The 144,179-nt window shown below is 37.2% G+C and overlaps 5 protein-coding genes across 8 annotated transcripts; 2 read left to right on the top strand and 3 right to left on the bottom strand.

Moving 5' to 3' along the window:
- Positions 1–613: 613 nt before the first annotated feature.
- On the bottom strand, positions 614–3,225 carry RpL39 (ribosomal protein L39). Its single transcript, XM_071596630.1, has 3 exons — positions 3,185–3,225; positions 2,952–3,055; positions 614–780 (listed from the first exon to the last, which is right to left on the bottom strand). The coding sequence occupies exons 1-3, from the start codon at positions 3,185–3,187 to the stop codon at positions 732–734; spliced, it is 156 nt and encodes a 51-aa protein (XP_071452731.1). The 5' UTR covers positions 3,188–3,225; the 3' UTR covers positions 614–731.
- A 643-nt stretch (positions 3,226–3,868) lies between these two features.
- Positions 3,869–24,878, top strand: LOC139698002 (cytosolic carboxypeptidase 2-like). Its single transcript, XM_071596857.1, has 18 exons — positions 3,869–3,938; positions 5,445–5,620; positions 5,944–6,096; positions 8,149–8,393; positions 10,572–10,718; positions 13,571–13,706; positions 15,306–15,419; positions 15,971–16,081; positions 17,536–17,705; positions 17,853–18,012; positions 18,564–18,794; positions 19,428–19,519; positions 20,304–20,454; positions 20,546–20,888; positions 21,694–21,758; positions 22,178–22,238; positions 22,331–22,442; positions 23,739–24,878. The coding sequence occupies exons 1-18, from the start codon at positions 3,869–3,871 to the stop codon at positions 24,661–24,663; spliced, it is 3,462 nt and encodes a 1,153-aa protein (XP_071452958.1). The 3' UTR covers positions 24,664–24,878.
- Positions 24,879–26,159: 1,281 nt separating this feature from the next.
- LOC139698003 (hemolymph lipopolysaccharide-binding protein-like) lies at positions 26,160–31,925 on the top strand. Its single transcript, XM_071596859.1, has 3 exons — positions 26,160–26,433; positions 30,664–30,918; positions 31,756–31,925. Exons 1-3 carry the CDS (start codon positions 26,160–26,162, stop codon positions 31,923–31,925), a joined length of 699 nt encoding a protein of 232 aa, XP_071452960.1.
- A 3,381-nt stretch (positions 31,926–35,306) lies between these two features.
- POSH (Plenty of SH3s) lies at positions 35,307–72,925 on the bottom strand. Of its 3 annotated transcripts, XM_071596322.1 has the most exons (17): positions 72,835–72,925; positions 71,797–72,432; positions 64,915–64,976; positions 64,693–64,807; positions 61,623–61,721; positions 61,398–61,534; positions 57,026–57,841; positions 55,742–55,811; positions 55,500–55,654; positions 54,815–54,982; positions 53,376–53,785; positions 51,664–52,082; positions 49,324–49,562; positions 47,945–47,968; positions 45,613–45,771; positions 40,651–40,851; positions 35,307–39,426 (listed from the first exon to the last, which is right to left on the bottom strand). In XM_071596322.1, exons 2-17 carry the CDS (start codon positions 72,247–72,249, stop codon positions 39,258–39,260), a joined length of 3,696 nt encoding a protein of 1,231 aa, XP_071452423.1. In that variant the 5' UTR covers positions 72,250–72,432; positions 72,835–72,925; the 3' UTR covers positions 35,307–39,257. The 3 variants fall into 3 exon arrangements, with proteins under 3 accessions (XP_071452423.1, XP_071452424.1, XP_071452425.1); XM_071596323.1 differs by lacking the exon at positions 47,945–47,968; XM_071596324.1 differs by lacking the exons at positions 45,613–45,771; positions 47,945–47,968.
- Positions 72,926–87,489: 14,564 nt separating this feature from the next.
- LOC139697730 (ras-related and estrogen-regulated growth inhibitor) lies at positions 87,490–119,366 on the bottom strand. 2 transcript variants are annotated; one of them, XM_071596555.1, is made up of 8 exons: positions 119,174–119,366; positions 118,966–119,051; positions 100,079–100,209; positions 97,786–97,980; positions 96,550–96,686; positions 92,519–92,698; positions 88,445–88,684; positions 87,490–88,326 (listed from the first exon to the last, which is right to left on the bottom strand). In XM_071596555.1, the coding sequence occupies exons 3-8, from the start codon at positions 100,089–100,091 to the stop codon at positions 88,159–88,161; spliced, it is 933 nt and encodes a 310-aa protein (XP_071452656.1). In that variant the 5' UTR covers positions 100,092–100,209; positions 118,966–119,051; positions 119,174–119,366; the 3' UTR covers positions 87,490–88,158. The 2 variants fall into 2 exon arrangements, with proteins under 2 accessions (XP_071452656.1, XP_071452655.1); XM_071596554.1 differs by having other exon boundaries at positions 118,966–119,081.
- Between the last annotated feature and the right edge of the window lie 24,813 nt (positions 119,367–144,179).

Here is a 144,179-nt window from a genome sequence, read left to right on the forward strand (position 1 = left end):
CTTTGTTCTCCAGACTGGTTGTACCTAAAAACTAATGATAGATGTTAGCATAGTAACCCATCAACTCTTGTTTTGGCAGATGAAGGTACTTATGCCTACATGTAATCCACTTTGCCATGCCCACCATACACGCAATAGCTTGGGTATCCCATCATAAAATTAACCCAGTTTTCACATTGAAAAGATGTTCAATTGTTCCGCATAATGTAATTCAATTGCATTTTCTTGTTAGCCGATTTTTAAAATAAAATTGTGGATAGCATAAATTACACAAGAAGGTCATCTCATAACAATATTGTGAAACAAAATCATAATGGCCATTTTGAACTGCTGAAAATAAAAATGAAGTGTGGGGTATTATTACGTTTGCTGCCACCAATACCCTTAACAGATGGATTATACTCCCAAGCACACTCACTAACAAAATTTCTCATAATACAAGGGTCTTAAGTTCCAGTTTCCCATCGACATATCCCCCGATAATGGGTCATAAATTAAAAGTTAAGACAATCAACTGCATGGCATACATATAGGGGTGCAACCCTCCCATTTCTTACAAGTTGTCCTGACACTGGCTTTCTTCCTGAATTCAACTGAATAAAAATCTTGGAAGTTGTGTTGGACAAATCCAGCGACAATTTTATTTCACATTTTACAAATGCACATCACTGAACAGGTAATTACAATCACCATTTAAGTTGTTGTGAACAGGTGAGAAAAGCAAAAATAATTTACAACTTCAGCTTTGTTCTCCTCCAGTGCCGCCTCTTGGAATTATACCTGTAAAGAAATGAAAAACCAATTAAAACATCCACCACAACAATATTAAATTAAAATCATAAAAAAATATAATGTACAAATAAAGTACTACACCCACAAATGTTATTAGGAGTTCAACATTAAAATGCACAAATACATACGTAGATAAAGCTAAAAAAATGGAAACGAATATTCATAAGAGGAATTGAGGAGTTCACCATTAAAGGAACGAAGTAAATTTTCCGATTTAGGTATCAATGATTATTATTATAGTTGTCAATGGGCCAAGGTTTGGATGGATCCGGGGACTAAGCATTACTTCACTTCTCAGACTCATGGTACACACACTGGTGTTAACCCTACATTACAATAAACTTTCAACTTCCTGCCTCCATTCATTAAACAAAATTCCCTCTGCATGGCTTATTCAATGCTCACCTCTCCATCAGCTGTCAAAATTCCATCACCACACACATTATGCTCAGCATTCAATTTTCCATGCCTTTCTATTTCTCCGAACTATATTCTCTCTTTCCCAGCCCATGCTAGCACTTCTTAGTTTCGCTTCCCATCCATTTCACTTAATACCTCATATATATTCCTATCTCTCAATGACTTCTTTACCGTTACAGCATTACGATCTTACCATTCCTAAAACAAAATAACCTTGCCCAAGCAAGCACTTCCCCTCCACCCCATGATGGTTATAAGTATGTCTTAGCTTATTGAAATCAAGTGTCATAGTTCTTTAGTCCTCACATTCATCTGTTTTTTTTCTGGGGTTGGAAATTAATACTGATCTAATTGTGCCTTCAGGCAAAGTCTTCCTTAAGCTATAAATGGCCGTGTAAAAATATAATCTTCCAAGTACAACTTAATGTAAAACAATAAAGGTGAGCCAAAGATGTGTAGATATGGTGATACTATCCACTATGTCCACAATATCACATACATTGTATTATCAATCATCATGGACAATACCAGTTATAAATCCAAAATAAAAAAATACCAATTGTAAATTAACTAAGTAGACCATGCATATGGATTTTGATTTATTTTTCCTGATGAACTTTCCATTTCTTTGCCCAACAAAGTGTTTTATATCTGATAAGGTATGAAGTTGTGAATTATATACATCCCTAATCACTTTGAATGACAGCTGCAATACTAAAGTCGGTCTAAATTCAGAGTTGCAGTTTTGTTGGTCGTTATGAAAAAAATTTCAGCTATCGCAATTTCCTCGAAAATATTTTGAAAGAGATGCCACCTCTACAACTTTCCCTCAAATAAGAGACCACCCTATATCCTGAGGACGTCACCATATATCCTGCTTATCAATAACAACCATATCTACTACTATAGCATATCTTCTACGCATTAATTTCCAAAATAAAACCTTAATTGTTAATGTAACTAACATCAATTGCTTCCATTCTGACCGGTTTAAAATGAAAAAAACAATGCCAACAGATCATCGTGGTATATGGCCCACTACACAACAGCATAGGCAACAACAAAATAGCTCAAATAAGACCACTGCGAAATATTTTTCTCCTGCATTTCCTTCAATACCTTTGCAGGTATAGTACTCGAGATACTGAATTACTACGAATTTATAATAAGGATCGTGTAATAGTATCACAGTTTAGGCTGCCATATAAAATTAGTGCAGTCAAAAGACTATTAAAAGAACAAACTGCCAAGAAAATAACTGGCCACTTGATATCACACACCAGTGTGTTCCTGTATACCACTGTAAGGTTCTTTTATTTCAAGTAAGGAACATAAAAACCATTTAAACTGGACTAAGTTAGTTGACCATAATTGCCAAACATTCTAATCAACCTTCTACTATTTCATTTCTGGCCTTTTTTCAAGTAAAATTTAAGTCCAGTTCGAGCTTAAATGTAAGAGTAACGAAACTCACCAAAAAAACAATTTCATATCCTTGATTAGCAAAATAACCTCTAGTAAGAGGGAACAAATTCACTTGAATACGCCAATGAATTTTCAGAATGATTAAATGTACTTTGACAAGTAATATGGACAGCAGCAAGTTGTAGAATGTAATAACAAATGTTGCAAAATATCACGTTGTCTGGAATACGACCTAAGTTACAGTCGATGTTTGCAAACACCTGGATTAACTACTTATAATCAGTAAAAATGAGTGGCACAAAATATACACTTACCTAATAGTATTTCCTGTTCGCATTCTTATCCATTGTGGAATTGGCCGATTTTGCTTCAGCTTCTTGGCAAGCTTTTGCTTAATCTTGAATGTTTTGTGTGCAGACTAAAATATATAAAAATTATACAAAATGTTAATGCAATAATAAATAATATTATTTATAAACTACAAAATTAACAAACAAGGCTATCGATGGCTTAGATTTATAGAAATGCGACACTGTAATATGCTTACCATTGTGACACGCCGCTCACACCACAATAAGGAAGCGGATGTTGAAGCACATGTAGCACTATTGTCAATACACTTATTTCAAAACACTTGAATTCACTTTAAATTTGAATATACATTTTTTAAAGATGTAAAATGATATTAAAAAACCTACTGTAAATATTTATTTATAAATAATCAAATTATTTTTTTAGCAAATAAGTGTTGGTTTTATACTTGATGCACTCAAGTCGAAACCGGCACGGGGAATTTAGGCGCATTACAAATAATTATACATGAATATTAAATTACTGAATGCAACACTGGTATGACAGCAATATGGCAAAAATATTTCATTTATTGAAAATTTTATTTCATTGTGCCCCAGATTGAATATCAATGGTATCAATCGAAATGTTCCTTCGTGTTCGCCAATCCAAGCGCAGCGTTTTTAATATTTGAAACTGACAAATTTTAACTTTTCAACCAAGTTTTCTTGGAGGTTAATTTGTTAATTAATGTCTACCAGCAGCGGAAGACAAAGGACTTAAATTATGCACATCTAGTCTTTTAAGTCTTAGTTGCTAGGGCTTAATAGATTTTTTGTGTCAGTTTTCGGACATTTATCGGACTAATTATTAAATATTTTCGCTCTATTTATCAGTTCGAAACATCACAAGTTTTGACGGACCATTTTCCCAAGAAGAAATGTGTTCCTGTCATCTCCTATTTAATTTTAAAGAATGTCTTGCTGGGATACAACTTCAAACTTCAAATGGTTTTTATAAAATTTTAACTCTCTTTGTTTATCGTGTAGTGCGTAGAATAATATTTATTATTCTCAGAAAAATGTTATAGTCTGTGCTTGGTCTTTAAGAAGTATGTTAGATATTCATATCATGCCTGATAATCAATGAAAAAGCTTTTGAAGAAGATCAATACCCTCGTTTGATGTCGTGCCTGGAACAGTCAAGAAAAGGGTAGTGGAATGAGGAGCTTCTGGTGGGGTAGTTTTCTTCTTCGCTCCTTTATGGGCGTTATGCATGAATAATCCCAACTACCCAAACTAACAGCAGGAAATGGTTTCATTTCTTGAATTTGATCAGAAATTTATGACCAACAGTAGTATTGAGAAGCAAATCATTATGCGTCCTCATTATAGGAATTTCAAAATTTCCAAAGCATATCCCAGCCCGGCAAACCCCACCCACAAATCAATTAATATCTTGGAGAGTGACACCACAAATCCCAGGCAGTTGGGGCTCTGCCCCAGTCTGGGGAGGTTCTTAAAATTTTGGGCGCCTCTAGTGAGGCTCATGGCTTTTGAGCCATGGAGCAGGCCAACTTTGACGCCGCTCCTTTAGCTACTAATATTGTAAAAGGTAATGTCCACCCTCGTGTAAGTTCATGTTTGTGTTAGAAGAATTTGGGTTGGGATTTAAGGTGAGAGGTTGCCCATTGGCCCCTCCTTCCACTGGTGACTCACCAAACAGGGGTGGGGGTAGCAACCAATTTCCTCCCCCATCATGCCACCAACTTTGTTGGGAATTTGGGGAGATAGATCAAAGATTAATGGCCACCTCATCACCCTCCACCACGCCAAGCTTTCTTCCCACTTTAACTACTAACTTATTTGGTTACCACCCAGGCAGCTCTGTTGGTAACTTGGTAGTTCTTGAAATGGTTCATGATGATTTGGAAGGGAATGGATTCTAGTGGTGTTAGAGAGTTACAGTCTTCACTTTTTCCTATTTGTTCCAAGGGTAAGGTTTTTCCATTAAGTAGAATTCCAGGTAACTGCTACTTCTATTTAATATCATTATTTGTGCAGTCTAATACTTTGTTGAAAAACTAATGTTTCCCCAAGGAAAAGTTTTTTGGATGGACAGTTGCCATGGAAGGTCTTGTCAGTCTTTCTTGCATTTTTATATGCACATTCCCTTTTCTGCCTCTTTGTAGTTGTTGAAAAAAATAGCTGTTTTCATATTTGTGAAGGAATTACAGTATGATAAGCTAGATAGTACATTAGATTTAAGGATTTCTTGCATATTTTTTATGAATAACTCTTGATCGTTTCTTTCATTTGGATTATGAAATATTCTTTCCAGTAATGGTACTATCACTGCTAGGAAAAAGTTTTAGTTTGTGCATGACTTGAAAAAATAAGAAATTTATAATGATGATATTTATGCTATGATGTTGAATGACCCAAGGTCATTCAACATAATAGCATAAAGTATTTTTGGTTGAAGATTTTGTGAAGTTCCTACTTTATCTCTCTTAGCTGGCAGTTATTTAAGCAGCTTCTTACAAAACACATTAAAATCAAATCAAGTGGAAATAAACACAGATGCTCGCACCAACCGTACAATTGCTCGCCTAAAAGAACCTCGTGAATTGTTTTCTCTCAATCGTGATGTCTGTCCACAACAAGGAGTTCGTTGGCCAATTGAATGCCAGGTAAGCCATGTGATTGCCTGCTGACCCAAGCTAAGATGGTAGTAAGTAGCAGAAATTGAGGGATTTTTATAAAATTTAAGGAATAATTTGAATCTGGACCAAAACTAAAGAGAAAAGGATGTTCATTTTTTTAATGCACCTAAAATTTGGGAAGTTATCTTATAAAATTTTGAACTTCTATGGAAAAAGTAGTTAAAATTGAAGTTCTAAGGAAAAAGGGACAACTTTTTCTCTAATGTTCACAAGTAGAAAATGTTTTAAATGTTATGAGCCCAATAAAAAAAATGCCTAAAAGTTTCAATTCATCCTCATTTTTATTATAGGTGATAGAGGAAAGGATTCATCATATTGATTATGTTCCACCAACTCCAGAGCAATATTATGCTGTTACCGGTAGAGAATTGAAACCAAAACCTGTTGGTGTTGAGTTAGGGACAGTAATATATGATTACAGCCCTTCCACTTCGGTTAATTATGTATGTATGAGTCCAACAAATTAATTTCTTGGTGGGCTGAATTGCTAGCATGCCTGTTTTTTCTGTCAAGGAAAATTTTCCTGCATGAAATGTAATTTGTTTTTTCAATCCAAGGATTGGTACCTACGGTCTTTCATTCTTCCCTATGTCTAGTTAGTTTGTTTTAATTTGAGATGGCTTCTTTTTCTAATACATTTACTAATTTACATTTCCAGATGAAAAATTGCCTCAACTATTCTTATTCTTGTAATGATTAGATTTTTCCCCAGTATTCCTCAATTCTAATTGAACACTTCCTCATTTGTCACTCTGTCCATTTGGATTCCATCAGATATCTTCTCTGTGAATGTTTTCAAAGGCTTCCAATCTTCTTCTTTCCACTTTTCCTGATTGTTCATTTTTTCTTATCCACACAGTGTACATATTTTATTGCTAGTGTTGAATAAACTCCACTTCCAAAATAGATTTTCTCATTTTACCATCCTGCTTCCTCATTTTCCCAGGTCAGCAGTGGCATTAATTCATAAATGAATGTGATTAAAAGGATTACAATATTTTTTTAACATTATGTCTCTTCATTTTTCAAAAGTTAGGGTCAGGAACGTCCTCAATAATATGGTACTTATTGATTGTATAAATGGAACTGAAATTTTTTCAAAGGCTGAATGAGATGGTCTCGTTGGTGAAAAAGATGATAACAATAAAACATCTTTAATGGGGCAAGATTGAGACTAGATAGTCCCTTCTTCCACCTAACCCCTCATTGTTTACATGCATTAATAAATCAACAATAATTAACACAAAGACCGTAGAAATTTTTTAAAGTGAGTATAGGAAAATACAAAATAAAATGTGTAAAAAATAACAATAAATAAATAAAATAAATGCTACATTGGGAAAAAATTGTGTAGAGTGTGAAAAGATGTATACATTTGTGGGAGTGATGCTTTTAGTGACTGATATATTCATGGGATCCGGATATGCTTTTCCCAATCCTCAGGGCCACAATGATGATGTTTGTATAACATTTACGCCAGTGAATAACCAAGCTGGCTAGGTTGTTCTGGTTCTAATCCATTTTTTTGTCCACTGACGCTAATTCCATTAAATTAATGTTCAAAAGCTATTAAAGAGTTTTCAGAACATTTTTTCAAGCATCATACTGTGATGTAATTCTTATAATGGTTTTGTTTTAGTTTAATTCTATGATTTCAAGACACCAAAGTAATGTCTGTAGTAATTCTGAAGGAAAGTCTAAGTGCCTGCAAGTTTCCACTGTGAAATTTGGATATTATTCATTGACAATCATTGAATATTGAAACACCACAACTGCTTTCTTCATGAAGGTAATGGGACGTTACTCAAGATGGGTTAACTACCAGTGACAGAACCATGTTTTGCATTCACAGGGAGCCACTTCAATAAAAAAGGATACCTCCAATCCCTTTCCCAAGCATGGTTTAAGAGTTTCTTATTGAGGTTTCCTGTAAGTGCTACTCAGGATAAATTAATTTAGGGCTCAGGGAGTAACTTACACCTCTTTCCCCCTATCCATCACACTGGTTGATGCCTGCATTCAGCAGGCCTAGGACCGATGGACTTGTTTGAAATTTTATATGTGCTGTTTAATGTATGAAACTTTCATCAATCTTGCTTTCTGACAACCCATATCTAACCTTCTTCTGCTTATCTGTCTCTGCCCTTACTTCCCCAGGTTAATAATATCCATATTTATAAATGCCAGGTCTTACAAGTATTTTCACTGTCCCATGAAGGTGATGTAACACAACCTATGCAAAAATAATAATTTTATGCAATGAAAAAGTGCATTTTCTTTGGTCATTAAACTCAATGTATCAACTTTTTTATACTAGGTTTTTTTAATTCAAATGTGGTTAGCACTGAAGTTTTCAGTATTTGCAATGAAATGGAATTTGCATGATTGGTAGTCATCAAATAATGAGTAGTGTTTGTAGAGTATAGAAAATGTGTTCCTCACTTTCTTGTTCACTTCTTTCATAGGAATCACCTAATGTCACTCTTCCCCTGCAGTTCTCCCGATCGTTGATTGGGGGCACACCAGGAACTCCAGAGATGGTTGCTGCAACACCATATGATGAAATTCCTGGGCACACATTGCATTTTGAATCACGGTTCGAGTCAGGGAATCTAGCCAAGGTTGTGAAAGTAACAGATGTTTATTATGAACTATATCTACGTCCAGACCTCTACACTGGGCGTCATATGCAGTGGTTCTACTTTCGTGTTCAAGACACTCGGAGTCATTTCATTTACAGGTGTCTAATAATCTTTATGTAAAAACTTTATTTATTTTACAATTTGTCATTCATTTACCATTTATGTGGCTGGGCTTATCAGACAGAAGTGGCAAAGCTAATGTCCCTTCACGAAATTTGGGTCATTGTGATTCACAAAAATAAAACTTGCACCTTCACTTGTGAATACCACATTTTTGGCATTTTGTGACTGACTTCTTCCATTGGTCAAGTATACAGTTAATTTTTAATGTTTTTATTGCAATCTACGGTCGACAGTTAATTTTTAATGTTTTTATTGCAATCTACGGTCGACAGTTCATTTTTAATGTTTTTATTGCAATCTTTTCATAGTCAGTCATAGTATTTGTATGGGCCATGGTAGTCCAGGGGAAGAGCATCGGTCTACTAACCAAAGGGCCTAGGTTTGATTCCTGGGTAAGCCTCACCGGGCATCCTCAGCTCCTCCTAAGCTGTGTGATTTTTTGGGTACCAGATCTTGTTTGGAAACTATTGCTGACACATTGAAAGGAACTGGCCCCCCCATACCTAAATGTGTGAATTTCACTAGCCGTTGGGCTTAGTACTGGGTGAACTCTACTATCACCTACCAAACTGACCTTCGGGTTGATTACTGTGTTTATGGTTTATTGTATAGGTATTGCAGTAATTTAGGGATAGACACTTCCCTTTACCAGAAAATATTTTTGTAACGATGAATGCATTTAGGGGTTAAATTTTCAAGAGTACTAGAGTTGATCAAAAAATTAGATATTACAACAGTTAGTTTGGCTGCTGAAGTTACAAGAAAAGTATTTCAAAGTTATTATTTCATTACATTTCAATATGTTATGCAAATTCCATAAAGTTATGCCTGAGACAACAAAATTTCAAAGTTATCTTTAATAAGATATTTTAATATCCTTATTACTATTTCCAGAGGGGCAAACTATTGAAACTGTAAGTAGGAGCAGAGTATGTTCCATTTTGATTGTGATTGAAGTGGACACACAACAGCCATAAAATAGTGAACATTTTTGCATGGGGAATGGTGAGAGACTGTCATAGAAGGGAGAGCATAAGTTAAATGAGGAAGGGTAAGAAATAGGATAGGTGTGTCAGAAAGAATGGTGGAGGGAAAGAAGTTCATAGAATTGAAGAGGGGCTTACTGTAGTGACAGATATCAAGTTGTGCTTTTTGTTAGGAGAGACAAGTAAAGATATTTGAATGATTCTTTAAGCTGTGCCATCCAAAATCTACCCTAACCAGTAGAATACCATTATGTGCCATAAGGTTTTCACCATTATTGAACAAAAAGCTATTTTTTAGTATTGGGTAAATCATTATAACAAATAAAATGAAATATAGGAGTAAAATTAGCTTCACTTTTTAATCTTTGATCTGAAATAAAGACAGTAAAATAGTATGATGTAAATTTAAATTAGTTGACTCCTACCTGTGACCTTTCAATGTTATTCACACAATTCTCAAGTAATTTTTTATTGACTAATTGCAAAAGTTGATTTTTGTCAGATAGTGTTAATACTCTATGGACCTTTCTATGGTGCTAATTTTGAAGAAGGAATGACAAACCTCTTGATTTGTATGCATTGAAAAAAATCCTCCTTACTCTTCTCATATTTTGTGGGACCAATTTTAAACTAACTTGGATCAAACTAGCCCAATAAAACTGGGAAAATAATTATATTTTTCATTCGTATTTCCTCTCAGGTAATCCCAGTTCACATATTTAATTAAATTACACAAAAAATACCATGAACAAATCAAGTCCAAAAATACTCATTCTTATCGGAGAAATATTACGTTAGCAGAAGACTTCCAAAAGTCCATTTCTCAAAGACACAAGCTACGTAATAGACAATTGTTAGCAATATAAAACACTGCCCATGTGCAGTGAAATGAAGCAAGCGGCAAGTTTTTTAAATTATTTTTTTTGTTGCTTGAAAGCTCTATGAAGTATATCTGCCGATACCAATAAGTTGACTTGTAGCTTTGAGAAATTAGTTCCAAATTGGCAGTCAGGCTCAACACCCTCTGCATCAAAATGTATTATGATGATTTGTAATTAATTGGCGTACACTTTTTATGATTTTCTTGTCAATTCTTAATAATTTTTTAATTTTTGAAAAGAGATGCATTTATTATCAATGCCAAGTTTTGTGTATGTTTTTTTTCAGGTTCTCAATTGTGAATTTATCCAAGCCAGATAGCTTATACAGCTGTGGAATGAAGCCTTTGATGTATTCTACAAAGGATGCTGATCTCAAAAGGATTGGATGGAGGAGATGTGGGGAAAATATTAATTATTTTAGAAATAATTCATTGTAAGTATGAATTGCTCGAAATTTAATTTTTGGTTCCTGGTGACTAATTATAGTCGGGCAGTTAATCATTTCACTTCATTTTGTTTAGTTATCCTTTCTTATGCCAAAAGGATTATGTAGTGTATGCATACTTTATTTTCTCAGAATACTAATTTTATATGTTCAGAGTTATAGCATATTTTATCTCAGCTTATTAGTGGAAGATGTAGTATATTAACATATCTAACAAGCCAGTACTTTGATTTGGTATTGATATTATGATGTTCTGTAGTGCTATTTGTAAGTGTAAACAAGAGAATTATTGTTATTTAATCGCCATTATGTTTTTATTCATCTACACTGGTTCTTAAAGCCAAAGATTGGTTTACTACAACCCTCTCCCAATCCATTGTTAATTTTTATCACCCTATGAGCTCTTCTTTTTCCCCTCCCTGTCTACACAGCCTATCTACATCTTTATACCCTGATCTTCATGGGAATTCTTCTGTTATTTTCCCCGCTCTTACATCATGGACAAATTCATTGTGTTGCAGAATGTGCACGATCTATTGTTTGTCAATTATACATAAGTATGTTACCAGGAGTTAGTTCAAGTTGAACTTTATTCTTAGGTGATTATCTAAACCAACATCAATGTTAATTACTTAGCGGTTACTGTCTTATTGCAGAAAAAATAAATTTCAAATGTGTTTATATTTTAGAACACATTTGTGAATTATGGGTAGAATAGTGAAATGATGAATCAGTTTAATCTGTACAAGACAATTGCCTGCCATAGTATGTCTATTTAGGTCATATTTAGTTTAGCAATTATAAGGAAACAGGCAATGATCAACCATTTAACTTTCATGCATGTATTCATAAACTTGGAATGACTAAGGTTTATTCCTTTGAATAAATTAATTTGACATAGAATTCATGCACTTTTTTATTGGATAGAACCTTTACTTATGGCTCATTAACTCCTTCAATCAGAGCTCGAATTTCAATTTGGCATACAGCGACTATTTCCAGTCTCTCCAGTAGACCAAATGCTGAGTGGTTAAATACCTGCATGCTATCAGGCCAGAAAGGCAAGCATATTACTTCCAGAATGTTTACATTACTGCATTGTGAAATTAGTACGGCTAAATCCAATATAATGTGCATATCATATGCATACAGCAGGCCCAAGACAGAATTTTTGGAATATTAGAAGGTGAAAAATATTTACATAGGGCAATCAGCTGCAGATACATACTATACATTAGATGATATTGATTTATTTTTTTGATTGAAATTCTTTATGAGTATTTTCTGTGGTTTAGTTCTCAGCATTTAAGCTGGGCATTATTGCAGTTTTTCCCATTTATGAGAAAAAGGGACAAGTTGAACATTCCTTTCAAAGAAAATCTCAAAATTTGAAATTGAATAGTGATGTCCAAGAATCCTCAAAATATGAATAATTAGTGATTATGCCCTCCACTTTCAGGGAGTCTTTTTGGTGAGTTTTGGCAATTATTTTGTTTAATTAAAAATGTTACATGAAACATGATTTAATTTTTTTGAAGCTCTGCAAACAATGCTTTTTTTGTAAAAGTGATGAAGACGGTGAAGTAAATGATCTCTGTACTGAAAAATCTCACGTGTGTACATCAGTACATCTGCCAAAAGTACAGGTTGGCATTTTCCACGGTCGCTTTGAATTCAAATTATCCTAATGGGCATGGGACAAAAATTGTGGGGCCTTTCCTGAAAGACCTGGAATGGTGATTTTTAGACCAGTAAGTTGATCATATCATAGGTAAACGATAGGCTTAATATTGATATTTCAAGGGAGCACACCACAAAGGCTGGTGATCATTTGTGACTGCTTGAGAGGCAACTGGTAGGAGTCTGTGATTTTTTTACTTTTTCCAATAATAATTAACTGCTTCTTTGAGAACATTGCATAACTACTAGTGGGATTAAACAGAGAATATCTACAACAATTTCTGCCTAAGGGATGGATGACAAAGTTTTAATGTGGTTCCTGAAATCTGGGTCAGACTTATTTTGAAACTTAACTTCAACATCTCTCCTTTTTGAAAAGTCTGACTTTTATGCTGTGAATAATTTAATGTAGTCACATCTCAAGCACCTAGATATACATACAGTGGCAGATGTGACTGGAGATTTTTGGGTGACTTCTCTACCATCCAAAGATTACTGCGTAGATGTGTTTTTTTTTGTCCCATGGTGATCTCTGTTAACTGAAGATTGCTCCTCAAGATTCTTTGCTTTTGCAGATTCTTTTGGTAGGTGGGTTTGACTTACCAGAGAATCTCCTTTCTTAATCAAGGAATTCATGTATACTTCAGGTATTTTTAGAATTAACTTGTGAAAGTGTGTGTTTTAGGTATTCTTATATTGGATGAAGGTTCCGGAGAATTTCTCTGTTGAGTGTGGATTTCTTATGATAAGCGGTCATCATTCAGAGAAATTCTTTAAGAATGTGTATGGACTTTATCCTATGCCCCTTGTGTGTATATTGAGTGAATGTGTCCATGATCATTCTCAACAGATATTATTTTTCCCTTATTCTATCAGATCTATTATTTTCATTATTATTCTTCCCTAATTCTATCAGAAATAGTTGATCTCTCTACCTCAATTGTACATTAACATGTGGAAACAGGTGTGTGCTGTCAGCACACTTTCTTGCTCCCATTCAACTCTGCCATCATCATAAATAAAACAACATCATTCACATTAAAAAATACATCTTTCACAAAATAATATTTTCACATTCATTCTCTTGGGAAACTTGACTTGGCCTTCATTTCTCTCTTTCTTTCCCTAATGAACCTGTCCTGTGTGCCTTCAATTCAAAGAGATGAAGATGACCAGCCTCCGTCATACACCCTGACGTTCAACCTTGAATTTCCCTACGATGATGATACAGTCTTCCTTGCCCATTCATATCCATACACATACTCCGCCCTTCAGGATTACCTTATTAAATTGCAGGTGGGTTTTCTTCTCTAGCATGACTCTCTCAAAAGTGGCCTCTTAGCTTCTTGACCACTGGCATTTTAAAAATCTTTTTTTAATAAGAACTAAAAGTTATTCTAAGTCACATGATTTTCAAATTGAAAACTAATGGCTGATCCCATTTGGTAGAATTCTTATATTTCTGTTTCAGGAAAAAAAAACAACTTGGTTTAATGCACATTAGCTTGTGAATTTGGCACTATTGTTGCTTTGGTAATGATATTAATCATTAAAGTGCATTTTGGTTGGTGATGTTTTATCTTAGATTAAACCACTCTGGTGCACACCTATGCCATTTTTAATTTTGGTTATTTAGTTCAAATGCACATACTTATTCACTCCTTTTCTTCACATTCAACAACTCCTAGCTAGAAGCATGCAGTCACATTAATCCTTGCTAAGCACTGATGCTTTCGTACATATTTTTCCAATAAATGTTTTGGTGTATGTAAATGTTTAATTTAAGACTAACTTGAAAACTGATTTCACCAACTTCAGATTATTAGGAAGAAGATGTCTGAGCTATTGACTGTGAATGCAAAGTTAGGTCAATTCCTATAGCTAATGAAAAGAAACATGGAAGGCTCCACTTGACATTGAACCATGCTGCTGTACTGACATCTTCTAGCTGTCAAGCCCTTCACTCTTCCGGTTGATTGTCACAGGCTGACTGAAATAACGTTATTGGAGCCTTCTAAGTTTCTTTTTATTGGCTATAGAAGTTTACCTAACCTTATATTCAGATAATTAGGTGCAATACTTATTATGTTGCTGTAACCACAACTCAAGTTTCTCTTAACTTAAATGCATATTCCGTGTGTACATATGCACTTGTCTCCCCTTACAGTTCTCTTTAACTACCTAATAACCTTTAACTGCCAATTATTTGAACATTTCTGACTTTTTTCAATGGCATAATTTAAGTGTGTGTGCATTTAAAGAATCATAAGAAATATTCTTAGCTATTTACCTTAAGGAGTTGGGTTTTCATACAGCTCACTCCTGTTTGATACACATGAGTGATAAGAAGGCCATTGTGTCAAGGAGCAAGTGATGAATTTTATGTAATGATCTATACCTGTTCCTTTTGTCCATAACTAAGACTCAAATTTGATGTGGTGAAACCATGCATGACATACCCCTTTCTGAGTGACAATCCCATCTTATTAGGTACTTAATTTTTCTTGCTTGCTCAAAGAATGCATGTTCTATGGTTAATTTTCACAAAATATTGATACATTGTCCTTGATGTTTCAATAGATTTCCCCATGTAGTTTTTATGCCATAGCAGAATTTATATGCTATGCCTACACCTAAATACTCATTGAAGAAAGTACATAGAGTAATAATTGGATATGTATCACTATTTTCTGCATGCTGTTGCTGGGCATTTCTCTTTTATGATGCTATCTAAATGCTGGTGACAAGTTAATATTCATTGAATATTTAAGAAGACTTAAAAGTACAAATGATTCTATATGCTTATTAATTGATTTTCTTAAAAAGTTCTGCTTTGAATCTCATTTGTAGTAATGATAGGTTTGTTATGCTAATGGAATGCATTTACTCTTTGAGAATGATCCAGTAAAGTCTGAATTTAGTAAGCTGAGACTACTCTGCCGCTCATTAGCTGGGAACAATGTGTACTACCTCACCATTACAGCACCCACTCCACATGAAGAATCCAAGGTAAAGCTGTTTCATATTCTCAATCAGTTTTTAAAATTAGAAAATTGAATAAGAGGGCAACTGATGTTTGCCAGTTCATCAGATGCTTAAAAAGGGTATATTCACTGTAACTGCTATGTACATATATCCTATATTTTAATTCAGTTCTGGAAAAGTTCCAAATTACTCTTTATTTTCCTTAGGCATATTAATGCATTTGTAAGTCCTAATTTAGTCAAGCACCAAATTGGATGTATTGCAAACAAGTTGAAACCTTTTTAATATTGTTGAAGTCGCGATATAATTATTTCACAGCAGAGTTTAGAGCTGAATGTCCATAGCCTCTGAAGTTTCTTGAGTGCTGATATATGATGCTCTAACATATTCAAACATAATCTAACTGATATGCTCTTGGTATATTCTATTCTTAAAATTGATTCCATGCGAATAATTCATGCTTTTGGAGACAAGAAAATGTTTTTACAGTTTGCAAGTGGGTCAGTTATTAGTCAAAATATATTTTGAAATTATCTAATTATGTATGTATATGCATGCTTACTCTCATGATATAGAAAAAGCAAGCTGTGGTTGTCACAGCCAGAGTTCATCCCGGAGAAGCACCATCATCTTGGATGATGAAAGGTTTTCTGGATTATCTGACCAGTGACAGCAATCAAGCAAAGGTCAGCTCATATCACACATTATCATTGTTCTCTAGACTTAGATAATTTTTCTATAGATGTAAATATAGTATCAAATTGTAATAACTGTTTCTTTTGTAAAAACTGTTGTTGTACTCTTCAAGATGAAGTTTAATCCATTATTTGACAAAATTACTATTGATCATGTCAGTATGATTCCATACATGTGATGTCATAATGCAAATTGGACAAACATCAGTTTGCTTAGAAAAGCATCCATAGTTTTAAGTATTTTAAGTATGTTATTATTCATCCCGGTAGCTTCTTAGGTGGAAGTTTTAAATTTGATTCTAGGTATCAGTTATCAACACTAGTAATCATTCAATATTATTAATAACTAAATTCATCTTCAATGAGTGTTCCCTTTTTCACATTTTTGGTTGGTGTAACCCCCAAAGTATCAAGAGAAATGGATGAAATCTCATAAACCCCCAATAAACTTCTTGTTTTAAAGAATATAATAATTTGTTGTAGTGAAGATTGAACTTGAGTAAAGGTCAGATCCCATAAATCCACTGATCTCCATATCCCATGAGATTGCCTGGTATAGATGGACTTCTTGGCTATGGTATCATATCATTTGTTTCTAAGGCCCTTTTACAGGGGATGAGCCATACAAAGTGACACTCCACATCAAATGTTAGTTTATATCAGCCTCATTAAATTCATGCAGCTGAATAAAAAGTAATTTTATCCATGATTTCATTCTGGATGACCATTTCATTAAATTATGTTGGTGTTATTAATCTGTTATGCCTGTTGATAGCATCTTATGATATGAAATTAAATGCATGCCAGAAATATTGTAGCATTTTCAGTGTGGGGATAGATGCACATTAATTTGAAGCAGCAGGTTTGAGATGAGGAATTGATGGATAGCCATCATCATGAAACCTTACTACGACATACTTTTGGTGTGTCTGCCATCAGTGAAGGTAAAGGTGGAGTTAAGCCACTCTGATCGATCAGTATCATGTAAAAAATGAAGTTTTGCTTTAGTGGATGCTATCTCATCGGTCAAAACCAAATTGTTGACCATTCTGTTTCATTAATATGGCCTGCCAATGTGTGGATGGATTCATTACCCTTGCAATTTTGCCTTTGAATGTAAATATTGAGCCTCTATTCGGTAGTAAAGCAGCATGAAAAGAGGACAGTATTTTCAGTAACCAATTTATCAATTATAAAATGATGAGATTCTGAATTTATATGAGAAATGCTCCTTTGAGATTTTTAAGATTAATTGTTCTTGAACAGGGCGTGCCTGTAACTTCCAAAAATTTCATTTGAATTCCTAGCACATTTGAATTATTAGTTAACTAAAAGTTGATTTTGTACAAAGTGTGCCGCATTTTGTTGTAGATAGGTTAGTTGCAGTGTGTGGTCAGTTGCAGTGTACCCAAAGTAAGCAATCAAATTTAACTGTCTCATTGAAGGAGCTGAGGGAAAAGTTCATCTTTAAACTTGTGCCAATGCTCAATCCAGATGGGGTTATTGTTGGCAACAATAGATGTTCACTGACTGGCAGGGATTTGAACAGACAGTACAGGACTGTGATTCGGGAGACATATCCTTCAATATGGTATACAAAAGTCATGATAAGGAGGTAAGATACTTTCACCTTAATTAATATCCCATGACTTTGGAATATCTTAGTTTTCGCTGATAATTGTTATGCCTGGTGATTACTTTAAAGTGAGTAAGTTGATGTGATCCCCAACTATTATAGACTATGTTCTTATTTTTGATCCAGGCTGCTTGACGACTGTGGAATTGTTATGTACTGTGATCTTCATGCCCACTCTCGAAAACATAATGTGTTCATATATGGCTGTGAAAGTAAACGAGTTGCGGAAAGGACACTGAAAGAACAGGTTTTTCCCCTCATGTTACACAAGAATGCAGCTGACAAGGTGATCTTATATATTATGAATTATTAATAAGTTACTAACTTGTCAAAAAATTGTTGGAATATTTATTAGAATTTGGCTTACATTTCCTGTACCTCCATTTAGGCATGCTAACAACCAATGCTAGTATAAAAGTTAGATCATTGAAAGGTTAGATCATTGAAAGGTTAGATCATTGAAAGGTTAGATCATTGAAAGGTTAGATCATTGAAAGGTTAGATCAGTGAAAGGTTATGACAGCTTACAATTTTTTGTACATAATGTCATACTGTATAAATTACATGCATAATTATGTATTCATTGGCATACTTTTCCATCAAGATTTTAGATATGAATATTCAGATATATTGTTTCCTATTTAATTAAGCCTGGAGCATTTGGTGTCTTGGTAGACACAAGAAAAAAATTGTCCTGTTGAAATTATGATTTACTAGGTATATACTATTTTCTGTTGCTAGGAAAAGAAAGCATTGGCAAGTCATTATAGCATAAATTAACACCTTCATTTTTGTATGTTATCTTGGTGCATTTCTCACAATTTCATACTCTTCTAGTTTTCCTTTGAAAACTGCAAGTTCAGAATACAGAGAAACAAAGAAGGTACAGGTAGGGTTGTCCTTTGGTCAATGGGTGTAAACAATAGCTACACAATGGAGGCATCATTTGGTGGCTCACGGCTTTCTGGTCGTCGGTATGGAACTCACTTTTCCACCATGGACCTGGAAGCAATGGGAAGGCATTTCTGTGATACTCTCCTTGATTTCTGTGATGAGGATCCTAGCAAGGTATTTGCACCATTTCGTTCATTTTTCACGTTTTTTACCCCATTGGTGGTTTATTTTTGTGGTATAAAAAATGATGATGACCTTAGTATTTGCGATTGAAATGAGCTCATGATATGAGAAGGCATTTTCATGCCCATGTTTTAATTTCAAGTATCTCATGAGACTATTTCCCAGTGGCGTCTTGCTTTGAAATTCTCATCAATTAATAAAATGTATTTTGAGAAATTTCCCATATTTTTCCAATATTATAATGACATACTATGTACTTGAATAATTTCTTTATTTTTTTACTATGTAGCTAATATTATTATATTACTTGACATGTCCTTATTATGTATATATGATCATTAAATTTTATAACTATGTACCATTAGTATTTCAATGTGATTCCATTATGATTTAAAATATTACTTAAACTGGCTAGTGTGTCAGCAATTAGTAATTCGTTGGTGGTTTTAAATTTCATGCCCATCTCTTGGAAAATGGCACTTGGTATGTATGTTATATTGTCATTAAGAATAATTAGTTATGAATAAAAATAGTCTTAAATGAATGTGGATCCTATATTTTTAAAATAATGTTTAGCGATAATTGCATATTTCATTTGTATTACACAGGTTTGAATTTGTCAAGGAACGTCTGAGAAACAAAATTGTAACCAGACTGCTGGAAGAAGGCTCTAATGCTGATGAACCAACAAACATCAATCTATCTGATTATTCAAGGTAGGGCCGATGTTTGCAAGTGTTTGACCACATATATCATATGATTTTTATTCCATGATAATGTCATTATTTTCATCATTATTCTGCCATTGTTTGAGCAAAAAAGACTCCTCAGTGAAAAAAATTAGATCATCATAAAAGGTGATCCCTCTTTTTTATATAATGGATTAAATAAAAAGAATAAAATGACATTTGAGGGCACTGAGAGGGGTTGGTTTATACTTTTAATTAGGTGCCAGCAAGATTATAAAACAAACTCAACATTTCGGTCATACTTGGTCATAATATCAATCTCAATAGGGAGTCATTGCAATTACCAGTTAGATGTGGAATACGGTAAACTTTCATAATATTTCTCATCATTTTGGTATTCTCTTTACCACTCATTTACTTTCTAAAATTCCCTTATGGCACTTCTTCAGGTGTAACTTCTTTGTAAATGGTAGATATTTCTCATGCAAGTCAAATAAAAATGGTACATCATGTTTGAATCTTATTTAAGACCAAAGCAAGCTTTTATTAAGGCATTTCTTGAAACAAAGGGATGCAATATAGATTTATTTTTCAACCATTAACAGGACTTGAATTAGTTACAAGAGTTTGGGTAAAAACTCCATGGAAGAATGATTGAAACATTCAAATGTCTTATCAACTTAAAAATAAAGTCATTAAAACTGTTGCATGCATATATTGATTCCAATTAGTAATTTTTAGCATTTTTTTTTTTAAGTTTAAGCAGTTCCATTGTTTGCTCATGCTCATTCTAATTCTTTGGAAAAAAAAGTGATGATGGTGACACCAGCAGCTCAAGTGAAGATGAAAAGGGAAACACTGTTAAAATAGAGGTTCAGGACGATACCCAGGAAGAAACACAATCATCACCAATACTGTCTCATCACAGATTGGTACCTGAGAAAAAATCATCAGTTAGTAAGGTAACTTTTCCAATAAACATACTTCCAATGCTTCTGAATATAAAAATATATGGACGTAAAAGTTATGTGTTAATGTTTTGTCCTTCAAAAGTTGGTGCGGCGGCAGTCAACCGAAACTGTCAGTTCATGGTGTATTCAAGGGAGAGCTGGCTTAGTAACAGGTGGGAATGCAGGTCAAAGGTTAGCTCTTCCAGTGACCCAGGCAACCCTTGAGCCACCAGCTGATTGTAATGGTCAACCAACAGCATCTGAAGAAATAATTCCCGAGCAGCCAGAGTCTCTCCTTACTGTGGCCCGTGGCTCCACCAACCAAGCAGTGGCTAACTCACAGGGGAACCACCACCCATTACTTTGGGCGCGGAAAATGGCTGCCAAGGCCTCTGAAGGTCACCAACGCCCAGCCCCCAATTCATGCTTGACAGCCATCACCAAAGGTAGTCAGCTATTATTGTGAATAAATTATGTGGGTGCACATCCCCATAAGCAGCAACGTTAACTAGCATGTCAGATGAAATAGGTCTACCAATTTTAGAATAACATTCAACTTGATGGTGCAAATTAAAATTATCTGTGATATTTTGGTAGTCTGCTATCACTTTGATGGTTGATGGGTGCTGAAAATCGGCCTACAGTGCTTAGTTTTCTTAAAAACTTAGCTGTTTTAAACACTGTTAAATATGAATGTCACTGGAAATATTCTGAATTATTTTTCAACTTTGAATATTTTCCCCCTCCATTCATGCTCTTTAAATTGCCAATTCTCTCCTCTGTCTTCAACTTCATATTACTTATTTTTCCACTATTCTTCCTGCTCCTGTTGAATTTCTCTAAACAATATTCTCTCTTTCCTTAGCATTTATTTAAATTAAATAAATTTATTAAAATAAGGTAATAGTCAGTTGGGCATATGATATCTTTGTTGTGATTAAATAATGTTAGTTAGGAATTAGCAGAGCGAGAGTATATGTGAAAACTTCAGGTTTCATCATCTCAGTACACATTTCATGTGAAATGATATGATCAAATGTCATGACACCTGCAGTTTTAGTCTTCTAAAACATATGAAATAATTAATCATTTTAAATACACTTATTGTGAGATGTTGGTAATTATACAATATATTTGGAAGTTATAACTTTTGTATTCTTTCGACAAGTTTTAACGCACTGAATATATATTTGATAATCATGAGGTAACTGACATTACTTTTTCTAAGTAAAAATACTTTTTTCCTTCAAGGTCTCAAAGATGGGCAGCCAAAGCAGGTTAAGATGCCACCAGAACTAATTGTTACCCAAGCTCAGGTGACATTTTTATAAATGAAGATGAAATCTTATTATGAAAGTTATAATTTTTAAATTAGTCACTCATGCATGTTTTATTTTTCATTTTATGCTCCATGTGCCAAATTTATTTTAAGTAGATACTTTTTTTATGTAACTATTTTTTTTATTTTGTGTCATTACATTGCTGATATTTTATTACCTATATTGATCAAATATCCTGATGTTAAGTATTACCTACATTGATTTTACTTTTCCCCTCTTGTATGATATGATTTCATTTTGTAATTGAAAATATTAATTTGGTTGAGGGGTGGCTGGAAAATTAAAAAGTGTGGTGCAATGACAATTGCCTAAAATATATGTGATACTTTGTTCAATAAATAAAATATCAATTTCTCTTGATCCCTTGTTCTAACATAATTCATTCTCTTTTACAGGTATATGATGGGCAACTGTCCATTGACCTGATTGAGACTATCCAAGTCAAAGAAATAAAGAGTATGTAGAATTAATTAATTCCATATTTTCTTTGATTGAGCATTCATTATGATGCAAACAGGAATTGTTTCATCTTTTATTTTTGCCTTCAGGCGAGGAGACATCCAGGTTTCCTCAGAATTTATTGGTTCCTGGAAATAAAATACCTGAAGATAGACCAAGGATAACAAGGTCTCTCAGTCAAAGAGGGCAGCTAGCCTGCAGGTATGATAGTAAATGCTAAGCAAGTCACATGAACGTTTAATATGTGCTGCATGTTTGGCGCAGTAATATATTTTACATTACTACCATTTGATGTTTTCCAGTATATTTGTTTTTATCTTGCTCTATTTTATCAATCTATTACATGGTTTCAGTTATAAATGATCAAAACATATGAGTCATATCTTGTGAAAAAGTACTTTTGCAATGGGAATAAAAATGTAGTGTATCTCTCTTTGCAAAATTTTAAAATCCACGGAATCAAAGGTTTAGGAGCAAAGTGAACAATTTTTCAAAGATGAAGTGTTCCATCATTATTGATGAATTTTTGACTGGTAACCACAAAGTTATGAAACTGTGTACATACAAGTATGTAGTGTTCTTATCTGTACTATTTTTCATATCTCTGTTCGTATTTTGTTTTGTGATGAATCCGATAAGCACCTTCTTTCGTCCATTGAGTTCCAATATATTGTACTAACTAACTCAATTCATGTAATATTTACCCAAATATTATTTCTTTAATTGAGAATAGTGTGAGTCAATATAATTTACTCAGAAAAACCAATAATTTTATCTATTTATTTTAAAACCAAAGCAATAGAGAGGAGTCAATTGAAAATCAAGGAAAATGTTTTCATCATCATCAGAGGTCATTAATCTTAAGATTTGTTTTGTAGCTATCCATTTAATTATTTGACTTTCTATTAATCTTAGGTCAACATATTTTTTTTGTCTATTAAAATTTGTTTCTGGTACCTTATCTGGAGTCATTACGATCACACTCTTGTTGAATTTGGGGCTTGATCTCTGTACAAGCACTTGCCAAGACCTCTGCAAAATCATTTCCATTACTACTCAGGTATATTTTCAGAGCATGGGGTTATAAATTAATGAACAAAAAAAATTTCATGAAACAGCGGAGCCAAAAAGTTGTTGAAATGAATGAATATTAATTAAATAAGAATTACTTTCTCAAAGAATGGCTGGCATTAAATGCGAAGCCTTGCCCTAAATTTTCTTTTGGACCATAGACAATTGTGTTATTTGATTTATTTTTTAAATGAATAATCATTTTATATAATATTTATTTAAAAAATTCAAGTTTAGGCCTTACATGAGAATGTAAACATGACAATAATATAGTAAATCACAAGCACCCTAGTTGGAGGAACTTACCCTAAGTAAGAATTGAAACCATGACCTCTGGATTAAAAGGCAAGAATGTTACCATGCCACAATTGGAGCTGTGGAGTTTCATTCTCCAGTTGATCTGATGAATTGTGATATCTATTTCAGATCCTTTTCTGAGCCTAAAAACAGGTTCCCGAGTGGTCGAGCTCAGAGCATCACCTCAAATGAAGTGACTGCCGAATCCTCAGCACGGTACTCTTTCCTCTGGCAAAAGCTCTGGCCTGGTTCTGGGTTACCACCCTCATGCCGACCATTTATGGACAGGAAGGAGCCACAGCCAGCTTCTCTCAGCAGAAAGGCATCCCTGAACGGGCGAGGAGATGAGTCAAAAACCAAGAGGGGTCGCACGGAATTACAGCCCCTGGTGAATTCCAAAGACAAGCTTTCAAAGACCAAGTCAAAAAAATCCATGAGTGGCAAGGATTGGGAAGTACCGACGGCTGTGGAAGAGGGTGATGATGAAGGTGAAGAGAGTGAGCTGGAGGAGGAAGAGTCTTACAGCCAGAAGAAAACGCGGCGGAGGAAGCATCGGAGGAAATTGTGGCGGGTTGGGTTCCAGAAGCAAAACAAGGAGGAGAGTGTTCTGGGGAAAATTTCAAGGGATGCCAAAGGCAGTCCGATGCACAAGGAAGCCCAGGTGGCCACGTCCAGCAAACTCAGCAGCAAGCAGAGGGTTGACCGCCCAAAGACGCCTAAACCAGGCGGAACAACATGTGATCCTCCAAAAAAGCTGACATCTAGGTCACTGTCCCTGGCTCCCGTCGTCAATGACCAGTGGAAAGCCAAGGTCAAGTTCAAGGTTGGGGGTTTGGCAGTCACTGCCGTGCAGTGTGGGTTTGTTGGTGATGGGGCAGTGGCTGATGAGAGCGAACTGGGAGAGGATGAAGAGCTCCGAGCAATGGAGCAGGCGGAAGGGGAGGATGCAGGTGGGGAGTACAAGCGGAAGAAGAGAAGGAAGAAAAAGAAAAGAAAGGGAGGGAATGCAAAGAGTGGTAAAAAACCCACAGCTGAAACTGAAGGAGAGAAGTGAGATTTTTTGGAGAGGATGGGAGGGTATGTTCCAAGTAAAAGGTTTTTGAAGAGAAATCAAACAAGAGTGCAAAATGGGAATTTTTTTTTTGAATACAATGAAAGTGTGGAAGAAAATGTTTGATGGTTTTGAGAATTTTTGACATGGAATATAGGAAGTTTTTAATCATTTTATAGAAATTGTTTGATAGTTTGTAAGTTTATGTGCTGTTTACATAGGGCAATCCAATTTTTTGTGAAATAAAGGAATTTTGTTACATTTACAGTAGTTGTCAGACATTCTTTACTACCCATCTTACCTCAATCTACCCCATTCCCTTCACTTGAATATGTACTGCCAATTTCCTCTTTGAAGCTTAGAGTTGAGGAGTCTTAAAATTATTTTTTGTGAAAATAATTGGAAATGTTTACAGATTAAAATTAGTTAATTTTAACACTAGGGGTTTTCATTCTGTTGAGGTACTATTAAAGTAAATATGTGAAAAAATATTTCTTCTCTAATCCATGTTAGCAATTTAACATTCATGGAGATGTCACCTTAACTAGTAGTCACTCTGATGGTAATCAGAATGATATGGAAAGAGAAATTCCTCTTCAAAGATATTAACCATTCTTGTAAAATTTAGTTTTCATTTATCTAAAAGTCAACATGGAAGAAAATTCAGAATTACATTGAAAATTAACTTTTATGTAAATATTGAAAAGTTACCCCCCCTGTTTGATAATAAGGAAGCAAGAGGCTGGCATTTAAAGGAAAATAAATGAGAAAATTAACAGTTGATGATTTTCATAAATTCCTGTCTTCATAGTGAGTTTTTAAAATGCAAACTCTCATTCTTTTTATTTTGAAAACTATTTACATAAACAGAATTTTTGTCAAGGCACCAAAGTTTTGCAAAGATAAATGATAGCTATATTAAATTACTACCACTAAAAAAATTAAAATAGTCTCAGAGTGATTTAATGTAAAATATTTATGTTACCAACTTATTTCCAAATTGGAGCCTTGAGCTTAGGTTTGCACTTTAGAAAAAGCAAAAATTTGATTTAGCTTATATCCAATGTAAGTCTAGAGAAAACTCATATATGAATTTTCCAAAGGGGAAAGTAAGATAATGGAATTATTATTTTAGTGCTACATACTCTGGGTTTATTAAGTTCAAAAAAGAATGTTTATCAGAGAAGGAATGAAGATGATGGAATTGTTGGAAATTATATTTAGTTTATGGTGCAATATAGATAACATGGAGACTTACTATTTTTATTGCCTACTTTAATGTGAAACAATATCAAAGGTTCATGACCCATATTAGGTCAAACTTTATAAGGATACTTCAATAAACGTCACTGTGTGATAAATTGCTCAACATCAAATGTTTTTGAGAGTGCTAGATTAAGTGGATAAGGCTTGGAATATTATAAATAGTCTTGTGATTGCACATGTTGAATGAGCATCGCAAGAAGCTGCTTCATTTATTAGAATCACATTACTACAAAATGAATCTTCAAAAGCTGGATGCTGCAGTTATACTGTACTACTTTCTGCTTCAAACACCCATCATTTTTAGGCAGAGTTTTGCAGATGCACGAGTGAATAAGAGTTTGCACATAACTTTCCTCACAAGGAAAAATCAAACTGGTCACCATGTAACTAAATGGGCTATAAATGAAGACTCTTCAAAGCTGCCAGATGGGATAGCAATAGATTTGAAGAGCAGCATTACAGAGCAGGGTGGAGTTATCTCTTTCCATCTTGGAGGCATCTTAACAGGTGGGTGTTCTTTTGAATTCATATGCAACATGCTTTCATGATTGTAATCGCTTAACACTCCAAGAATCCTAGGATTGATTTATTAAGATTCTCCTAATATGTTCTTTGCCAAGCCATTCAATTCCAGGCCTAGAAAGGCATAACTTGGCTCTCATACTTCATTGATGAGGTTTTCATGCTGCTATTTCTTTATTTATATGATTAATTTACTACAGGTCACAAGCAAACTATGTTTCAGAATAGCTTCACTAAGTTTTTGTGTTTTTTAAGTCTATTTTTCTACAGTATTCTCTCATTAGCCTCCTAGCTTGCACATCTATACCCATTCTTCTCTAGTCATTCTTTAGTCAAAATTTTTTTCTACTCTGCTATCATCCATATCCTATAGGTATAGAAAAGATATATATATTTGCTTTAATGTGTGTCTTGACGTATAACTTATTATGAACCATTTCCTATTGCCAAAACTAGTTTTATTTTCCATTGGAATTTTTCTCTTTCAAGGAAAAGCTTATGAGTTTGGTTTTTATTATGTCTTTGGTTCATGGGTGATATTTGCATTCTGTTTTTACTTCATTCATAGGTGGCCATGATTTACATAATATTTAACCTATCCAAAATACATGGGAATTACACATATATGATATTTTAACTTTTTACAAACCTCAAAGAAAACAAACAGTTACTCATGACATTTGAAAATTTCATCTACACTGTGAAGACAATTCTCAAGAAGGAACTTATGTAGCTGACTTTTAAATGTTACTTGTGTCATCAAGACTTTCAAATACAATGGGAAAGTATAGTAAAACTAAATGCTCAACTCTCTGGACCTAAGGAACAAATGATGCTTTCAATGTTCTAGAATTCTGCCATACACAAAGAGCATGCATGTAATATGGTCTTCTTTCCACTTCAGATGATTGTCTTCATTCAATATTTATTGCATACAAATTGCATTTTTCATTCATTTCCTTGTGTAACTTTGTACCAAAAACAGGCTTTTCATGGTAATGTGACATATTCCATTTTTCTCTATTAATTTAAATAAGCCTTCATATGTAAACCCCATCACATTATCTTCTACAATATCTTGAGGGTCATGGACCACGAATTGCCTTCATTATACCTGTTAGGCAAAAGTAGACTCAGCTGAACTCAATGAACCTCTGGCCCTCCAGAATACACTCCTCCTAACATCGAAAACTTTTGCCTTGGAATTGCCCTCCATGATCTATGAGCAGTTGTGACTAAGGGTTCTCAGCCTGATCTCAAGCACATGCAACTATTTTTGGTGGTGCCTCTTATGTATTCTGGCAGACTTATCTTTCTCAAATCCTATCTTCTATCTCTAGATCTGTACCTGACCACCACGATTCCTTGAATGACTCATGGAATGTGCTCTGCACATGATCTTGAGCCTCCTTTGGAATTGCCATGGAGCATCCTCATAATAAACACCCCTAAGAGGTGATAATGAGCTCCTTATTCAGCCTTTCAATCCCTTCTGGTATTATTGGTCATCTGTCATGGGTCTCTAAGAGAATTGCTTCCTTGGTAGATGGTAGGAATGGATAGCCTACAAAGTACATCAGCATTAATAATTGGATTCCATGGTTTTTATGTAAGTGCATTGAGTTGATCTCAATAATACTTTCCTAGCAACAGCATGTAGGGAGTCTATTTCTCAGTAAGCCCAGTAGCAGTAATGGTAAGTCCTTATCTTCTGTCCATAGAGGTAATTGTGGAACCTCTTGGCTCCCGAAAAGTTTGCAAGTGCCTCCTTTTCAATCTGGGCATATTGGTATTTGTGCTGTACATAGTTCATGAATAGAACACATTAAGTGTTCCCTTATATGGTCATATTTAATGACACTATGGGTGACTAATACCATTCTTGAATGCAACCATTCAACCTCCCCCTTGTCCAATAACCATTACAGAAACTTAGCAATGGTTTTATTTATTTATTAAAATCCACATGTGCTGATAGACAGTGTCAGGTGGCACACAATTGCCATCAAGGAGCACATGGTAAAAGTTTTATACCACCAAGAAGGCTTGAAGCTCTTCCTCATTCTTTGGAGTTGGTTTATGGTAAATTTCCTATATTCTCTCCTGCTGGGTGAATACCATGTTCATCTATTTCAAACTCAAAGTATTTAATGCTAAATGCTATGAGATATGTTTTTCTCAGCATGAATTTTTGCCCTTGAGGATCTACAGGGGACTTCTCTGAGACTCTGGGTTAAGTTCTGGATAGTTGCTAGTTGTCCCACGGAGGTGGACATTATCAAAATAAAGGATTGTCCATGGGCAGCTCACTAGTAGGATTTCAACGAATCTCTGAAAAATCCATGGTGCAATAGATACTCCAAACTGTAGGCGATCTTATTTCCATGTGCAACAACTGCTTATGTCCTTGCAGATTCACTGTCATAGGCCTGTGATGAATTCAATTTGGGAAAAATACTTCCCCCTGATAGTTCTGAAAATATTTTATTTTTATAAATCTGAGTAGGGTGACTCAGTGACTTTTAAAACCCTTTCTAATTTTGCATTCATAGTCCCTACATAATCTGACATTCTCATTGGATTTTATTACTGGCATGACAGGCAAGGCTCACTCAATATGTGTGACTGGCTTGAGTATTCCTTGTTTGACTAGTTACTCATTCTCTTGATCTGCCTTTGTTCTTAAGGCATATGGTATGGTCCTCATCTGGATTGATATAGTCAAGGTTGAGCTTTACTGGATTCTCCCTGAAAGTTTTGAATCTTTCCAGGAACACTTCAGGGAATTCAGCTCAAACAATTCCCAAAGCTAGATTGTCCACCTTTATTATTCTGTTGATGGATATTCCCCAATTTTATTATTACAATTATTCCCCAATTGAACCAATTAGGTCCCAGTGGACGCCTATGCTCCTTTTAGGTAACCAACTGTGGAAGCTCATCGAAATTCCTGTATCTGACTCTTGCATTGAAAGGGCCTAGAACTCAATTTGTCTCTTGTTGTAATCCTGTATAATTACTGACAATTCTTGAGAATTAACCTAGGAGGTCCCCAAGAGGAAATAAAAGTAGGCAGTAGGGTGATTAATTTAGTCAGGTTTGAAAACAAGTGATAGTATTGCTTTACAACAGCATTTCAATAACAATTGGGGTGTACATAGCCCACAAGAATGTTTAAGTGAAGAGGTTCTCCAGAAAAAGGAAAGATAAGTTAAAAATTACATCAAGTAAGAGGAAATAAGCTAAAACAGGTAGATGAGTTTTTGTATTTGAGCAGTATTTTGGAGGAAGATTAGAATAGCAGTTCTGGTATTAGGAGCAGAATTGTGTTGGCAAAAGAGACATCTGCAAGAAGGAAATTGATGGTTGGTATGCTAATTAAGCATGCAAAGTTAAGATTATTGAAGACTAATATGGGGCATAATGCTGTATAAATCCAAAACCTGGTCTCTGAGATCCCTTGAGATATAGGTATTGAGGAGAATTGAGAAATAAGTGGACAGAAAGGGAGACCCATGTTGGAGTATGGTGAGAGAAGAGACGAAGTTGCTAGGTAAAATTTGCAACAGGTATAAAAAATGGACAAAATAAATATTGGAGGGTGGTGGGGTGTTAAAAGGTGTAATAGACGGGAGAACATTAGGTAAGCAAAGCAGAGGAAGAGAGAGAATGGGGTCTTTTAATGGCATGAAAGGGCAAACAAGATGGTGCCCATGCATGTTGTACGGTAAGCAAGAATAGGTTCATGTGATAAATATTAATTGTTAGAAACCCTTCAAAATCTACCTATAATACGAGTTAAGTAGATTTCTAACAATGAAAATATGTTGATGAGGGTGATTTGATTGGGAATATGATCACTTTAAATCAAGGATTTACCTTAATTTCATTAGACAATCAATTCCATCAAGAAGTTTGAAAAATTCAGCAATTTCCTGCATTATCCTTTTGGTAACTTTTACATTTTGTTGATTTACATTTGGTGCAAAAAATGTTATCTCCTGAAAATAGATGCAGAGTTCTATTGAAAGATACAATGACAGAGAAGAGTATGTCATTAATAAGGGAAATGAGAGGATGGCCCATATGTAGTACATTATCATCTTTAATTATTCACAAAATGTTTCTGTAATCATTCATGAGCTCCCTGTTATATTCTACGATTATGTACCTATAATTTTTTTTATGGGCATTTTATATAAATTTCAATTTTAGTGCCACCAAACCTTCCAGCAGGATATGAATATTTTCCTGGAATTGGGTATTACAAGTTCTACACAGATGGCGTGAATTCTTTTTCTGATGCTTCTTCAAAATGTATGAAGGATGGCGCCCATTTGGCAATAATCAATTCTGAAGCTGAGGCTGGTGTATTGGTGTCCCTCTTTCTAAGGAATCCAAAAGCAAAGGACTATGCTTTCATTGGCTTTCATGATATGCATGAAGAGGGCAAATACGTCACCGTGTTTGGTAAGTGCTCTTTACTTAAGATCCGCAGTTATTTTTCTGTTCGTCAGCAAATGTATTCTCAAATGAATGTTACATTTGCAAAAAGTTGAGAAGTGCATCAACTTGAGTTTAGAAACTATGTAAAAAATCTTCTCTGTGACTTAAACAGTTTCTAATGCCTTTCTTAACCTGCTCTGATTGATCATCTAGTCATTTAACATCTTCCCAAATCATTACCCAGAATATTTTGAAATGACCACTGATTGCATAAATTCCGAGTTGACAGATTTACAAAAGCATTGGTGATAATTTTATGAGATATGAAAGTTGTTTTGTCTTTGCAAAAGAATAATTTTTTATCAAATTCAGCAGAGTAAATACCAGAAAAATGACTTTTGAGTAATAACTGAATTTGAAGCTAGTTTCCTCAATTTCCTGCTGAGTGCTCAAGTCTATTTAGCTATTGATATATCCTCTTAGACTATGCATTTTAAGGGCTTAAGGAACAAGATGATTTGAGAAATGTTGCCTTACACATCTAGACTACCTGGATGTAAGGGGATACTTTGGCAGTTTAACTGGCTAAAGAAGGTACTTGAGGGATCAAAGCTCAAAGATTTTTCTGGGTTAATGGCTTTTATTGAAAAATTTTTTTGTGAAATTCTAACATTTATATTCACACCAGGGACTGACTCTCCTACAGTTAGTTGTGCAATGTCCTACAGTTTCTTTGAAATTTAACCAATTATTAAATGGGGATCACTTGAAATTGGTAATAATAAAAGCCATTGGATGTTAACCTAATATTGTTTCATCATTTCTGGCTAAAATCCTTGTGAAATTTTCACCATTCCTTAGGTGATCCTTTGGAAATGACATCTTACACAAAATGGGCTGCTGGTGAGCCAAGTAAAACTGAGGATTGTGGATCTCTTCATCGTAGCGGTGGATTGAATGACATTCATTGCAATCAGCAAGAGTTATGGCCATTTATCTGTGAATATGATCTTTCTTGGAATGAATTTTAATAAATAAACTATTACTGTAAAAGCGAAAGTACCTTACATTGTTCATATATAAATTTCTACCAGAGGAGTTCTTCTCTGTAACAAAACAAAAGGGCCTTATGATAATAAAGAACAGATAGTAGCAATTTTCCACTGTATAAGTTTAATTGTATGGATGGGTTTTGATGTAATACATCATCTTCATTGCCTGAAGATGATGAAATACATTGTCTTCCACCTAAACCTTCCCCCTTCCCAAAACCCACCTTCTACAAAACCCAGTCGTACAATTAAACTTATCAAGTGGAAAATTACTACTATCCATTCTTCATTATGTTTGAATTTCACCACATGACGCCTGAAACTGCTTAATTAGGCATTATGATTCTTTCGTGGTAATAAAAGTGGTTAGAAAGATTCAAAAAATAAAAGTGATATACATTTGGATGAAAAGTGAGCATGTTCATATATATAGGGTATGAATAGGCAGGAACTTATAAATGGGAAGAGAATAATAGGAAGGTTTAGTTAAATAGAGGGATACATACTATGTGGCTAACCTGTTATTTTAACTTAGACACGGACAAGTGGAAAGATACCAGAAGACTTCAAGAAAAGTACAATGATTGCAATACCGAAGAAACTGAAAACAGATAAATGCGATGAACACAAAACATTTAGCCTGGTGACTCAAGCATAAAAAAACCCTTACTCTGATAATTAGAGGAAGGATGGAATGGAACTACTCAGAAAACAAATTCAGATTCAGAAAAAACTGAGGAGAAGAGAGGCAATTCTCAGCTTGAGAGTCTGGCCGAAAAAATGAGACACGGAAATAAGCCATTATATGTGACATTCATGGACTTGGAGAAGGCCTTTGGCAAAGTCGAATGGAGCAAGATGTTCAAGATACTAGAAGCACTTGAATTGGACTACAATGACAGAAGAATTATCCATAACCTCAGCAAGTATCAGGTTACAATAATAAAAACAAATTCTTGGATTTCATATGACTCCTCCTCTCTTTATGCATGTGCGTTATTATTCCATTCTTCAAATAATTTTGTACAACTTAACTTTGCAGTAATAATGAAAAAATAATAACACTTTCCCACTAGATATCTAGTGGAAGAGTGTCATCATTTGGTCATTACTATGTTCGAATTCCACCACATCACACCTGAAACTACACTTTTAAACTTTCCAGGCCAAAAGGTATCATTTATTTGCACGGATGACAGTATCTTCCCCCTGAAACTACTTACAACATTTCATTAAATATACTAACATTGCCGGCAGATGTCCATTCTTCAAACTTCCTACTGCTGTTACCTCATTTTCACTCATTCATCAATCTCACGGCACTCATTTTCATCACACAAGCTGTTCGGCTCAATTCCACTGTCCACACCACTATTATATTAATCCTTACTATAACCCCTTCCAAAAAATTCAAAATACCGGTTCATCTCATATAGTCACTTTCACTCTTCATTTCATTCATTCCTTAGCTCTTCATACGAATTTTCAAAACAGGCTCTTATTTTCTATGAAGTCTTTTTGAACTCATTCTTCGTATCTCTGTACACATATATTCTATCCTCTGGTCTTCCTCTCCTTAGCTGTAATCATCATATATGCCTCTTTCCGTGCACTCACAGAAAATTTCACTCCTTGATTCAACTAGATATTTTTTCATTCTTCTGACCACACTCATACAATTTCTATGCATTCAGCAATCATTGATTTCAAATTCTCCCAAGGACCACTTACACTTTCTAGTTTCAATACAGTCTTCTGATCCTATCTCATTAAAGTACTACTCTTCATCAAGCACGCCTTAACCCTATATTCTCACATCATTTACTTCTTCTCTCAATTACTTCTGTGTCACAATCTTACTTTCATTATGCTCTTCCTTCCCAAACCTCCTTTCAAATAGTAACTGGTGGTCTTTTCAATTTTCAGCACCTGTCATTACTCTTACATCCATCATTAATGATTTTTCTCACAACAAATTACTCTGGAATTTGCATACATATGAATCACTTTAGACTCAAACATGTCATTGCAAATAATCCTTTTTGCATCCACACACTGTTCTCAATGCCACTAAATATTGGCTTTATTTTACAGAGGCCCCTTCCAAAAACATTCACGTCTCAGAATACAAATACCCAGTAAGAAAACCCTGGCCTACTTTTACTAAACAAGCTACTATCCTTACTTCTTACCTGCACTTCCTGAAAGGTCTATCTTGGTAGGTACTCTACACCATTACTCATGCCCCACCATATTTAGTGTACTGACATACTCGAATGATTTCGAAGCCTCACCTAATACAACACAAGGTGACACCCTACACTAAACCCTTTTAAAATTATTCACTTTCAGCCTCCCTCCATTCTTTTCCTCCTCTATCTTGCTCGCATAAAATTTTCCCCTCATCCATTATCATACCTTATTTTGATTTCGTACCGGCTACCGCTATGTATTGACAATATGCTGTTTAGTTTTCACTGTTAGAGCATATGTCTTGATGTGCATAATTTATTTGCTCAAAATTATTCACGTGTAACTGATATACAATACTGCTATCTGTAATCACTTGTGGACGAGATTGAGTACTTTTTAATTTGCCTTTTTCAACTTGATTTGTTTCCACATCCTAATTTCTCAGTCACCTCATTAAGCTCTCCTGCAATTAGCTCATTTTACATCCAATGATACTCTATCCAATGAAAATCTCATTCTAACCCTCACTACGTACATGGAAGGGGATGAAGTCATAAGAGGAAAGTCAGCTGAGGAATTAAAATCTTTTACAGGTCATTATTGAATGCGCACAAAATAAGGAATCCTCAGTAATGGGTTATCAAGGTGAGAAGGAAATTTTTGTAATACTATTTGCTTTCATAGGACTAGGGACCACAGCCCATTGGTAAATCATAAACATTGATCTATGGATTCTTCTTTCCTGAAGTTTTTCACAGTAGTTCATAAATATTACTTGTCTCAATTACAGCTGTTGAATTTATGATTTCATGAGAAACATCCTACTTATTCAGTAATATTTTAAGGGCAAATACAAGAACTGAGTCACTTTTTTATCACAATCCTACGGACAAGACATCACAACACATATCAGCAAGCATTTACCCACAAAGGGCCTGCAATCTTACTGTAAATTGGTGGTTTAGAAAATATAGCAAACTTTTTGCTATTCAAAATTATCCTACGAAAACACCTTATCTGTTAACTGTGAAAGTAGAAGATACCATGAACTTGGAACTTTGAGCAGGTAAGTTAAATGGAAAATGCATTTGTTGGCACAAGGCTCCATTTAAAACTGTAACCTCTTATTTTAATGAACACAGATTTTTACAAATTAAAAAGACTTGTAATTTCAACCACTTTATTTTCAAAAACTGTTTTAGGGTTAACATGTGCATGGCACTCAATTATAACAAGTATGTGTGCATTGTAATGTTGAATAAGTATCCAAAATGTATTTTTATATTTGATTGTATAAATCCTAAAATTTATAGCAGCACCTTTGCATACATGGTTTGTTAGATTTATCATTGACCTATGGATCACTCAAATAAATATGTACATTTTACACACATATGCATACCATTAAATATGGGAATAATAATAGAAAATTCCAATAGCCTGTTTTTTGCCAATTACACATGGCTATTCATTTTTAAAAGACAACAGAGAAAATATAATAGATGATAATAATTCAATGATATAAAAGCCGCAAAAAAAATGAGGAAATTTAACAAATTTATTTAAATTTCCCAAGATATAACAATACGTATAATTAATGCCATGTTCAATTTATATTAAAACAAGTTATGACACTTTCAATAATTGATCAAACTTAAACAATATCCTTTAAATAAGAAAAATTTCAGGATTTCTTTCATCTTGTGGAAATACTGTCAAGAAGATCCAGAAACTGTACAGCATGGGTTCTATAATTATTATCATACAGAAAACATCTTTATTAATATTTAAAGTTTTCCGAACAATAAAGTCAACCAGTTGATATGAATTTGGAGTGGATTGCAGTTCATGAATAACACACACCATTTAAGTTACATTTGTACTCATTAAAACATCCAATTTCTTACACAATAGTACTTGTAATAAAGTTATTATTTACACCATTTGTGATGAGCATAGGTTTACCTCTGGCTTTGTAAAAAGAGAGATAAAACTTATTTGTTCATTCAATAAATACTTAAATGGCTACAAAATTATATTTTGTAAAAATTCACAAATATTACAATTCATTCGAATATAATAAGTGAAGCAAAAATGTTGATGGCATAAAAATGATTTTCTAAGAGAAACCTGTACTAGAATAGTCTTTGTGTTCCAAAACTGTTTTTATGAACACATGGTAAGACAAAAATATACACAAGTTGGATGAATGAAACCAAAACACCTCACAGAAGCTACTCTGACCACATTCACATACTATCAATTGGTCATTTTAAGTCCACCTCTCAAGAGTCTTTTAAATCAACAGATGGACAATTTATGTGATATGAAGAGTCAGTCAAACCAATGTTAACAACATTCTAATAGCCTAGTTTCAATGGCAATGCTGCATTATTGACATTTCGATGCTTTTCTAGTACAGGTTTGAATTTGTCACCAAATTCACTACTGCCCATAATAATGTGACATGATGAAACAATGGAAAGAGGAATTTCAACAGAAATACATCAAACCAGATAAATGGAAATACAATAATTATAAAACACATTTCCAATTTCAATGACTCAATTATTCATATTAAGCCTCCCTTCCAAAAAAGTCCTAAATGCAATTGATGAGTATGTTAGGAACTACCTTACTGACTCACCACAGGAACATTGAATAATGTTCATTTGATTCATTCCTTATGACTACTTCCCTTATGAATTTCAATAACATTATGCTGAAGCAGGAGATTTAAGGAGTAAACAAACAAAAACATGGAGAAATAAAGATTTGATATTAGTGATTTTCTAACAACAAGTAGTTTTCAAAGGCAACTACATGCCACAACCATCCTAGTTATTCATCAAAAAGATAACTAGTTTTATGTAGTCCTAAATTTGCACAATTCCAGAAAATTGTACACATTGGTAAAAATGTAAAATTGATCCTTTGAGAGACAATGAAATAAAAAACAATATGCAGATAACCCACTCAATGAATTTTTAGAGAAATTGTTTTTGTCATATTCTTCAATCTTTGTTTTACTCATCAATGGGCTCAAGGCCATGAAAACAACAACTGCTGACACAATGTGGCAGCTCGGAGAGGTCATGGATAGTTGGGGAGGGTCAAGGGGTTTACTGGGGTGATCATATAACCTGAGTGGCATGCATAAAGTTCACTCTGCTTTTATTTTCTGATAATGATTCATTGTACTTTGCTTCGGCTTAAAATATATATAAATGAGGGAAAAATTCATTAAATATGCACTCTCAAAAACAAACAATATGAATATACGCAGAAGGAATGATTAGTGCCATAGCTTGGGAAACTAAAAAAATATGTGAGGCACGAGCACACACACTTCCAGTAACAACAATACAGAAATTGTCCAAAAACTAAATTTCAAGTTCAGTTAGTCTACTTATGGCGAAAAATGAGAAAATGAAAGGTTAAATTTAATACATGAAAAACTGTTTTGCATACATGAGTAAACCATCCACAAAGGCCGAGAATATTACCGTATATCAGAGGACTTGATGGAAAAATAGCAATATAAATCAAATATTACAGTCAAATTTTGATGACAGTTAAAAGATGAAAATCAGAAAAGGAATATTCATGTCATGGATGACTAATAAGATGTAACAAGTAAGCAAGGACCAATGTCAGCATCATAAGACAAAAAAGGAAAGAACATTAAGACAGAGATCTGATGACTATGTTTACGGAAAATATTAATCACAGAGCATTCATTAGTTAAAACGAATGTGATTACACTTGCAGTTCTTTTCATTTTTGGTAGAAGACGCCAGATGAATGGCCTAACAATTATAAAACAGCATTGACCAAAACAACGGCTGTGAAAAACATGCCATTTCATTGTTTGCCCACATCAGTGAAAACAACCGCATGGCTATTAACATTTACAAGAGAGCAAAAGAATCAGCCAACATTATTTAATATGTAGTCTTACAGTAAGAAATATGAGACTGCACAATCAATACCTATCATGCCACCTTTCTCATTCATGGATGTGGAAATATTTTTATTCAAACAAAATATTAATTTTTTGGACTTTTTTTAAGTAATGATATTTTGCATAACCCTAACAAATATCAATGGGCACATGCAAAATTATTCTAAGGGCTATCACTGCTACTAGCAATGACTGAACCATGTTTCCAGGAAATTTTTTTCGTACCAAATTCCTACAGATATATTTCATTACGTATTATCCATTACAGTCTTTCTCTGCCAAAAAATAAACAAGAAACCATTATTAAAAACCTGCAGCAGACAGCCAATGTTAACTAAACAGTACACTAATTAACACAAAATTTGGCACCAGAAATCTATTCCAATTTCATGCATTGAAAAGCATGCACAAATCATTCAGGATTTGAACACTGCATTTGATTTTCAAAGATTTTGGTGCATGCATGTGTGCAGCATACGTTTTTTGGATCGCGATTGCTTGGCAATGTTCTACTAGATTCGTGGTACACAAACACGTTTGAGAGAGTTGATGTACCTTTTGTAAAAAATCATTTTCTTTCCCTCATCTTTCAAAACACTTTTTTGAGTCATAAACATCCAAGTTATGCACTTGGATCACATGACTGGTGCATTCCATCAAGCGAACTTATATACCTCAGACAAACTAGCACAAATGTTGTTGGAATGAGGAAATAAATAGGATGAGAGATCATTACTCGAGCACCCAATAATTACAAAAATGTGGAACAATTTGGCAGAGGAAACAAATTCACAGAACTTGTTTCAAATATGCACAGAGCTGTTTATTTCGACAGGCATATGACCAAAGTAACTCCACCAAAATAATGATAATAACAATTATAATAAGCAACATAGTTTCTCACCATATACTTTACAAAATCCCCAGCAAATTCCAAGGGCATTTAAAAATAAAAATGCCACAGTCGTGCACACTGGCCAACACCACTCACTCGAAGAACTGGAAGGACTGTTTGTGAATCAAATGCAGCTCTCTAGCATCCAAACCGTTCTCCCTTTGCCCCCCAAAGATCTCGGTGTTGACTCTTCTCCCTTCTCGCTGCTCTTGACAGGAGACGCTTCCCCCCCCTCCCTCTTGAGGGGGGTGCGGTCCTCTCAGAAGGCCTCCACAAAGCTTGCCGGGAAGAGGCCTGTGCGTCCAGTCCTCTGGAGCGTTCCCTTATACCAACCATCGTCCCTCTTGCGGTGCACATAAATCACATCTCCAACTTTCAGCTCAAGCTCATATTCACTGTTGGGGGGATATGCCACAATGCACTTGAACCTGTGTCGGGAAGTTTGGAAAAGATAATTACTCCAGTTGATCTTGCTGACCCTACAAGGGAATTACATCACATCCTCGGGAATAAAATTTAACAGTAAAATCCTGATATAATGCTTCAATGGGTAAACAGATCAACACTAAGAGCTTTTATTACTGATTTTGATAATACTATCACCCATTAGCTAATTCCTTCAACTTATGAGCTTAGCTATTGCAATAAGCATTTTACATGCTTGATCTAAGGATATCAATTGCAAAATTATTACTTTGGAATATGATACAAGATGCCTTTATATCCTCTATAGTACTAGTATTCACAATGGGTTAGTCAGTAAGTCCTCCATTTGTGATAGCGATACCCGGGCAAAAGTTCTAAAGGGAAGGTTGCATGTCTTTCAAAGATTTATCTAAGGAATTCATTTCCAAAGGGATGATTGTATAACAGGAATAAACTAGGTTTATACAAAAAACTAACAGACTAGTTTTTATGAAAAAAGTGGCAGGAATGAATAATAAAGGAGCAAAAACTACAAAAATATATGTATATAAGGTAGTTTTTACGTTTGAAGAATTTTTTAAACTTAATATAAAAAAGCAAGTAGTACAAAACAATCTATTGGGAATGATATCACTTGAAATCATGGATGTTACACTGAAGTTTTCACAATTATCAAGGCCTGAATATTTCGTAGAAAATATAAATTTCCCCTTATTATTTTAATATCCCTACAATCAGGAATTATATTTAAACAATAAAAACACGAGTCAATTCATTTAATTACATGGAATTACTGCAGCCATAATACTCTCAAATAATGGGGATGTCACGAAAAGGATTGCCTTTATTGAAAAAACAACTAAAATAATAATTAATCTTGTTAAACAACCCTTGAAAAATGATGCAAAGAACGTAATAATATGCAGTTTTGTAATCAAATTCATTTCTACTTGAATCACAATTTCCAACACTACTGCCACATAGTTTTAACTATCATGTGTACCGTCATATGATGAGTACCCTAATTTAATGAAACTTTACATTGAAATAAAAATGATTATGCTTGTATTTATTATATCACTTTCAAATGAAAAAGGAGTATGCATGCTTAAAACAAAGGTAGAATTTCAGCCCTAAATCCAGGGGAAAAACTGCACATGCCAATAAATATAGTAATTAAAATCATGAGTCATATAAATAGAAATTCATCAGTCACAATGAATTACCTCTCCTTAACTGGAGGTACAAGCTGCTTCGACTTCTTCACAGAGTCTCCCGAGTTCCCACTCACGCCACTACTAAGACACGTTCCTGCATCAAGGGAATTTGACTTCCGATGCCCACCACTAGAAGAGCTACTGCTTCCCACAGCCATGGCAGTAGCAGATGCAGAACCATTTTCTACTCCGACAACTCCTGGGCTGGACCTATTCCAATTCCGTCAGACAATATTTTTGAAATTGGGACATGGGATATTAAAAAACAATCACTTGTCTACAACAGATAAATTTGAATTCTAAATTATGCCACTCATTCCGAGGGAAGCTTGAAGCAACATTAATAAAAATGTGTTCGTGTCAACAAAAAATTATCCAGTTGGCCAATTAAAAAAAGTGGAAGGAAATTTTTAAGTAACACTGAAGTATTTTGCGTGCTCGTATCTTGGAAAATGACATTATGACTAACTGAGAATGCATCAAGAAGTTTAAAAAATAGAACCAGAGTTTCATCAGTTTTAAAAATGTCTCATGTGAAATGACATCAGCTGGTACAACATTAATAATCACACCGAAGGTCTAGTGAATTGATAGATACACCAATGAAATAAAAACACATCTGAGTTCAGCAACACACAGAACACAAATTTCAGTAAAATAAAATTTCTAAGACTGCTTAAGAATTAAATGCAATCTAACTGTGGCTCCTAACTTAATTGATTCCACAACTAGCATTCTCTGTCAAAAATACCAATTTTTGACCTTATAAACTCTCCAGAATAAGTGCTCCTGCTGGGATGATACAAAATGCTAAAAAAATACTTAGCAATAAAAATTGTTGAAGGAAATTGAGTGTTCAGTGACATCTCTTAAAATGAGTAATGCAACTGCTGGCAAAATATCTTTCAGAATTACACAACAAAAAGAGGCATATACATTATTATGATTTGGAATAATTGAATATTCCACCACTACAATGAGTGAACTGTTAGGATCACTCAATTTGATTACAAAAAAACCACATTGGTGATCATTTTCAAATGCTCAGACAGTGAAATATTGATGTAGGATCAAAAAGAAAAAAAATAATCAATTGAAACAAAACTTCAACCAATATCAATTCTTTACCGTTTGCTCACCCATTTAAAATGAACTTAATGCTACAATTCAAACTTGATATTTGAAAAGGTTTGAAATGCATAAAATTACAGTGCAAAATCCACTGCATAAATATTTATTTCTCAACCATGGCTTCAATGCTTACTATCATCATGAAAATAAGACTTTTAGAGTGGATTTCCATAAGTTTGTAACATTGGTTCCAGTAACTAAAATCACTCACCATTTCATCTGTTGAGTAAGACACTATCTCTCCTAATATTTATGTCACTATTATTCTTTTGCATAAATCGACTAAACCTAATTTAGATAGAACAATGGTTACAATTCTAAATAGAGACCATTACCACTACATTTTTGGACAAATAAGATTTAAAAAAATACACAGTTGTGTTATAATCAAAAGTGATGCAAGTTTACAGTATTTAAAAACAAAAAATTCAATTTTTATAGAAAATATAGAAATAAAACTAAAATAAAAAAATAAAAATAACCAGAGCACTGTTTACCACCTCAACAAACAAAAGATATTAAAGGAGCTGTGCTGATCGACGCAAAATAATTCCATTAATTACTATTTTTCATTCATTCTAGAAAATTCTGTTTTGATTGAAACAGATTGGTCAAGAAGCCAACATTCTCCTTGATAACTAATATGCCCGGTAAAATTAATTCACACATCCTCCAGATTTGCCTTATTCATTTCCTTTTTCATATTTTCATACTTTATGCTTGATACAGGAAAAGTCTTAATCACAAAACTGATGAAACAACAAAAGGAACTTAACATGGCATGAATGGGCATTTGCCAAAGAACAATTTAACCATCTTGCTAGCTGCTTTGTCACTTTCTATAATAAAAGTTATGTTGCATTAAGAGTTTCAATGCTTTTAAGAGGAAATAAAAATATTTGTAAACATGAAAAACAATTACTGGGAAGCTCTGGAGCATGGAATCATATCCAAAAAAGAGACCTCTGGCAGCTGGATTATTAACTCACTTTATGCTCCCACTATGCAGAACATTGTGGGCAAAAAGGGACTGAGAATCATCTATTGCAATTATTGTAAACATCAATTATTCATTGTTTACTTGACTGTTGTAGCTAGGTACAAGAAATAGGGCACTTAAAAAGTAGTTGTAGTTATTAGGGGGGGGGGGGGTGACTGACAGCTAAGACCATTTGTAACACTTGAAGCGCGAGTCAGAAAAATGGCACTCATGCCGAATAATGACAGAACCCACTGACAGACTGAACACACTTGACTTTTGTTAGCTAGCATAATGTATACTAAAATGTGTAGCCCTTGGTGGGCTAACTGCATTTTATATCATTACATGAGTTAACATTCATTATTGAATGCATTGAACAGTCCTTCACAGTTAATTTATAAGTACATCATCTCAACATATGCAACTGACAACAAAACTTCACTTGATTAAATCCATTTTCAGGGAAGGACTAATTGAGTGACAAAACAGTTCAGCATTAGAGCATTATCCGAAGTAAATTTACTTAAAATATTAAAGGACGTCCTTTCCCACTAAACTGACTCATGCTATGCGACAGTACAAATTCAGGTGATGCTTATCATCAAGACTGACTCAGTTTACCTTGTCTTACTCCAAAACCACCACCCTATTCCATGAAAAACAAGTGTTTCATTTTGATAAGGCACAGTCACAAATATGATGACTTCCTCATTTCATGTCACCGTAATTCAAATATCCATATTAAAGGTGTTCGTAATTTTCCACGGACTTACTGCAAGTGTAAATTAATCCACATAGTTTCAAGATGAAGTTTAAAATCAAAACTTATTGCATGAAATGGGTATTTTATGCGATAACATTAATCCATGGAGGCTAAATTTTTCAAATTATTCTTTTAACCAGCAGATTACCTAGTGTAATTATTCTACCACATGACAAATAGGTAATCCAAAATATCTCTGGCCAAATTTGCAACAGGTTCTGGATTCATATGCACTCTTTGTATACACTTCTTCATTTCCTTTGTCCCCACTCCCACAAAGCTCTCAATTAAGTTCCACATGAGGTAGGCTCTCTTCCGCTCATGGCTACTCCCGACCTCCTTCCCCTGGTTGTTCCTCAAAAAAATTTATTGCTGGGCTTAATCACTTTTGTCTTTTTTTCCGAGGCATTCAAATTTCATACTCAAAGTTGAAGTCATAAATCACTTGAAGTTTAATAATTTACACTTTTAGGCAGAGTTGGGTTGAGTTTTGTGGAATAATAAAAACTAACCTTTTCCAGGACTCTCCCTAAATAACCTCTGGGTTGGAGATGTTGATGTTACTAGGAGTGCCTTTCCACTTAAGAACTTCGTAATAAAGGCTGATCCCCTCATAAGAGCCCATGACTTCCAGGACTGGCTAAAATTTTCCAGCACATATTGTAAACACCTGATGGGTCTTATATTCTGACATTTCGTGCCGGGCCCTAATAGAACATGATATCACTCTTGGCAAGTGTGATTCACATTTGGATATATCCACTGATTCCACAGAAAGCAAGATTTAGAAAGAAGCACTTGCAGTGATAACATACCCAAAGGGAACTTGACCCCATTATAACATCATTGGCAAAAATTTGACGTCACAATGTTAATGAATACATGGTGCTTAGCCAAAGAAATTCCAACGCTACTGGTTAAATGGCCAAAAAAGAACATGAATCTATTAACTTTTAGGGCGACTTGAATTATGACATGTAATCCAGTTTTTCTGCTTGTATTAATAAAACTGAATATATTTATTCCCTTGGCATCACAACTAATTCCATTAATTTTGCAATGCCAAGTGGCTGCATTTAGGAACATATTTTGCTGGAATCAATGATTTAACTTCGAAAGATCAAAATTCTATTCATAAGAATTTTGTAATAATGGGTTTTTACTATGGTCATAAATGCAGCATATAACATGAATCACATCCAATGAAAGGTAGACGCAAAAGGTTTCAACAATATTTATCTCAACTAGTAGATTCTGTAAGAGCAATTGGAGAGACAAGCACCTGCTATCTATGACCCATCATCTATGTAATCTAGAAAGAGTAATATTAACAGACTTCAAGCTGTATATAGTGCTTACACTATAAGTACATTGGAAAATTGGATTTCTTTGAGATTAATTTTGAGTGGCATGATTAAATAAAAAACCAATTAATTTCCTGCCATGTGTCTGGGATTTATCACTTAATTTGACTTTGGCATCCGCAATGGTATGATTCTTTCTGGCACAATAACCAGGAAATTAACTTTATTCTGCATAGATAGAAAATATATACCTCAATGAGTACTTTGAGAATGAGATATGGTCCACATTTAATTTGAGTGATGTATTAAAACCAAAATGCATTTTGGAAATGAGGAAGCACAAGAATAGTTCCATGCAGAATAAAGGATAGTACAAGGATTATGTAATTTTACTTCCTTAAGGTATGGGATTACTAAGAGAGGGAATCCTTAATTGAAGGGAAACTCCAGCAAAAACTTGAGAGTAATTCAACAAGCAGCATTCCTCCGTTCCATCAAACCATGTAACACATACATACACACATATTTAGATGCATAAGATTATAACACAATTCATTATGGATGCTTCAGAAACAACTTGCATGGAACAGACATGAACAATTGCAACACAAACATGCTATGGCAGTAAGCTTACAAACATATAGGTATAAGATACTGGGAATATGGAAATATATATAGGTATAAGATACTGGGTATTATGAAAATGCACAGATGATATCCCACTGTGACAGTAAATTATGCATAATATTTATACATTAGAGATTTTTAGCTTATTGCTACAAAAGACAAACCTTCCAAAGAGAACTAGATTGGCTGTGACTACACTCGGTCTCTCTTTGTGTTTCTGCCTCTGTGATTCTGAGCATAACAGTCGGTGGTGATGTTTCAGTTCGGAGGGATTACCATCGGGAGGAAGTGCCTGCAGAAGCTGACTTGGACAGGACCCTGACCTGTCACGCAACATATAATGTACAGTTCTACAGTTAGATGACATTAAGATAGCACAAAACACGGAAAGCAACAATAATGGGAAGGAATTAAGAAACATGTTTAGGTGGAGAAGACCAAACACTATCAAAGGGAATAGAAGAAAAACTTGCACGAGGTTAAGCAGCAATACAGAGAAGGAAGCTGGTTAATTAATGCCAGGAATACTTGAGAACTAGGAGTGATGACAAGTAATCTATTAATAGAGTCATTAACTTTTTTAATATTACCATTTCCTCAATTTTTTAACTGTCAATTTCTTCCAGATAAAACTCCTTTATCGATGAGCTACAAAATTTGTTCATAAAGAGTAGGATTTGCAATATGGACATTGATATTTGTTGAAAACAGAAATATTTTATTTTGTTGCAACTTAGAAGAAAATTCAGCAACAGAAAATGATGTTAGGTCCAGAAAATCAAAATAAATTGAGAGGCTACAGATTTTACAGCAAGTAATACTAATTAAGTCACCCAGTGTGCTAGGACAAGTTACAAATACACACAATGACTGAAGAGCAAAAAATTAAAATGTCTTAATAGTCATGGGCTATTAGAGATATTGGCTAGAAAATTTTCAATAATTGAACAGTGAAAATAGACTCTTTATAGTGGTTTCTAAGACCAAATAGAGTTTTTTCATAAAGTGAGATGCTCTCAATCGATGGAATCAATTTCAAATTATGCACATTGTAAAATTTGAGAAACTATTCAGGCTATCACTATTTTTTACTGTAATTTCTATAAATTCTATGGCCCTTCCCTTTTCCTCTATTCCAGATTAGAACAACTTGATTGTGAACCATACGTAGAAAAAGTGAGATACTTGATGAGGATAAAGGTTATGATATGACAAGGCTTGAGGATTTTGAAAAAGCATGCCGTTCCCAAGAAAACATAAAAAAATTAATAAAACCTTCATTATGGAGATTATGACCTTAAATGGCAGGGGTTGACTGAGGCACACACAATGTTTAGAATAAGACAAATAAATAAATGGTCTCCAAAGTTTCATGGTCTGCAGCCTATAACATATTTGTTGAAATATCTCAACCTTCAAGAGGGGGAAAAAAGTCAGACAAACTAATTTGCAGGATGACCAAATAGAACTCAGAATGAAAATTCAACTGGAAGGCCTGCCCAATTTAAGCCCAGAGTTCTTAGCACTTGCATGAATGCCAATTCAACCAGAAAAAATTAGGTATAAAAAAGTTTTATTTTTCAGACTGTTTTAGACTTACTTGACCTACGGAATATTTTTTTCTGGAACAAGATCATATCATTTTTGTTTTATTTGTTGATATTAATACATTTTCTGATGATTATGTACAATGAATTAAAGAAATAGGTTAATGAAGTGGATCAGCAAATTATTGCCTCTACAAGATTGACAAATATTATTGGCAAAGCTCCAAACATGGTTAATCTTCCATTGCCTAGTAAAAATTACATCCATCGTCAAAATATGCAAAGCAGTAATACATGCATTTTCCATGCAGAAAGACACTTATTTATCCACTAACGTAAATTGCATATGGACATTTAAGAACAAGGCATCTCCAAAATATGCACACGTTTATTTGCCATTTGGAGTGAATCCAGTTATGTAGTCAGCATTCTAATGTACAGCATCCAGGATATTGAAATTACAGTCGTTGGAACCAATGGAAAAAAAAAGAATGTTAATAAGAAAACTACAGTGCTCACTAATATCCTATTCCCAGTGTTGTAGGTCCTTGTTGAAAGACGTACTAATGGCACTGAATTTTCAAGAGTAATAAATATATCATGAGATACTAATAATAATAAAAAAATCATGATTTTATATTGCAGAAGTCCAGAAATTGTACTCGTGAGATGAATATTTGAATTATGAGAGATGGCAGGGGCATTCACACAATTATGGCAAGAGAAGAGTTTGCTCTTAACATTTGGAAAATAAATGTGCTGGAAGGACCCTGAATACCAATCTGGTTAACATATACTACTCAGAATTCCGAGCCTAAAAGACTAATAAAGGTTAATACATGAGAAAAAATTACTGATGATGCAAATCTGACAGTAAAATAACAAAAATATTAGACTGAAAATTAGTTCTACATTTTTAAAGAAGACATGGGAATAAGCATTTACTAACCTTGAAAGAACACTAGCCAGGATGCTCAGAATAAGAGAAATATTACAGAAATTCTAACGTGACATTTATCACCAAGGAAAAGGCTTATTTTTTTTAAACCATCGTTATTTGCCTTAAAAATTTACTCCTGTTCTATGCAAACACCGGGGAATATGAAAACCAATATTACACATTTTTAATGATCTAAAATTGAGATGTTTCAAATTAGTCAAGTCTTACTATGCACAAAGGTTATCTATTGGGCAATAAATTCAATCTAACTGTAATTACACTTGCATGGCATGCTATTCCAGTAAATATTTTAAAATGCAATGAGCAAAACTAAGCTCCACCATTGTTGAAACACTGATATCTAGGATTACATCACATACCTATTCTAGGCAAGATTGAAATTAAGGAGGTTTGGACTGAAAATACACTAAATACTGAAGTTGGGATGTAGCTTAGAAGGGGGAAGTGGCACAGGTACAGATATGAAAGCTTAAGTAGGCAAATTCTTGATTGGTCAAATGAAATCATTCACCACAAATCCATTCTTAAAACCTTCTACTTTTGAATGTTTCATTAGTATTATTTATATTTTCTGTCTCTCTCTCTCTCTGAATTATAAACATTTATACTATGAAATATTTCTTTTACAATGCCATGATTATAATTTTAATTAAATGAAGCAGCTGGCATATTTTCTCATTTTTGTAATAATTAAATTCTTACATTTCTCAATCAGCCGCCTGATTCATGTTTAGTTTTTATCTTAATAATTTGCAGTTTTTAAATGCATAAATTTGAAAGAGTAGTAGTTAGTAGTTAAGAGGAGAGATATATTGTAAAATAATTATCTAACAATGTCATTACAAATTCAAATATTGAAACATTACAAAATTACGAATCCTTATCCAGCTATTCTAAACTGATTTAAAAGTATGATTCAATCACTATAAACATGTAAATATAGTATGAATGATTTCAAGACTAATATATACCTGCTAGATCACTCAGTTCAAGTTAAACAAGGTCATTGAAAAAGAAATGTTTCAAAAATGTACGTTCATTACATTAGTGAGACAGCATTTAATGGAAGGCGCAATGCCATGTGAATAAACATTGCAATTAATACAAACATGTCAGCAGGAAGTATTCTAAATGAAGATGAAAAAGTGGAGAACAAGTATGAGTAATGGTGTCAACATTTCTTTTAATGAAGTACAGTAACAGACTCTTCACAGATAATGTGAAAGCAATAAGGCAACTAGCTGCAAATAATTAATCATACCATTTCATAGGTAACTGTGCACATTTTTTTCCTTTATACCCAGTGCATATGGTCTAACAGCAATGGATGCAGTAAGAGAATGCATTCATTCAATGATAATACCAACCTAACATGCACAGAGTGGGTACCAGGTGATCCATGCTGAGATGGCTGGTGTGAGGAAGGGATCATCTGCCCACTTTGCCTACTCTGGCCACCTGATACAACCAAGCAACCATCCTCAAACACAGGGTTGTCCATGGAGTATGAAGGAGCCAATGGTGGTGACTTTGACTTGGATTTCATGTTTGTCAATCGCCGCATTAAACTGACTCCACTGCTCCCCCTATCTTTCTTGTCTCTCATCTGTAAGAAAAGTGTCAAACTATCACATCAACATCTTTAAAAAAAAACACAGTAATCAACCCCAAGTTTGGTTGGAAAGGTGAGGGTAGAGCTCTAAACGAACTAAGCTCTATACAACCTGTGAAATTTACACATCGGAGTAGGGAAGTCAGCTCATTTCCCAGTACCACTTTTGGTTTCTGAGAAACATCCAGGGCCTGAAAAATTAATCAGCTTGAGTGAAGCTGTGTTAGCCCAAAGACATCACCCGGAAACAAACCCTCCAGCCAACATGCTAGCACTCCATCCACTGGACTACCGAACTCCGTAAACAGCTTCATGAAACTTACAGTTCCACTCAATGTGAAATGACTTCAAAAGAAGTTTCTTCCATGTCAAGTAATAAAATTACAATATAAACTTGCCATTATGTAAAATAAATAAGTGTACTTCAAGATAATATTTGGATAGTGAAATCACGATAACACCTGTTATCTTTCCACTAAAATACTAAAAGATGTATCAGCAGGTAAGACTTTTTAGGAAGGAACCTTTTCCCACCATTAGTAAAACAACAAAAAAATGAATGCTGAACTGTGGGCATGAACTGGTAGATGATGGACATCCCTTCAGTGATATAACTCATGAATTCAGAGCAACTAATGCTTACAAATGCTTTTGAAGGAATGGGTCCAGAGAAAGAGAGCCAATGTAGCACCCCTAAAAACTTAAAACACCAGAGCTGAGAGTCTTCAATTTTTTGACAGTATTCGTTATACTTGCTTGAACAAGTGCTTATGCATGGTATTTAGTAAAAGAATGTGAGAATATGAATTTGGACCATTATATTTTTAATGTTTTGTTTACCCATATTCTGTGGCTCCTCCCACCTCAAGGGTACCAATTCTGGGTTTCCATTATCCATGAGCGCACAATGTTAACAGTAGAGTAGATAAAAAAAATTAGCAGAGAAGATCAATATAAAAATTATTACTTACACCTAGATGGCAAATAACATTCTGGCACAGGTCGGACTATTATTTCTCCTTTACAAAGCTACTCATTCAAATGGAAGATTGCCTGCACGACCAACTCAAAGAATATAAACAAATATTTGCAATATGTGTAACATTTCAAGGTTAAGATACTGCACATAAATGTATTTATCTGAGTATTCAAAACTATTTCATGCTAACCACTGACTAAACAAAAACAAGTCACTAGTTTAGGGAGAAACAGATCTCTGTGTCGTAAAAGATGGAAAGAAACATAAAACCTTTACAATCTACACAATCTATTTTTTAAGGGCTATGTCAAATGTTTGTAAGACCCTAAATTTAAATTATTTCATTTTATATTCTCCCACTATTCATGCCTTTTTCTGATTGAGTTTCTCAACAGCATAATTTTTAGAGTAATTATTAAAAAGTTGACTTTCCTCAAATTTTTAAACATGAACTAGTGCTAGTCATTACCATGATTGGTACATATTGGTTCAGTTTCTCAAAGGCTGAGAAGTTTTAACTCATTTTGCACTTTGCATCAAGTTTATCTCAAATTGAAATGGGAAAAACCAGAGTAGAAGTTATGAAAAGTAAAATGGGAGGACAAGGTGAAAAGAAGACATGTTCCTATGAGAAGCTCCAAGCCAACAAGACACAACCAGATACTCTATATTAAAATAAACCCTTCAATTCTGCATACTTTCTACAGCCCTTATTCCATCTAAATTGCCTATCCTTTTCCAAAGCAAAGTACATGTAATGGGTTTTGTTGAATTTTGAATTACAAGATCCTTTCAAACAGGATATTGAGAATTAAATGTGATCAATAAGTCTGCGTTTTACTTCATTACTTCACAAGTAAAAAGAAGACTTTAAAGAAGTAAAACATTGACTATGAAATTTGAGGAGAAATGAATCATTCTCTTTTGTCATGAAAAGAATCGGTATTTCACAATTTTCAAACATGAATTCATAAATTTATCATCACCCCAAAATTATTCTCCAGAAGGTCACACGAACCTGTGACATGTATATCTACAAGAGCCAGAAACCAAAAGCATGATTTAGCAATGGAACTGAGCCCATTGAAAGTCATCCACTCATGGACTCACACAAACCTTGTCTGAATATGGAGTTGTGGCAGTTGGTGAAGGCCGACCAGATGGACCAGGAGGAGCCGCTGCAAAAATACTGGGACTATTCCCAACAGAGACGTTAGGTGGAGGTGTTACGGCAGTGGATAGTGGGGTGTGGGAGCCTCCTGGGGATCCTCTGTTCCCAGGCATGCTGTCACCAGACTGGTGGGTGCCCTGGTGACAAGCATGCCATGAGGATGAGGTTGCTGTTGGGGTGTTGCATGCCAGCATTCCACTGGTCGAGCCCGATGGTGGGGGTGCTGAGGTGGTGAGGGAAGGTGGGGGTGGATGGAAGTGGTGGTGATGGAGGGGACTGGGACTTGACGATCTTGGAGGCAGCTCAGGTGGGGGTGAATTCATGGGCAGTGGAAGCTGCTGCTGATGATGGTGGGAGGGGGTCACTGTGAAAATAAAATTTGCTCGTCAGAATGAATTGTTTTCGGCAAAGTACAAGAAACTAGCCGATTACAAGGAACTAGGTGTTTACTAACAAATCATTTTAATAATGTCGAGAAATAATGTGCTCTGAAATGTAGGAATTTCACGCCGCAAAAATCATTCGCCTCTACCGTAATCAATTTTTACAGTGAAATTCCTAAATTTCAGTGCACATCAGTGGTTGACTCCTTTCTGGCCACTTTCACGGAATTTCCCTCAGCTGTTTGAAATAAGTTGCTGTTTATGCAATATCATCATACATAATCAATGTTGTTAAAACGATCAAAAAACTTTCTGGACTGTTCTCAAATATGCTGTCAGTAAATTATTTAATGTGTGAATATGAAGGGATCTGCATGTAATAATCCACATTTAAATGGTATTATGACCATAATTATTTAATCAATAAATGAAATGATACACTTTCATTATCCTTAACCCAATGCGGGCAACAAGTCTTTAAGGCTTGCCAATTCAATTGTATTTTCTGTTCAAGAATACTTCATAGACTTGTCTCCCATGTGCACCTTATTTAGCAGATGTGGTCTTTGAAAAAGAGGATGCATATTTTTACACAAGTTCCTTCTTAGAAGTCCTGGAATACATTAAGCAAACCCTCCTCCAGCTCCCAGGCCAAAAGCACTGGAGTGAGGAGAGTTGTCTGCTTGTCTGCGAGTTAAATTCATAAATAGCTGTTTTTCATATGCTACTGTGACAAGTTTTGAATTTACTCAATAATTTGTGCATAGTTAATAAAAGGTATATAAGCAAAAAGTTGCATTCTTTTATGACAACTGAAAAACTAAAACAAATCCAATCTTGAAATCGGGAAATTTTTCTGGTTGAAGGTATGACATGTACTAGGAAGGGGAGAGAAATATGGTCGCACGTCTCAGTATGAGGGCAAGTTATCCATCATTGAACAAAGGTGGGTCAGTGCATGAGGAATAGATGACAATGTGAATTTGCAACATTTATGGAAATTGCTTTGACCAAACATGTGCCACACTGTTTCAATGATTTCAATATTTGAAGCCCATTTATGATGTTGATCAAGCAATTTATAAGAATTTTCTCAGAAAATTCTTATATTCATGCATGTGTGTGGTGCATGTTAAGCCTGTTTACCATGTGAAATGATTTCAAGTTGACTTGCAACCCATTAAATATACAGGAATCAGCAACTCCTGACTATAGGGTGCAACCCATTAAATATACACGAATCAGCAACTCCTGACTATAGGGTAAGTGCTTACCTGAATGGTGAGGGCTATGTGGCCTAGGTGGCTTCGGGGGTACAGTATTCCCACTATGTGGTGAGGTTGATCCTTGAGCCACCTCTCCATAATGCCTCCCATCATTGCTGGTATTGAGAGCATGGCTGGAAGGAGGGGGGATGGATGGAGGCAAAGGCACCTTGCCCCGTGTGAACGACTGGGCCGATGGTGAGCCAGATGCAACTGGGATCCTTGAAGAATTTGCAGGTGAGGGAGATATGGGTGTTTGCGGAGAGGTGCTGTGGCTACTTGGCCTTGATGGGGAGTTGGTGGTTGAGGACATGCGAGATGATGCTGAAGATGTTGCCAAACCATGGCCTGGAATTAATGCTTGAGGTGAGGAGCCATTCTGATTTTGTTGACGGTAGGGCGGGGGAGGGTCTGGAGGCCTAGAATTGATAAAAAAAATAAAAACTCCAGTTAGTATTTAAGTCTAACAGAAAGATAAAACATACATCAATTGAAAAGAGAGTGAAAAATTCAGCACAGTTTGCAGGTATGCAGTTTAACAAGTTTTTGGGGCATTAACCTCCAAATTACACTTGATATAACAACCTGTGCATCAACACAACTTTTTAAATGAGTGAACAACATCACCCACCATTGGGACACTTTGTAAGCATGACATACAAAAAAATGTTACAAATAGTCAATGCAAATAAAAAAAACTAATTTCTGCCAGACAGATTAAGAACTTGATCACATATCAATTGAAAGAAATGGCAATCGAGAGACTCGCACATCACAGAACTCAGCAGCTCTGGTCCAAGCCATAACATCACTTATGAGAGCACGAAGTCACTAGTTAGGGAAGAAGAATACTTCTCGTGGCTTATCAGAGAGGAAGATGAACTGAAAAATATTGAAGTCATTCAATTGGGAGGATGGTTAACAGATTAGTGCACCCAGATATAATTCCAAGTCTAAAAAATAAGGGTTAAGAGTAACTTTGGCAGTTTCATTTTGAGGGAGAGGGAAGCAATAGATAATAACCCATGGCCATTCATAGCTACACTACATACACACATTAATCGAAGACAATTATAAAGACTTCCTGATGATGCATTAAGCATAGGACAATGCCCCATATATTAATCATAGAGAGAAGTTGATATATTGTAAGATACCTTCAGTTCAAATGAAAAAATGTTGGCAAGGGCTGCTTCATTATTTAACACAATCAAAAAAGTCTGGCTATTGGTTTGATAAAACTTTTCAAGTGATGATTCTGATGTGTTTTGGTATTGAACCCAAAATGTATACATGACTTCATATTTCGGCATATAATATGTTGTACCACAAATTTACCTTAATTACCAAGCAAAGAATCTTAACTGAACTATCAAAACATTTCCAATACAATGTTAAATTGCAACCTGTGTTTAGTAAATAAAAACTCCATTTATGCAAGCACATACCTCACAAGAGCAACATAGTTTCCAGGAAAAACACCACATTTATGAGTGCGCATCGAAGTCCCTTTGAACCATCCATCCTGGCATTTTTCAGTCACTGTATATACAGAGCCTTTGCGAAGCTCAAGTTCATCATTTTTCTGCGGCTTATATGGATAGAGAGCAACATAGCTACAAAAAAGAAAAAGTAAATTATTGAGAAATAATGCTTCAGGTTAGAAATTCATCAATTAATAGTAGTTAATGCTGGACTACTTAAAATAAACTTTAACACAATAGTCACCCATTCACAATAATTTGCCTTGAAATGTTAGATGAACTAGATCATCTTTAGACAAACCCAAAACTTTAGGAAGGAAATATCCTTTTCCATGCTGCCAATCATTTAAGCGATAAATTGAGAGTTGGGAAATTGAAAATAGTCTGAGACTGTTTTGCAAACTAGCAGTGAGGCAGAGGTGGTTCATAAAAACATAAAGGGGTATTAACGACAGCGAAATAGAACCATGATATTTTGTGTGGTTCAACACCAAAGGCATCAGTCATGGATGTAGCTGAATGAATTGCTTCTAAATTCAACATCCTGGAGCTCCCTTAACACCAAAGGCCTCCAATCTATGTCTATTAATTATTTTAATTCCACTGCATCAAATTCATAAAACATTAATGCAACAAAATCAATTCTTACGAGGCTGGCAGCATTGTGGATGAGGGGTTCTGTTCCTGATGAGTGGATGGTCCTTGAGTTGATGATGTCGAGGCCAAGTCACTTCCAGACCGTCTGTGTCGATGCTGAGAAGTCTTACTTTGCCCTTGGCCAGAAGAGCTCTCAGGTTGGCCATCCTGGACAAAAAAAATGAAATAATTACTATCAACTGAATATTATTTATTTTAAGTTTTCTTACAAGAGATAACTGGAGATTTACAAACCTTTGGTTGCTCATCTGGCAAATTCTCAGGGGCAGTGGTGTTAGTAGGACTCAGAATTTCAGCAGAATGCCTGCACAAAATAAATGATACTGATTATTTCATCTGAAGGGAGGGATTTTTTTAGGTAATCTACCGTTTAAGGTAGGTTTTGGATGGACACAACTACCAAATAAATATTTTGTTTCTCCGAACAAAACAACCCAACATCCCACTCTACAACAAGTCCCTCTTCATCTCTGAGTACTTCCTTCCTCCCTTCATCCCATCCAACATCCCTATCCAATTCCTGCTCTGTCCCTGTTCGCCTAACATTCTCCCCTCAATTGCAGTCTTCAACATCCTACTGCCGAACAATATGCTTTTCATCCATTTTTCCTGCCTCCTTATGATTTCTCCCAACAAACCCCTATCCTCGCCCACCACTTCCTCATTTGTTTCCCTTTCGCTACATGTAATCTTTTCCATCCTTATCAAACCCACATTTCAAAAGCCTCCAATCTAAGTCTATCATCCTGCTTCAGTGACCATGTTTCCGCACCATATCAAAGTTTTGATGAGCCTTTTCTTAACATCATTACTCAGCATCCCTGTCATAAAACTCCCTCCTCCTTGTGAAAGCCTCTTTACCTAGTGCAATTCTTCTCCTTATATCCCTCCTACTTTCCTACCCTCCTACCTACCTCTTAGTTTTTGCTCTCCAGTTTCAATGTTAAACTTAGCCTATAACTTTCTGAAAAATTGCATAACCTCTGTTTTATTTATATTGATTCTCATTCTATATCTATCTCATTGAATTTACAATTCACTCATCAATGCTTGCATTCCCTTGACTGACAAACTAAAGCTAGGTCATCATCAAACCTAACTGATTGAAGGTAAACAAGCAGGGGCTTGTTTTTCAAATTGCCACTTGTATTTACGCAAAATGGGTGAGTGATCGACTGCCTTCCATTGCCTTGTGACTGGACATTGCATCCACTTTTACTGTTATGTGCCGAAATGTAGGTTTGCTTCCACATCTTCTTCCTGAAGAGAACTATCTCGTCAAAATTAAAAACAGGTCATGGCAGGTAGCTACTTATTCTCATTCACTTTGTGAGAAAAATAAATTCACTTGACATTTCTTGGGATGAACTACACGACGAATATACCCCAGAATTAGCCCACCACTGAAAACATTAGCTCTGTATCAGCAAGTGATATGATACACTAAACTGTTGGTCGCAAGGGTAACATTCATTTATATGGGGCACAGGAGATATGACAAATGAGTCTAATTCGCACCTGTGAGTTGACTGTTGAGGAAAGTTCTGGTTTGAATGGAGAACATTGAAGCTGTGTCGTTTCTCTCTTTGGTACTGCTGTGGCAGTTGAAAGGCTGATCCCGGTGGTGCAGGACTGCCAGAGGAAGGGCCCCTCTGTTGCACCTGTGGCTGCTGCTCCATGATTGCAGGTGTAGCCGAAGGTGGTGGTGTGGCACCCGCGGCCATGGCACTCAAGATCTCCTGGGAGGATCCAGAGGATGGTGGCAGGGGTGGGGGCAGTGGAGGTGGAGGTGGGGAGGCAGGTGAAGAGGGGATGGAGCTTGGAACGGAGGACCCATTTGGTGAATTGGTGGTGGCAGTGGATGAGGATGAAGATGATGCCGACGTGGAGGAAGAGGGAGTGGATGAAGTTGATGATGATGGAGAGGATGAGGTACTCGAAGACACCGATGATGAGAGGGGGGTGGAAGTCACTGTTGTCGTGGATGGGGCCTGAGCTACTTGCTGCGTCTGGGAGACTGTGGCCGGCAGCTGCTGACTATGGTGGTGACGGTGGTGCCCATGGCGTGACTGGTGATGGTGGTGTGGGGTATTGTTGGCACCCATCTGGTTGGCTTGTTGTAGAGGCATGGCAGGATGGGAAGCACTAACAGTTGTGGTTGCCACCACAGGGGATGACTGCGATGGTGGGGTGGAATGGAATGACGTAGACGAGTAATGTGGGTTTGCCATCATAGATGGGGTTGCTGTTACCATGTGGTCCGTGGGTATGAGTGGGGTTGCATCCTCCGATGTGGGTGTGGGTGGGGCCACACGGGATGGCCCAGGCTGTGAACTGTTTGTCAGAATAAAACATTAAGTAAAAACATGAAACCAAGTGACAGCCTAAACCCTTAGCTGGTTAGGACACAATTTGCTATGAAAATGATGCTTCAAATCATAGGTCTTGCTTCTAGCCAGCAGAAAGTTTGTTAAAACCTTCATTATCACCCCAGAGAGATACATTGTCCAAAGTCGAGATAAATCTTGACAAAGCTTCAAAAAACCTAAAAGGAGTTGTTTCTTTTAGTCTATTATATTTCAATTTGACTGATAGCAGAAGTAAATAGAATCAGCAATTTTAAGTTTACAGTTTTCTCACTAAAATCTTCAAAGATTACATTTGTATTGTCAACTGAGGAGAGAAGGCACAAACATTTCTCTGCAACTCATGAGAGACGAAATAATTTCTACAGCAATGACTCAATCTTCAGGGTATATAACAGAACAATTACACAAATAATCAATTTCAACAAGATTTAAAATCTGAAATTATATTTCCCCAGGCCTTTTTACACAATAAATCCCAACATGAATCCAAATAAGGTCTATTACTCTGAAGTTAATCCGAGAATTTAAGAAGCAAAACTGATATTCCCCATGTAGAAGAACAAAACAATATTATGAGGCATTATTTCTACAGAATTCTAAACACACGTGTTAAGTGATTTGAAGCAACTTATTGTGCATACTGCCTAATAATCAGGGTAGATAAGTATTTAAGCATAATAATGCAAGCTGAAAATTCCGAAGGCATATACTAATGCATCATTACCTGTAGGAATTCTATAAATAATTTAAGACATCATACATGCAACCTCTCAAAATTCAATAGTTTTTCAAAGCATTTGATCTCCATTAATTGAACTTTAGGTGGAAATATACATATTTTACTTGAATCCTCATTTTTTTTGGCTCTAAAACAAGGTCAAAGATCACTTATGGGATTCATCCTTCTCATTCCAGATGAGCGACTAATTGTTTGGAATGATAGGGATGAGTACAAAGAAAGCATTAACTGCATCAAACAAAGTTTACATTAACTAATAAGGTTAATTAGAATTTTTTTAACAATCACTTCATTAAAAATCACACTTCAGTATTTTATCCAAGTTACATCATTAACCTTCAAATTACACTATGATACAACAATCTGTACATCAGCACATCTTTTCTTAGCAAAAAAATAAGTCTCAAAACTAGCCTTGGTTCATACTTTCATAATGGTACATAGATATGTGGATCATTCAATAACTCCTTGGAATAACTAAGAGGTAGTGCTTGCAGTATTGGAAAAGGTTTACTTCAGTAAGCCTCTTCTCTCACTAGGTTGCTGTTTAAGTTTCAGCTATATCCATCACGTGGTCTCATTTCCATAGTCCATTGAAGCAACAATCTACAAATGAAAGTTCGCACAACAGTTGAGGCTACAGGCATATCACAAGGTATGGCATTTTCAATTTTGCAAGAAAAACTGGATGCAAAATATTTCAGAATAATGGGTGCCATGTTTGCTTTCAGTGGAGAATAATCAGAATGGTTTGGTCAATTCAGAGGCTGGACTGGAGCCTTTCCATTGCAATCCTTCTTTTTCCTAGAGTTTCCGTATCAATATATTACTGTTCATGAAATATTGATACTCTACTACACTCCAGCGACAAAGGTTCAGTCAAAACAGTGGGTTCATAAAGGCGACACACCTCTAGAGGTGAAGAAGATGGTGAAATCGACTGAAAAGGATGGCTAAGGCTTTTTGGAATGTACACAGCATCATGTACATCGATTCTTAGCAAAAAGGACAGATGATAAAGAGTATTATACCACATTAGTGATTCGATTGAGTGACTAAATCAAGAAAATAGGCAAAGAAATAAATTCTCTTCCATCCAGACAATGCTATTCCTCTGAGATGAGGCACGAGTATGTCAGGGTGCAATACTCAGACATGCTAATAACTTATATAATGAAAATAAGTGCTACAAAAGCTATGAAAAGAACAAAAACATTTTGAGAAATAATTAACTGTGTGGCAACATTAAAAAGGCAGAAGAAGTACTGAGGATCAATGATTTCAACCGTTTCAGAATTTGGTTGGTTTCAACTCCTAAAAATAGCATTCAAGGGTTATTTGATTTGCCTATATAGTGCTTAGCAATGATATAGGAGTCTCCTTATTGAATTGTAATTACACATTTGTGTTACAGCCAATTTACAGGTACATACTGTTTGCAGAAAGCTTTTGAACACTCATTCTGGAGGTGACAAAATTAAATAAATATAACACCATGCTCACTACTAGAGAGGAATGCAGAATATAATCGGGACATATTTGCCTGTTTTGAAGATTTTGAAAAGGCATTCAGAGTGAATTGGGAGGAGTTAATTAATGTATTGTAGAAAATAGGAGTAGACTGATGGGATAGAGGAGACTTATCCGCAACCTGTACACATCACAGACTGCTCAGGTACGATTGGATGGAGAGTCAGGATGGCCATGCTAGGAAGAGGGGACAGGATTGTCCATTATCATTTGTACTTTTCAACGTACATGTAGAGTAAACGGTATAAGTGGCATTGGAAGAGCTTTAGGTAAGAAAGGGAATTGGTGAGAAATTCATAAAATCAGATAGGTTTACTGATGACCCAACTTCAATTTGTCATTCAGCCAAGGGTTTGCAAGCATTGCTGAAGGCATTGGAAAGCCAGCATGATAGATATGGGATGAGAATAAATGTAAACAAAACTAAGGTTCTGTGGTTTTCGAGAAAGAGGAAGGCTAAGTTAACCATTAAAATAGAAGTTCATAAAATAGAGCAGGTGTAACAGTTTACTTATCTCGGAAGTGTTCTGGACCAAGACTGTCAAAATAGTATGGACACTACAGAAGAATTACATTAGGCAAAAAAGCTTTCACATGGACAAGGGGTATCAGGGATGCTGAAAGAGGATTTTAAGAAAAGATTAATGCAACTTTGTTATTGAACAAGGTTTCGTATGGCATAGAAACATGGTCAATGATACAAGATGACTGGTTTAGATTAGAGGGTTTTAAAATGTGGGCATGGAGAAGACTGAAAAAGGTAAAATGGACGGAAAGGAAAACAAAGGAGTTTACAATGTAGCCAAACTAGTCGATATAATTAATTCTTTCCTGTGGAAACGCAAAATGTTTGATTCTTTCTTCATGCTTTACACATGCATTTCCACATAGTATTATTGGCCTCAAATTTCTCTCAAATTGTGTTTTTTATTAGGGAAGGCAAGTAAATCTGTTTTTGTAGATTTGTTTAGGTTGTGTCCATTCACAAACTACCTTAACCGGTAGAATACCAATAATAATATAACACCAAGCAACCATTCATTCACCAAAGTTTATAGGATGAATCTTAATTTAAAGTTAAAAAATTGACATTTTCAAAGTTTTCTAAATTTAATAATCTACTGAATCATTGTGCTGAACAAAATATGTACAATTTATATTTTACCCAGCTGCTATCCATAATAAATAATCAGCTATGTGACATCTATGTTAAAGAGCATTTCTCCAGAAGCAAAAGTAACTCATGACTTACTTGGCAAAGAGCTTTACAAGGGCACGAGCAACATCGTTCAGTTCAACAAAGGCCAGAGGAAATATACCTATACGATCCACTAATTTTCCTTCGGCCCAATTCTCATCCACACGACGTATTACGGTCAAAATTTCACCCTGCAAGGAAAGAAAAAATGTAAAAACAAAATTATGATTAATATTACTCCTAAGTAATTCAGAACAGTTTCTCCTATGGCCCCATCACCTTTTTAAATGTGAGGCAGCCTTCTTCATCATCATTTGTCATTTTGAAGTCATAAAGGGCCTTGCACTGTGGAATACGTGATGGTAATGGGTTGATCACCTGTAAATACACAATACATGTCAATTTGATGCACATAAAATATTAATGCAAGGCTATTACCATTAAATACTCAAAAACAAAATGACCTAAAGTTTATTTTAAGATAATCCGTATCTTTCCCAAAAAGTAAGAAGTCTTTGATGATTTCACTTTTGGTTGTGTATCTTACATATGCAAGTTACATCATTATCAGGAATATAGTAAATGGGGCTAAAATGTACACTGAATTGAAAAGGGTATATTCTAGATTCTATTGTCGATTGCTAGTATACCGAGCTACATCGGGTGATCCTAAAAAGAGGAGCATTAATTTAGGCTATGCGCTCATCCAAAAACCTATTATCAACGGTAGATTATCATAGTACAAGGATAATTTGAAAAGTTCTTGGAATGGAATAGAAATAAATGACTTATCTCACACAAACCTTTTTATTTTTCAATGTGTACACTAACGCACTTGGTCCAGCAATGTTTTAATTTCTTGATCCCATCACAAACATTAGATTCCTTCAGGCCTGAAAACTACCCATCTACTCCAGCTGTTACTTCTTTGTTTGAAAAGAATCACCGTCCACAGAAGAAAATTTTAAGCTTGGGGAAGAGATGGCAATCTGATGGAGCCAAACCAGGCGAATAAGGTGGGTGTGGCAACAATTTGTATCTTAGTTCACAAATTTTTGTCATGGCAACGACAGTTCTATGTGGGCGTGAATTGTTTAGATGAAAGATTTGCTTCCTTGGCAAACCTGGCCTTTTTTCATGTATCTTTCGCTGTAGTTGGTCAAGGGGGTTAAAGTAGTATTGTCCAGTAATTAATTGACTAGTGGGAAGATAATCTATCTGCAGAATACCTTTCATATCCCTGAAAACTGAAGCTTTCTGGCCAACTGTAATGCCTTTGCTTTTTTTGGTGCTGGTGAATCAACATGTTTCCACTGTTTTGACCGCTGTTTTGTCTCTGGGGTAAAGGATGTAAGTTTCCTCTGTGCTCACAAATCGGCGCAGAAAATTTTGTTGGCTTCTTTTAAAACAGGTCAAACATTGTTCGGAAATTTGCAATCTGATGCATTTGTGATCCTGCGTTAAGAGTCCAACCCCATCTAGCAGATAATTTTCTCATATCCAATTTCACAGTTAAAATATGATATGCCCATTCAGATGACATCCCTACAGCTTCAGTGATTTCTTGCACTTTCAGTCGGCGATCCTCCATGACCATTTTATCATCATCATCATTGGTCATTCAATCATAAGATTGGATGACAGCTGCCCTCCATCCTTCCCTACCTAATGCTAATTGGCTTACTTCCTGGTATTATTTCGCAATGTACTTTCTGACCATTTTATGCACTTTTGCAATAACTTCTGTGGTAATGGCACATTTCGGCCGACCACTATGTGAATCATCATCTAAGCTGTCATAACCAAACTTAAAAACTCATTCGTCCACTTGGCAACAGTTGAATATGAAGGACAGGAGTCTCCCAGAGAGTTCTGAAAGTCGACATGAATTTCCTTTCCTTTCATACCTTCTGTACGAAGTATTTAATCACTCCTCAAATCTTAATTTTTTCCATCTTCACAAATCACTACACGGGAGCAAACATAGAGGCATGTCCACACCCCAGATCTCTTCTGAGAGTACTGACGTGTTTACTCATAAAGGATTATCTATTACTATGCAGGAAATTTATTTTGCTGGCACTGACATCTGGTGGTGATTCTGAGAACCTTTCAAACTAACCTAGCAACAATAAATTACTGTATATCTTAGAAATAATAATACGGCCACATGTAATTATTTCGTAAACCCTTAGCCTGGGCTGTCTCAGCAAAATTATGCTTATTTCATGCCCAATATAAAGCACCTGATTACAAATGTTCATTAACTAATGCATATATGTACATTTTATCTAAGTTTAAAGAAACACACATGAACCTATTAACAACACGAACTGTATATTTCTTGAGTATTTATAAGGCAACAAGTAACAGCCATCTCTATCAGCCTACATTGTCAGAATTCAAATTTCAGGATACTTAAAAAATTATGAACTAACAAAGGATGTCTGTGGGTAATATTGGATTTCCTGAAATTGCATTTCTGAAGATTTTCAAATTAAAATGTACGTGGGTGGTTAGGTTAACATTTTCGGCAAAATAAAGTTAAAGTTCAAAGAACTGCCGAAGATACCACAACAGTGACTTAAACGGAGTCACCTAATTGTATGAATTAAAATGCAATAATTTCAGATCCTGGTCAAGGCGAATGATTTCTACACTTTGGAATTGTTGCATTTTAAACATAAAGGTAATCGACCTGGCAATTTTGATCGTAAGGAACACCTTTCACACTGATGCACTGAATTTGGCTTTTCTGATTAATCAAAACAGTGACTTCATTGCTTTCAGAAATATGACTGTGAACACAAAAACTATATTGAAATTGTATCATAGCATTGGTGGCATTTTTCATTTATGGTACAATAAATTCAGGCACTACTATATTTCGATAAAAGTTGACATAAGGAGCACTAAAGACCCTTACACTGATATCTTATTGATCATTCGAATATATGACATCATCTCGGATGGATGATTTTAATGGGCTAAATTGTACCAATAACTAACAACATGCTGTTGTGACACTTCATCATTAATACCTCTGTATGAAAGAAAAGGCAAGAAAAACATTGAGATCCCAAAATCTCGATGAAGGCCAAAGTCTCATGTATGCCATCAATCTTGCCATAAACCCCACTAGATCAAATTTATTGGATGCAAGTAGAGTAAAAATATTTAGACTCCTCTTGCACCCCATCCTGATGATGAACTACTCCATCTCAGCCCGCAGGGATTTGTAGTGTATGGAACTGTATTAAATAAGCATTCAATTGGAGAGTTGAAAAAGTCAGGAATACCCTTCACTAAAATGTTACTCTTGACAATGCAAACAAAATGAAAAAGTCACCTGGACATAAGTGGTAGGGAACACTCCAGTATTTCCAGCCAATTCTCCTTCATACCAATTGACATCTATTTTCTTTTTCAGAAGGATGATATCCCCTTTCTTGAAAATCAGGTCTCTTTAAGAATGAAAAACAGAGAAGAAATATATCAGCAAAAAAATAAATACAATTTAGGTAAAAATAATTAAAATATGAAGAAAATAACATTTTATTGAAAGACTTACCCAGGAACCCTTGACTGATAGGAGAACATGGCTTTCGCACAAGGCTGGTTGGGCAATACTGGCTATAAGAGAAGCAAAAAGGTACATTAAGAGCACAAACAGTGATATCCAACTGAAGTGATGGTAACAAAGTTATACGTTGGAATTGTATCCAAACCACTAGCTTTCTTAGAAATCAAATTCAGCATAAAATCAAACTGTGACAGTCATGGCTACAAATGTGGGACAGAGTTAGAATTGTTTCGTGAAGTTGAGCTCAGAACAAAAAAAATTCTGAAATAGGACATGCGGAATATTTTGAATTTAGGAAAACATTGCACTGTAAACCATTAATTAACTGTGGTATAGGAAGCCACGAGTACATGGAAATTGTTTAAGAAATGGGATTAGGATATCAATTGGTTGTTCAAGCTTTCAAAGCAATCCTTATTGTTAGAGGTTCAATTGGGACAATGTTCCTGCAGAGGATATGATGATTTGCATAACGCTTTTAAATAATTCATACTCTCTTCACACAGAGAGAAGGTGAATGAAATGCAGTCTAAAAATCATTAAGAGTCAAATGAACACACTAACTCTTTCCCAAATTTTTGGATGAAAACCTTGATATTAACTACAACAAAAAAAATGACAACATTCAAACAAGCAATATTCTGTTCAACTTAGGAGAATTCTATGAAAAATATTTTAAAATACACTTATTAAGGATGAAATAAATGAACCATTGCATGTCTTCAACAATCACTTATCTTGTCGTACCATCACTACAACATTCAGTGAAAAACACTTAAAAAAGGAATAGGACGCTCAAACATTAGTTAGTAAATTACTCATTCTTTAATTAAAGAAATCATGTAAGCCATCAATGACATTAACAAACAAGCTGTGAGTTTTATGTCCTAAGTTGCAAAGGCTGTTCACACTTGCAGCAAGGGCTAAGTACTGGACTTGATTCTGACATACTTTTAAGATAACATTATTCTTTGAAAAAATAAGTGCAAAAGAAGGCTATAGATTGACAAATTGTTTATTAGAAACAATATGGCCATAAAGGATTGGAGAGAGATACTGCATGCTGGCCAGGACATTGTAAATGGACGAAGAATTGAAATTAGAGCTGACGAAAAATTGACTATATCAACCACAGTAAACATGACAAAAATCAAGGAAATATGGGCATCCCCTATAAAAACATTACTATTTCATAGTTTTAAAAAAATTATGAAAATTTAATGGAAATCACACAAGAGTATCCATATAAACTTCTGATGTTGTAGAACCCCACTTATGGCAGCCCCACCCAGTGAAAAAATGAACATTGAAGGATCACAGAAATGAAATGTCCCAAATCATCCATGAATATGGCAGTAAAAGCGCAAATGAGGACCCAAGGTCCTTGTGTTTTGATGTAAGCATTCAGATTATGAAAATCACAAATACAGTGAAATCTTCAATTTATTGACTCAAAATTTAAACATTTTTTAAAGTACTGACAGATTTCTATGTAAATCAATGCAATAAAAGCCTCCAACAGGGGGCTGAGATTAACAGATTATACCGAGAACACTGACACACAAAGGAATAGAGACAGTAAGCTAAAGTGGTACGAGAGAATTTGGGGATAGAAGGCAAATGGCCAGGAGTGGTATAATAAGAGAAACTTTTCTAACCCTACAAAAGCATTTGATGAACCATGTAAAACCCCATAGAGGTTAACATCATGGCAGTTAATAATTCTCTTGGTAGGGGTAATTCAAGGTCTATGTCGTATGTTCCCTTATTAGACATTTCGATTTTGGGAGCCATCCTAAAAGTCCTATTCAAAGCTTTCACAAGGAAGAGGGAGTTGATGACATGGACTTTGTTTGAGTGAGGATGTTAATAACAGGCTTGTAAAAACTTTGATATGGAGTGCAGTTTTGTAAGGTGCGGAAACATGGTCATTTTAGCAGGATGATATGTATATATTTGAAGCTTTTGAAATGTTGGTGTGGAGAAGGATGGAGAAGATGAAGTGGACTGAAGGGAAAACAAATGAGGAAGTACTAGGTATTATGGGCAAGGAAAGGGGTTTGTTGGGAGAAATCCTGAGGAGACAGCAAAAATTGATGCAAAGAATTATAATTGGCAATTGGATCAAATTGAGTAGCTTCAAGCGTGATGTGGTAGAAGTTGAACATAATGAATAACTGATCAAAGCACTTTTCCACTTGATAAAATTTTTTTATTTTACGAGCGGGTTTCAATTTATTACATCATCATCAGGTCCACCTCAGGTCAGGTCCAGATGATGTAATACATTGAAACCCACTCGTAAAATAAAAAAAAAATTATCAAGTGGAAAAGTGCTTCGATCAGTTATTCATGGCAATGGGATGCTGAAGGCGGTGATAGAGGGGAAAATATTAGGCAACTGAGGAAAGGAAAGGAATAGGATAGGGTGTTGGACGGAATCAAGGGAGGACAGAGGTATATGAAGATAACGCGGGGCATATTTCAGTGTAGGGTGTTGGGTTGTGTTTTGTTAGGAGAGGCAATGGAATCGTCGCTGTACTGCTTGGTAGCTGAAATATCATTTTTGCTACTTGCAATTGTTTGGAAGCATACTCTTAAATACAATCTTACTCGTAAACATACATCTCTCTCTCTCATCCCTCCCTTTGCCTACCACTGCATTATAATCCTCAATTACTATTAGATGTTTCCTTCCCAGCACTATCTCAAATATTTCTTCTAATTGATCATACTAACTGTACTTCTTCCCCCCGGTTCCCTTCCTTCCTCCTTCATGGCAAGTGAACATAAATTACTACTTGATTGGTTGTATTCGCTTTTATCTTCACTAATAATATTCCTCACTCAAATGGCCTAGATTCACAACCCTTCTCCCTAATTACCTAAAAGTATTATGACCAATCTACATTGATTCCCCTCCCCAACTCTTAACCATTGATTATGATAGTGTTATCATTCTAACTACACAAGCATGTTTTCGACAATTAGGTTTTAAGTTTTCACTGAATGTTTTAGAGATTTCCAGCAGAGCAATGAGTATACTTACAATGCCCAATATTCTATTCTATCTCTTAAGAAAAATCTATACAGCATTCACAGTTGGCAGAAACAGATACTGAAATTTGCTTCCTTTACTCCTATGCTATTGCAAATATTACCATGACAAAGTCATTTGTATTTAACCTTATTGCTTTCCAGAATGTAACGTAGTCTTTATTAAAATTCATCCACATATGAGCAAAGATAAGTGCAACCACGTTACAAGGAAATGTGGTAAAAAAATAGGGCATGGAATCTTGGTACAGCTTTACTACCTTGATCAAAAAGTTCCCGGAATTTATTCAGAAAATTAAAAATACAAGTTTATTCATCTAAATCTATATTGTCCCCTTCAAAGTAATCCCCATCGACTGCAACACACTTATGCCAGCGCTTGATCCAATCCTCAAAACATTTTTTATATTCGGTTTTCGGTATGTCCATCAGTGCTTCCTGCGATTTTTCCATTACTTCCTCTCGGCTGCTAAAACGCGTTCCCCGTAATGGTTTTTTAACTCGATTGAACAGAAAGCAGTCACAGGGAGCCAAATCAGGTGAATTCGGTGGCTGTTGGATGGTATTTGTTGCATTTTTCGTCAAAAAATTACGAATAATGATAGCACTGTGCGACGGTGCGTTATCATGGTGCAAAATCCACGAGTTTTCTGCCCACATTTCTGGTCTCTTTCGGCGAATTGCTTCACGCAAACGTCTCATAACGCCCAAATAATACTCTTTGTTTACTGTCTGGCCTTCTGGCAAAAATTCATGATGCACTACACCGTTGTAATCCATGAAAACCGTCAGCATTGCCTTCTTTTTTGACTGAAAACGACGTGGTTTTTTTGGTCTCGGCTCATTTGGTGAACGCCATTCACTTGCCTGATGTCTGGATTGCGTGTCGTACTCATAAACCCGCGTCTCGTCTCCAGTAATGATCCTTTTGATGAATGTGGGATCGGATTCAGCCTCGCAAATCATGTCTTTTGCGACGTCAACACGGTCTCTTTTTTGCATGAAATTGAGGTCTTTTGGCACCAACTTTGCTGCTACACGACGGAAACCCAAATCATTAACCACAATGTCTTGGGCGGATCCATAGGCAATGTTCAAGTCCTCCGCTATTTCTCTGATGGTTAATTTGCGGTTATTGACCAACATTTCTTTTACTTTATCAATTTTTTCACCGACTTTCGATGTCGATGGTCTGCCACTGCGTTCATCATCTTCGATTGACTCACGACCACTTCTGAACCGCTCGTGCCACTGGTAAACGACTGTTTTTTTTAGAGAATCGTTGACGAAACACTTTTCCAACATTTCCAACGTCCGTGCGCCACTAAATCCGTTTTTTACACAAAATTTAATACAAGTTCGTTGTTGCAAATTTAAATCCATTTCTGAAATTGTAAAAAATCGCCAACACACACAGAGATAGATGTACTCTTGGCTACGTAACTTTTGCAAATGTCAAGTTATGACACTAAGATTTAAAGGGAATATCAACAACAGATGTACCAATTTAAAAAAAAAAACAGAACTCAAATCGGATCGATGGGAGCGGCACACGGTGGTTATTCCGGGAACTTTTTGATCAAGGTAGTATATAATGCTGTACCATTTGGGCCATCCTATCATGACAGCTCTGTGCTTAATTACATGGCATTTATCAACCTATTCACTTGTTAGAGATTTTCTAGCACTATTTTGAAACCTCATACCTAGAACTATTGTACACAAGTATTGCTCAGAGACCAGTAAATACGGATTCACTCAGCTAATACTCAAACTTTGGAGGCAACCCAGGAGGAGGAGGGAGTTAAGAAACACGCTACTTGAGTCACAGAATGGCCCTCCAGATTACCACCTTTGCTGGGAAGTTACAACACGTAAAGTGAAAGTGAATCTTTTTCCTGGACACAACATGGTTCAATCAGATTTTGTCATACTAGTGAACTTTAAGAACTAAAAAAAAACCTCAGTAAAAAACTTCAGGAGTGATTATTAAAATCAGGAAAACTTTTCAACTCACGAGGGCGGTCCCATAAGTACCTGGTCTGACCTATAGATGGCGGTAGTTGTTTGAAAAATATCACTGATTAGAAAGTATGCAATCTATAAAGCATATGTTTCAAGTTTAAAGACACCATGTTATTTATTATTTGTTTGGCAGCCATCAACAGTGAACATTTTAAGGGAATTTGTGAAAATGGAGAAAATTGGGCATCGTTATGTGATACAATACTTTTATTTGAAAGGCCTCAGCCCAACCAATATAAAAGGTGACCTGGATGAGTCTGCTTCTTTGTTTACTACAGTTAAACATTGGGTAGCAGAGTTTAAACGAGGCCACACGAGATATCAAGATGAGCATCGCATTGGTCGACAAAATGAGGTGATGACTTCAGAAACGGTGAAGAAAATCCACAAAGTGATACTGGATGATTGTCAAAGAGCGCGAGCTAGCATACATAATAGGCATTTCAAAAATTGTGGTACATCGCATATTAACTGAAAATTTGGACATAAGGCTGCGTGCCAGATGGTGACGCATTCGCTCACACTTGAGCAAAATCAGAGTCGTGAAGATGTTTCAATTGAGTGTTTAGCAAAGTTTCACAGCAACAAAGAAGAATTTTTGTACCGTTTCATAACCATGGATGAAACATGGGTCCACTACTTCACACCCAAGACAGAAGAACAATCAAATAAATGGATTCGAAAGGGAGAACCACCTCCAAAGAAGGTGAAGACCATTTTATCTTCAGGCAAAGTCATGGCGTTGGTTTTTTGGGATGCTTATGGGATAATTTTCATTGACTATCTTGAAAATAGAAAACATATCACGGCGAGTATCATGCGAACTTATTGCAACATTTGAGCAAAGAAATCATGCAAAAACGGCTGCATTTGTCTATGAAAAATGTGTTGTATCATTAAGACTGCACCAGCTCACAAATCTGTTATTGCAATGACCAAAATTCATGAATTAAAGTTTGCATTGCTACCTCATGCACCCCTACATCATATTCCCCAGATTTAGCCCCCTTGGATTGATTGATGCCAGCAGTTAATCGCTTTTTTGAGGAGCAAGACAGTTATTATCATAGAAAGGGCATCAAATTTATTGAATACCACTCGGAAAAGTGTATAGAGCTGAAAGGAGATTGTTTTGAAAAATAAATAAATGTTTTTCCTAAATTTTTGTGTTTTCTTTGTTGGGACGGGTACTTCTGTGACCACCAGTGTAAAGAATGTGACGTTGGAATTGATGTTTGGAACAGAGGTCAAGAATTGAAAATACCATCCATAGAACCAAGGTGTAAGGTTTTGACCGAGAACAATAGAGACAGGAACGATATTATTAACCTTCGACACATTATCTTTCCAGCATATGCAGCCATAAGATTAACCAACTGATTTGATAGCGGAAAAAAGATCTAATGAAACCAATGACAAATTCTAAAAGATAAAGAGTACAAAATTTCATACTGAGACATACTCATCAATTAAAATTTAGTGCAACCATAAAGTCACATGTATTTAAAGAATAAATTGTGAATATTCTACCCAACAGACATAAATTGTTTCTATAGGCCATTACACAAATCGCCGTCAGACCCCTCTCCACCCTTTGGCGCCTATTGCTCGACAATTCCAGTAGATGAATCATATAAGAGCCTTTAATGACGAATTACATCCATTGCTAGCTTTCATACAACAAGCTGTGAATGAAAGCTTGAGTAGAAAACTAACAATTTTTGGAGGACTTGTAAATTAACTATTAAATTTTCAGGAATGGGCTGAAGTAACCCACATAGTTTTTACCTGTTTTGGAGAGTGATGAGACCGGATACTATGGTGTTCTCGAGCGGCTTGATGTGGAGCCAAATATGTGCGGTGGTGGTGCTGGTGTCCTGGTGACTGTTGTGGCTGCGGGTTGTGTGGGCTAGAAGGGAAACCCTGCTGCTGTTGTAAAAGCATAGCTGGGTGAGGTCTTGAGGAAGTCGAGGCCGAATTGGGTACTCCCCCTCTCTTCTTTGGTGCATTTCTCATCCCTTCCAATATCCTCATCAAGAGTACATTTGGAGGAAGGTCGTCGATTCTCGATTCAATTAAAATGCGACACTCAGGGCACCTCAACTCTTTGTGTGTGCTAACTATCTCTTCGAGGCACTTTCGGCAAAACGTATGTTGGCAAGGGAGCACCTTGCTGGACGTGTCCAGACGCTCCAGACACACAGAGCATTCCAAAAGATCATTTAACACCGACTCATCCATCGTGAAAATAAGATTTATTAAATACTTAACAATAATACCTTTATGAACAATCTGTTACTGAGGCATGAACCTATATCGCATTTTAACGTGAATACTTTCAGCTAATGACGGACATTAATGCAGTAAGGGATCAGGTTATATCTACGGATACGATTAAATATTCCATTTTCACTCAGGAAACATCTGAAAAATAAGAGCAAAAAATTTTTAGTATTATATCCAGTATATGGCCGATTCCGGTGTAAATTAATTAGTAATGCACATTTACCAACAAATCGTAAATAGTGAATATCGTTATACGATAAAGCGAAGCAGTATGTCATTTCATTTCAAAAACTTAATGTTTAGAACCATCACCGTGAAGAAATTACATACATTATAGGCCTAAATCACTCAACCAACGTGATCAATTACGATTCATCGGTGAAAGGAACCAATAATTACTTCCTTAAACTGAGTCACTGGCAAGATATTCGAGATGGAATCATACCAATCGTACGAAGACACGGTGAAAATCAAAATTATTATTAGACATTTACTCAGCTATGGGAATTATAAGGCAGATTAGCAAACGTATATACTCACAAATAACAAATAAAACCATTGAAAAATAAAATTTCTTCTTAAACCACTTTCTTGAGTCCACAAAATTGCAGGCCCAATCAATTGCTCATTTCCCTTCCTTTGTATTCTTCCGCTAAGATATTCACACCCAGCTTTCGTAGACCGGATAAATAGTCCCTCAAAAATTTATCTTTCGCTTCGATGCAGTTCACCTTCAAGATTATTATTAGGTTTATAAAAAAATCATATTTGAATTTTCGAGGAAAATTTTACTAATACATTAGTAAAATAGAATTTTAATGGGAAATTCAGAGAGCAGCGGAATGACGGATTCCAGGAAAACCGCAAAAATGATTCTCAAGCCAATCGAGTGAATTTGTTTACTAATTTGGAGTTTCTCATAATATTCCCTTTATTTTGAAATACTTATCATTTCAAATTATGCCGCATAGAACATAAATTTCTAATTTCAATTGATTTAAATTATATCCGTTAGGTGATCCTACGCACAACCAATTCCTTCGCCATGTTTGGAGATTGTATGAAATGTCTGTGTTAGTACTTAAAAGGTTGTTCTGCTGGTTACTTAAATGGTGTGAAAACATTTTCATGTATTAACGTTTCAACGGATAATACTAGTAAACTTTCAACTTAAATGATTACGGGCAATGTAATTATGGATGATCCATATTTATATCTGGTTTGGCATATCTGTTTACAAGTCGGTAATCTTGTGGAAGGAGGACCTGGGCTGCTGATGGATGACGTTGGAATTGCTGCAACGATGTTCAAACAACCTGTCATCCTTCGTGGGCAATGTACGATGTAGTTCGCCATAATGTTTAGGTCTAATGATCACATGTTTGTATTACGCATATCTTATTCCGTACGTTGGACCATTGCGGAAGTGCACTGGCCCGTATAAGTTATTGGATTCTCATTTAAACTATTGTGTGTTATATCACTGTTGGTTTAATTAGCGAATGTTACGGCAGGTGTCCAGATTAGAAGAAAAACTAGGCGAGTAAAGGTTACGCAACCTGAGTTAAATTTTGGACTTCAGTTTTGAGTGAGCGTTCATTAGCCTTAAAAAAATGTCGGCATATATGTGTAACTTCCATGCTAGTTTGATTTGGAGAGTTCTAAATCCTAAAAGTTTGTGCCCATTCTGGCTTTAACATTTCAACACATGTACGGAAGTGTCTTACTCCCATGCTAACGTCGTTTCGGAAAATGAGGGATCACTCGAGGATCCATCAAAGGTGACCGCACCCACTTTATCAGTTGAAGTTGATCTCTGCGACCACTTACATTATGATTATAAAATATTTGGAAGGAGAGTTTTAACACCATTTTGGTTTTTGTATGTGAAACGGACAAGATTGTAAATTGTACGGACAAGATTGTCGTGGAAACAAAATAAAACTTAGTAAGAATGGGCTATTTAAATTTGCTGTAGAATGTATGTGCTGATATGTTATCTCAAAATTGTTCTCAGCCGTTCGAAGTCCATTGTCAATTATTACCCTACATTAATGCATTACATTCATGACCTCGACACGAAAATGTGATCCACATTCGTATGGCATTCGAAGTAGAAACATCTGGATTTTTAAATGGATAATTTGTCTCCACAGGTGTAATATTTTTTCGGGATCGGAATGAAGAAAGCTCAAACTATTGGGCTTCAAGTTTCAATGCTGAGAAATCTGTAATTCCTGATAATCCGTCATAAAATATAATAGATATAATATAGGTAGTCACAAAATCAATAATAATAGTTTTAGTGTGATGGTTTGTTTTAAAATTTTCTTATGAAGGTGTTGTTGAAGTAAGTTGAACCCTTAAAAAGTCCTAATTTCGGTACACGGTAATCACCTTTATCTTCCCCTTCTATGCCTTGCCCAAAACATGTGCAATTCCTTTTTGCTTAGCCTGTGAGTGCCACTCCTAAGATCTATGGTTACATACAGGGAGTGTAATACTTCCTTTTAGTCATTTAGTTATTCTTGTTCAATTTTGATCTTTGTGGATATTTTTGCCCGAACTTGGTTTTTGTGCTTATCTACTATGTTTGTGAGGGACATAGAGAGTTTCTGTCAGCTTAGCTCCATTCAGAATTACGTTTTCACAATTAATAGAAATCAATCAACTATTTCCACATTCTTGGGAATTGTGCTTACTGCCAAATCATTGAACATCATCATGGATATTCCATGTCAAGAATTTTACTTGAGTTTTTTGTCAGCTGCCTAAAGTTTTGAAAATTATTTCCATGTTTTATGGTTAATACTATGTTCATTGCCTCTATTGAATTATATTTTAGTGTGCTGATGATGGAAGGAATGCCGTCATTGGCATAGGTTACAAAATACATGGTATTTACAATTTTACACAAAAGAGCTAAAAATAGTTCTTAAATTGATACAAATTCATTAGCTAATTTCAAATGCCTTGCAAATTTTCAAATACAAATGTTACATGAAGTTGAGGAAAGTAAACATTCTAAAGCAATGGGGTTCAACTAAATCTGAATTTGCTTTAAAATATTCTTATATTATTTTAATCTCTTATTTTAAACATTAACAACAACATTAACTATCACATTACATCTGCAATTATAAAAAAAATACCCAACATTAATTGGATGACAATTTTAGAAAATAATTTTTGGGTCATAATTTCCTACATGTTTTAGCATGCCAGAACTGTTTTTTGGAAAATTTCTCTATGTTGAGTTCACTCAGGGTTGGCCAATTCTTTGGCATCATCAGCATTTCAATCCTAAGATTGGTTTACTACAGCCATCCATCCTGCTTTCTTAGAAATAGTGAATGAAATTTCATGTTCATGTAGCTGTTAATGGAAATATATACCCAACATTATAGAGCTATAGCCTTGCTTTAGAAACCATCCCGTAGCCCTTTTAGTGAACCATATGATACATTTAAGTACATGTGACTCAAGATGAATTCATCTTACCAAAACGGAGTCAGAAAATTGGGTAGGATTAAAAAAAATATTGAGTTATGGAATGCAATTTTTTTAATGAAAAGTTTTGTCTAAGGCTACACATTTTTTTTAATATTTAGACCTGCCTAATAGGAGTACAAAAATAAAGAACAGTTTCTTTAGAATGCATCCTTTTTTCAGCAGAGGTTCCAATATGGTTACTTGTGGTAATTTCACAGTTTTATAGTTGCATTATCTCAGCTGAGCCCCCACGATGCAATCAGAAATTCAGAATATAAGGGGTCAATACTGAGACTCAGCAAAATATATTTTAGACTCAAGTGGTTTGGCCAATAAGAGTTGCTTTATGCTGCTTAAAATGTTTTGTTTATCAAGATGGACATTTTTAATTTTCTCCTTGAGTACAAATTAATTAAGTAATTAGAGCTAAATTCAACAAGTTAACTGTAAGTTCCTTGCTAATCTATCTAATCTTAGACAAAATAAATGAATAATAACTGTTTTCAGCATCACAGGAGATGTGAGAACCAGTTAAATTAAAAACTTGCAATATTAGGGCAATGGAAATAAGAAAATATGAAGATTGAGGTAAGAGAGGCAAAAAGATATTTTAGGATTGTGTGAGGTGAGATAGAAGGATAGTGGATATTACAATAGTGACAATTACAGAGTGGTGGGGGGAAAAGAGCAAATGATTGGCGGTATCAATAATGGACAAAAAGGTAGGAATAAGCATAGTAATGCTAGAGCAGGTGAATGAGTGAGCATTATTGGTAAAAGTAAGAGGTGAACCAATGAATGTGGTCATTATTCAGGTTCACTTGCGAAAAAGTAACCTTAGGGAGGAAGAAATGGGGAAAGAAATCAATTAGAGGAATTAATTGCGGGTGTGTTCCTGGAAGGAAACATGGGATGGTAATTGGGGATTGAAGCGAAATGGTAGGCCAAGGGAAGGATGGTGGTGGGGTAGTGTACGATATTTTAGGATTAGGGAATGACTTGTGTGGAGAAAGCAATAGAGTCCTGCAGAAAAAGTGGTTTAATCATAACAAACATTTCGTTTAAGTACTGAAATAGGAATAGGTATACTACCTTGATCAAAAATTTCCCGGAATAACCACCGTGTGGCGCTCCCATCGTTCCGATTTGAGTTCTGTTTTTTTTGTTAAATTGGTACATCTGTTGTTGATATTCCCTTTAAATCTTAGTGTCATAACTTGACATTTGCAAAAGTTACGTAGCCAAGAGTACATCTATCTCTGTGTGTGTTGGCGATTTTTTACAATTTCAGAAATGGATTTAAATTTGCAACAACGAACTTGTATTAAATTTTGCGTAAAAAACGGATTTAGTGGCGCACGGACGTTGGAAATGTTGGAAAAGTGTTTCGGCAACGATTCTCTAAAAAAAACGGTCGTTTACCAGTGGCACGAGCGGTTCAGAAGTGGTCGTGAGTCAATCGAAGATGATGAACGCAGTGGCAGACCATCGACATCGAAAGTCGGTGAAAAAATTGATAAAGTAAAAGAAATGTTGGTCAATAACCGCAAATTAACCATCAGAGAAATAGCGGAGGACTTGAACATTGCCTATGGATCCGCCCAAGACATTGTGGTTAATGATTTGGGTTTCCGTCGTGTAGCAGCAAAGTTGGTGCCAAAAGACCTCAATTTCATGCAAAAAAGAGACCGTGTTGACGTCGCAAAAGACATGATTTGCGAGGCTGAATCCGATCCCACATTCATCAAAAGGATCATTACTGGAGACGAGACGTGGGTTTATGAGTACGACACGCAATCCAGACATCAGGCAAGTGAATGGCGTTCACCAAATGAGCCGAGACCAAAAAAACCACGTCGTTTTCAGTCAAAAAAGAAGGCAATGCTGACGGTTTTCATGGATTACAACGGTGTAGTGCATCATGAATTTTTGCCAGAAGGCCAGACAGTAAACAAAGAGTATTATTTGGGCGTTATGAGACGTTTGCGTGAAGCAATTCGCCGAAAGAGACCAGAAATGTGGGCAGAAAACTCGTGGATTTTGCACCATGATAACGCACCGTCGCACAGTGCTATCATTATTCGTAATTTTTTGACGAAAAATGCAACAAATACCATCCAACAGCCACCGAATTCACCTGATTTGGCTCCCTGTGACTGCTTTCTGTTCAATCGAGTTAAAAAACCATTACGGGGAACGCGTTTTAGCAGCCGAGAGGAAGTAATGGAAAAATCGCAGGAAGCACTGATGGACATACCGAAAACCGAATATAAAAAATGTTTTGAGGATTGGATCAAGCGCTGGCATAAGTGTGTTGCAGTCGATGGGGATTACTTTGAAGGGGACAATATAGATTTAGATGAATAAACTTGTATTTTTAATTTTCTGAATAAATTCCGGGAAATTTTTGATCAAGGTAGTATGTTGAAAATATACCATGAGATATAAGACCATATTCATTTATTTTAAAGAATTATTCACATACAGCAGTAGCACCAAATTGCAGTGAAAAATATAACAAACATGAAAGAGGATAAAATACAATAACAGCATAACAATAAACAACAAGAACCAAACATGGGCAGGGGAAAAATTTAATTTGTTGAAAGGTGGAATAAAGCTAAAATAAAGATAAAAATAAAATTTTTTGCATGATAAATTAAAATTGTCGACAGTGTGAAGGAGTGAATTTAGAAGGGAGGAGAGGCAAAATAAAAGTGAGCGCTTGGTGAGAGATATTCTAGGAATAGGCTGATGGAGTAGGGAGTGGGTGCAGGTGGATCGAGTTAATATCCTGAAGTTGAAGAGAGAGAGCAGTTCAGGGCAATCAATAGCAGAGTTTAGGGTATTGTGTAGGAGTTTTAAATCAGCTTTAAGTCTGTGGTTTTGGGACTAGAAATTGATAAAGAAGACAGAGCAGCATTTGAGGACATATTGCAGAAATGTGGGACTCTTTATTTGACTATTTTGGCAAAGAAGTGAGAGATGCAATCGTGGGATTTTGGATTAGTTAGGGTTGAGGTGGACCAAATTGGGGAGCAATATGATACTATGGGAAGGACAATAGTTGAGAAGTACGAATGGAGTGCAATTGGATCTTTAATGTCTGTGAAGCGGTAAAGAAGGCCTAATAGGGACATTTCTTTATTTTTCACAGTCTGTATGTGGTTGGAGTAATTTAGTTTATGGTCAGTTAAAATACCAAGGTCTTTCATGGTTGTTACTCTATTTAAGGGAGTTGAGTTAAATGAGTAGTTGAATATAAGGGGCTTTTTTCAGAGCAAGAGTCATGATGTTGTATTTTCCAGGGTTTAAGTTAAGCTTCCAGGTATCACACCACAGGGAAATTTGATTTAAGGCAAGTACAAGGTGAATACAGTCAGCAGTGTTATTAGTTTTCTTGTAAATCTTGCAATCATCAGCGTAGAGAAGGATATGTACCTCGGAGGAAAGGAGTCGGGAAGGAAGATCATTAACGAATAAATTGAAAAGATATGGCCCAAGGACACTGCCTTGGGGAACCCCAGATGCCACAGGAGACCAAGAGGAAGAAGCATCCGAGAGTATCACACACTGGGTTCTGTGGGTGAGGAAGCTGGAAAGAAGGCTTAGGAACATACCATGAATGCCGAACTGTTGGCTGAGTTTCTGAAGGAGGAGTTGATGATGCAGGGCATCGAAAGCCTTGGAGAAGTCAAGGTAGATGCCATCAAGTTGACTTGATTAGTCTATTGCCATGATGGTGTGGTGCTGAAAGACAGCGAGATTTCTCGGGCATGATCTGCCTGGGAGGAAACCATGCTGCTGGGAAGAGAAAAAGGGAGAGGTGAAATAATAAATCCTGTTGACAATAATACATTCACAAACGGAGGACAGGATTGGAAGCAATGAGATAGTGCGATAGTTTGAAACACCATTCTTAGGACCTGTTTAATGTATCAGAATGATATTGGTGCATTTCCATTAAGGAGGGAAGGTTTATAGGGAAAAACAGTGATTAAACAGGATGGCTAAAGGTTGTAAGCGGGCTGAAGCGTAATTGCAAATAAATTTAGGGCTGAGAGCATCTGGGCCAGGTGAGCGATGGAGGGGTATTTTGCAGAGGTTTTGAAAAACTTCCCAGGAGTCTCTGTAAGTTGGATAAGGAATGGTTTATTTCATGAAGGAGTGAATGGACAGAGGTAATACTGAGGTTAGAAGCAGGCTGCAGGCAATTGGAAAAAATTTTTAGAAAGAGTTGGGTCTCTTGATCCTGTGGCATTTTTGGTACCATAGGAGAGTGCTTTGAGAATTTGAGGATGATTATGGCGCTGATTGATAAAGGACCAGAATTTTTTGGGGCTAGAGGAAATATTATAGGGGACAGTCTGCGCGTAGTTTTCATAGTGTAGGAGTTTGAGGAATTTGAAATATTGGCGGAGATCAACGAATGATTGGCGCGTTTCCACATTTGGGACAGCCTTATGGAGTACCAAGCGTGATTTTTGTTACCCAGAACATGAATAATATCCTGTTTAAACCATTAAGGGAATTTGTTTGTCTTAGGCTTAACAAGAGGAACGAAGTCTTTTATGACGGCTTCGAGGACAGCGGGAAAGAAGTCTACTCCTTCTTCAGGGGATAGTGAGGAAAGGACGCTCCAGGGAATAAGGTAGAGGGACATTATGGTAATGCTATCATTAGACCATATGGTGAGGTTATTAAACCATATTTAGCAGCAGCATGATTCATTCACACAGCTTCTCAAGAGTGGATGTGGGTACAGATCATAATTTTACATTTGTGAAATGCAGCATTGGATTCAAGAAGATAAAACGTGAGTGGAGGAGGAATGGAATGTTGAAGCTTAAACCAAACAAAATGGAAGTTGTGGCAGTAAAAAAATAGTGATTGAGGACGAGCAAATGTACAATAAATGAAAGATGGGAATGTATCAGAAAAGGGATATTGAAAGCCACTAACAGCTACGGGTACATCCATCAAACGAAAGAGAGATCTTACTGTGTGTCAGTGTCTTTTGACAATGTGATTATTCCAAGGAGTGATAATGCCTCCTTCCTGGGTGTTACCCTGGATAGTAGCCTAAACTGGGATAGCCATATTTCTAGTTTTCGCAGAAAACTCTGTTCAGTGTGCTATTTGGTACGTTCTATCAGGTTTACTGTCAATAATGAAGTACTTATGTCAATCTATTATGGTGAGTTTTACGCCCATGTAATTTTTAGTATTCTTTTTTGGGGCCCATTATACTGTGCTCATGTTGTATTTAAAATCCAAATGAGGATACTAAGACTAATATGCAATGCACCCCTAGAGCTCTATGTCGCCCTCTCTTCAAAAAACTTTGTATTCTCCCTCTTCCCTGTGGGTGTATGCTAAGTGCTATTGTTTATGCTAAACGCCATATTTCATTATATGCCACTAACAAAAGCATTTACAACCATTATACTAGGACCTGTAGTCATCTACATGTGAACTTCATAAGAACTTGCAAGTCCAGTTTTTCCCCCAGAACATGGGACTCGCATTCTATTATAACCTTCCTCAGGTTATCAAGAGTATTGAAAAAATGTCCACTTAAAAATTTAAAGTGAGGGAGTTTTTCCTGTTACATTTATTCTACTAGTAGCAGTAGTAGTAGTATTAAGGGGAGGCAACTGACAGTTGAGGTCATTTGCGCTATAGGGGATGGACAGGAAAGGATGAAGGGTGGAGAGAAACCTGGCGTCGGCATTAGCCTACTCTTTGCAAAAGGCGCCAAGGGGTCCGCAGCTTAATGTCCCATCTGACAGATGGCGATCTCACTCAAATTGCCCTCCACAAAACACATCAAGTAGGGATCAAGATACCTCTGAAAAATATTCAACACCGCCGAGATTTGAACCTGGGCGGGAAGCCAGAATGATAGCCACCGCACCATTTCGATCCCCTTAATTCTACTCCATTGATGAATTTCTGAGCATGTAACTATGTTTTGTATGTATATTATTTTATGTTATGATCATTGACGTGCCGTATATCTTGGAACGTATGTACTCAGATCCTCAGGCAAATAAAAACTATTATTATTCTTACTTTTCCACAGAATTGTTATAATTTGGTTCCTTCTATCAATCATTTCATATTGGTCACTGGTTCGTATGAAACAACCAATTCTGTTTGCACTTCAACTCACTCCAACCCATCACACAGTAGTCTCTATGTACCCAATATGTATCTTGCTACAAATTAGTACCCAACGATGCCTTATCACGGTGAAACATGTTGTACTTTTACAAAACCAAATAAATTCTGTGGGAAAGTATGTTCTCTCTTTCATTTGAAGGATATTCAAAGCTTCCATGAAGTGAAGTCTGATTGTGTAAGCTATAGGTACGGTTCATGGGAAAAGGACTGCGAAACCATGAATTACAGAGATGTTTAGGAAGGCAGGGGAAAAAAGAAAATCGAAGAATGCTAACATTAAATTAGAAAGAACAAAGTACAAATAGGAAAATTATATACTGAGGCCGGAAACTAATAGGACAAAAGAAGCATGGTATAAGATGAATTGCTAGGATATGTAGAGTTAACAAAGGAAGGCAGAAAGGTTTGTATGGAGGAAATGGAAAAAGAGGCTTGGGAAGAACTGGAGGGGAATGAAAGTCTGTGGTGAAGTCATAAAATCAGGTAGGTTTGGGGGTCAACGAGCCTTTAATAGTTACACAGCCAAGGGGTTACATTAATTACCATGTTCATTAGAAAGTCAGTGTGAAAGGTTTGGATGAAGATCATTGTAAACAAAACAAAGGCTATGAGGTTCTCATCAAAGGGGAAGGATTATTTAAATGTTAAAATAGGACAAAAGTAAGGGCAGGTGGAACTGTGACTATCTTGGGAATGTTTTTGACCAAAATGATGGAAGTAGTAGGGACATCGGAAGAAGTGTTGCGTTAGGCAAGGAAGCTCACACAAGAAAGAAGGTATTGATGACAGGGATGTTGAGTATGGGTGTTAATAAAAGATAGTGAAACCTTTGATATGGAGTGTGCTTTTGTGTTGTTTGGAATCACGTTCTTTGTAGCTATATGATAGGCAGAGATTTGGAGGCTTTTGAGACATGGATGTGGAGAGGGATAGAAAAGGTAAAATGCATTCTAAGCAAAACAAACTAAGTGCTAGATATGCCGGGGAGGAGAGAGGATTGTTGGGAGAAATCCAAAGTAGGCAGGAAAGACATGAAAAGCATTTTGATTGGCGATGAGATGTTGAAGACTGATTGAGGGGATGATTTTAGTCAAGCATGGTAGGGGAGGAAAGTGATGCAAAGGTGGTAAATAAAGATAATAGTTGGTGACAGAGTTGGACAGAATGAAGGGGGATAGGAAGTATTTGGAGTTCAAGATCACACTAGTATGATATGTTTAATTGTGTTTTAGGACAGAACGAGGAGGTTTAGCAATGGTGTATGTCATTTAAAAATCTACCTTGAACGGGAGACTACGAATTACAGTAGTCATGAATTATTTCAATGATTCTGTTAATAAGTTGGAATGGGTAATGATGTGTAATTGCAAGTTTAATTTTTTATCCTTGTTGCCATGCAACTGGAAAATCATTAATGTAGAAATTGTTACATAAATTACATGCATTGCCTTAGAATCCAATTCACTTTTCCAGTAAACCACCATTTTGTTGCATGTAGAATTCTAATTCTTCTAGTTGAGATATGAATTTGATAGACCTAGGAACTACCATTACTATTCAGTATGACATATACAGGCATCTACTTTTCTTCCCTTCTTGATTTAACAGCCTTCTTATTTTGCCTCGCATTTCTTCATTTGTATTCTTCAATGACAAAGTTTCTGTTCTTTACCAAAACATGCTCCATATTAAAGTTTTTTAATTGATGTTCCTGTTTGTATATTTTCCTAACCATTATACGAGGGTCATCCGGAAAGTAGTACCCGTTCGTGAAATAAAGACACAAAAGTAAATATTAACAAACATAAAAAATTTTATTTGAAAGAGGATACTTTAAACTACTTCTCAACATAATCTCCAAGCAAATTAAGGCATTTGTCATAACGTGTGACAAGTTTCTGTATTCCTGCTGCATAGTCCTTCGCCGCCAGCTCATTGAGATACGCGAGGGACCCATCTTGCACAAATTTTTGCATAATGCAGATGGTGTTTAACAATTTCATGAACAATTGTTCGAGAAACATTGGGAAAATGCTCACAGATGTCATCAATTGTGACGCGCCGATCGTTCCTCACGAATTCGTCAACTGAGCTCACCAGTTGGTCTGTAATGACAGACGGTCTCCCCGAACGCTCATCGTCGTGTGTGTTCCCCCTCCCCATGTTGAAGTTGCGACACCACCGCCGAACAGACGACTCGTCCATTACATTGTCTCCATACACCTCCTTTAATTGGCGATGAATATCACATGGGCGAACGTTTCTTGCATTGAGGAATTTAATCACTGCCCTCACTTCACAACTGGCGGCGTTCTCAATTTTTTTAAACATTGTAAACAATCACAGAAACAACACAGGCAATGCTAGCATCACGCAACTTGGCTCAGAGAAGGCAGACAAGCCACTGAAGCTATCTGACCTCGTCCAGCGGCTACTCGCGTCGTCAGCACTTCATGCGGCACGAACGGGTACTACTTTCCGGATGACCCTCGTATAATTTAAGTGCTATCTCCCTGTCTCTCCTGGCATTATCAATATGCACATAGATCAACTGGGGTTATTGAAGTCTGTGTTAGTAATGACTCAGCATCTCTTGTGCAAACACTCATAATATCACCCACCTCTGTATTCCAATCCCCAATCTGTATCAAGTTTTCTTCCAGGAAGCCTTTCAGTCAGTCATTTCAGTTGATTTTATACACTTTCTACTTCTTCTTCCCTCTTTACTACATGTCAGAATATACCTGAAGAAGAAATAAAGTCATTGATGCACTTTTATCTCTACTAATAATATTATTTTGCCTGCTCCATATTATGTTGCCTTCATACTCCATTAAAAAAATACTCTTGCTACCCATTGCTGACTCTTTTCCCCTTTTATGAACATTTGTCTGTGACTAATAATCACCACAATAATGGCTTTAATCTTTCCATCTCCTCTTGTACAACCCTAGCGTATTTGACTTCCCTTTCTTCAACATTGTCCTAACATTATAAATCATATTCTAGTAGTTGTCTTTTTCAATATCTTCTTTTCTGATGCCTCTGGTTTCTGTAAGAATTTCATGAGCTGAGATTGCTTTGCTTCCCATGCTGCTCAACATTGTCAAATCTTTGATAGATTTATTATGATTTTTATCTGTCATAAGAGAAATATTTTGGGTGGGTTTCCCATTAATTTCCTCTACTGCATTTTCAATATAATTCCATCACATGAATGGGATCAGATGCCCTCCAGCATGTATTTCAGTGTAATACTCTGTGGATTGTTTTATCAAGCTCCTACCTTTCAGTATGTGTGGCATCTGTGACTGTACCAGAGAGATTTGCCATTAATCCTACCAATGAGAAAGTAAGGAGTTGTCAAATTTGCCAGGTTTTTTCACTATGTCAGTGTTGTCCATTGGGTGTTAGGATACTAATATATATTACAGAAAAAAAGAATTTTACATCTTAGAGGGAAGGAAGAAGGATATAATTTCATGAGGTGGCAATGGTTTGATACGAGTTATGCTGATATTACATTGTATTTAGGTGGTCTATACATTTTTATCATTCTCAGAGCATTGTGCAGAGATAGAAATCAATAGTTGATTATTTGTGATGCATACCTACTTCCTTTTTACTAGAAAGCTGTCTAGAGACATCTATTTTTGCCAACACTTCGAAAGTTTATGAAAATACGACTCAGAATTATCATTGAATAAATTTCTGGTGCATATAGCCATGGCCTAAAAAGAGCATTGCTTCATATGCATGGTACAATGTACAGGTACATGAAGCATTTTTTTTGTTGCAACAGTTTTTAATGACGACCTTATCACATTTAGCCTGATGTTTGGGTCTTTACACTTGAAGGCTCATGGAGTTTCTGAATTGTTAGCATGCCGGGGTTTAATTTTGAACTTATCGCCTGCATTATTGCAAAAGCAGCATGAGATGCCATTTCATTGGCTTGTGGCCAGGAAATGCATTCTCTTCTACTGTTATATGTACAAATATATGTTTGCTTTGGTATCTGCTTTCAGAAGAGACCCATCTCATCACAGTTACAAACCTGTTGTGGTAGGTAAACCTCAGAATCTACTAGCTTCTGGAAGTCTCCGATGAAGTTCTCTGCTACCTTTGAGTCAGAGCTTGTTGCTTCATCATGGCTAACAACACCAATGATTAGATTTTCATGACAAAATTATTCTTGGCTTAATCCCTTACCTCATGTTATATGCCTCCATGTACTGTTCCGTCACTAAAAACCAGAGATGAAGCAAACCATCTTACTTTACTAGGTAGAATCCCTTCATAAATGAGGGCAAGAAACAGCAGTTTGACTATAATATGTATTGAAATACAATCATGGTTTCAATGGTGGCTAGGCTTCATTATTAAGTAACCGTAAATTTACAGTCACTAAGTTCCTTGGACATACATGTTATCAGGAGGAGGAGGAGAGAAGATTAATTGGAAGTGTTAGCAAAAACATTGGCCCTGTTGTTGAGTGAAGCATGGGATCTTTTGACAACATGTGAAACAATTATTTTTGTTTGATTGGAAGTATAAGTCAATAAAATGGGGTAATGATTGGGTCTCCTCTTTCTGGCCATTTAGCAAATATTTACATGTACAACTTCAACGAACATATTCTTAAAATAATGGAGAAATGAATGGTGCATTACCATAAAAACACCAATGGTGGTGACTTACATTTATCAGCCAAATTTCACTTAAAATACTGCCGTTATCTCCTGAAATAAAATGAAGCTATGATTCTACAGTGCATATATAGGAATATACTGTCTTCCAAAGGTAAAATAAACTACATGAAGTTGGACATATTAACTATTGCACAAGATACAATGTGGTTCATATTGAATAGCTTAGGAGAATGTTAAAAACTATGACACAAGAACATCAAGTGTTTCAAAAGCATAAAAACCAATTTTGGAACACACACTTTTGTAACTTCATCTCAAGAGAGTACGAAAGGAAAAGAGAGGATCAAGGTTAGATCCTGTGAGGGAGTTAAACATTTTTTTAGCTCTCAAACTATTAGATTTTCATGAACAAGTCCTTACACACCATGTCTCTCCATCTTACTTTTAAATTTAAAAAATGCTTCTTGATAGTCATTCCATACCACCCATAGTCCCACCCTAGCATGAATTGTTGGTGGTTAGGGAGGACGACTTACCCCAGCACTATGAGTCACTCCTCGCCAGCATTTAGTTGACTATCGTAAAATGCAATATTAATAAACCCATGGCCTCCGAAGTGGCTTTTCCTCCGTTTACTACCCTTCCTTCCTACACTGCCTCATGATCCCAAACTAGTGTTTTCAATCTTTGCCTTCTGCGTACATGCGTGCATGAGGAACTTTTTCATTATATTTTGGCTCCTGATAATGATGCCTTGCATTAAAGCCATGATTTTTTCTCAATGAATATATTTATGAAAGTGGTTTTTCTTTGTTCTCTATCCAGAGTTTGAGGTTAGGTGGAAGAAGGGAGTTTAGTCTCACTATTGACCAAATAAAGACATTTTATTATTATGAAACATCAAAGACAACTTGAACATGAAAACCACACACAGAGTTATCAACCTCAAGTTTGGGTTGATAGATGAGGATGGAGCCCACATAGCATTAAACCCAATTGCATGTGAAATTCACACAGCATGAGGGAGCCAGTTCTTTTCCCTGTGCTGCCTATGGTTTCCCAGGAAGATCTGGTGCCTGAAAAATCGGCTTGAGTGAAGCTGAGGGTGTCCACTAGTCCAGTGCTCAAACCCCTGGACTACCTCATCCTCCCAACTTCAGCACATAATGTTATTTTATTACTCAGTTTCATTTGAATAAGCTTATATTTAAGGGAAATGGGTGGAATATCCAAAGCATTTAATGTTTATATGTATTTCAATTTCCATTTCAGAGATGTACATTCCGCACAAAATAATTGAAATATATTTCTTTGTGTGTCATACAACTGACCTCATTTTTCAAAACTTCATCATCTGTATTTCATATTTTAAATTGATACATTAATAACCAAAGAATAGACAATATTTACTAAGGCCAATCGATTTTTGGCTGAGAAACTCCCTGGTTTGCCATTTGGCTCATCGCTCCAATCAGTGCATAGCAGAAAAATCTTGCTAGTCAACAATTCTCAAGGTGACGGGAAGAGTTTATTCCTAAATGGAGGGAGTGTAGGATGGGGAGGGAGGATTGGTTAGATTGTTGGACACTGTATGAGTACTTGGCCGCTCCCTGGCCCTCAAATCACTTGTGGATCGCTTTAACTTGGGAAATTTTGGATGCATTTTAGAGAAGCGAACAATATCCTGAAAAACTGACCACACCTGGAAAAAATTTATGGCTGTTAAAAATTTATCTTTTTGCATTAAAAATAGTGACACATTATATACAATAGTACCTTTTGATATATGTGAAGTACTATACTGCAAGTTTGTCACCTACCTCATCCAAGTTTTCACGAACTGAAATCTCATGAAAACAAACACATCCAATGTCCTTGCTTCTCCTTTCACCCTCCTCATATGTCACCATTCTCTCCCCCCAAGCATCTGTTTTATTCCCCACTAAGACGACAATTGGTGATTCTGGTGCCACACTGGCTGAAGATGATCCCAATGTAAAATGCGATGATGATAGCCATGGATTCCACGGTGCTGATATTGACCAACCAACTGAAGTGTCCTGTTCATTTAGAATTCAGAAGTTAAATAACCTGTGAAGGTCCTGAACTTCAATTAAATTTCTTAGAATTAACTTGAAATGAAGATTTTTCGCGAAATGTGCATCAATGGAAATGGCAACTGTAAAAGCTTACGGAAGAATTGCTACATTCTTCTCATCTGTTATATTTTTGTATATAATTTTTGTTAGCTATTTTGTTAAATTAGTATTATAAATACTTAATAATATATATAAAACCATGAACACAGTAATCAACCCGTAGGTCGGTTTGGTAGGTGATGGTAGAGTTCACCCAGTACTAAACCCGACAGCGTGTGAAATTCACACATCAAGGTAGGGGCGGCAGTTCCTTTCCCTGTGCCGGTCATGGTTTCCCAGGAAGACCTGATACCCGGAAAATCACATAGCTTGGGTGGAGCTGCACGTGCCCAGAGTGCCTTGCCCGGGAATCGAACCCGGGCTCCTCCGGTCAGCAGTCCAATGCTCTACCCCCTGGACTACCGCGACCCACAATATATAATAATATAGTTCATTATAATACTATTTCTAGTGTTAAGTCCAATTCAGTGGTTATGCTCTGTGATTTGATGCTTTCTTCACTCTGTGGCATATTGACCCAATTAAAACCAGAATCTGATCTATGGCTGTGTGGTACTCGCTGATATCATTATGAGACAATTTTTGTTAGGGTTGGCTGTGTGTTAGAACTTGCTGAGAGGGTTAGGGATTCTGGCAAAGCGTGGCAATAGAAGCACATTGGACAATAGTGAACTAATGTTAAGTGACTTTGTAGCATTTCAGTAGGTGGTAGGGACAATAATCAAATAAGCTGTTGATTGTATTGAATTATATATTTGAAAAATTGTTGGAGAGTAAGGGTAAGGTGGAATTGATCTCATCTGCATGAAGCCCTGAAAATCAGTGCTGGTGCATGTGGCAGGGAGTGTTGTGTCACAATCAATTAAAATGGAGGCGGAAGTAATGTGCACAAAGGAGATCAACTTCAATATACTACTGATTTCTTCTGTCAAGGTGGAAAATTATGCTAGTATTTACACATTATTGCTCTGTTTTATGTTCATCCTGCTGAAGTGCTGAAAATAGTACCTCTCAAAAATGAATGTCAGTCAACTCTAATTCATGAGTAAAAAACAATGGCAGTTTTGCTACAAATCTACAGGAATTTTAAAGTTTTGTTTGATATTTTATCTTCAGTAGAAGACAAATTATGTATCTATTATTGGTTTAATCCACATCCTTGAAGGTGGACTTCTCATCTAGTCTTTCAATATCTGCACCCTTGCTAGGATTCAGCATGATTGGTATTGAGAAACATGATTGATCTTATTGTGATTGATGGGCTGCTGTCGGTATGGTAAGGAAGTGTGTTAACCCAATTTGTTGGAGGCATGTGAAATTTGCAACTCACAATCTTTTTGATAATTTTTCATAAAAATAGAAAAGATTTCTATTACAAACTGTAGAAAAGATTTTTATTATTTTGGAATAAGTAAATGCCCAGGCATTTGACAAGTGAAGGTGAAAAAAGTTCATGAAAGTATAGCAGAATAGTATGTAACCAAATATATAGTTATTCAAAACCTCGATGTGGATGGAACAGCAGAAGAGAGGGAAACAGAGGGATAATTGAGATTCACAATTGTAGGCAGCGATTATGACAGGGTTGCCTCTTATTGCCTCTGCCTTTTAACTTATATACTGGGGGAAATGTTATAGCTAGCATTTGGAAAGACTTTAATTAGCAAGCATATGCTCACCAGTAAGCCTGGGTTTTTCAGTTATTTGTTAGTGCATTAGAGAGTGAGTGAGAGAAAATATGGGGTGAAGATTAATCATAAGGTGGAGTAAGTATTTAGGTTATCAAGAAGTAAGAAGCCAAGTAAAATATTTCTGTGGTAAGGAATAATCAATAGCATGTGGAACAGTTTACCTACATATTTGGTCAGTGATTGCTGGTAAACTGATTTGATAAGGTAAAATTCATTATCCGAAGATGCATCTGCAAATAGAAGGAAATTTATGACAGGTTCATTACTTAAAGACCAACACTCCATATTAAGGTCTGTAATAATTTAGTACAGACAATAATATGGACCATAGTGTTCTATGGATCCAAAACTTGAACTTTGTGACAAAAGGATGAATGTTGATTAGAGGCTATTGACATATGGGTATGGAAGAGAATGGAGAAAACATGATGAATGGAGAGGAAGGCAATTGACAAGTTTATATACAGTTGGGGGAGATAGGAAGTAAGTAGCTGAAATTAAAAGGAGGTAGAAGTGAATGTAATAGATGCTGAGATCAAAACACATGTTGAAGGCAATGATAGAAGAGAAAATGTCAGGTAACTGGTTAATATGAGTAATGTAAAAAAGGTTTTTGGGTAACATGAAGACTGAAAGAATGCATGTGTAGCAAAAAAGAGTTGAGGGTATGGTAAGTCCACAATAATAGATATATAATAGTTTTTGGGTACTAAGCAAACCCTACCTCAAATGCGTAGGCATTCAATTATGGTGACTCAAGAATGTAATGGGCATGCTTGCTAAGTTTATTGTTTAATGATGGCCACTGTTATATAAATAATAATATATTGAAACCTGAAATTTTCCTCTTGGTTACTGTAGAGTTCTTTAAAAGTTTTTGTTTTAATTATATTCATAATGGTTTATGAAAGCTAATGCTAATAAGAAAGATGAGCGGTGGATGATAAAGTCAACCTATTGCTCTAAGTATGAAGTTCAGAGATTACAGTAAGTTCCTGTTCCTAGAAATGTTATTGTTTATTTGGGGTAATTTTACATTCTCTAAATATTATGGTGAAATATCAAAGTTTTGTCATTGACCTTGTCTGCATCATTCTTGGTGTGTTTAGATGACAATCCTGGATGGCTTTAAAGAATGAAATGAGATGCATGGTTGGTAGAGTTATTATTTTCAGAAGTCAGACGACATGATGTTTTTGAGGCTCACCATGAGCAGAAAATGAGAATTATAATGCCATAAAAGAAATTGTAAGAAAATGCGGCAGCCCTATTGAAGTCTCAGAAATGGAGGAAATGATTATAGTGCTGTCAAAGGCATTTAATGCTCGACCTGAATCAAGGAATTACTTCAGCCATGGGCAAATGAGGTCCATAGGTCATAATTTGAGGTATTTAGGCAACAAAAAATTATTATTTATTTTCTCTAATGCTGGACTGAAAATACCAAGCACCTAACCGGATGCACATCACTGAAATAACAAGAATACTTCAAAGGATTATGTCAACCTTTTCCAATTCTTGGGCAATATTACAATTTCCTGTACATTTAAACTAAAATGAACCATGTCATAATGTATATGACACAAGAAACCTTGTCCCAAGTAGCCCCTCCCCCCGCGGCATAGTCTCCCTAGTGAATAGGCAACTACCAAAATAATATATTTTTAGAATCAGTGGTCTGGAAAGAGTAACTGATCAATCCACAAGCCTACCATGGACATTATGTCAGAACCCTAGAATTGGGGTGATTCCAACAGCTGGTTCAAATTAATCAACAGTCTGGAAACCCTGGAAGTCACTATTGGTGCATTTTATTGGTATATTTCCCCTTATCAATTTGTTCACATGATTTGCTAGTTAGAGACCTGCAGCCTATTCAAATCATATTTAACATTTTCCTGACATTGAATGACACAGTCGTTTTCTCTTACTTAGTGGAGGAGTCTTCTATCCCTCTGATATCATCAGTATCAATTATGACATCAAATGATAAATTCCTGCTGTTGTTAGTCATCATTTCCACAAGAAGGAACAATTATCTTACCTTACCAGTAGTGCTACTACCAACTCCACATCTCCTCATGAGTCTTCTCCTTTTATTGTAATTGATTAAAAATTTGAGCCTGTTGCATTCATCAAAGGAGCACTTATCTGTGACTGAGTACATGAGCACAAATGCTTCTGCCCACCTTATATTTGCTTCTAGTCGTACATTTTCACCCTCCTGCAAAGTAAATTGTACATTTTAAAACAAAAAAAATGTTATTTCTGTCAGAGGTAGCTTTAGATTGTACTATGAAGCTGTTGAAGAATATGAGGAGGGAATAATTATGTACCAGGGTCATTAGGAAAATAGTGACAACCTTAGGGTTTTCACTATTAGGAAGCCTAGCATTGTGGACTAAGGACAAATGGAAAAGCACCACCACAGTCAACAGTGATCAACTCAAAGGTTGTTTTGATAGGCGATGATAGAGCTCACCATATACTAAGTTTTACGATGCTTGGAATTCATAAGGAAAATTGCACCCCTTGGCTTAAGCTAAGGTGCCCAAAGTTACCAGGAATCCAGGTGTAACCTTTGGCCCTTGGGTCTGTAACCAAGCATTCTACCCATAAAGCTGCCATATCCAATTTAAAACTGATATATTATGAATGGTAATCTTTGGGTGAAGGTAGGTGTTCAATGGACTCGTGGACTAATGACTTCTCTAATGCAACACTAAATATCCTAACTCCCGACATCACAATATACTACATGTAACTCCACACCCACTACTTCCCTTCATCCATTATGCTCATCTCATTCTGCCTCAATCTCACTAGCCCAACATTCTCCCATCTATTACATTCTCATTTACTGATGCAAAGAAATTTTGTTCTTTTGTATAAATCATGATCATAGAAAAGAATAGATGTAACTGTTCTAACTACTCTGAAAAATCTATCATTGAAATTAAATGGCCAAGTCACAGATTTCTGATGACTGACATATTTCCATCAAGACTTGCAGGCTGATATGTCAATGTATGATGGACAGTCAAAGGAAAACCTAACACCAACTACAATGTGACTGTGAAATGGTTTTATTCAAAAGTAATGACCAAAAGCGATACATTTATCCCACTGGAAGGAAAGATGATCAAATCCATTTTTGTAAGAAGAGGTTGGCCACTAATGGATCTGCACCACACCAACTGTTGCACTTCCTTGTCTGAATGAAACCTATGTCCATGAATGTCTTTCTTCAGGCCACCAAAGATGTGAAAATCACAAGGTGAAAGATCCAGACTGTACGGAGGATGTTGAAGTGTCCCTGGATAAGGGCATCAATTTGCCTGAAGGTTTTCCTGGATAAGGCCGTCCATCCACCCCATCACATCGGGGGTAATGGCTCAATGGGCCTGTCTTGGGCATGCTTAGTCTTGCAGTAATGTGCGCCCTTCTGCTATGCCATTCGTGCACGCTCATCATGGACAATGTGTTTACCACATGCAGCAGACATGCAACAATGAATTTTGCGTACTCCAGTGCCCTCAGCCACCAGAAAACAAACCACACCCCTCTGCTCTTTTTGCTTGCCTCCATTACAGCTGAACTAGCATGCACTAAACCAGTCCATGCACAAACTAGGACATAATCCGACTGCATGAGTCTGTGAGTTTTCACTATACACTTGTCCTACCACAGTGATGGCAGTATCGATACATAACAACAGTGTTACCACCTTTCATGCGGACTGTGTTTGGTTTTCATTTGACTGCCTCTCAAAGATAGCCAGTTTAGCCTTTTGTCTTATAATTAATACAACCATTGAATAATTTAAGTAACTACAAAATATAAAAATTGCATGGCCATATTTGTTTATGATGATGGGTGTTCCAACATCTCCAAACTCTGTAAGTCATAAATACCCATGAATTGGAAAAATGTAGGGAATTTTCTTTTAGAAATACACATTTCTTTCTATTCCTTCCATTTAGTTTCCACGTCTATGTTCATGCTGCTACTGTCCAATTTATGTTTCTATAATTTGTATAATCTAAATAGGTATTGACTGAAGTCACACTACTTAAAATTAATCTTATCTTCCAGAGTTTAATTAAAATTTGTCTTTGGTTCATTGTTTGTGACTTGAAATTTGCTAATTCAAAAAACAGTGGAAAATCTCATTGTTGTAACAAATTGTAATGTGTGTAGTAACACCTCAAGTCAACTTTTTTTTATAAGTCATAGTTCTATAAACAACACGCATATTATTTTGAGATACATATTCTCTTGATTAGAGTTAGGTTTTGGATGACCCCTGAAAACTATCACACAATGCATCGAAAGCTCCTCTGCAGGACATTAACTCTTTATTGTTTTACTCTTTCCCTTCCCTTTACTGATGCATTCTGTGCTCATCATTCTGCTCAAGATTCCTCTTGTTTTCCTCCTCCCCTGCTTATCCAGTGTTCATTTTTATGTGGCAGTCTTCAGCCTAACAGTATCTTCTCCATCCAGTTCTACCTCCATATTCTGATTTCCTTGAATAAAATTCTTTTGTCCCCTAACATTTCACCACATGTGTTCTTCAAAGTTCGATGTATTTTTGACTACTGTTTCTGAGTAAGGCAACTGAAAAGTTGTTTAATAGATTAAGTGCAGTGATTGATGGTGTTACATTAAAAAGATAATTAATGAAGATATTAGGAATGTAGGGAAGACTTAATAGGGACTACCTCAATTATATTTCCATGAAATTTTGGTCAAATTAACCAGACTACTCCCAAAAAAGTTGATAATGGCCCACTCAATAAGATGTGATGGATCATTTTCACATGGTAAAAGAAGTTATGCCCCTATGTAATAATTTGATTTGGCCCAACTTCTCTCGAAGTAAATTAAGGACTCAGACTAACTTGAGACTTGATCTATATTGCCTTTAGATGACTTGGACTGGGTAATGATTACTCAAAGCACAGATAAAATATATGTTATATACCTATTCCCAATAAACCAGTACATAAGTTGAGAATGTAAGCACACTTGTGATAGATTTGGAAGAAAAAGTTATGCATTATTATTTTAGAGTATGCTATCAATTTTTGCATGCATTTTATCCGTACATCATACAAATAAAGCAAATTTAAATACACTCTCCCTTACTGAAGTGCATTCAATTTCTTCCATTTATCAGTGTGTCAAAGTCATCTGACTAGCAATTAACATTTAAAATAGCGTGTACTTTCAGGAATTAAGATAGGAAGATGAGGAAGTCAATGCTTGCATTCTTTTGTACGACTGGATTCATGTGGCTAGCAGTGTTTTGCTATTTCTTTAGAATTAGAAGGATATGTGACCTTCCTTTAGAATTTAATCATTTTAATGCATTTTTTTGGTTGCAATCAAATTAATGTACATAAATTAAGTTAAGTACATCATGAAAAACTTTATAGTTTGATTGGTGTAAAGAATGCTCAGTTAACAGATAATTTCCATGTATATATCATGATAAAAAAAATTGCCATTGATGGGATTAAAACCCAAAATTGGTTAGTAAAACTTCATGTTGATTCCAAAATTAGATTTTCAACTTCCAGGCAATGCTAAGAATTAATATGCTTAGAATAAGAGCTATTCAGTTATTTTGGTTATGCTTGATTCATCAAAATCTTATGAGATGAGGAATACTTTGGTTAGACTTAAAATAACTCTTTGCTTGCATCATATTTGGAAAATCTTTATTTTACTCAGTGAAAGATACCAGTCTGATTCAAGTGCTTTGTGTATGTAATGATGGCATACTCTTTCTCCAGAGAGTCCAAGAAAAGTTTGAATTAGGTATAATTTCAAAATATCTGATTGTGATCAATGATTTAATAGATGGCAATAGGGTATTATTACCTAGAAAAGTAAGGAGAGAGAGGGGGAAGGACAAACTATAGAAACCTGTGGAAATAATCTTCTTAGAAATTGATGGTTGACTCTGTATGTTGATATTTTTGCACCTAGTTTGTGAATGATATACCATATGCCCGTAGATTAAAGCTACTGAATTTGATATGATTACTAGAATTAAGTTATTCTCACATTTGGCTGTCCTGCAGTGTCCAAAATCTCAAATGTTACTGCCTCTCCACTTAGGATTGTGTGAAAGGCATACACTTTTTCAAGATTAGGGTCATACTCTCCTATGTAGCGACGAGTAATGAAACGAACAACCAAAGCTGTAAGGAAATAAAAAAATATTCAATCAAAAGCGAAGAGCTAGAGTTATGCTCTGTTTCAGATGATGACACTCTTTTTCTGAGGCATATGATTTTTCTAATTACTGAGAAAACACTTTGGGATATGTGCAATCAAATCAAACCTTAATAAGTTTGTAGGATGTCTATAATTAGGAGATTTCAAAATATGTATTGTTTTTCTTTTACAAATTTAGTAGGTCAGGGTTAATAACAGTTGACCTGATTAAAGACATTGAGTTCTTAACCTTGTTCACATGAAACCACCCTTATGAGTGATCTATATTTGCAAGACCCCTGTAGTGATGTAGACATGGCTAACATGGCACAAGTATATTACATCCTGAAGAAGTTCCTTAATTTTTCCACTCAAAATATCCCTGGATATAAATGCATCATTGAATGAAAAAATAAAAATTGACAATGAATGAAATAACCTTTGCTTTGTTGTCTGTAAATTAGAAATATATGTATATTTTGAATTTCTGACGTCATATATGTATCAAATTTGGGACTTCTGTATCAGAAGCTGTCGTAAGAAAATGTCTACTTTCTTTCATCCAAAACACACAGAAATTATAAACAATTGAAAGTGCCTCACACAATATTAAGTGTGGTTCAATAACCAGGAGTGTCTTTGGGTATCCCTCAGACAAGTCCTGGGCACCATTTTTGGAAAATAATAATTTTCAAGAACATTTTTGATATTTTGGAAACAGTTTGTAACATACGGTTATTGTTTATTAACAGAAATGTGATTATCCAAGTTCAAAAGGCCCATAATATTAATTTTATAAGAAAAATAATATTTTGATTAAAATTTAGCCTAAAAATTGGATGCAGGGGAACTAAACCACTAGTCTAATATAGCTTAGTCAAGCAATTGTTTGGAGATTTTGTAGTGTTATTTTATGAAAAAATCAATTTTAATGTTATCAGTGCTAGTTGTAATTGAAATAACATGATAAAAGCCAGTCAATAAGGATGGTTGAAATGATTATGAATTGTGAATATCACCTGTGGGTAAGCTGTGAATATGCATAAAATTTTTAAAGTTTTCATCACTTTAATACTGACTCACCTGATTTTCCCACACCAGCTTGCCCCAGCACCATCACCTTCAGTGGTTTTTGCCTCACTCCAAGATTAATTCTCCCAAAGGGAGATGATAGAACAGGGAGAGGGCTGTTTGGAGCAGAGGATGATGATGATGAAGATGTGATGCTATTTGTTTGGGTTGTCCCTGAGGATGAGGGTGAAGAGGTGTTGGCCACACCTTCATGGTAAGAGATATGAGAGATAGTAATTATTCAGTAATACTTCTTTATTTATTGGGGCAGCAATAGGAAATTTATTTTTTCCCTTGATTTTTATGAGCATGCAATTTTGACTCATAATTACATCTGTTGGCACATTTCCAAATTCTAATAATTGAGAAATTACATGTTTTTTGCCATATTCTTTCTCAAACAACAATTTCTTGGTAAATTTTCACTCAAATAGTGGAAATATGTGTCCCAAATAATTATCTTTAAAATATCTCCAACAATAATGAAAAATATTGTAAGTAGAAAAAGTACAGCTTACACTTGTACATAATATGAATTCTTGCATTTTTTTGTGCAATAGCTCATATTAGTGTTATGATCACTTGAGAATAATTTGAATTACTTGAATATTTTTAATGTTTAGTTTTTTCATTGTTATTTAATTAGAAATGAAAGTTACTTCCGTTATTTCTGCAGCATATATTTTTTCAAAACCACTGCAGAACAAATTTAATTATTTTCTCTATGTGCAACTTCTGGATAAGGCTTATTATTGATTAACCAATTGATATTGTATTGTCTAAATTATGAAATATATGATAAGAAATCAAGAGCAGTCTTCCAGACATCTGGCACAAATGGAATGTAAACTTAAAATTTGTCTATTAAGAAATTGGAAGCAGGATTTCTTAAATTCTTCAACTTCTTCTGTTTAACAGAATCGGATCAATTGAAAAATAAAGGAAATTATATATAGATAGATGGACAGATACACACATACACACACTCACACATACTTGACATGGAACTCAAAGCTCAAGGCATCTGTGTAATTCTTAATTGCTGAAGTATTAATTGCTAAAAGTCTAATCCAAAGATTTTTTAGCTATTGCACAACATGCACCTCATTCATTTAATTTGGTTTGGTTTTTGAGATTTCTCTTCATAAAAACTTAACCAAAAAGTTTTTTGAATTTTTCATCCCATAAACGTATACTCTTAGGATATTTTTCAAAATAAGATTAAAATAGATAAAAGCAATATTTTTCTATAACTGTGTGCCATATATAACTGGGATGAAGCTAAGGAAGCTTTTATTTTTCATTGACTCGAGAGACTTAAAAATAATTGCTCTAATACATTTTTTCACTATTAATGAGTATTAGAAACAATACTTAGAGGGAGACAAATAGAAAAGAGAAGGATTGACCCAGCACATGCTGCAAGAAAAAAGAAAGTGGTTCAAAGAGGATTGAATGAAAAGTACTGTTGTAAAGGGAGAGAGATACGTTAGCTCATAGGATTTCTGTTAAGATGAGAAGAGAACAGAGGAGAGGGAGATAGATGCTGAAGAAAATATCCCTGCCAGTGAAGAAAAGGTACAATGAAAGAGCTAATGGCAGACATTATGGAAAATATAGGGTTTCAGCACATATGATTGGGGAAAAGCGATGTTACCTCAGACCATACTATTTAGATATTCCAAATTCACATTCTGATTTTTAGGGTGTTCCACAAAACCAAGCAAGTTTTGTTTTCATCAGCGATCATAATATTGTATCATAAGGATGGAAAAATTAAAATGCGCAGAAAATAAAACAATTGAAGAATTACTAGGCATGGCTCGGGAAGAAATAGGATTGGAGGGAGAAATAATAAGGAGGCAAGAAAGGTGGATTCAGAGCATTTTAATTGGAAACGGAATGTTGAAGACAGTGTGATAGAAGGGAAATTGTAATGCAGGCATATTGGGGGAGGCTAGGACTGGGCATGTTGGATGAAATGAATGTAGGAAGAAAATGTGTATCCAGAATTAAAGAAGGTTTTATTGTAATGTCGGATGTCAGGTTGTGTTTTGTTAGAAAAGGCAAAGAAATTTATTGTTGTGCAGTCTCTGTTCATCCAAAACCTACCTTTTAAAAAAGTTGGTCAAAGTTTACAACCTTAATCCCAATGGCAGTATTTAATGCCTGTCCTTTTTCAATGTGCACCAGTCAAATTTGGAATTTTAGCTTCATCATGTATACCCAGGAATTAGCCATATAATATTACGGTATTATAATTATGATTGGGAACTATTCAGTGTCAACTTAGCCAATGTGATACCTGGTCTTCCCATGGTGGGATCATATAATTTTCTCTCGCTAATATTCAAATTCAGGCTGCACTATTCCTGGGTACAATTCGGGTTGTAGTGGCAGATCCTCTCAGGTTCATGCCATGTTGCTGCATAAGTTCTGAAAAAGGAGAAATGAATTAATTTGATAAGTGAATCATATAGTTTTAATAATGTGATCTGGTTTTATTCTCGTCCAAAACCTGTGCATGTCTCAGAGAACAGTTGTGGATAGAGGATGGAGATTTGAGATCAACAGTGCGAGGCAGGGATGTTCATTATCACCTGTCCTTTTCAGTATACACCATGTATGTGTGAAGGGAATGGTAGACCATGAAGGGCTGGAGGCAAGAGTGAAAGTAGGTGGGGAACTCTTCAAACCAGGTAAATTTTCAGATGAGCTAGCTGTTAATCAGCCTGTTAGCCTTAGGGTTACAATCATTTAAAGGAACATAGCAGAATCAGTGTGATAAGCATGGGATGGGAATCAAGCAAGAAAGAAAGGAAGGGAAAGGAAAAAGAATAGTTAATTGAAGGAGGTAAAAAGTATGTAGAGCTAAATAATAAGTTATTTTAATATCCAGTTAGTGGTTATTGTGATGTTAGTTAGGGCTTAGGAGCACAGGAGTGTGTACTGCAAGAGTCTATAAAAAACTAACCCTTTGCTGGTAGAATAGGGCTAATAATTATAATGGTTAATTAGTTTTTTATGATGGGAAACTTGGTTTTTGAGGCAAGATGATGGGAGTGGATTGGAGGTTTTTGAGATATGGGTGTGGAAAAGGATGGAAAGGAAAACAAACAAAGAAGTGCTAGGCATGGTGAGGAATGAGGGAGAGTTGTTAAGAGAAAACTAAGGAGGTAGGAAAGGTGAATGGAGAGCATTTTTAATGGAGATAGAATGTTGAAGACTGTAATAGAGGGCAGAATGTTAGGCAGTGAGGTAATGAAAGGAAAAGAATGGGTATGTTGAATGAAATCAATGGAGAGAGAAAGTATACAAAGTTGAAGAAGGGTTAATTGATACATCGGATGTCAGGTATTGTCATATTAGGTGAGGCTTAGAACTGTAATGATTTTTAGTGAAATATCCATCTAAATCCTGCCACAACTGATAAGACTAATATGGTGTTTTGGTATATTTTAGTAATTATCAGTTTCTTTAATGATACAGGCACTTTTAACAAGGGAAAGCCATTACCCATGATGTCAGGATAATGCGAAATTAAAACTTATGAGTTTTAAGTCAGCTATAAGATAATGGAATAGAGTATTTTCATTATTCCTGTGATAAACTGATATATGTGGTTTCTTGTGGAATGTTAATCTGGCAAAGCAAATTCACAATGCTATTTAACTAACCTATCTGATTAACTTAATAATTATTCAATATTTTTAGAGTGATATAAAAGGATGGAATTGGTACAAGGATTATATTTGGGTCTTAATTCTTTTCGCTATGTAGTACTTAAATGTCTTGACTTATCTTCTGGAAAATTCAATGCATACATGTATCAGCGATTTGGATGTGATTATTTTCTAATTTTAATTGGTCTATCTTTCTTATCCATCATAAAATTTCATGCGTCCATCTCTTACTTACTATATTAGTATGAAGTATCTAAAACAAAAGAATATTAATGAAATAATTAATGCAACAGTTTCAGAATGTAATCTTCATTCGCCTTGACCAGGATACAAACCTGAATCCCTTGATCTCCATTCGAGTGCTTTAGGCAGTTAAGCTATCGAGGCGTCCTCTTAAACTCTGAAATGATTTTTACACTCTAAAATTGTTGCATTGAAATGCATATTAGTGGATGACTCCATTAAAAGTTACAACTATTGCATCTCCCGCAGTTTCTTTGAAATAATAATTTTGTAAAATAATCTAATTATGAGCAATATAGATTCATTCATCCAAGGCATTCTACCTAAGCTAGGTTTTGGGGAGTCCCTAAAGGCTATAATTGAAGTAAAGAACTTCCCCGTGTTTGTACTACATATTTCATTCTTCATTTTACGGGAAATGTGCCATGACTAAAAGATGCTTAGGAAAGACTTGCATCTTGATTTCTTTCTTGTAGACTTATCTTATAATTTTGTTTTCAACTAATAATATAAATCCATCATTAAAACTTCTATGTATATTTCCATAAACCCATTGGCTGACTTAAGCTTGCTCATGGCAGAAATTAATACCAGGCAGTAGTCTGCCAGAAGAAACCTAAATTGGACATTTTTGACTTTGCCTTACCTGAAATTGCATTTCATTAAGGGGAAGCATATGGAATACACGAAAAAAGTTTTAGGAGCTTCTCAAAAGGTCTTTGGAAATCATCGGGGCGTCCGAATACATGACTTCAAAAGTTGAAAAGTGCTGAATTTAGAACATTCAGTGATTGAAATCAAAAGTGAGAAGGATCTTGCCACAATAATCAACCCTAAGATTGATTTTATTTGGACACGAGGGTATTCACCGGCAAATCCACCGTGGTAGAGTTTGGAGGGTTAATCAAACTATTGTCAAGGAACCCATAAAACAAGTGAAAATTGGTTTCTCTGAGTGGTTTATTTTGTTTCCCGACGTTTCGCGTCCTTCGATGCATCGAGGATAGGACGCGAAACCTTAGTACGGCAAATACAAGAAACCGGAAGACGTGGGCTAATGAATTAGTTACATTAAGGTGAAGAATTATTTTTACGTTCAACTCTATATGACTCCTTCTCTCATTAGACTAAACATTATTATTCTCAATTAAGTGAGAGATATTGGTATTTCACTTCATGATAAAAATAAGATAAAATGTCAAATGTATAAAGTTTCAACTTCTCGACCGCTAACTCTTTTTCTACCTTCATCACTTTTCCACGAAATGTCACGTCCCTCCTCTGTCTGATGACACCAGTCGTGGAATTGACAGCAGTAAAGATTATTTTTCATTTTACTATTTTTGCGGCTTGAATTTTAGAACGAAATTCAAGGAGACACAAGCATTTAATAAAAAATGCATAGGAAATGCCTCAAGGCGCTTTCTTTTTTTACAATTCTTGCTGAAGCGTTTCTGAAGGATTAAACTTCGTCTAGACAACGGTTGTAATTGTTGAGAAGAGAAATTCAAAAAAAGACCATCATCCAATAACATCGCGTTTTGTCACATCGTTATCGAAGTTTTCGCGCAATTTCTTTTTACGTATACGTGAGAATTTTTCCTATGAAAAATCATTTGAATTGAACGGATCTTCGGAGTACCAACCCCTTGTTTTAGCAAATTGCGTCGCTAAAATTTTAGGCGTGAATTTTTGAAGAGAAAACTAGGCGTATTTGCTTACAGCACAACTCTGTGGCAACGGTAAACTTTTAATTATTTTACCTAGTTGCTTAAGAGTTACACGAATAACCAATACTGTCTGCTCGGGAGAAATAGAACTGCTGGGATATTTTTATTAGGAGCTGTAATTTACCGGTGAAAGTAGGTTTTGAATAGACTGTATATTAATTAATTAATACTGTAACCGCTTAAATTACGGTAAACCATTTTAACAATTTTATTTCTGCCTATATTCCGTCCAACATGCATTATCTTTTTTCCCGTTTGCCCATGATTATTCCCTTTCGCATACTCCAACATTTCCTTGTTTATAATCTCTTGCATTCAGTTTTCCTGTCTTCGCAATTCTCCCAATAATCTTTGTCTACGGATATCCCCTTCTCTCAATGCTCCAAGTCATGCAAAACTACGGTCAATGTCAATTTTTTTACTATCTTTTCCTTACGTCTTTATTGAAAATCATTGCCATCTACTTCCTCCACCTTGTAAAAACTTCTTTGCCTAAAGTCTAAATTCTGATTTGAATTCCCTTGCTATTTTGCCTGTCTTCGTCTAAAATACTTCCTAGATAGGTCGACTATTATTGCTGGCTACTGTACGGAAAGCAACAGAACTTGTATGCAACCACATAAATACCTGTAACTTTAATAAGTTTTAAAATAAACAAAAATTCTTTGTTTCTCCGTTAAACAATGAAAATCGCTGTACAGATTAGATAGAACCTTGTAATTTAGGGGTGGAAGTTATACCCAACACATATTCATTTGTATTTCAGAGGTTGATAACTTGCCATCCTTAGAACTAGCGACAAAATTAGATCATTAAAATATTCTAGTTAACATTATTAAAATAATCAATACATTTTCTTGTAATTATAAGAATACTATGATAAAATGCAGTTTAGTTACTAAAATTAGAAGCATACACGTAGGTGCGCACGTCTTCATTGGCGATGCATACATTTAGCTCTAAGCTTCCGAAAGTTTCTACATTTGAAAACCTTGTCATTTTGGTGATGCTGGTGTTGTGTCAATTAATTAAGATTTTGAGGAAAGGAAAGTAAAAGAACCGCTGTGAGCAGATAATATGTACTCATTGCCTATGTCAAATAGGCAAAAATTTTGTAAAAATCTCCCTTTCCACCACTCTCATTAGGAAAATTTCTAGGAAAGCCTTAGAATAGCACTACTGACTCGAAAATTCTTGAGCATGTTTAAAATATTATCCATTAAGTGCATTGAGGACTGAACTGAAAACGATGTCCCAAATATGACCAGGAAACTGAAAAATGTTGCTAAGATTTTGAACCATACCTTTGAACCTTTCTACGTTACCGATTATGAGGAGTTAGAAAAAAACTGCAGATATCATCAAACTCTATTGTGGTAGGGTCGTATTCATCACATTTCTGATGTATCCAGTTACATTTATTGCAGATTCTATATTTATTCACGGAAGGCACTGGGAGGCGAGGGTGAAGGTGAGGGGAGATGAGGAGGGTTTGGTTGCGGTTCCGCGGAGGGAGAAGAGGGAAGGGGGGAAAGACTAGAGGAAGGAAGAGCTGTTGATAGGAAAAGCTAGGTGTCAACTAACCAGTAACATAGAACACTCCAGCGAAGGTTTCTCGCTATCTGGACTGAATTATTTACCTCTGTAAAATAGGTTGTGACGTGAGTAAATGAGGTAAATGTTTATTTATGAATGAAAACCTTATGAAATCTCAAAATTTGATTATCGGAGAATCAGATCACACAGATAAAATTAGGAAATGCAGGCGGGTGGATAATATTATGGATTATAATACTTATTATAATATGGTGGATAAACCGAAGGACTCAGCAGTAATACAAGTAATATATAAACAAAAAATAACTTAAGTTGCAAGTATGCATGTTTACACGACCAAGATCGCGAAGAAATGGGAAATATCGACGAAAGACGAGCGAAAATTATGACAAAATATCAATTGGGTGTCTATTTAATGGGATAAAGGGATAGGGGAATCGAATGCTCTAATGAAAGAGTGCCAAGAAGGTGAGGCCATATGGTATTTAGGATCGGGTAAGCCAAATGAAAGACTGTAGACAACTGGAGATGGGTTTTATGTAGCAAGGATGACTTATGTAAGCATGTGCAAATATTGACCCTATATACAATTTAAAAATGATAATGAAATATCAGTTAAGTTCAAAAAACTAAAAAGAGCAATGCTGTGTCGCTGGAAATTGGAAAAACTGAAATAAACGAAACACATGCAAACCTTCCAAAGCAGGCCAAATGAAGCTGTAATTGGTGACAATAGTTCAAAGCCGTGGGTCCCAGAGTGATATGATAGGGGAAAGAAGAAACTGGCAAAATGTAAAAATAAAGGAAGGGCAGCAAATATAAAATGTCAAAATATATAATTGTGCAGGTGGAAGTAAAGCAAAGCCAATGAAGAATGATTGAAAAACTTATTTAAAGGAGTTCTGTACACCTGTCTATATATCGTATGACAAAGTGGAAGCCTCCTTTAGATCTCTAAAATGTTACTTCAAAGGACTACTCGTAAAAGGTCATGTCGTTCTAATTGAAAGGACGAAAAGATCAATAAAACGAAATATGGAAAGATGGAAGGAATGTGTCGAGAATTTTTACAATTAGAAAGAATTGAACTCTAGAATACTCGATGATAAATACGATGTAGCTAAAGTAGCAGAATATCGAAGACAATGGAGTGTAATAGGAAAAGAATCCACTCATGTCTATAAACACGAACCTTAAAATAAAGAAACACTCCATTGAAAGTGATCACTAAGGTCTATCTGTAGGGTTTGCGTAAAAAATACATCCAGAATATACCTTTCAATGGCAATACGAATATTGGAGGCATTGTAAATATGATGCTGCAGTAAAATAATGATCATTGGAGCGTATCGATCAAATAGCCTAGTGGCTCAGCAAAGAGTGGCGAAAAAAGAAGCCTTTTGAACATCGAGAAAAGAAAAGAGCTAAGGTTTTGTCAACAACCCTTTGAAACGCGATGGCGTGATAGAGATGACCTATGAGGGGAAAGCCCATTTAGGGTAGAAATTAGAAGATTACGGATGAGAGATAAATGATTATATATTTACCCAAACGAATAATTACAAGATGGTATTGTACGAAGGCATTTTTATCCGATTTGAGAATGGAGAACTGTGTTAGACGAATCTTCGGATTGATCTTGAGTGATGATCATGATATTGAGTTCGACATTTGATGCTATAACGATGGATTTACACAAAGAAAAAACCTTGTAAATTGTTAAAATCCCCTCAAAGTTATTTCATTCCACACGGTAGAATTAAACAGTGATTTTTGGCATTTATGAAATTTGATAAATGCTTAAAGATCTGTTAAAAACTCCGATTTTTTAGACTTTATGCTAAAAAATCGCCAATATTTGAAATTTGGCATGGATGTTAATCGAGTGACACAGCAAATTAAAAACATTCAGCTTTCATAAAGGTGGCCAGGGTTCAAGCCAGAAACCTTTTCCTTTTCACTGCGGAAGAGAGCATGTAAAATATGAATTTACATCCAGGACGTTTCATTCGCTAATTAAAATTTGAAGGAATTAGTTGCAAGTAGAAAGTTTTAGCAGAATACGAATAAAATGCTGCTGTTCATGGTATTGATCTTATTCATCGCATATCAAAGCTCTCATTAACAACTCCTCTTTTTCGCTTCCATCACAATGGAGAGCAGGGTTTACCGCCATTCCTTAGTTTTCCAAAGTTTCTCCTGTTTGTTGTGGTGGTATTGTTATGAAAGCCCCAAAAGAAACTATAGGAACTATTTATGGGAAAAGGACAAGAACACCGTGGATCAAGGATGAGATGATTAGAAAGATATATGGGAGAAGGAAATGGAAGAATGTAGACACAGAGTTAGGCAGAAGCAAGTACAAAGAGTTAAATAATCAATTGATACGGGTAACAAATAACGCAAAATAAGTATAGTGGAAGAAGCAGTGCGAGGATACGGAAAGTTTGCAGAGAAAGAGTGAAATTGGTGCGCTGTACAAGAAGGTTAAAATATTATCGGGAAGTGAGAAGGGAAGATATGTGTTAACAGTTAGTGATAAGTCGGGTAGAATAATAGTTGAAACTGAAAAGATCCAAGAGAGAGAGGGACGAAATATATAGACGAACTGTGTGGTAAAGGACTTAGGACAACACGCTTAGGCATAGAAAGAGAAGATGACGTAAATGAAGATAGCTTAGGTCCAGGCATACTCGACGATGAGATAGAAAGGGCATTAAGGGAGATGAAATAAAATAAAGCCGTAGGGGTAGAACACATTCCTAAGGACTTAACTAAGAGGTTTAGGAAAATGTAGTAGGAAGGGGACTGTATGGACTGATTCGTAATATTAATGAGGAAGGAGTCTGGCCGGAAGACTGTCAGATCAGTGTTAGTTCCTCTTCCGATAAAAATAAAGGTTACGTCATGTGAGGCCTACAGAACAATAAGTTTGATTTCCCACGCAGCTTAAATTGTTTTCAGGATCATCAACAAAAGGATAGAGAGTAGGACAAATGATTACTTAGGGGATGATCAGTTTGGGTTTAGGAAGGGTCTCAACCCGGGATGCCATTGCATTAATAATATCATCAATCGAGAAGAATAAACATATATATATATATATATATATATATATATATATATATATATATATATATATATATATATATATATATATATATATATATATATAATAAATATACACTTGTAGAATAATGTTGCCTCAGGCTGCTCGAGTTCGAGTGGGGGACGGAGAGTCCGGATGGACAGTGTTGGGAAGAGATGTAAGGCAGGGTTATCCATTATCACCGATGCTGTTCAACGTACACTTATGTGGAGGAAATGATAAAAGAGGCATGGGGAAAATTGGCGGTAGGAATGAAAGTGGGCGGAAAATACGTAAAATCAGTTAGGTTTGATGATGACCAAGTTCTAGTTGGTCACTTAGTGAAGTGGTTGCAAGCATTAGTGAGTGAATTGGAGATTCAATGAATAGATATGGAATGAGAATCAATATAAATAAAACAAATGTTATGCGATTTTCAAGGAAGACAGACTAATCTTAATATTGAAACAGGAGGGCAAAAACTAGACCAAGTGCAACAGTTTACGTATCTCGGAAGTGTTTTGGACCAAAATGGTCAAAGTGGTATGGATGTAGGAAGAAGAATTGTACTAGGCAAAGATGCTTTCACGAGAAGAAGGGAGTAGGTGACAGGGACGCTGAGTAAAGATGTTAAGAAAATACTCATCAAAACTTTGGTATGGAGCGTAGTTATGTACGGCGCGGAAACATGGTCACTGAAGCAGGATGATAGACGTAGGTTGTAGACTTTTGAAATGTGGGTGTGAAGGATGGAGAAGGTGAAATGGAACGAAAGGAAAACAAATGAGGAAGTGCTAGGCATGATTGGCGAGGAGAGAGGATTGTTGGGAGAAATCATAAGGAGGCAGGAAAATGGATGAAAAGCATACTGATCGGCAGTGGGATGTTGAAGACTGTAATAGAGGGAAGAATGTTAGGCAAACGAGGAAAGGACAAGAATAGGATAGGGATGTTGAATGTGATGAAGGGAGGAAGGAAATATACAGAGATGAAGAGGGAGTTGTTGTTGAGTAGTATGTTGGGTTCTGTTTTTTAGGAGAAACAAATTATTTATTTGGTATTTTTAGCCATCCAAAACCTACCTTAAATGGTAGATTACCTAATAATAATTGTTATGAAAGCAATCATGTCACGAATAATCTAAAAATAAAGTATTAAATTATAAGTTTCACATTTTCCCACTGTTCGTTAATGTTAGTCATGCCCATGTTCAATAAAGGTAACTTTAGCAAGATGAACTGATTAGAAGAATCACCCACAGCTATCCTCAACAACGTGGAATGGGCTGGCATAGGAATATTTGAGTCATGTAAAATAATTTCCTTGAAATATGCCGATATGCTAATGCAATGAAAATTGTATTCGGTCAGGATTTAAATTATAACAAGGTTACAAAGCTATTTATTTATTCAAAAAATAATGAAACATTAAAACTGGAAATATGAAGATCATGTTTATTCGATTGGGTGACACCATCGACTCGAATAATTCGATACGGTTGCCTTAAGTATTATAGTAATCTTCCTGGCCATATTTATTTTTACTTAGCACCTGAAAGTTTACTTTTTATGGCGTGTGTTATGGCAATGGCCATGAGAGTAATGAATCTGCAATGAAATTCTGTTTATTGTTCTTGCTACGTAAGTAATCATATGCAGAGAAAAGAAACGTGAATATTCCTTTCTTTTGCAATAATTCATTGTGAAAGTAGATTGTTTGTAGGATAATGTGCGAAGGCAAATATCCAGTGGTAATCGATTATATATTTGTTCTCGTCGAAAATGGTATTTGCGGAAAATTCAGAAAACCTTACTTAAATCGTTACCCCTAGCCATCTGAAGGCAATACAATATGTCAGTGTCAATATTTTTATTACTTTTCATTTCATGTTAGGTTTTTCAGCAGGGATTTTACGAGCATCGGAAACATGACTTGCTGGCTTTAATGTGTTTTGTTCTAATTTTCCCTTAGATATGTAATGGCTAATTTTTTTTTACTCGTGCACAATTCATAAAAACACCTTTGGATATTTTCATTCCACAATTGTTACTACGCGAAAATAATATTTCCTCATTACATCTAAACCTGAGTTGAGTTTTTCTTATTGCCTGAAATTATTATTGAACCACACCTTAGTCCTCATCTGCGGATGACGTTTAATCAATTCATGTGTCAGCTGCTATCACAGCATGCCTTAAGTGCCTTGAAAAATGCCGGGAAAATTGCGGTTTCAGGTTGTGTGCTCGTTTTAAAATTGTTTTGCTACATTTATAAGCATACATTCTAAAGAAGGCCACGGTAGTCCAGGGGTAGCGTTGAATTACTGACCGGAAGGGCCGGGTTCAATTCCCGGGCACTCTGGGCAGCTGTAGCTCCACCCAAGCGATGTGATTTTTTGGGTACCAGATCTTCCTGGGAAACCATAACTGGCGCAGGGAAACGAACTAACCCCCCTACCCTGATGTGTGAATTACACATGCCGTCGAGCTTATTACTGGCTGAACTCTGCTATATTCTACCAAACCGACCTTCGGGTTGATTACTGCGTGTATGGTCGTCTTCTTAAGGGTACCTTCTTTATCGCCTTTCTGCATTGCATTCTTACCCACTGTCACTCCTGTTGCTCATTATCAGGTGCTTCCATGAGTATTATTATTACATATTTACATTAGCCTGCCGGCCAAGGTAGGTTTTTGACAGACTCAGGGAGTAAATAACACCACGCTAAATACTCTGGAACCACATGACCCATTTTTTGACACCAAGTACTTTGTGAACTCCATTTTATCCGCACAACAGGTCTATTTGTTCCTTACTCTACCTCGCTTACAAAGTTATATTACCTTCCATCATAGCATCTTAATATAATAATCTATCCTCTTTCTGTCTTCTTCAAAAATCTCCCAAAAACCTTCTCTCTTTCCCTGCCATCCCAAGCCCCTCTTTGTATGTTTTCTTTCGGTACATTTTATTTTTCCAGCATTATCCACACTCGCATATACTCGTGCATTGCACGGTACCCTCTAATCTACGTTCACTTATCCTCTAGCCCTATACTTCCTTCTCCTGGATAGGCGATCACTTCACGTTGGGGACCATGCCAGTGACAAGGCTTACGATGACCTTTCGATCAGGGGTTTGGGTGAATGACCAAAGGTGTCCATTGGGACGGAGAGGTGACGCGTGAGGACGAGGCATGTGGGGGGGGCGAGAGAGAGGGAGGGCGGGTTGACTGGAGAAGGTGGATGGAAAACGTCACTACACTTCGCGCCACCCTCTCGACCACAAAAGGCGACCGCAAACCGTAAACCGTCATTCAATCCCGCCGTGCCCCTCCCGTATCTCCTCTTAATCTTTTTCTTCAACGTGCCCTGGCGTTCGAACTCCCTTCCCTTCTCCATATCCTCCCGATATTACGTAACGCGCGGATTCGACTGGTCCCCTTCCTCCTCCTCCTCCGCCGCGTCGGGGGGAATAATCCTCCTCGATTCTCTCGAAACGCGCGCTCGCAAATCCTCCGCCCGGTGACCTCCGCGGCGCCCCGACAAAGGCGATCCAGTTACGTTTCCGTTTCGTGCCTTCCCGTGTGTCTCTTTCGGGTCGTGGTGCTTTTCAAAGGTGTAAGCCCGCCAACCCACGTATATGATGCTTTTTATTAGGTGTGAATTTGCACGGGCGATTTATATCTTGTGTTCGTCGCTTGCAGAATGTCGACCGAGTAAGTTTTGGCGATGCGGAGCCGATTCGTACGTTTCTGATAAAAATTGCGGTAGCCATTCTCTGCCTACCCTCCCGTCATTCCACGTCAAGTTTTATGTTGATGGTAACGCTAGGTGCATGGAGTAGAACGTTGAAACCTATTCTTGTGTCTCGTGAGGAAATATCACGGTCTTCTCATGATCTACGTTGCGTTTGTTTGCTTTTCCTTCCCGCTTCGTGAAAGGGGTGGGCTGGGTTTTCTCTGATGATGTCACGCATATCATTGCTTCGTTAGCCAATCTCGAAGGTTAGGAGAATAAAAATAGGCCCAAAACAGATCTCTCTCTCTCCTCAGCTCATTGTTACAGAAAATCGCAGTGGTCCTTCAGCCACTATGGGGTCACCCATTCTTTAATGCGCTAATTGCTCGCTTGGTTGAATGCACGTAGTACACTCAGTTCAGTTACGATTATCCATGCTTCCGCGTAGGGCTGTTAAGATAACTGAATAAGTGTAATTATTTAACGATCACTTTTAAAATGAAGTAGTTAACATAATTTGCTGAGCTACCTTTCTAGTGATGTAATAAATTACATCTTACTACACTAATGCAAACCTATTTTTAAAATCTAATTACTTATTACTTTTTGATGAAAATTTAATCAAAAATATTATTATATAAGGTGCACAATTGAAATATATCAAAATTTAATGGTTTGCGTCCATATAAAATGAATTTTTATCTTTGTCTGTGGGAAAGTACAGACTAATTTCACGAGTTATTTTATTACACACCTCAAACAATTCCACGAAGTGAAGCCTGAAAGTGTAAAGCATATAAATGTTTCGCCATTATGTTCATACCATAAAAGCTTATTACGCACACTGAATAGGAAAATTATTTTTTCTCAAATGTATTTTTTTAAATATCAATATTTCAAAGAAATCATCGTGCGAATTACCTCTTTGGTGTCAAAAGCATTCCTTCAAGCGGGACGAGCGGTTTAATGAAGCTGAACAAGCCAATATTTTGTTATGCGTAGGAAACTCTTTATCATTTATCAAAGATATTAACTGAGGATTACTATGACCAAATGTTTGTGGTGATGCGTGTAGAAGCTCGGCGTGCGCGGCATGAAACCAAAACCTTTACCGTCTTTACAGTCTAGCTTCCATGTAGAATTATAGCATTAAAATATCTTCGAACATTGGAATTTGTCTCAATCTCTTCCCTATAAAAGAGGATAGTTGAATAAAATTTCGCTATTTTTGGAAAAAAGAATAATATTGTTACTTGCAATTTTGTTGATTGATAAAGTATTGTTATTCATTGCCATTGAGACATTTAAGAAAATCTAAAATATGATTGTTAAAAATTTGCTCATAATAGATTATGTAAATCACAGTTTTTTACTAGAACAAACTTTATAGCTGATAAATACCAATAAAATTTGGGGTCAGAAATCTCCGTAGGAGAGGGACCTTAATTGCAATAACTGTTACTCGACGGAGTAAACTCAATCGTGCCAATTGAAATGTAAACTATTAAGAGTGCAATCAAGAGTGGCATGCAAAAAATTCGACGATTATACCGGGTACTGACATAGAAAAATACATCGAGAAAATGCCTTCGATCAGTGTTTCCAGCGCGTAAGTTTGTTTAGGGAATTTCGGCTGTCGTTTGACAGGTGGAACAACTTATAGATAAATAACTTCGATACTTTCACCAAGAGTTCATCAGATTTATGAAATTTTGGAGGCCCTTTAGTAAATACAGAGGATGATTGCATCAGGCGTTGCAACTGATTACGATTCAAACGTTGTGGATAGTTTGGATCACATTAATGGTGTTTGTAATTCGATGAGCTAACTGCGTTTTTCTCGACCGAAATCAGATAAGGGTGATCCGCTGCCAACACGACCTGTGGGGAATGGGTTCAATTGTTCTTCGGTTTCGATCGAGTCGCGTAGCAATTGACCACACGCGTCAAAAGTGATCTTTTTTTTGGGACTGGAAAAAATGAAGGAAAAAGATAACCATGCGCTCGACAGAGATCTTCATCGAACTCGAGCGTGTTATATTTTTTATTTTGGGCGTCACCCGAGTTTGACTCGCTGTCCTGTGGTCGCGAAGGTGAAAAAAGGAAAAGGTGTTCACGTGAGGTGGCGTCGCGGAAAACTCTAATTAAATTATCACGGCCTATTTAGGGTGGAGGAACCGGTTGCTCGGACGAATGCGACGCAAATCTTACGTTCGTCTCGCGGGAGCACCAGTCAATGATCAAAAAGTGGGGAGGTTTTCATAAACTGGAGAGTCATCCCCAATTTGTGTAGTTACCGAGTAGGAGGCACACTCATTTCTGTCGAACCTCGCGGCGTGCTCATGAACACAGTAATCTCATGATAAGATTTGTTAGAAAATACAATAGATGTTCAAGTTGATTCCTTGGAAGGACATTTTATTCACGGTGCGCAATTTAATCCGCTTCTGATATTATGCAAATACGCGTACATTCGAAAGGTATTTTTTATGGGATGTCATGCCGGGATTTTAGTTTCTAGGCCACGTAAAGGGATTAGAATCTCTGCCAAAAATTTTGCGATATCACAGTAGATATGCGAACGCCTAATCGCTTGATGGATCGATTGAAAAGCCGTCGTATTCTAATTTAAGTCAAAGTGTATCCCTGGATGCATTTAATATATCATGAAGATTACTGTTAAGAATTCGAGATACAGACAGGTATTATCTTGAAATCTCTAATTAGATTTTTTTATCTGCCATTCCCAAATGTCTCTCACAATAGTAGTTCGTCACTCCATTAAGATTAGATGAATAAATCAAAAATAAAAATTTATTGGAAACCCAGATTCTGCAGAATCTGTGTTCTTGGCATCAATGGCATTGATAATACCCGCTCATTAGTGAGAAAAGTAAGAAATTTTATCATCAAGATTAAATGAATGAAAACACATTTCCAATTCTAAGAACTGAAGAAGATGCCGCGACAGTAACCTTTAACTGAGTCATCCGCTAATATGCATTAAAATGCAACAATTGCAAAGTGCAACAATCATTCGCCTTGACACTCACCTTAATTTTTACAATTAGAAATTGTTGCATTTGAATGAATATTTGTGGTTGACTCCGTTAAAAGCTACTGTCGTGGCATCTACCTCAGTTAATGGGATGTGTCTATGTTAACACCTTTGTGTTTAAAACTTAGGCTCTAACCTCGTGAACTGTGGCGCTACGCGCATGACTACTAGTACCTATGACATTGTGTGTACGGTATTTTGTCATAGTATCTTGTTCATTTAAATGCCCAAAAACTTAGGAGTTTTATAGGACGCCTCGGTAGCTTATCTGGCTAAGGCGCTCGGCCAGACACTGAGGGATCTGGGTTCATATCTCGGTCAAGACGAATGATTTTTATACTTTTAAATTGCTTTATTTTAACACTTTTCTAAACCCGGTAGATGGGTAATAAACTCATCAGCTAACATAAAGTTAGTGCTTCAAAGAGCCTGTGAGATATGGATAGTTAAATTGTGGTTTCCATTGACTACAGTCAGTGGAAACAGTATAAAAACCGTCTGAGCGCTCAAAATTGAACGGTATCATTACTTGATGGTCGATTCAGTCACGTCACTGGCGAAGGTAGCCTTTTTCTCGTATTCGTCTGGGAGCGAAAACCTTAAGTTGTCGGTTTTGTAGTATTTTTACCAGCCAAATACTGGTAAGATTATCATACGGAGCACAAGTCAAATTTTTGTATTTTTAGTACCCTGCAACCCACAGCCAGGCTGTGTGGCAGGGGGTGAGTACGCACCAGATTAATTTTTACCCGAATATTTTTACCCTTGCCGCGATCGGACAATATTATTATGATCCCTCATCGTTAGTGGGAAAATTACATCTTAAATCTACCTGTTTAACACTAAATCTCTATAATTTTATTGACATGATCTCGCCTACTGTATTACGATGGGGGTAATAATACATTTTCAACATAATTGCTAAAGAGACATTCTTCCAAATTATGCAAGAGGTTTACTCAGTAGAGGTTAGCTTCCTTCCGTGAGTGATACCAAGACTATATCATCTAATATTTTGGGTACACTACTAATTTTATCGTAACAATGCTTTACAAATCTAACTCCTCTACCCTGCACGCGATCCAATTCGGTAATCCAACTTCGTGAGGATCTCACATACTAGCGGAATGTTCTAAATGAGGCCTAACTAGCGAAATATAACATTTGTCTTTGACCTTGTCATCATATTTACCCAATGCTCTTCCAATAAATCTTAATTTTTTGTTAACTTGTCCACATATTCCCCGTACATATTTCACCGAGGGGAGGTCGTGAGTTGGGGTAGCTGTAACGTCCGTTGGATGATTCTTACAATTTTTGGATTCGCAGTCACCTTTCGTTGATAGAAGTTCAATGCTAAATTAAGGGATTCTACCAAACCTCCTCATTCTCCCTCCCTCCTTATCTCCCAAATCCTCGTTCGAAGCAAACAGCTTAAATGACATTAGCATACCTCTAAAAACGATGACTATTTCAAAGATTCCGTGATTTTTAAAGTATTTTTAGTACCCTGTAAGGCACCGCTAGGGTGTGTGGTAGCATAGCGAGTACACACCAGACTAATTTTGACCCGAATGTTTTTACCCCTACCGCGATCCGGTAAAGTTACCATGATCCTTAAATTCTAAAATGTGAAAGGAAAAAATCCTGTTGACAGAAGTAACTGGGACCTCATCATAAATATCAGAGTTGTAAGGGTTCATTGAAGTTTATTCATGCTCTTGAATTAGGGCGGCATTATTATTTAATCAGTTAAACTGGAGAAGCAAACGATAGCAGAAATCTTTAACTCATGACTTATTATTTAACGGAGAGAAAAGTGATGAAAAGCGCGAGTTCATTGAAATTATGGTAGAGGAAATATAATATTTTAAGTGGATTAAATGGTTTATCAATTTCAAGCGTATTTACGCATTTTCAGCTGATGATTTAACAATTGCTACAGTGAGAAGCAAAAATTCCAGACAGTATTAGTGTTGCTAGTCGGGTCTATGTTAACCGCCTTACCCCAATAATTGAGTAAATGCCAAATTGAATCTAATGATTTTTCTCTGTCATACAAGGGCTAAAAAAATTTCAAATTCAATAAAGCTAATTGTCCATGTGTCAAATTTTCTTCCCATATATGGCGTAATTTATGGGCTCAGATTTACTAACGATTTAGCTTTACTAAGCAAATTAACCAAAGGGTTAGAATCATTGCTGAGTGCATCACAGAATCAGTATAATAGGTGCGGGATAAGACTTTATCACTAAAACAAAATAAAACTGATTCTCAATAAATAGGAAGGCTGAAGTAAACGTTAAAGTTGAGGAACGTATATTATTCGTACAGGGAGAAGACCTCCCTTCTTAAGAAGTGTTTTCGAAGGCTAGCGAAGTAGTTAAAAGGTAAATACAAAATTGCGTTAGGAAAAAGAAACACGTAAGAGGAGGGAGTTCTTGATAGGGGATGAGTAAGATTTTTAAGGAAATGCTAGTGGAAACTTTGGTATAGAGCGTAGTTTTTCACGGCGTGGAAACTTGGTCGTTAAGGAAATGTGATTCGCGTAGATTGAAGACTTTTGAGAAATTGATGTTTTCAAGGATGTAACAAATTTAATGGATATAAAGCAAAATAAGCGAAGTACCAGGTATGGTAGGTAAGAGAGAGGGCTGTTTGGAGAAATCCAAAGAAGGCAAGAATAGTGGATGCAGAGCATTTTAAATAGCGATGGTATGTTGAAGGGAGGGGAGGCAAGGGGGGGAAAAGAATGGATATGTTAAAAGAGATGGAAGGAAATAGCGATGGAGGTTTGAGATAGAAACTCTACAAAATTAAAGGGTTTATTGTGGTGTCGGGTTTTGACTTTGTCTTAATACGCGATGCTGGAATATTTAGTGGTGGTTAATTGGTGTGCCTATTGAAACCTAACTCAAACGGTACATTACAATTATAATAATTATAATCAGGAGATTTGCGAGAATCATGCGTGTAAATAAATGAAAAGCTTAGCATGAATGTTGTTCCCGTGTACTATTTTACTTACATGGAGATTCTTTTACCCGAAACATAGGTAGACCTTGAAAAAACGGATGAAATACCGATGTCAGGCAAGAGACCGTCGTTATTATGTTACCCTTCTTCCAGGGCCAAAATTTTTCTCCGTTGAACCAGGAAAGTGATTGATCCCATGTATATTGCGAAAAGTCGACGTGTAAGTTTTGTCATTTTTGGCAGATTTTTCTATGCAAAGCCTCCGTGTAAATCCTTATTGTTATTCTTTAAAAACCATGAAAAATTTACTATGCTGGTACTTCCAATCGATTCGGTGGGAAGCCTATTATTACCGCACTCTTTTGGTAAGAAAATCGGTGCATATATGTAAGGAAATATCGTTTGAATAGTGTTTGCCGAAAAGAATTTCACAAACTTATGTTTGGAGCAGCATACTTTAATTCTTCGCCGAATACATTTGTTAAAGGAAAGGCCTTTCCATGTCTATTTTGCCAAAAATCAATGGATGAATTGACATTTCCCTCGAAGCTGAAGCGAAGCGAAGCGAAGTAATTGCTGCTACTTTTTTCGTCGTCTTATTACGACATTATATACCCCTTTTGGGTCTTTCTCACTTGATCTGTGTCTCACAGCCGTTGTTTGCTTTTGAAGAGAAAATGAGAATCAGAGATTGATGATTGAGGCCGAGACTTTATGGAAATCCATTGCGAACAGGAGTTTCACTAAATAACTTTGCAGTTTCCACATAAAATTTTTATGTGGAAACTGCAAAGTTATTTTGTGAAACTCCTGTTCGAGAATCAGAGAAACTAAATTATACTGGGGTGTAGGAAAAGGTTAAATAATCAGAAGTAGTAAATAATTTGCTGCTAGAGATGCCTACTGCGATGCAAAATAAATATTGGGACACACAATTAACCATACCGTGCTACACTTGAATGTCACATGACATAAAAAGTTTCCCTTATTTAATTCCTCGACTCCACTCGAAAGCCACCAAATCATCATCAAATCACCCGAAAGCCCAATATCTACAATTAATTTTAACTTGTTGGGTATTCCATAATTTTTGTAAAGCCAATCGTCAAAACTCACCAATGCGCTCGCCTGAAACGGAGTAGGTGTCCCTCGCACGAGAGAGAGGTTGCCTCGATGGAATGGCCCACGGGTTGGTGTTTTCTCTGGAAATGTTAACATCCCCGGAAAAATGTCTTTTAAGATCGAAAGAAAAGAATTATTCGGTGGGAGGCGTTATTCGAGGACTATGTTGTAATATGCAGAACAACAATTTTTGCTTACTCACCAGCTGTGGAAAAACACCAATGCGGAGAGATGTTAAATTACGGAGAACTGCTCCGTCGCATCACGGGGATCGGGATGCAGATTCGGGAAAAGGGTATGGCTGAGGTGCACGGCCGAAACCCTGATGCGAGACTGATCGGGAGAGATTTGAACTCTTGAGAGAGAACTACGTCTCCCCCCTCATCTTCAGTCCCTCCGCGTCGTGCGGTCTCGGGAAGAGGAGCGGCGACGACGGCCAGATATCGGCTCTGCATTATAGTGTCGCCACCTCTCGGGGTTTCCGCAAACATCTAACTCTGGCGAAAAGGCGTACGGCGGCGCACCCATCCTCATCTGCGGTTTCGTGTCTATTATTGCCATAGAGTAAGAAAAAAGTATCAAAAGATTATGACTGTTGGATGAGGGAACTGCTAATCTTTTTGGTCTGTCCTATTACGTGCATTCTTGAGAATACTAAATAAATAAAAATATAGTCATATGAGTTCTCAATGAAGGTAACTTGGGCTTTAAAATTTAATTATTTTTTCACTTAAAAATGCATGTTATCGTTTATAGTGATTAATTTGTCAACTTTTAAAAAAGCTCCACGTTTAATTTTTCATTCTACTGTGCCACTCGCACGCGTTGTGGTGCTTTCGGAATCATTCCTGGCCCACCAAATTAATTGCTAAGTTTTTTGAAAGAATTCATATCTTCGGTGACCCGCTCGAACCAGAAATAAGTATAATAGATGTGTGCCTTTTTGTGAATAATTTTCCTGATCTACGTAAAAATCGAAGATTAACTGGAATTTAATGTCAAAACCTAGTTATGTGATTGCTTAATTTTAGGCGGTGCAGTTTAAAGTTCCTGCTCCAAAGGAACAATTAACTAACTGAAGATATCTATGTTGTTGCGCTAATTTACTCATAATTGTATTAAAGCTCCAAAAAATATGGAAGTGAACAGTGACAGTTCTCTATTCTGCTTTATTACATGCGGAGTAACAAATGTACGCCGAATCAATGTGACAATCTTCTTTTATTCTGCCGACTCTTGCGGCTTATAAATACAATTCCTTCACAAGATGAAAGGCTGAAATTTTCAAACGCGTAAAAAATATCCCCTTTCCAACGAACATTACCTAAAACACTTCCATAAAATAATCATATCAAATACAATACAAAAGCAAAAGATGGCAAAAGTAAAAAATCAGTATTTATATGGAAAAGAAATATTTCGGTGTCTGATTACTCTCCTCTCACTAGACACATAGCTTTCTATTAATTTGTTTTTAAATCTTCTCTCAATCAACATGAATTACAGACAACATGTAAATACCATAATTATTACGGGGAGTCATCAATAAGTCAAAGGTAACCAACCTATTTAAGTCAGGTTTTGACGGTCAAGATAACTATTATAGAAGAGTGTTTTGTGGAATCCTCGTATTTAGCCATATTTGTATATTCTTTCTTACTTCAATTTATCGTTTTTTTCTGCCTGCTTTCATTCTTTCTAAAATGTGTTTCTTCTTCCTTCACCTTTTTGCATTACATTTTCCTCTCCATCCCTACCCTCAGCATTTGTCTACTTGTCAGTTTTTCCAACCCACCTTTTGTACTCACTTTGGATTCCAACTAGCAACATCCTCTCTTCTCCCAACACATTAAAAACCTCTTCGTTGGTATTATCCAGCTTTCTCTCTCAATTCTTCTGCTAACTGACATCTTAATGTCCTTATGTCTTCAAAGAGATTTAGATCAATACAGCGCTGCGCCCCTCATTAAAGCCATTACTAACAATGAGATCACTAATGGAGAGGAACATAGAATAAAATTAGGTTGCATATATTTCTTTCTATTATTTCGAGAAGACTTATCATAGAGTGAATTAGGTAGAATTAGGAAAGGGATTGCAGAAAACAGGACGGGCTTGTCCGCAGCCTTTGAGCGTTTCAGACTGAACTAGGGTGAATGGCGAATGGAGAATTGGGATGCGTAGTGTTAGGAAGAGGGATAGTACTGGTGTGCTCATTAACAACTTTGCATTTATGCTTGTCGAGAGGCGCGGAAAGACCTGGGAATTGGAGTGACAGTCGTTGGACCATGAATGAAATCAGTTAGGTTTGCGAATGATCAAGCTTTGGTTTGGCTGTTAGTCAAAGGGATTACAAGGAAAGCTGAGCGTATTGAATAGTCAGTGGGATAGGTCTGGGATGAAAATAATATACGCAGGACAGACGCAAAATGATGTCCAAGAGAGAGAAAGGCAACGTCGAATGTATTAAAATAAGATATCAAACATCAGTGACAATTATGTTTGCATCGTAAATTTCTACGGTCCGCGAAAGGCTTTGTAGCGAACTTGAACATCTCTATGGGGAGTAGAGTATCTAGGAAATCCACTTTGTTTGAGAAACAACGGAAGAAGAAAGGTAAACTTCTTTCCTCGCTGGTGCTCCTTGAACGATGCAGAGACTGAGACAATTTACCATCTTTGGTCCACGTAAAACACCGTACCTAGACAAAAAAAGCCAAACACGCCTTCGTCGGACAAGTACTCGATTCTCAAAGAACGAGTCCACACTCCTGGGAAGAAATTTATTGCTGCTCCCACCTACTGCATTTCCTGCATCTAGAACTAGGTGCTAGTGTGATTCCAAAAGAATATGAGCAGTTGAATAAAGCTACTTAGAACTTAGACAGCTTCGCGCTTTCAAGATTCTGTAAACGCGTTTTAGCCAAAAGACGTGAGTTAATCAATCACCACGCATTTTATCAGACAAGACGAGCAAAATTCATAATCAACCACTTCAGACTTAAAGACGCCGATGGCAACGCCCGCATAACTGTCGTCCTAGAAAATGGACCTCCGCGGAAAAAACCCCAGAAGATCTCTATCCCTAATCGCTCTCCTCCGCTAAAGCTTTCTCAGCAAAGTCAGACAAATGCACCCTAACTGTAGTCTATACTAATCATCCCCTATGTATTCATTTGCCTCGCTCTCTATCGTATTATTTACTGCCCGCGACTTCATGTGTATTGTCTTGTATTCCTCCCATATTTCTGCACATCCGTCTCCTTCAATAGGAATTATAGTGATCTAACAGTCTTCCGACCAAATTCTTCCATCATAAATGCTACGAATTAGTCCACAAAACTCTTCCTCTCACATTTTTCTGAACGATTACGTTTGTAGTTCTGCGGAAACGTTGTCTACCCCCACGGTTTATTTGATTGCAAATCTCTTTTTACCATTACCATTTCGCCATCCAGTAAGCCTGGACTTAAGCTATCATATTCTACGTCATACTGTCTTTCTACGTCTTGCCTTGTTAGCCAAATGTATTTATAATATAAATACGAGGGTCATCCGGAAAGTAGTACCCGTTCGTGAAATAAAGACACAAAAGTAAATATTAACAAACATAAAAAATTTTATTTGAAAGAGGATACTTTAAACTACTTCTCAACATAATCTCCAAGCAAATTAAGGCATTTGTCATAACGTGTGACAAGTTTCTGTATTCCTGCTGCATAGTCCTTCGCCGCCAGCTCATTGAGATACGCGAGGGACCCATCTTGCACAAATTTTTGCATAATGCAGATGGTGTTTAACAATTTCATGAACAATTGTTCGAGAAACATTGGGAAAATGCTCACAGATGTCATAAATTGTGACGCGCCGATCGTTCCTCACGAATTCGTCAACTGAGCTCACCAGTTGGTCTGTAATGACAGACGGTCTCCCCGAATGCTCATCGTCGTGTGTGTTCCCCCTCCCCATGTTGAAGTTGCGACACCACCGCCGAACAGACGACTCGTCCATTACATTGTCTCCATACACCTCCTTTAATTGGCGATGAATATCACATGGGCGAACGTTTCTTGCATTGAGGAATTTAATCACTGCCCTCACTTCACAACTGGCGGCGTTCTCAATTTTTTTAAACATTGTAAACAATCACAGAAACAACACAGGCAATGCTAGCGTCACGCAACTTGGCTCAGAGAAGGCAGACAAGCCACTGAAGCTATCTGACCTCGTCCAGCGGCTACTCGCGTCGTCAGCACTTCATGCGGCACGAACGGGTACTACTTTCCGGATGACCCTCGTAGTTACTCCATACATTCCTTCTAGTTCTCTGAGATAATTTCAGGTAAAACTAATATTTTCTGACTCATGTTTGACTTAACGCAACGAATTTTCTTTTTACTTCAATAAAGTCGGACTACAACCTTGACACTGTGCAGGGCTTGTGCGTTCAAATGACCCCTAGAGCTGTGCTTGCGGGAGTAATAATAATTGCTCCTGGCAGGGTCACCCATGCCAGGAGCAATTATTATCGGTTAGGAGCCAGACGAACGCAATTATCGAAGGTTAAATATACTACCTTGATCAAAAAGTTCCCGGAATAACCACCGTGTGGCGCTCCCATCGTTCCGATTTGAGTTCTGTTTTTTTTGTTAAATTGGTACATCTGTTGTTGATATTCCCTTTAAATCTTAGTGTCATAACTTGACATTTGCAAAAGTTACGTAGCCAAGAGTACATCTATCTCTGTGTGTGTTGGCGATTTTTTACAATTTCAGAAATGGATTTAAATTTGCAACAACGAACTTGTATTAAATTTTGCGTAAAAAACGGATTTAGTGGCGCACGGACGTTGGAAATGTCGGAAAAGTGTTTCGGCAACGTTTCTCTAAAAAAAACGGTCGTTTACCAGTGGCACGAGCGGTTCAGAAGTGGTCGTGAGTCAATCGAAGATGATGAACGCAGTGGCAGACCATCGACATCGAAAGTCGGTGAAAAAATTGATAAAGTAAAAGAAATGTTGGTCAATAACCGCAAATTAACCATCAGAGAAATAGCGGAGGACTTGAACATTGCCTATGGATCCGCCCAAGACATTGTGGTTAATGATTTGGGTTTCCGTCGTGTAGCAGCAAAGTTGGTGCCAAAAGACCTCAATTTCATGCAAAAAAGAGACCGTGTTGACGTCGCAAAAGACATGATTTGCGAGGCTGAATCCGATCCCACATTCATCAAAAGGATCATTACTGGAGACGAGACGTGGGTTTATGAGTACGACACGCAATCCAGACATCAGGCAAGTGAATGGCGTTCACCAAATGAGCCGAGACCAAAAAAACCACGTCGTTTTCAGTCAAAAAAGAAGGCAATGCTGACGGTTTTCATGGATTACAACGGTGTAGTGCATCATGAATTTTTGCCAGAAGGCCAGACAGTAAACAAAGAGTATTATTTGGGCGTTATGAGACGTTTGCGTGAAGCAATTCGCCGAAAGAGACCAGAAATGTGGGCAGAAAACTCGTGGATTTTGCACCACGATAACGCACCGTCGCACAGTGCTATCATTATTCGTAATTTTTTGACGAAAAATGCAACAAATACCATCCAACAGCCACCGAATTCACCTGATTTGGCTCCCTGTGACTTCTTTCTGTTCAATCGAGTTAAAAAAACATTACGGGGAACGCGTTTTAGCAGCCGAGAGGAAGTAATGGAAAAATCGCAGGAAGCACTGATGGACATACCGAAAACCGACCGTAACTTTTGCAAATGTCAAGTTATGACACTAAGATTTAAAGGGAATATCAACAACAGATGTACCAACTTAACAAAAAAAACAGAACTCAAATCGGAACGATGGGAGCGGCACACGGTGGTTATTCCGGGAACTTTTTGATCAAGGTAGTATATTAAGCAATAAATTAAGCAATTATCGAAGGTTAGGAGCCAGACGAAAGGTAGTCCACGCAGCGTCTGTTCCTCAGTGAGGCGGCTGCAATGGCGTCTGACCCCAGTAGGGCGACTAGTAAGTGATGGTGTCACGTTAAAAACACTATTGAGGAAGGCAACGGGAAACCACCCCAACTATCATTCCCAAGAAAAATATGATGGACAATACAGAGATTTTGAGTCCTGGCAACTACGGGGCTCGGCCCAATCGGCCGTGTGTCGTGCCCGGCGGCGGGGGAGGCAAGGCTTCCGCGGTCGTCATCCCACGAAACCCTTGCAAGGGAAAACCAGCAGCAGAAGGACAGAAGACGCAGTAGGAGAAGACCAAATTAGGTAGAATAGGAACGTGGAATGTTAGGACAATGATGAGGACAGGGAAATTGGAGAATGTTAAGCGTGAGATGGAAAGGGGAAATATAGATATTTTAGGTCTATGCGAGGTGAGATGGAAAGATATCGGGGATTACTGGAGTGATAATTATAGAATAATATACAGCGGCGGGGACAAGAGCCAACGAGGGGTTGCCATAGTATTAAATAAAGAGGTAGGAAGAAGCGCAGTCAACATAGAGGAGGTAACGGACAGAATACTACTAGTAGAGATAAAAGCAGAAACGACGAACTTGGTTATTATTCAGGTATACAGTCACCATAAGGAAGAAGAGGTCGATAGGATATACGATCAGTTAGAGGGCATGATCGCATGTTCCCGCAGGGAAATATTTAATGGTAATGGGAAATTGGAATGCGACGGTAGGCGAAGGAAGAGATGGCGGTGAGGTGGGGGACTACGGTTTAGGCACGAGGAATGACCGCGGGGAGAAAGCAGTTTAGTTCTTCAGGAGACAGGTTAGTCATCACCAACATTTGGTTTAGGCACAACAAAAGACGCAGGTACACATGGAAAATGCCAATGACTCAGAAAGGTATCAGCTAGATTATATTCTGGTTAGACACAGGTTTAGGAACCGTGTGATAATAAAGCCAAAGAAGCTTGGTGGAAGACGTAGTGCGAGATTATGGAAAGTCTGCCGAGGAAGGGTGAAATTGGTGCGCTCTACAGCAAAGTTAAACCTTTATCGGGAAGTAAGAAAGGGAGATCTATGCAAAAAGGTAGAGATAAGGCGGGTAAGATAATAGTTGACAAAGGAAAGATCCAAGGGAGATTGAAGGAATATAAAGAACTGTATAGTAAAGAACTTAGACAAACAAATTTAGACATAGAAAAGGAATATGACGTAGAGGAAGATAGCTTAGGTCCGGATATACTGGACGATGAGATAGAAAGGGCATTAAGGGAGATGAAGCTAAATAAGGCCGTGGGGGTGGATAACATTCTTGCGGAATTACTAAAATGTTTAGGAAAATGTGGGAGGAAGAGGCATATGGGCTGATCCGTAGCATCTATGGGGAAGGAATCTGGCCGAATGATTTTGTGAAATAAATTTTAGTTCCAATTCCACAAAAGGTAAAGGCTACATCATGTGATGACTACAGGCCAATAAGTTTGATATCCCACGTAGCTAACGTTGTTCTCAGGATCATAAACAAAAGGATAGAGAGTAGGGCAAATGATTACTTAGGGGATAATCAGTTTGGGTTTAGAAAGAGGAGAGGTACGCGTAATGCAATTGCAGTAATGAGATTATTATCGAGAGGAATATAGAACACAACCAGGAGGTATTTGCCTGTTTCGTAGATTTCGAAAAAGCGTTTGATAGAATGAATTGGGAAAAAGTAATGAGTATTCTGGAGAAAATAGGAATAGATTGGAGGGAAAGGAGGCTAATCCGCCACCTGTACATGTCTCAGACTGCTCAGGTGCGGGTGGGAAACGAGGAGTCAGGATGGGCAGTGTTAGGATGGGGTGTAAGGCAGGGTTGCCCATTATCACCGCTGCTGTTCAACCTGTATGCAGAGAAAATGATCAAAGAGGCATGTGAAGAACTGGAGGTAGGAATGAAAGTGGGCGGGGAATTCGTAAAATCAGTTAGGCTTGCTGATGACCAAGCTTTAGTTTGTCAGTCAGCCAAGGGGCTGCAAGCATTGCTGAGTGAATTGGAAACTTAGTGCGACAGGTATGGGATGAGAATCAATATTAATAAAAAAAGGTTATGCGATTTTCTAGAAAGAAAAAGGCCAAGCTTAACATTAAAATAAGAGGTCAAAAACTAGAGCAGGTAGAACAGTTTACGTATCTCGGTAGTGCTTTGGACCAACACGGTCAAAGTAGTAGGTACGTAAGGAGAATAAATACGCCAGGCAAAGAGGCTTTCACAAGGAGGGAGTTCATGACTGGGACGTTGAGTAAGGATGTTAAGGAAAGACTCGTAAAAACTTTGATATGGAGCGTAGCTATGTACGGTGCGGAAACGTGGTCATTGAAGCAGGAGGATAGACGTAGATTGGAAGCTTTTGAAATGTGGGTTTGGAGAAGACTGGAGAGTGTGAAATAATGGGAAAGGAAAATTAATGAGGAAGTGATAGGTATAGTGAAAGAGGCACGGGGATTGTTGGCAGAAATCCTATGGAGGTAGGAATAGTGGATGAAGGATGGTATTGATCGGCAGTGGGACTTGAAGACTATAATAGAGGGGAGATTGTTAGGCAAACGAGGAAAGAGAAGGAAGAGGATAGGGTGTTTGGACGGGATGAATGAAGGGAGAAAGAACTCAGAAATGAAGAGGGGGTTGGTGTAGAGTAGGATACTGGATTTTTTATTTTGTTCGGAATAACAAAATATTTTTTTAGTAGCTTGGTTCATCCAAAAACCTACCTTAACCGTTATTTTACCTAAAAATAATAATAATAATAGTGCTTTCCTTACCCTGAATAATGTACCAATAATCCTACGTATCTGTCTACCTACTAATCTATCAAACTTTCCACATTCATCAACTTCGTACTTCGAGGCTATCGTACTGGCTCCTCAACCACAGGGTCCAGGGTCGAATCCCAGAGGTGGTTGATATTTTTCAGTGGAATCCCGAACGCTACGTGAGGTGTTTTTTTTTTTTTTTTTTTTTTTTTTTGGAGGCCCCGGGGATCGAGATGGTGCGGGGGCTAGCGTACTGGCTTCCCACCCAGAGGGCCCGGGTTCAAATCCCGGCGGTGTTGAATATTTTTCAGAGGTATCTCGATCCCTGCTTGAGGTGCTTTGTGGAGGGCACTTTGAGTGAGTACGCCGTCCGTCGGATGGGACGTTAAGCCGCGGACCCCTTGGCGCCTTTCGTAAAGAGTAGGCTAATGCCGACGCCGGGTTTCTCTCCACCCTTCATCCTTTCCTATCCATCCCCTATGGCGCAAATGACCTCAGCTGTCGGTCGCCTCCCCTCAAAACTACTACTACAACTACTACTTGGAGGCCCCTCTGTTTAAGTGTGCCGTCTGTAGGATAGGACGCTGGGACCCCTATTCGTCTTTCATTAAATGTAGGCTGATCCTGACGACGGGTTACTTTCCACCTCTATTATTTTCAAATACAATACTATTGGCGTCAATGACCTCAGCTGTCATCCGCCTCACCTAACTACCGCTTCTACTCGGTGTTTACATTCCTAAAAGAATATAAATATTTCTAGAAGAATATATTCCTTAATATATATTTATATTCCAAAAGGAATATAAACACCGAGTAGAAGCGGAAGGGGCATAGGAATGCTCACGCAGTTTCCCGGCTTAAAAGAGGCAACTAAAAAGTCAAGACGACAAGCCCAAAAGAAACAACTGCATAACAAAAGCGTCAAGACAGTACCTAAACCGACGTGAGGCGAATATTCAAAGCATCTGTTTTTTCAGTTTCAACTAGCATTTACTATCGTTTACATGATCAAAATCTCTCGCGTCTACGTACATCACCGCGTCGATTGATACAGCGGACACTACCAGCGAATCATTTCGATCAATCATCCGGGAAAATATCCGTCCCAAAGGAAAGAATATATATACTTTTACGGATTTGTCTCGCGCACGTCGATAAAGTGCAAGCGTTCACCAACGCCGTCTTTTGGGCTGAATGTGCGAAGACCCCCATAAGGATTTGTTCGGGAATTTAGCAATATCAAGGTTTTCAAGTGATTTTTAGTGATTAAATTTTTGGTTTCCCTTGTTTTTTTCACGGTATGATGCGGAAATTTTGGGGTCGGGATAAGGGAGGGGCTATTGTGGTTGACCATAATTTTCGGGGGCGAATATTAACAAAATATCACTTCATCTGGAAAAACCATCAGTTTTGTAAATAATTTTGAAGGTTAGAGGAATTAGACAATAGATTTCCATAGCACCATATAAAACGAGCGTATAAATAGTTATTGTTCACCTAAGCATACCGACGCGAGGCCAATCCGCTGGGTGATACAGATTTCCGTTCGCCTTGGATTTCTGAAGTGTAAATGATCCAAACGATTCGGAAGTAGTGTCCGCCGTATCAATCGACGCAGCAATGTGCGTAGACGCGCGGAAAACGGCACATTTATAGTAGATAGGAAAAGCCGTTCCTGAAACACGCCATCTTGGATTTTCTGGAGGGGTGTTCCTAACCCGGGCGTGTACGTTTTCCTACGATTGGCCGGTTACTATTAGTTACAGTCGATCAACGGACACGTTCCAATGCAAACTCACGCGTCGACTCAAGCAGTTTCTAAGGTTCGCAAACTTCGATTGTTATTGGTTGCCCTCGTTTGATTCAAATTTGGTCGTAAATGACGTGGTTGGCGCTGGCTAGACATACGTCATCCCAGGTCACCCTTCACACGAGATTTTTAATAAGTAAACAGGTGTTTTTCGTGTAAAAATTTATTTATCCACTTCATCAAATACATATTCGTATGAGATAACAGAAATCTCTCGTTGGAGTGAAATATTCGTATCCATCTTCAAAGGTGTGACATAGACGTCCGCATTTCGCAGGCAGTTGGTGCTGGTTTCAATCAGGCTCGTTGAGGAGGGCCTTCACCTCCATCCTTGCTTTACGGTGCAAGATCGTCCACGCCTCATATGCACGATCACGAACTATGTCCAGGATACTCTTGTCGTTTCCTTCCGCAATATCCATCAAGACGCGCATTGCCGCTCTGGAAACCTCCTTGGCTGTAGCCTTGGAGGCTCTGATGAGGATGGGTCTGGCCAATTGCCATATACTCCAGAAGATTGTTTTAATCCTCGCATAGACTAGTCCATCCTGGTTCTTGGTCGAGGGCTGACCAATTACTGGCGCCGAGGACGACATCAAGTTCTCCGATGCTTTCATACCGACGGTAGGAGCGAGACTGATTTCCAAAGTAAGAGCGAATCATTATAAATATCTCTACTTGATTGATGAAGTGCGCATGCGCGTAATACTGATGGCCTTTGTATGGTGTGCGAAGCGCAGGGCCCACCTGTTATTTCCAATCGACGAAACAACGGAAAATCTGCCATTTGAAAGGAATATGTTTTCAATGAAACGGATAAATTAAGGTCAACTCGAAAACCACGTGTTTACTCATAAAAAATCTCGTGTGAAGGGTGACCTGGGATGACGTATGTCTAGCCAGCGCCAACCACGTCATTTACGACCAAATTTGAATCAAACGAGGGCAACCAATAACAATCGAAGTTTGCGAACCTTAGAAACTGCTTGAGTCGACGCGTGAGTTTGCATTGGGACGTGTCCGTTGATCGACCATAACTAATAGTAACCGGCCAATCGTAGGAAAACGTACACGCCCGGGTTAGGAACCGACTTCCAGAAAATCCAAGATGGCGTGTTTCAGGAACGGCTTTTCCTATCTACTATAAATGTGCCTTTTTTCGCGCGTCTACGTACATCACCGCGTCGATTGATACAGCGGACACTACCAGCGAATCATTTCGATCAATCATCCGGGAAAATATCCGTCCCAAAGGAAAGAATATATATACTTTTACGGATTTGTCTCGCGCACGTCGATAAAGTGCAAGCGTTCACCAACGCCGTCTTTCGGGCTGAATGTGCGAAGACCCCATAAGGATTTGTTCGGGAATTTAGCAATATCAAGGTTTTCAAGTGATTTTTAGTGATTAAATTTTTTTGGTTTCCCTTGTTTTTTTTCACGGTATGATGCGGAAATTTTGGGGTCGGGATAAGGGAGGGGCTATTGTGGTTGACCATAATTTTCGGGAGCGAATATTAACAAAATATCACTTCATCTGGAAAAACCATCAGTTTTGTAAATAATTTTGAAGGTTAGAGGAATTAGACAATAGATTTCCATAGCACCATATAAAACGAGCGTATAAATAGTTATTGTTCACCTAAGCATACCGACGCGAGGCCAATCCGCTGGGTGATACAGATTTCCGTTCGCCTTGGATTTCTGAAGTGTAAATTATCCAAACGATTCGGAAGTAGTGTCCGCCGTATCAATCGACGCAGCAATGTGCGTAGACGCGCGGAAAACGGCACATTTATAGTAGATAGGAAAAACCGTTCCTGAAACACGCCATCTTGGATTTTCTGGAGGGGTGTTCCTAACCCGGGTGTGTACGTTTTCCTACAATTGGCCGGTTACTATTAGTTACAGTCGATCAACGGACACGTTCCAAAGCAACTCACGCGTCGACTCAAGCAGTTTCTAAGGTTCGCAAACTTCGATTGTTATTGGTTGCCCTCGTTTGATTCAAATTTGGTTGTAAATGACGTGGTTGGCGCTGGCTAGACATACGTCATCCCAGGTCACCCTTCACACGAGATTTTTAATAAGTAAACAGGTGTTTTTCGTGTAAAAATTTATTTATCCACTTCATCAAATACATATTCGTATGAGATAACAGAAATCTCTCGTTGGAGTGAAATATTCGTATCCATCTTCAAAGGTGTGACATAGACGTCCGCATTTCGCAGGCAGTTGGTGCTGGTTTCAATCAGGCTCGTTGAGGAGGGCCTTCACCTCCATCCTTGCTTTACGGTGCAAGATCGTCCACGCCTCATATGCACGATCACGAACTATGTCCAGGATACTCTTGTCGTTTCCTTCCGCAATATCCATCAAGACGCGCATTGCCGCTCTGGAAACCTCCTTGGCTGTAGCCTTGGAGGCTCTGATGAGGATGGGTCTGGCCAATTGCCATATACTCCAGAAGATTGTTTTAATCCTCGCATAGACTAGTCCATCCTGGTTCTTGGTCGAGGGCTGACCAATTACTGGCGCCGAGGACGACATCAAGTTCTCCGATGCTTTCATACCGACGGTAGGAGCGAGACTGATTTCCAAAGTAAGAGCGAATCAATATAAATATCTCTACTTGATTGATGAAGTGCGCATGCGCGTAATACTGATGGCCTTTGTATGGTGTGCGAAGCGCAGGGCCCACCTGTTATTTCCAATCGACGAAACAACGGAAAATCTGCCATTTGAAAGGAATATGTTTTCAATGAAACGGATAAATTAAGGTCAACTCGAAAACCACGTGTTTACTCATAAAAAATCTCGTGTGAAGGGTGACCTGGGATGACGTATGTCTAGCCAGCGCCAACCACGTCATTTACGACCAAATTTGAATCAAACGAGGGCAACCAATAACAATCGAAGTTTGCGAACCTTAGAAACTGCTTGAGTCGACGCGTGAGTTTGCATTGGAACGTGTCCGTTGATCGACCATAACTAATAGTAACCGGCCAATCGTAGGAAAACGTACACGCCCGGGTTAGGAACCGACTTCCAGAAAATCCAAGATGGCGTGTTTCAGGAACGGCTTTTCCTATCTACTATAAATGTGCCTTTTTTCGCGCGTCTACGTACATCACCGCGTCGATTGATACAGCGGACACTACCAGCGAATCATTTCGATCAATCATCCGGGAAAATATCCGTCCCAAAGGAAAGAATATATATACTTTTACGGATTTGTCTCGCGCACGTCGATAAAGTGCAAGCGTTCACCAACGCCGTCTTTCGGGCTGAATGTGCGAAGACCCCCATAAGGATTTGTTCGGGAATTTAGCAATATCAAGGTTTTCAAGTGATTTTTAGTGATTAAATTTTTGGTTTCCCTTGTTTTTTTCACGGTATGATGCGGAAATTTTGGGGTCGGGATAAAGGAGGGGCTATTGTGGTTGACCATAATTTTCGGGAGCGAATATTAACAAAATATCACTTCATCTGGAAAAACCATCAGTTTTGTAAATAATTTTGAAGGTTAGAGGAATTAGACAATTGATTTCCATAGCACCATTTAAAACGAGCGTATAAATAGTTATTGTTCACCTAAGCATACCGACGCGAGGCCAATCCGCTGGGTGATACAGATTTCCGGATAGGAAAAGCCGTTCCTGAAACACGCCATCTTGGATTTTCTGGAGGGGTGTTCATAACCCGGGCGTGTACGTTTTCCTACGATTGGCCGGTTACTATTAGTTATGGTCGATCAACGGACACGTTCCAATGCAAACTCACGCGTCGACTCAAGCAGTTTCTAAGGTTCGCAAACTTCGATTGTTATTGGTTGCCCTCGTTTGATTCAAATTTGGTCGTAAATGACGTGGTTGGCGCTGGCTAGACATACGTCATCCCAGGTCACCCTTCACACGAGATTTTTAATAAGTAAACAGGTGTTTTTCGTGTAAAAATTTATTTATCCACTTCATCAAATACATATTCGTATGAGATAACAGAAATCTCTCGTTGGAGTGAAATATTCGTATCCATCTTCAAAGGTGTGACATAGACGTCCGCATTTCGCAGGCAGTTGGTGCTGGTTTCAATCAGGCTCGTTGAGGAGGGCCTTCACCTCCATCCTTGCTTTACGGTGCAAGATCGTCCACGCCTCATATGCACGATCACGAAGTATGTCCAGGATACTCTTGTCGTTTCCTTCCGCAATATCCATCAAGACGCGCATTGCCGCTCTGGAAACCTCCTTGGCTGTAGCCTTGGAGGCTCTGATGAGGATGGGTCTGGCCAATTGTCATATACTCCAGAAGATTGTTTTAATCCTCGCATAGACTAGTCCATCCTGGTTCTTGGTCGAGGGCTGACCAATTACTGGCGCCGAGGACGACATCAAGTTCTCCGATGCTTTCATACCGACGGTCGGAGCGAGACTGATTTCCAAAGTAAGAGCGAATCATTATAAATATCTCTACTTGATTGATGAAGTGCGCATGCGCGTAATACTGATGGCCTTTGTATGGTGTGCGAAGCGCAGGGCCCACCTGTTATTTCCAATCGACGAAACAACGGAAAATCTGCCATTTGAAAGGAATATGTTTTCAATGAAACGGATAAATTAAGGTCAACTCGAAAACCACGTGTTTACTCATAAAAAATCTCGTGTGAAGGGTGACCTGGGATGACGTATGTCTAGCCAGCGCCAACCACGTCATTTACGACCAAATTTGAATCAAACGAGGGCAACCAATAACAATCGAAGTTTGCGAACCTTAGAAACTGCTTGAGTCGACGCGTGAGTTTGCATTGGGACGTGTCCGTTGATCGACCATAACTAATAGTAACCGGCCAATCGTAGGAAAACGTACACGCCCGGGTTAGGAACCGACTTCCAGAAAATCCAAGATGGCGTGTTTCAGGAACGGCTTTTCCTATCTACTATAAATGTGCCTTTTTTCGCGCGTCTACGTACATCACCGCGTCGATTGATACAGCGGACACTACCAGCGAATCATTTCGATCAATCATCCGGGAAAATATCCGTCCCAAAGGAAAGAATATATATACTTTTACGGATTTGTCTCGCGCACGTCGATAAAGTGCAAGCGTTCACCAACGCCGTCTTTCGGGCTGAATGTGCGAAGACCCCATAAGGATTTGTTCGGGAATTTAGCAATATCAAGGTTTTCAAGTGATTTTTAGTGATTAAATTTTTTTGGTTTCCCTTGTTTTTTTTCACGGTATGATGCGGAAATTTTGGGGTCGGGATAAGGGAGGGGCTATTGTGGTTGACCATAATTTTCGGGAGCGAATATTAACAAAATATCACTTCATCTGGAAAAACCATCAGTTTTGTAAATAATTTTGAAGGTTAGAGGAATTAGACAATAGATTTCCATAGCACCATATAAAACGAGCGTATAAATAGTTATTGTTCACCTAAGCATACCGACGCGAGGCCAATCCGCTGGGTGATACAGATTTCCGGATAGGAAAAGCCGTTCCTGAAACACGCCATCTTGGATTTTCTGGAGGGGTGTTCCTAACCCGGGCGTGTACGTTTTCCTACGATTGGCCGGTTACTATTAGTTATGGTCGATCAACGGACACGTTCCAATGCAAACTCACGCGTCGACTCAAGCAGTTTCTAAGGTTCGCAAACTTCGATTGTTATTGGTTGCCCTCGTTTGATTCAAATTTGGTCGTAAATGACGTGGTTGGCGCTGGCTAGACATACGTCATCCCAGGTCACCCTTCACACGAGATTTTTAATAAGTAAACAGGTGTTTTTCGTGTAAAAATTTATTTATCCACTTCATCAAATACATATTCGTATGAGATAACAGAAATCTCTCGTTGGAGTGAAATATTCGTATCCATCTTCAAAGGTGTGACATAGACGTCCGCATTTCGCAGGCAGTTGGTGCTGGTTTCAATCAGGCTCGTTGAGGAGGGCCTTCACCTCCATCCTTGCTTTACGGTGCAAGATCGTCCACGCCTCATATGCACGATCACGAAGTATGTCCAGGATACTCTTGTCGTTTCCTTCCGCAATATCCATCAAGACGCGCATTGCCGCTCTGGAAACCTCCTTGGCTGTAGCCTTGGAGGCTCTGATGAGGATGGGTCTGGCCAATTGCCATATACTCCAGAAGATTGTTTTAATCCTCGCATAGACTAGTCCATCCTGGTTCTTGGTCGAGGGCTGACCAATTACTGGCGCCGAGGACGACATCAAGTTCTCCGATGCTTTCATACCGACGGTAGGAGCGAGACTGATTTCCAAAGTAAGAGCGAATCATTATAAATATCTCTACTTGATTGATGAAGTGCGCATGCGCGTAATACTGATGGCCTTTGTATGGTGTGCGAAGCGCAGGGCCCACCTGTTATTTCCAATCGACGAAACAACGGAAAATCTGCCATTTGAAAGGAATATGTTTTCAATGAAACGGATAAATTAAGGTCAACTCGAAAACCACGTGTTTACTCATAAAAAATCTCGTGTGAAGGGTGACCTGGGATGACGTATGTCTAGCCAGCGCCAACCACGTCATTTACGACCAAATTTGAATCAAACGAGGGCAACCAATAACAATCGAAGTTTGCGAACCTTAGAAACTGCTTGAGTCGACGCGTGAGTTTGCATTGGAACGTGTCCGTTGATCGACCATAACTAATAGTAACCGGCCAATCGTAGGAAAACGTACACGCCCGGGTTAGGAACCGACTTCCAGAAAATCCAAGATGGCGTGTTTCAGGAACGGCTTTTCCTATCTCATCACCGCGTCGATTGATACAGCGGACACTACCAGCGAATCATTTCGATCAATCATCCGGGAAAATATCCGTCCCAAAGGAAAGAATATATATACTTTTACGGATTTGTCTCGCGCACGTCGATAAAGTGCAAGCGTTCACCAACGCCGTCTTTCGGGCTGAATGTGCGAAGACCCCCATAAGGATTTGTTCGGGAATTTAGCAATATCAAGGTTTTCAAGTGATTTTTAGTGATTAAATTTTTGGTTTCCCTTGTTTTTTTCACGGTATGATGCGGAAATTTTGGGGTCGGGATAAAGGAGGGGCTATTGTGGTTGACCATAATTTTCGGGAGCGAATATTAACAAAATATCACTTCATCTGGAAAAACCATCAGTTTTGTAAATAATTTTGAAGGTTAGAGGAATTAGACAATTGATTTCCATAGCACCATTTAAAACGAGCGTATAAATAGTTATTGTTCACCTAAGCATACCGACGCGAGGCCAATCCGCTGGGTGATACAGATTTCCGGATAGGAAAAGCCGTTCCTGAAACACGCCATCTTGGATTTTCTGGAGGGGTGTTCCTAACCCGGGCGTGTACGTTTTCCTACGATTGGCCGGTTACTATTAGTTATGGTCGATCAACGGACACGTTCCAATGCAAACTCACGCGTCGACTCAAGCAGTTTCTAAGGTTCGCAAACTTCGATTGTTATTGGTTGCCCTCGTTTGATTCAAATTTGGTCGTAAATGACGTGGTTGGCGCTGGCTAGACATACGTCATCCCAGGTCACCCTTCACACGAGATTTTTAATAAGTAAACAGGTGTTTTTCGTGTAAAAATTTATTTATCCACTTCATCAAATACATATTCGTATGAGATAACAGAAATCTCTCGTTGGAGTGAAATATTCGTATCCATCTTCAAAGGTGTGACATAGACGTCCGCATTTCGCAGGCAGTTGGTGCTGGTTTCAATCAGGCTCGTTGAGGAGGGCCTTCACCTCCATCCTTGCTTTACGGTGCAAGATCGTCCACGCCTCATATGCACGATCACGAACTATGTCCAGGATACTCTTGTCATTTCCTTCCGCAATATCCATCAAGACGCGCATTGCCGCTCTGGAAACCTCCTTGGCTGTAGCCTTGGAGGCTCTGATGAGGATGGGTCTGGCCAATTGCCATATACTCCAGAAGATTGTTTTAATCCTCGCATAGACTAGTCCATCCTGGTTCTTGGTCGAGGGCTGACCAATTACTGGCGCCGAGGACGACATCAAGTTCTCCGATGCTTTCATACCGACGGTAGGAGCGAGACTGATTTCCAAAGTAAGAGCGAATCATTATAAATATCTCTACTTGATTGATGAAGTGCGCATGCGCGTAATACTGATGGCCTTTGTATGGTGTGCGAAGCGCAGGGCCCACCTGTTATTTCCAATCGACGAAACAACGGAAAATCTGCCATTTGAAAGGAATATGTTTTCAATGAAACGGATAAATTAAGGTCAACTCGAAAACCACGTGTTTACTCATAAAAAATCTCGTGTGAAGGGTGACCTGGGATGACGTATGTCTAGCCAGCGCCAACCACGTCATTTACGACCAAATTTGAATCAAACGAGGGCAACCAATAACAATCGAAGTTTGCGAACCTTAGAAACTGCTTGAGTCGACGCGTGAGTTTGCATTGGAACGTGTCCGTTGATCGACCATAACTAATAGTAACCGGCCAATCGTAGGAAAACGTACACGCCCGGGTTAGGAACCGACTTCCAGAAAATCCAAGATGGCGTGTTTCAGGAACGGCTTTTCCTATCTACTATAAATGTGCCTTTTTTCGCGCGTCTACGTACATCACCGCGTCGATTGATACAGCGGACACTACCAGCGAATCATTTCGATCAATCATCCGGGAAAATATCCGTCCCAAAGGAAAGAATATATATACTTTTACGGATTTGTCTCGCGCACGTCGATAAAGTGCAAGCGTTCACCAACGCCGTCTTTCGGGCTGAATGTGCGAAGACCCCCATAAGGATTTGTTCGGGAATTTAGCAATATCAAGGTTTTCAAGTGATTTTTAGTGATTAAATTTTTGGTTTCCCTTGTTTTTTTCACGGTATGATGCGGAAATTTTGGGGTCGGGATAAAGGAGGGGCTATTGTGGTTGACCATAATTTTCGGGAGCGAATATTAACAAAATATCACTTCATCTGGAAAAACCATCAGTTTTGTAAATAATTTTGAAGGTTAGAGGAATTAGACAATTGATTTCCATAGCACCATTTAAAACGAGCGTATAAATAGTTATTGTTCACCTAAGCATACCGACGCGAGGCCAATCCGCTGGGTGATACAGATTTCCGGATAGGAAAAGCCGTTCCTGAAACACGCCATCTTGGATTTTCTGGAGGGGTGTTCATAACCCGGGCGTGTACGTTTTCCTACGATTGGCCGGTTACTATTAGTTATGGTCGATCAACGGACACGTTCCAATGCAAACTCACGCGTCGACTCAAGCAGTTTCTAAGGTTCGCAAACTTCGATTGTTATTGGTTGCCCTCGTTTGATTCAAATTTGGTCGTAAATGACGTGGTTGGCGCTGGCTAGACATACGTCATCCCAGGTCACCCTTCACACGAGATTTTTAATAAGTAAACAGGTGTTTTTCGTGTAAAAATTTATTTATCCACTTCATCAAATACATATTCGTATGAGATAACAGAAATCTCTCGTTGGAGTGAAATATTCGTATCCATCTTCAAAGGTGTGACATAGACGTCCGCATTTCGCAGGCAGTTGGTGCTGGTTTCAATCAGGCTCGTTGAGGAGGGCCTTCACCTCCATCCTTGCTTTACGGTGCAAGATCGTCCACGCCTCATATGCACGATCACGAACTATGTCCAGGATACTCTTGTCGTTTCCTTCCGCAATATCCATCAAGACGCGCATTGCCGCTCTGGAAACCTCCTTGGCTGTAGCCTTGGAGGCTCTGATGAGGATGGGTCTGGCCAATTGCCATATACTCCAGAAGATTGTTTTAATCCTCGCATAGACTAGTCCATCCTGGTTCTTGGTCGAGGGCTGACCAATTACTGGCGCCGAGGACGACATCAAGTTCTCCGATGCTTTCATACCGACGGTCGGAGCGAGACTGATTTCCAAAGTAAGAGCGAATCATTATAAATATCTCTACTTGATTGATGAAGTGCGCATGCGCGTAATACTGATGGCCTTTGTATGGTGTGCGAAGCGCAGGGCCCACCTGTTATTTCCAATCGACGAAACAACGGAAAATCTGCCATTTGAAAGGAATATGTTTTCAATGAAACGGATAAATTAAGGTCAACTCGAAAACCACGTGTTTACTCATAAAAAATCTCGTGTGAAGGGTGACCTGGGATGACGTATGTCTAGCCAGCGCCAACCACGTCATTTACGACCAAATTTGAATCAAACGAGGGCAACCAATAACAATCGAAGTTTGCGAACCTTAGAAACTGCTTGAGTCGACGCGTGAGTTTGCATTGGGACGTGTCCGTTGATCGACCATAACTAATAGTAACCGGCCAATCGTAGGAAAACGTACACGCCCGGGTTAGGAACCGACTTCCAGAAAATCCAAGATGGCGTGTTTCAGGAACGGCTTTTCCTATCTACTATAAATGTGCCTTTTTTCGCGCGTCTACGTACATCACCGCGTCGATTGATACAGCGGACACTACAAGCGAATCATTTCGATCAATCATCCGGGAAAATATCCGTCCCAAAGGAAAGAATATATATACTTTTACGGATTTGTCTCGCGCACGTCGATAAAGTGCAAGCGTTCACCAACGCCGTCTTTCGGGCTGAATGTGCGAAGACCCCATAAGGATTTGTTCGGGAATTTAGCAATATCAAGGTTTTCAAGTGATTTTTAGTGATTAAATTTTTTTGGTTTCCCTCTTTTTTTTTCACGGTATGATGCGGAAATTTTGGGGTCGGGATAAGGGAGGGGCTATTGTGGTTGACCATAATTTTCGGGAGCGAATATTAACAAAATATCACTTCATCTGGAAAAACCATCAGTTTTGTAAATAATTTTGAAGGTTAGAGGAATTAGACAATTGATTTCCATAGCACCATTTAAAACGAGCGTATAAATAGTTATTGTTCACCTAAGCATACCGACGCGAGGCCAATCCGCTGGGTGATACAGATTTCCGGATAGGAAAAGCCGTTCCTGAAACACGCCATCTTGGATTTTCTGGAGGGGTGTTCATAACCCGGGCGTGTACGTTTTCCTACGATTGGCCGGTTACTATTAGTTATGGTCGATCAACGGACACGTTCCAATGCAAACTCACGCGTCGACTCAAGCAGTTTCTAAGGTTCGCAAACTTCGATTGTTATTGGTTGCCCTCGTTTGATTCAAATTTGGTCGTAAATGACGTGGTTGGCGCTGGCTAGACATACGTCATCCCAGGTCACCCTTCACACGAGATTTTTAATAAGTAAACAGGTGTTTTTCGTGTAAAAATTTATTTATCCACTTCATCAAATACATATTCGTATGAGATAACAGAAATCTCTCGTTGGAGTGAAATATTCGTATCCATCTTCAAAGGTGTGACATAGACGTCCGCATTTCGCAGGCAGTTGGTGCTGGTTTCAATCAGGCTCGTTGAGGAGGGCCTTCACCTCCATCCTTGCTTTACGGTGCAAGATCGTCCACGCCTCATATGCACGATCACGAACTATGTCCAGGATACTCTTGTCGTTTCCTTCCGCAATATCCATCAAGACGCGCATTGCCGCTCTGGAAACCTCCTTGGCTGTAGCCTTGGAGGCTCTGATGAGGATGGGTCTGGCCAATTGCCATATACTCCAGAAGATTGTTTTAATCCTCGCATAGACTAGTCCATCCTGGTTCTTGGTCGAGGGCTGACCAATTACTGGCGCCGAGGACGACATCAAGTTCTCCGATGCTTTCATACCGACGGTCGGAGCGAGACTGATTTCAAGAGTAAGAGCGAATCATTATAAATATCTCTACTTGATTGATGAAGTGCGCATGCGCGTAATACTGATGGCCTTTGTATGGTGTGCAAAGCGCAGGGCCCACCTGTTATTTCCAATCGACGAAACAACGGAAAATCTGCCATTTGAAAGGAATATGTTTTCAATGAAACGGATAAATTAAGGTCAACTCGAAAACCACGTGTTTACTCATAAAAAATCTCGTGTGAAGGGTGACCTGGGATGACGTATGTCTAGCCAGCGCCAACCACGTCATTTACGACCAAATTTGAATCAAACGAGGGCAACCAATAACAATCGAATTTTGCGAACCTTAGAAACTGCTTGAGTCGACGCGTGAGTTTGCATTGGAACGTGTCCGTTGATCGACCATAACTAAAAGTAACCGGCCAATCGTAGGAAAACGTACACGCCCGGGTTAGGAACCGACTTCCAGAAAATCCAAGATGGCGTGTTTCAGGAACGGCTTTTCCTATCTACTATAAATGTGCCTTTTTTCGCGCGTCTACGTACATCACCGCGTCGATTGATACAGCGGACACTACCAGCGAATCATTTCGATCAATCATCCGGGAAAATATCCGTCCCAAAGGAAAGAATATATATACTTTTACGGATTTGTCTCGCGCACGTCGATAAAGTGCAAGCGTTCACCAACGCCGTCTTTCGGGCTGAATGTGCGAAGACCCCCATAAGGATTTGTTCGGGAATTTAGCAATATCAAGGTTTTCAAGTGATTTTTAGTGATTAAATTTTTGGTTTCCCTTGTTTTTTTCACGCTATGATGCGGAAATTTTGGGGTCGGGATAAAGGAGGGGCTATTGTGGTTGACCATAATTTTCGGGAGCGAATATTAACAAAATATCACTTCATCTGGAAAAACCATCAGTTTTGTAAATAATTTTGAAGGTTAGAGGAATTAGACAATAGATTTCCATAGCACCATATAAAACGAGCGTATAAATAGTTATTGTTCACCTAAGCATACCGACGCGAGGCCAATCCGCTGGGTGATACAGATTTCCGGATAGGAAAAGCCGTTCCTGAAACACGCCATCTTGGATTTTCTGGAGGGGTGTTCCTAACCCGGGCGTGTACGTTTTCCTACGATTGGCCGGTTACTATTAGTTACAGTCGATCAACGGACACGTTCCAATGCAAACTCACGCGTCGACTCAAGCAGTTTCTAAGGTTCTCAAACTTCGATTGTTATTGGTTGCCCTCGTTTGATTCAAATTTGGTCGTAAATGACGTGGTTGGCGCTGGCTAGACATACGTCATCCCAGGTCACCCTTCACACGAGATTTTTAATAAGTAAACAGGTGTTTTTCGTGTAAAAATTTATTTATCCACTTCATCAAATACATATTCGTATGAGATAACAGAAATCTCTCGTTGGAGTGAAATATTCGTATCCATCTTCAAAGGTGTGACATAGACGTCCGCATTTCGCAGGCAGTTGGTGCTGGTTTCAATCAGGCTCGTTGAGGAGGGCCTTCACCTCCATCCTTGCTTTACGGTGCAAGATCGTCCACGCCTCATATGCACGATCACGAACTATGTCCAGGATACTCTTGTCGTTTCCTTCCGCAATATCCACCAAGACGCGCATTGCCGCTCTGGAAACCTCCTTGGCTGTAGCCTTGGAGGCTCTGATGAGGATGGGTCTGGCCAATTGCCATATACTCCAGAAGATTGGTTTAATCCTCGCATAGACTAGTCCATCCTGGTTCTTGGTCGAGGGCTGACCAATTACTGGCGCCGAGGACGACATCAAGTTCTCCGATGCTTTCATACCGACGGTCGGAGCGAGACTGATTTCCAAAGTAAGAGCGAATCATTATAAATATCTCTACTTGATTGATGAAGTGCGCATGCGCGTAATACTGATGGCCTTTGTATGGTGTGCGAAGCGCAGGGCCCACCTGTTATTTCCAATCGACGAAACAACGGAAAATCTGCCATTTGAAAGGAATATGTTTTCAATGAAACGGATAAATTAAGGTCAACTCGAAAACCACGTGTTTACTCATAAAAAATCTCGTGTGAAGGGTGACCTGGGATGACGTATGTCTAGCCAGCGCCAACCACGTCATTTACGACCAAATTTGAATCAAACGAGGGCAACCAATAACAATCGAAGTTTGCGAACCTTAGAAACTGCTTGAGTCGACGCGTGAGTTTGCATTGGAACGTGTCCGTTGATCGACCATAACTAATAGTAACCGGCCAATCGTAGGAAAACGTACACGCCCGGGTTAGGAACCGACTTCCAGAAAATCCAAGATGGCGTGTTTCAGGAACGGCTTTTCCTATCTACTATAAATGTGCCTTTTTTCGCGCGTCTACGTACATCACCGCGTCGATTGATACAGCGGACACTACCAGCGAATCATTTCGATCAATCATCCGGGAAAATATCCGTCCCAAAGGAAAGAATATATATACTTTTACGGATTTGTCTCGCGCACGTCGATAAAGTGCAAGCGTTCACCAACGCCGTCTTTCGGGCTGAATGTGCGAAGACCCCCATAAGGATTTGTTCGGGAATTTAGCAATATCAAGGTTTTCAAGTGATTTTTAGTGATTAAATTTTTGGTTTCCCTTGTTTTTTTCACGCTATGATGCGGAAATTTTGGGGTCGGGATAAAGGAGGGGCTATTGTGGTTGACCATAATTTTCGGGAGCGAATATTAACAAAATATCACTTCATCTGGAAAAACCATCAGTTTTGTAAATAATTTTGAAGGTTAGAGGAATTAGACAATAGATTTCCATAGCACCATATAAAACGAGCGTATAAATAGTTATTGTTCACCTAAGCATACCGACGCGAGGCCAATCC

The sequence above is a fragment of the Hetaerina americana genome, unplaced genomic scaffold (assembly GCF_022747635.1).
Source record: "Hetaerina americana unplaced genomic scaffold, ioHetAmer1.1.p SCAF_8, whole genome shotgun sequence".
In the NCBI taxonomy this organism is placed as follows: Eukaryota; Metazoa; Arthropoda; class Insecta; order Odonata; family Calopterygidae; genus Hetaerina; species Hetaerina americana.

Bases quoted from the DNA above. Each gene is read 5' to 3' on its own strand.
- RpL39 (XM_071596630.1), bottom strand. The intron at 781-2,951 runs GTAAGTGTATAT...ATTTCTTTACAG, and splicing joins CGAACAGGAAATACTATTAG to GTATAATTCCAAGAGGCGGC.
- LOC139698002 (XM_071596857.1), top strand. From the start codon at position 3,869: ATGTGTTCCTGTCATCTCCTATTTAATTTTAAAGAATGTCTTGCTGGG. The intron at 17,706-17,852 runs GTAAGATACTTT...TTTTTGATCCAG, and splicing joins ACAAAAGTCATGATAAGGAG to GCTGCTTGACGACTGTGGAA. The intron at 20,889-21,693 runs GTAGTCAGCTAT...TTTTCCTTCAAG, and splicing joins CTTGACAGCCATCACCAAAG to GTCTCAAAGATGGGCAGCCA.
- LOC139698003 (XM_071596859.1), top strand. From the start codon at position 26,160: ATGAATCTTCAAAAGCTGGATGCTGCAGTTATACTGTACTACTTTCTG. The intron at 26,434-30,663 runs GTGGGTGTTCTT...TTTCAATTTTAG, and splicing joins TCTTGGAGGCATCTTAACAG to TGCCACCAAACCTTCCAGCA. The intron at 30,919-31,755 runs GTAAGTGCTCTT...ACCATTCCTTAG, and splicing joins CAAATACGTCACCGTGTTTG to GTGATCCTTTGGAAATGACA.
- POSH (XM_071596322.1), bottom strand. From the start codon at position 72,249: ATGGATGAGTCGGTGTTAAATGATCTTTTGGAATGCTCTGTGTGTCTG. The intron at 64,977-71,796 runs GTAAAAACTATG...CTTCTCTTATAG, and splicing joins CTCATCACTCTCCAAAACAG to CCAGTATTGCCCAACCAGCC. The intron at 39,427-40,650 runs GTAATTCATTGT...TTCCCGACACAG, and splicing joins GTACCTCCAGTTAAGGAGAG to GTTCAAGTGCATTGTGGCAT.
- LOC139697730 (XM_071596555.1), bottom strand. The intron at 92,699-96,549 runs GTGAGAATAACT...TTTACTTTGCAG, and splicing joins ACACTGCAGGACAGCCAAAT to GAGGGTGAAAATGTACGACT. The intron at 88,685-92,518 runs GTAAGATAATTG...CTAAATGAACAG, and splicing joins GTAGTAGCACTACTGGTAAG to GACACTTCAGTTGGTTGGTC.